We start from the raw sequence: 144179 nt of genomic DNA on the forward strand, positions 1-144179 counted from the left end.
GTCCTCTGCTGTTGGTCAAAGGGAGTCCTAAGACTATCTCGAATTCAAGGAGGCAGAAAAATAGATCCCGACACTTGATGGGGCTAGCAGCAACATCACAGGGCACAGAGGCGTGGCCACAGGGAGGAATAATGCCTGAGGCCATTATTATAGCGATCTACTCCCCCCTTGGTAGTGAGGTGGGGCAGGGGCGGGATACAAAGAACTCTCACATACTCCCACCTCTGATCGTTTAACATAAAAACGCAGCACGTGAAGTTCAAGTGCATCCTTAACCAGAGTAGATGTAAACCTCTTTTTTCAAATGGTCTTCTTGATAATTCTGAACTTTCCTTCTGGAAAAACTTCTTGTGAGATCTAATGAAGCCCTCTTCTCTCCCGCCTCTTTTTTCTCATAATTTATCTGACGAAGAGTTCCAAATATTCCAAGTAGGACAAGGATCAGCACGGGCGTTTTTCGTTGTGTATGTTTGTGTCCTCAGCATTATTTTCAGCCTCCAGCTCCACTGCTGGAAGGTTTTTAAGTCACCTCTACAAGTGGTTAAGGTAGTTGGTTAAAATTAGATTAATACAGAAATCTACTTCACCCGCACATGGAATTTGCAACGTGTGACAATTCGCTCTCAGGACACCACTGTCAACCCCCACTCCACTGCCCCTGCCATTCCTTGAGGCACCTTGTGAACGGAGTGGGGCACGTGGTGGTCGGCATACGGACTCAGCAGGGATTACACCTGCTTTTAAATATTAGTAAGGCTTATTTTACTATTTTATAAATATGTCAACTTATATCTACATATAAATATATAAATACTGAAGTAGTAATATTTATATACACAGGCATGTATGTATATAAATAGTAAATCTATGTTTATAGATTAAAGCTATATTTTCTTCCCATGCTTCTAATGGAATATCTTTCACACCTCTCTTTGGCGACTCTAACAATTACCTTAATGGAAAGTATCATTTGTTACCTTATTTTATAATTAACTGTGTGTACGTCATCTGTCATACTCAAGGCTGAAAGTGGGGTGAGAGGCATTCACTATGGGCACAAAATTTAAAGGGGTGCCAGAAAACTCTGTAATCAAAATAAATATTAAAAAAAAAAAAACAAATCTGAGGCAAAAAAAATCCATGATGAACACAGTGTCAAAATTTTAAGTAAAGCCAGGATCAAACAGGATCAAAATTAGGGTGAGGTGAGGGGGGCAGCAGTGTGCAAGGACAGGGTTAGATATGCCTTTACTTAAAATATTCATATTGTGTTTATATTGTGTTTATGACAGATTTTTAAAAATCAACTTTATTTTTTAGAAGTTTTAGGTTCACGGTGAAATTCAGTGGACGTACAGAGTTCCCATATACGCGCTGCCCCCATGCAAACGCAGCCTCCCCACTATCACCATCCCACACCCAAGTGGTTCATTTGGTACAACTGAGGAACCTCCACTGGCACATCGTTCTCACTCAAAGTTTCCATTAGGGTTCACTCTTAGAGGTGTACATTCTGTGAATTTTGACAGACGTGTAATGATGTGTGTCCACCATTTTAGTTCCTGACAGAAAATTTTCACTGCCTTAAAAATTGTGCTCCACTTATTCATCCCTCCCTCCCCTCTACCCCCCCCCCCCAGCAAACACTGTTCTTTTTATTCTCTTTGTGGTTTTGCCTTTTCCAGAATGTCACAGAGTTGGAATCATACGGTATGCACCCTTTTCTTTCTTTTCTTTTTTTTTTTTTTTAAGATTTTATTTATTTATTTGACAGAGACAGAGACAGCCAGCGAGAGAGGGAACACAAGCAGGGGGAGTGGGAGAGGAAGAAGCAGGCTCTCAGCGGAGGAGCCTGACGTGGGGCTCGATCCCAGAACGCCGGGATCACGCCCTGAGCCGAAGGCAGACGCTTAATGACTGCGCCACCCAGGCACCCCAAGTATGCACCCTTTTCAGATTGGTTTCTTTCACTTAGTAATATCCACTCAAGTTTCCCCCATGACTTTTCATGGCCTGACAGTTCGTCTTTTTTTAGTGCTCAGTACTATTCCTTTGCCTGGATATGCCACAGTTTGTTTTTTTTTTTTTTAATCTATTATATAGGCCTAGGTTTTTCAAGAAACAGAACCAATAGGCAATATATACATATATATATACACACACACATATATGGACACAGAGAAAGAAATTTATTTTATGGAATAAGCCCATGAGATTATGGAGACTGAGAAGTCTCAGGATCTGCAGTCAGCAAGCTGGAGCCCCAGGGGAGCCAATGGTGTAGTGCCAATCCAAGTCAGAGGCTAAAAGCAGGCAAAGACTGTCCCAGTCTGAACACAGCCAAAGAATGAATTCTGTCTTTAGTCTTTTTGTTTTATTTGGGCCTTCAACTATTGCATGAAGCCCACCCATATAGGGGAGGGCAATCTGCTTCATTCAGTCTACCAATTCAAACATTAATCTGATCCAGAAACACAAACACACACACACACACACACCACGTCAGAATAACGTTTTAGCAAATATCTGGGCACACTGGGGACCAATCAAGATGACACATACACTTAACCATCATATCCACCCACCTACCAAAGGACATCACGGCTGCTTCCAAGTTTTGACAATTCTGGAGGAAGCAGCTATAAACATCTATATGGAGGTTTTTGTATGGATGTTAGTTTTCAACTCCTTTAGATAAATACCAAGGAGCACTGACTGCTAGATTGTATGGTAAAAGTATGTTTAGTTTTCTAAGAAACTGACAAACTGTCCTCCAAAGTGACTGTACCATTTTGTACTCCCACCAGCAATGAATGTGAATTCTTTTTGCTTCATTTCATCACAGATTTTTGCACTAATTTTTGACATTTTAAGAATTTCAGTAAAACATTTATCTTGATCACTGAGTTTTTTGGTGGCACCCTAACTTGGAGCCCAAGAACGGTCCTTCCTCATCTAGCCTAGTCCGGGCCCTGAACATGGCTCCTTTAGGACGGAAACCACGTCATATTATTATTCTCAAAGGAAATTTGGCAAATACAGTAGTTAGTAAAGTAGCAGACATATAGTAAATGCTCAATAAACGTTAGCCATAGTATTATTCTGTCCCTCAAATAGCACCTTCCAGAGTTACCTGAACATAGTAAATGCTTGCTGAATGAAGTATGGCTTTCTACACAATTGAAGTATCCTCTAAACTTTCATGTCTTTTAAAAGCATGCTATTATCTGTTTTGTCGGCTGAGTAGATTTGGTGTTTTGGGCCTGTCCATGTTTGTACATTTACCTCTAACATTTCAAAAGTTGGAAATCAAATCTACTGCTTGTAGGTAGTAAATGCTTCCACTGAGTCCTGGATGGGAAAAAGAAAATATTTTCTATTCAGGCTGGAAAAAAATCTGGTTTCCTTTGCCTTTCTTGTTATGGAGCGCAGTGCAGCTATGCACTTGCTCTGGGATTCTACTGGTGATTAAAATAACATTATAATTCAGTAAAAAAAAGTGCACCAGGCAGCGTCCCTTACACGTGGATACATGTCACTGTGCTTATTTTCTATTTCAAGTTCAAAAACTAAAGGGTAACTCAGTAGTGACTTTAGGGTTTGCTCTCCTGTGTTTATCAACTCTAGTTTTACTTGATCAGCATGTATTTCTTCTAGGATTTTCCTCACATCCTAGAGTCACTGAAATGTTGATCCAAATGACTTAGGAGATTCTGGCAAATTACAGAATTACAATTCCTCATGTCGAAATAGCCATAAACTAAAGTAGCTCAGAATATGAATAACGATGACAAGAGAACCTTGTGAAACAGTCTATGGAAATGCCAGGAGAAACACTGACTCTCCAACAGGATACTTACTGATATTTTTGTGACTATGCCAAGAAGTAATTCCGAAAGTTCTCACAATTGCGCAAGGCAAGCTGTTTAATAACCTGCTTTTGAACAGCTGTCAATCGCCGACACAAGGAACCACGCATTACGTACAATGAAATTTCTGTTCAAATCAAACACACATTTCTTGTTTATACGTGTTTCTGTATCTCTCAACCTAACTCAAAGAAATCACATGTGCATCAAGGGCTTTTGTCAAGCCCGGGGGTGGGGGGGATGTCAGCCTCGCCCACTGCACCTTCAATGTGAAGAAAGATAGAGAAAGAGGAACAGAGAAAGTGGTAAGTTTAATGTTTTTTAGCTTGTGGAAGTATTAGCTAAAACTGGTATCTTAACGTTTTTCTGCCCCCATGAGGGGGAAGAAAGGCCAGCACAAAAATCCACGTCAGCGCTTTTTCTGTGTGGGTCATTGAACCAACTCAACTAATTCTCCATCACCTCGCCCCCAGAAAACGTGTTGAGTTGTGGCTAGTGGGAAAGCTTCCCTCAGCTATGAATGCTAAGAGGAACGTAGCTAACAAGGGCAGCATGGACTCAGGGCTGAGCTCATCATGTGTGAATACTGCTCCATAGAGGAGTTTTATCAGGCAGGTATGTGCTAAAAAATTTCAGATTTCATATATTTCATACCACCATTAACAGGTAGCAACTGATATTTACTAAGTGCAAATAATCCATTGATTAAAAACTTAGTCGATATCATCTGAATAATTTAAGCCTAATGTCAGTAGAAGAGCCCAGAGAAGATGGTAGACTGAATTGTTTTTTTATTTTAACGAAAGCCGGCTGAAAAGGTAAAAAAGTCATAATCTAAGTGACCTAGCGTCTCTACACAACGGTAAGGGCTGAAATCCTTTTGAAGCCCTCCGTTCCTTTTGAAGAGTCCCTTCTGCTGCTAATGTGTCCATGTTACTAGGAAATGGGCATCCGTGTTGAAATGTTCAGTTGGATATGGCCATGACAAAGCAGTTTTTTTTTAAATTTTTTAATTATTTATTTATTTTTAATGATTTTTTATTATATTATGTTAGTCACCATACAGTACATCCCCGGTTTTCGATGTAAGGCTCGATGATTCATTAGTTGCGTATAACACCCAGTGCACCATGCAATACGTGCCCTCCTTACTACCCATCACCGGCCTATCCCATTCCCCCACCCCCCTCCCCTCTGAGGCCCTCAGTTTGTTTCTCAGAGTCCATAGTCTCTCATGTTTCATTCCCCCTTCTGATTACCCCCCTTTCTTTATCCCTTTCTTCCCCTACCGATCATCCTAGTTCTTATGTTCCATAGATGAGAGAAATCATATGATAGTTGTCTTTCTCTGCTTGACTTATTTCACTTAGCATTATCTCCTCCAGTGCCGTCCATGTTGCAGCAAATGTTGACAACTCGTTCTTTCTGATAGCTGAGTAATATTCCATCGTGACAAAGCAGTTTTAACAGTATATCGCTTACCAGTAGGGGATTCAGCTCTAGGGACCACGTAGAGCTTTTTAACTATTTAGATGTGTACGTTAAGATTTCCAACTATTTCGGGGTGCCTGGGTGGCTCAGTCAGTTGAACGTCTGCCTTTGGCCCAGGTCATGATCTTGGGGTCCTGGGATCGAGCCCCACGTTGGGCTCCCTGATTCACGGGGTGCCTGCTTCTCCCTCTCCCTCTGCCTGCCACTCCCCCTGCTTGTGCTCTCACTCTCTCTGTCAAATAAATAAATAAAATATTAAAAAAAAAAAAAGATTTCCAACTATTTCATCCTTAGAGTCCATGTCTTCTAGAATGCAGAACATCTAAAATGGATATAAATTAGTATAACAATGTGACCAAATGTTTAGGCACTACTACAGAGGTTAAAATCAACACTAACATTTACATTCTATGCACTGAAAATTCAGAAGTCCACACATTCCAGTGTCAAAATATCTGATATAGTAAATTACAGCCCAGAGGAGGTGGTCATCATGCTGTGAAGTATTAGTTCAGAAATCAGAAAGACAAACACGGTAGACAAGGAGGTTTGCACATCGACAAAGTGGCTATCATGGAAAGCAATAGAAATCACCTGAACCATATTCCTGAATTATTTGTTTGATAGAAGTTAGAAGGACAGACATCTTGGCTAGGTAGAGTCTCTTTTATTCACTCTTCAAATAAGAGTCTTTCCAGCCCAATGATATGTCATGGGATTGAACAAATTGGCATTTGCGGTTATCAAAAGGATGCCTGCCACCTAGAGAGACACGTGAGTTTACTGTCAGTGGCTGGCTGTCAGCGGCCTTTCTGATCTTGTTGCCATGGAAATTGACATTAGATAGGTGGGGAGAGGGGGAGTTATAGGTTGCATTCTTATTTCATTATTTCAAATAAGATGTTTGAACCTTTTGCCTTCTTTGCACCCATCTGAAACTGGTTTCCCTGGTAACAGAATCAGGGATGCCACCCCCCTAAGAGCTGAGAGCAGGAACTCTTTCTTTGCTGATCTCAGAAGACAGCACTGAAGGGGAGAGCCCACAAAGCTATGATTCCTGGGATCGGCCAAGAGGTATACAAGGAAGAAAAGGAACTGGAAGGCACCTGAAACTTCCTAAGGTTTTAAAAAATATATACAAGGTTTTCTTTAATTCAGGATCTAGTCATTCAAGTAAAGCAAATATCCAGGTGGTAGCCTGCCACCAATTTTAAAAACTGCCATCACACGAGGTAACTACCTAAACCCCACTGGTCCACACAATTCCTCTCACCATAGCGCAGACAGCCTGCTCATGCATTCTCATATATATGTCATGCTCGCTTTTCTTAAAGGGGAAAAAATGGGAAAGGAAAATTCCAGACAAGGACTCATTGGGTCATCTCTCCCTGTAGATCAATGTTTTCTCATCCTAAGTGGTTTGCTTTCCAAGGGACTATAAGTTGTTCTTGAAAGGATTTTCACCGCAGAGGGGTATGTTCAGTGAAGAATGTGGTAGCACTAAAATGGCTGGTCTGCTTAAAAAATAATAATAATACACAAGAAACCATAGGGGAAAGGAAAGAGTGGCCATTAAGCTGAACTATTAAGAATGGTTGCACTTTACATTCCCAATATGAAGTTATGTATCGGGGCTATTACAATCGTAGAGTGCTGCGTGGTGGATTCAGTAGAATGGCCGTGTAAATTGAAAAGCAAACTAATGTCTCTTCAAGCTCTGGAAACCACAGAAGGAATTTGCTCCCAAGTGGAAAACTCCAGGCAATCAACCAATGAATCACTCACCCAAAGAACAAGAGCTTTGTCTTTCTCATCAACTGTCTTTTACGCACAAGTAGGATATGGGTCACTTCATACAGTATCAGAAAGAAAAGGCACAGGAGGGCACAGGTTTCAGCACGTAGACCTTATCTGAATGCTGATGGTTTGTATTATGGAAAGGGAAACAGTGTGTGCCTTTCTTTAATTTTGCATATAAAACATTCCCATGAAATATTATAGCCAAAACACTTGATACAAGTAAAACTCTTGGTTTGAGATTTTGCTTTTGTGCAAACAAGAAAGCCAACTACAGAAATGAAAAATAGTTCACACCCTATGATCTAGCAATCCTAGTCCTGAGATAATTCCAAGGAAATAGTTCAAAGGAAGAAGAAAGCAGTTCTATATGTGGAGATGTTTAATGCAGCAGTAGTTAGTAGAGCTGAAATGTGGTCAAAATAGTCATGCAACATTGCAGAAGTAGTCTAATAAACAGTGGTGAGTCATTAGATGGAGCCAATAAAAAGAGCTGAAGACTGTCCAGAAATATGGGGAAAGAACAGACTCCTGATAGCTTAATGAGAAGAGAAGAATGCAAAATGGAACGAGTGCTGTGCTCATGTATGAATGAATGAATGCATGGGAAATACATCAAAAATAGAAATACTAGGATGGAGATGTTTTGGGTTTTTTAAATGTTTTGTGGCCCCTTCCTTCAATTTTATATATATAAATGGCAATAATTTGATTTTTGGATCCTTCCTGCCTCACTTTTACAAGTGGCTTTGCACGTTGGCTGTTGCTTATTGCATAGCATATAGTAAAGCTGGGTTGTTAAGACTGGTTACTTCACTAACTAGACACAGAGTGAGGATAATAGAGAAACAGAAATAATAGCATGCTTGCTCGCAGCAAGGGCAATGGCCATGTACATCAAAAAATTGCTGACACCCTGGGCACTTGGGTGGTGCAGTCAGTTAAATGTCCGACTGGGTTTCAGCTTAGGTGGTGATCTCGGGGTCCTGAGATCGAGCCCCGTGTCAGGCTCTGCACTTAGCGCAGAGTCTGGGTGAGATTCTCTCTTCTTCCTCCTGCTCTTCCCACTTGTGCTCTCTCTGTCAAATAAATAAATATTTAAAAAAAAAAATTGCTGACACCCTAACAATTAATGGAGTAGGTGGAAATTCTGCAAGCCTTAGAGTTCACTCCTTTTGGGTGAAACGCGTAATATAGCCTTTAAAATGGCAAGAGATGCATACCCCCCGAACTCTAAAGGATACTGAAACACACATTTTCCTCTTGGACAGGATGGTCCGAATGATTAGTGTTCTAAGAAATGAAGGGAACCCTCCCGAACGAACCTATTAAGTTAAAGTCCACTCACTGGCACAGCCAGCGTTTTCCCAGAGCCCAGAGCGAACAGACACAAGTTGTCAGCAGACGGTGCCAGGACGGCTGCACCCCTCCCATCTGAACATGCAATTCCAAGTTTCTTTACAAATTGCCTTTTCAGAAGGTGATATTTGAGTATGGTTATTTCTGGGGAAAGATGCCAGTGCAGAGGGTCCTGGACACAGAGGCTTGACTTTACAAGATATTCAGATATGCTTGAACAGACTGAACTGGAGTTACCAGGGACTGTCCCAGTTACTAATGGGCAAGCTTTTGTTAAAGTCTGCCCTGAGACTATCAACTCAATGCCCAAGACATTCACAATTAAAAGCCAGCTGATGAAGTCAATGGTCAGCTAAACTTGACCTCCAATAGCAAATAAAAGAGAAGCACGACCAGTGCTGTGTTAGATTCTCAAAACAAAGTCTCAAAAGAAAAGAAAAAAAAAAAAGATGAAAATTCTTTAACATTTTTTAGAAATTCTCAAATTTGTTAAAACTGTTATCAGAAAATGGTACTTGTTTAATCCCTTCAACAGCCCTGTAAGGTAGGTATTTTTATTTCAATTTTGTAGTTGAAGAAAAGTCCTGAGAGGGACTAAGGGAGTTGCCCAAGGCGATACCCAATGATAAATCCATATCACACCTGGGATCTGTGACTGATTCCAAACTTGGTGTCCTTCCAACACATCAGTGTGCAGTGGGCTATTTCCGGTTCACATTCTCATTACACGTAAAGCATCATACCTACAACTACAAAAGAACCTTTGGTTTTAAACAACAAAAACGATATAGAGGTAGGTGATAGTTCCCTACTTTTAACTCACTACTAAGGTTTACCATCACTGGGGTTTGTAAATTACCTCTTCGAAGCAAGCAAAGGATAATGGTGGAAAATAATGAACACACTTTCTTAATATTGAAAATAGAACACACAAGCTTATGTAACAGAAACCTATCCTGAGAGAATTAGACATCCACTTCAGGTCTGTAAAAGAAGCTATCCAGGCTCTATGAAAGGTTTCCTAGATCCGCTAATGGGACAGATCTCTTAAGTATGGGGATCGGATGGTCAATGAGCTGACCTCGTCAGGATCCTTTCAAAGAATGAACCTAAGCTCAAGCAAAACTAAATGGGAAAATGAGGTATTGCTTATTGCCCAATCATTAGCAAATATTTTTTAGAGTAAGAACAATGTGGTTGACCTGAGGCAAGCTAGCATTACCATGCTCTGCTGGGAGTAGTATAAATAGGCCCAGGATTTCTAGAAAGCAATTTGGCAGTGTATATCAAAGATCTGAAATAACATTTTATCTTCTGATGCAGTAATTCCATTTTTCTCAGGATTAATTCTAAGGAAAGGAACAGAAATAAGGAGAGAAAATTATATATGAACATTTTCTTTACAAGGATTATAACAATATCTCAATGTTTGAAATAGCCTACATACCTAACAAATGAGAAATGAGCAAATTATAGTAAATCCAACATTGTGAGTTGTTTGTGAATAAATTTGAATAAAGAAAAATGAAGTCAACTGACTTGCAAAAAAACCCTCCAAATAACCCGACTAAAAAATGGGCAAAGGACATGAATAGATATTTTTCCATAAAAGACATACAAATGGCCAACAGATACATAAAAAGGTGCTTAGCATCACTATTAAGAGAAATAGAAATCAAAACACAAGGTGATATCACCTTACACCTGTTAGGACGTCTATTATCAAAAAGACAAATGCTAGCAAGTATGTGGAGAAAAGGGAACTGCTGGTGCGTTGTTGGTAGGAACGCTCACGGTGCAGCCACGATGGAAAACAGTATGGAGGTTCCTCAAAAATTTTAAAATACAACTATCATGTGATCCAGCCATTCCAATTCTGGGTTTATATTCAAAGGAAATGAAATGACTATCTCAAAGAGGTACCTGCACTCTCATGATTGATGCAGCATTGTTCACAATAGCCAAAGTATAGAAACAACTTAAGGGTTCATCAGTGGATGAATGGATAAAGGAAATGTGAGACACACACACACACACACACACACACACACACACACGATTATTGAGCCTTTAAAAAGAAGGAAATGCTGCTATTTGCAACAAGATGGATGAACCTAGAGGTCACTATGCTAAAAAAAAGAAGTCAGAGAAAGATACCGTGCGGTATCACCTATATGTACAATTAAAAAAAAGAATGTTGAACTCATAGAAACCGTACAGGGGTGATTGCCAGGGGCTGGGAAGTAGGGGGGGGGGAAGGGAGAGGTTGGTAAAACGGTACAAACTTTCTGTTTTAAGACGAACAAGGTCTGATGATAACACTGTAGTGTGTAACTGAAATTTGCTGAGAGAATAGAACTTGTGTTCTCACTACTCCCCCCAAAATAAATATTCGAGGCAATGGATACGTTAATTAGCTTGATGGGGGGAGTCCTTTCACAATATATGCTTGTATCAAATCATTAGCTGCACACTTTAAACATCTAACACTTCTTTTTTCAATCACACCTCAAGCTGAAAACAAGAAAAGAAAAAGAAAGTGAGAAACACATTATAAAACCACACGGACAAGGCGATAGAACAGAATTAAGACACTAGGCTTCGCAGTCTGGCTGCCTCGGTTACAATCTGACTCCAACCAACAATTAGCTCTGTGATATCCAGCTAGTTACTGTCTCTCTGTGCCTGTTTCCTTATCTGTTAAATCATCTTGAACCCAATAACTACCTTAGTTCTTGAAGATTAAGAGAGAATACAAAGTGTTCAAATGTCCTTGAATATTTGGTATTTGGGAACTACTCAACAAATGTTCATTATTATTAATCACCTATATTATACTGAACATATTTGGTATGAAAGTATTGTTTCGAAGGGGCACCATTATGGGGTTTATTTTCTTCTTCTTACCTTGCTATATTTTCCAAACTGAAATCAGAGGTATATGATACTTTTATGAATAAAAAAAAGTTATCATGCGGGAACATCTGGAAGCCCCTGGCCCAGTGCCCAGCACACAACAGTTCTTCCAAACGCCTGCTGGAATGGCACAATGGGTTGTCCCAGACAGCTGATGCCAAATGAGTAATTTACATCCACGACTGTTGAGAGCTGCCTGTCAATCCTTTACTGTTGGGCTTCCTTAGGACAGTGCCTCACCCATATCCCCCTCCATCACCATCAGCCGATTCTTCCCCAGACCGCTCACACTGGAATCATTTCACCTCAGCCACCAGCCTGGTAGCCGCCTTGCCAAAGGCCGAGGTCACATCCTCAATAAATGCTGGTGGATTGACTGAATCTAATATGATAATCTGAAGAATAAAAACATTCTATAAAGTCAGCAGCTTATTGTTTTACACAAAGTATTCCAATTTTCAAAGAACAATTTTTAATTATTTTTTAAATTATTTTTAATTTTTAATTATGCATCACCACTCCAATTAAGCATTCTTAAGGATTCCACTACATTAGGTCCTTATAGTAGGTTTTCTAACCCTGATAGAAGACTCATGAAACTCAGATTAAATTATGACGAGGTGAAAAATGCAACTTTTTAAAGTACTCAAGTTGCGTTTAGCTGTATTATAATATTCAGCTTCAACTTTAGTTTTGGGAGCAAAGACTAATGCAAGCACAGCCACTTCAAAACAGTGTGTCGTGCATTTTATTGTCATTTTAATTCTAATCCTTACCCCAAAGCTTAAAAGATGGGAGAGTTCCAGTCTTAAGAGAATATGAATATACCCTGATAGTTTTTGGAAACACTGATAGCTCCATTGTGAAGACAACTGTTCTAAATCAGCAATTCTCAAAGTGTGGTCTCCACGACAGCAGCCTCATGATCAACTGGGAAGGCGGAGAAATACAAATTCTTAGGTCCCACCCTCACCTACTGACTCCAAAACACAGAGAGATGGAGACCCAGAAATCCGAATCTGTTCCTCCTGGTGATTCTGATGCAGACTAAAGTTTGAGAACAGCTTTTCTAGAAATGTGAACCCAGCTAACAAGCATTTAACTGTTCACGTTCCAGGACAAAATACGAAGCCAAAGCTTTGGTTGTCTGGAGAGTAAATTCCCCAGGGCAGAAAATAACCCTTACCTAAGCTTCATCTTGCTCAGGGAAGCCCGAAACTGTGGTGATCTGACAATTTCATTGCTGAGCGAAGAGTGAAGAGAAGATAACTGAGAAGAAAAAGTCTGTGGAACTAGAGCAGAGTGGAGGGTTTGGAATGTCATCCCTCAATTTCAAGTTGATGACGGAGGCAGCAGTCTCCTGATGGCATGAAACAGCATGCTGAGGTTAAGAATCGGATCTCTCCGATTTGTTGGAAAACTCATTTGGGAAAGTCACAACCTCTGCGTGCCATTAGCACAAGTGCCATTTTTAAAATCCCTGTATGAATGCTCGATGCCTTTAAAACCAGATGCTACTTACCGGTCATGAAATCTTAAAAAAAAAAAAAAAAAAAATTAGGCCATCAAAATCCCATCTCTCAACCACTGTGAAGATTGTAATTTATGTCAAACACTTCCCTACCACCTGGCAAACAGCACAAACTTAAAAAAAAAAAAAGTTAATTATCATATTGATGAAATATCTTCTCCTTACTCTAAGTGCTAGAAACCTCTAGTTACAAAATGGCATTCCAAACCTAATCTGACTAGGGTTTCAATTTTTACCCAGCAAACTTCAGTTCCATGGAAGAGCTACAGGGCAGAAACTCTGCATTCAAGGTGCAAAGACTGAGAGTGACAAAAAACCAAGATTAAATACATCCAGGGATGATGACAATCTCCTAGCATTTTTATAGATGAAACTGCCTAGCACGGCTCTTGGCACATACAGGCGATCGATGTCTAGTTGAATCTGAATTTACTGAACCTGAATTGTAATCTATATTCAAGGCATGGGGTATACCAACATCTGGCTTACCAGGATTTCAACAACCCGTGATTCCAGGCAGACATGAGCGTGGGGACAGGAGTGTGACCCCTAATTTCACAGTTTAGGAAGAAATCGCTTTCCCACTCCTACCCTCCAATTGGGAGACAGTTGCCACTCTGTCCTGCTTCACATACCTGCTGCTGCTGCTGCTTTTTTTTTTTTTTTTTAAGATTTTATTTATTTATTTGACAGAGAGAGAGACAGCCAGCGAGAGAGGGAACACAAGCAGGGGGAGTGGGAGAGGAAGAAGCAGGCTCCCAGCGGAGCAGGGAGCCCGATGCAGAGCTCGATCCTAGGACTCTGGGATCACGCCCTGAGCCGAAGGCAGATGCTTAACGACTGAGCCACCCAGGCGCCCCCACATACCTGCTTCTGATTCCCAGGACTGGGAGAAGCAGGCAGGACTATGGTATCATTCCCATTTTATGAGTAGGGAAGCAATTGTCTCGGCAATTCCCCACGATTCCAAACACCCTGAGGAGAGGACTAGGACTAGCTCTAGAATGTCTCTTCCAACATCACACTAGTAAATGAAGTGGTTTCATCAGATTCAAAATAGTCGATGAGCTGGTCTAGACCCTCAGAAAATCTCATTAGAGAAAGAATGTCAGAAGCTTGGGAAACAAGAAAGCATGGAAGGAAAAAATGCACCAACAGACCGCAGGAGTATTTCTTTAACCCAGAGTCCTTTCAAATGTGCCCCCTTCTCCTTGATGGGCACACAGCTGCACAGCAAGCAAGAGACCCCACTTCCCAGTCTCCCACGTGATTAAGTCCCAACCAATAGAAATAATGACCAGATTCTTTAGTCCTGCTTGCAAGGACATCTGTTTCCTTGGACTTTCCATTTCCCCACTGCTGGCTGGAAGTGGGGGCAAGGGAAGCAAGCACAAAAACACGGAGCTACACTGCTGGCCTGGGTCTCTAAGGGGAGACACAAACCCGTTGTCTCTAAGCCACTGTACTGGTCGGTCTCTGTTGTAGAAATGTAACTTCTTCCCTTCTATTAAAGAAAATAAGGGAGGCAGGCAGGAAAGAAGAGGCAATGGAAAAGATAAATAGTGCATTAATAAGCCATCAGAGTCTGTAGTATAGAAACGTACTTCATTATACAAGGGATGAGAGAGAAATCAGCCTTAGTAATTAGGGCTTTGCTGTTCACTTAATGAGAAGAGAAAATATTTAACAAACTCTCTGCATAAACAAATATTATTTTGGCAAAAAGCAAACAAAATAATGTTAAATGTATAAAAACGAGAAGGTCTGGATAACAAATGAAAAATATTAAGACAAACTGCCAACAACTTGCTGGATCCTAAGAAAACAAGAACATTAAAAATTCCTTAGGTGCTATTTTTAAATAGCCAGGAAACCTGGTTTAAAAGTATTAACCATTCTTTTCTAAAATATAACAGTAAATAATAGATATACAAAGAAATGAGTCGTATAGTCTTTTCAGGAGGAAACATGCACGGTCAACTTATTAAAGCCTAGGGTTACGGGTTTCATCTAATCAAATTAATAAAAGCTGGCCCACCAAGAGGAAGACCAGACTAATGAGAGATCGCAATGGCTAGAAGCTGCAGGGAAAGCCTTAATGAGAAGAACGGGGCTCAGTGCTGGGCGTGACTGGTTCAGGTCGACCCATATGACAGATTAAGTATTAACGAGACAAAACCAGCTGGCAGCCCACCTTTCCTTTACAGGTTAATGAATCCCACAGCTTTGTGAACATCATCAGTCTTAACACTAAACACAAGTCACCCACATGTCTTGAGATGTGATGCTTGCCAAAGGAGACAATAATGATTTGAAGATGCTGGACTATCTTCGAGAAGAGAATGGTCTGTCTCCCAGCGAGTCACCAAGAAAAAGCAGAGCTTCAATTTGGGACCTCCAATCACAAGAGTATCTTTAAAAAAACATGAATCTTCATGAAGTTACTTTAGCTTCCCAAATAAGAGTGTCCTTAATAAACCTTCGAGTTCTGACTATTCCTAGTCTTGAGTCCGCAGTAACTCAGAAGCGTGGACTAGGTTCTAGTGCAGTGCGAGTCCACAACCAAATCTATCTGCAAATTCAAAAGTGCATGTTTAAACTTCCTCTGCAAATGTGTGGACTTTGCTTATAAAACCCACACAAACGATCCCAAAGCTTTGATAAAAACAACAAAGAAGGAAAAGGAAAACCACTTATTGGTACTAAAGCCTTTACTGTAATAAACCAAATATATTTACAATTTATACAAATGTTTAACCTTCAACAAAAATACAAAAAAACATTTCACAAGATGCAAAACCAGGAAACAAGTTCATTGGAGACACCACTGCCCTACCAAGCACAGAACGTGAGGGGGACTGCAAGGAACAGGAAGGTAATCTCGGCAGATCACACAGACAGGAAAGAACAGGCTCTGCCTCACCCCTCGGCCCCTCTGTCCACTCTGCCTCGGTGCTCCGTTTGGTCTAAGTAGATAGGTGACCTTCAGCTGATGGGACTCGTCGCCTCCTCTTTGTAGACTCAAAGTAGTTTTGTGTCAAGGTTTGGAAACAGGTTTTCATGTTTGTTTGTTTTTTTTCCTTTTAAAGTTACAATTTTTCTATTTCTACAAATTCAAAACATTTTGGCCCGATTCAACTATAAACGTTAAACCACATCATGTTTTCAGTAGATGACTTCATAGACCGTAGCCTTCTTGTCCCCTGAGCCAGTGACTATGTACTTATCATCCACAGAGATGTCACAGCTGAGCACAGACGAGGACTCTTTGGACTGGAAGAGAAAACAATGGGCGCAGGTTTAATGTGAACGGAGATGCTCAGGGGCCCTGCTCCTTCCGGAGGCACCTTCACTTCTGGAGTCATGGTGAATGCCCCGATCAAAGGGTCATTCTAGGGAAGGACACTGACTTACCTGGAATATACTGGCTCCATAGGGGGTCCGCCAAGCATTGAGGAGGTTGTCTTTGCCAGTACTCACAAACCATTTACCTAGAGTTAGCAAAGGAACATGGAGGTGAACAAGATTAAAATTCCTCCTATACTGTAAGCAACCTGGCAACCTGTACTTCATCATACTCAGAGCATTTCTTTTCTATTTTTTTTTTTTAAAGATTTTATTTACTCATTTGAGAGAGAGACAAAGACAGAGAGAGCACAAGCAGGTGGAGAGGGAGAGGGAGAGGGAGAACCAGGCTCCCTGCTGAGCTGGGCGCCCGACATGGGGCTCGATCCCAGGACCTGGAGATCATGACCTGAGCCGAAGGCAGACGCTCAACCATCTGAGCCACCCAGGCGCCCCCAGAGCATTTCTAATCATGAACTATCATGGCCAAGAGCTTGGGCTAGGATGGGAGTAGAGAGAGCAGGTTTTAAATCAGGGCTCCACTGTGAACCATCTGTGGTCTTGGGTTTTGTCTAAGCAGTGGCAGGGACCGTGTCAGCCCCACGAGCCACCGTATACACTTCGGACAGCATCACACCAGCACACAGCGGGTCCTCAAATAGTGAATCGATGAAGCTGCTGTCCTCTTAGCCTGTTTCCTCATGATGAAATAAGACTAGGAAGGATTACATGATGAACTTAAGTAAAATGCCAGACATGAACTATGGGACACAGAATGTGCTCAGTGACTAACAGCTACTCATCCCTCCATCCGTCCCGAGAATAAGTATTTGACTCCACGTGAACTTCCTCCCTCTTCGTCTTCACTGCAGAGTGTAACAGTGTGGGGCAAGCTGAGTCCTATCCTGCTCAGTCCGTAAGGATTTAAAACGTGGCTGCCCCAAGCTTCTATAAATCCTGCCCCCCTTCAGAATGGTAACTAATGTCCTTCCACCTCTGCCCCAGACTAACCTGCTAAAAAACAAAAACAAAAACAAAAACCTGTATCAAAACCTTGTATTAGGCAACTGCATCCCCTGCTGACTTTTCTCACATTAGGAAAACAGGCTGAAATGGACATCAGTATGCTCTGAGGGACATACTAAGACAATAGAATTACTGCATCCAGCTGCTCAGAGAACATTTTTTCCAGACATGATCTCTACTGTATTTTTTTGGGGGAAGTATTTTCCATTGAGGCCATTGGCGCCCTCCAGTTTCCTTTCAGCTCCACTCACCACAATAAGCAAATTTTAGAGATAGCACGCAGCTCTCATGGAGGTGCAGCTGGTACTTGTCAGGCTTATTTACGTGAAGAACTTCCACATTGCTACTCTCCATGCCCACAGCCAGCCACTCCCCGGTCGGGCAGTATCCGAGGGAGAATATCTGTAAGAAGCAGGAGAGGCTCGCCAGTGATTTTGCCCAATAAACTGAGAAGTGAAATGACAACAAGAAACGGGGGTAAAACAGCAAGAAGAGGGGGATGTCATCAGCAAACTCCACACTGCAGTAGAGTCCACAGGACATGACACCCAATGCAGACCAGCCGAGTGTTGAACACCTCTATGGAAACAATCAGAAAGTGTGGAATATGTACATCACATGTGACGACATTATCTTAATAATTTTTTAAGTTTACTTCTTTAAGTCATCTCTACCCCCAATGTGGGGCTCGAACTCATGACCCCGAGATCAAGAGCTGCGTGTTCTACTGACTGAGCCAGCCAGGCGCCCTAAGAAATTATTCTTCATAATAACGACATCTGTGTGTATGTGTTTTATTGTGGGCTTTGTCTTTTGCAGATACTAACTGAGATGCTTGTGATGAAATGATACGATTTACTTAAAAGAATCCAGTGTTCGGGGGCAGGGATGATACAGGGGACAAGCTGTGGGTTCGCAACCGCAAAGCTGGGTGACGGGCAAGTGGGGTTTAGTGGACACTCCTCTGTACGTCCATATACGCTAAGACATTCTCTGCACTCGTGTGTATTTGAAATTTTCCGTAAGAATTTTTTTTTTTTTTTTTTTAAAGACAGACCTTGAAAACAGTACCCTAACTCGTACTGGGAAAAGGGCTGGACTGAGGAAGACTATAAAGAACCCCACAGGAGATTAACGGGGACATGAAATTGAGTAATATGCACAGCTGTACACAAGGAATGATCAAAAGGACAATTCCACCCACAGAAGACACTTAAAATGGCACCGTCTTTCCCAAAACAAGTCTGGATTCAGAGGCTCCACGTCTCACTGAGCTCCACAGCCCACAAAGTGGCCGTTTCATACCATTTCTAACCTCCATCAGTCGAGTCAGCCACGAGTCCATTCTCCCAGGGATGAATAATAAAATGGGCTTCCGCGGAGATGCCGCCCCAATTTTTTAAGCTCCCCGATGCAAGGGAAATGAATTAACTGTCAGAGCTGTTGTGATTTTTCTCGACTCCTCATGGTAACTCTGCCTGTTTTTCAAGCTCTCTTTATATGTGAATCAACTAATCATCTCTCACCCCCACACTGGACGGTGGGAATGTGTTACAAAAGGTCAGACTGTCGGTTCTTTACTGAATGAGTTCCTTCGGTGAACTCGTACATACATGAAACTAACAGGTCTTAACCGACAGGGTTTTAGAAGCCACTCTAAGCATTTCGGGGACATTGCTTGTGTGTCCGTGGGGGTTTCTGTTTGTTTTAAATCGGTGTCTCAAAGTTAAGGCTGGTCTGTCTTGTTCTTGCTACAGTGGGGTGTGAGGGAGGGAGAAGGACACCACACACGGACCACGTCGGACTCCTGGGTGGGGGTGGGGAGCCCGTCACCTGTGAGGTGAAGTCGTGTTGCTGCAGCTGCCGCCCCTCACGCAGGTCCCAGGACCTGACCGTGTTGTCCAGGCCGCCCGTCCAGAGCTTGGTGCCGTCGTTAGAAATGTCAATACAGCTGGCCCCGTCTGTGTGGCCCTGGAATTGCCTGATAAAACAAACCAGATTGAATACTGATTTCCTGCCAGAGCTCAAGGTAAACACTGTTGTGTTGTTGGTTTTGGACTCGGTGTGTGTGTGTCATCTCTTCAGAGTGCCGATGTGCAACATCACACTAACCCTCCCCTGAGCAGGAGGCAGCACCTGCAGATTCTCCTTAGCTTTTTTCGAGGTCCAAGTACTAAAGACGTGGAATGCCATTTTAGGTCATCACACGGGAGAACTTAAATACGCTCTTATGGCTCTTCTTACAAATCCGTCTGGAAGGGAAAATTCCTCCCAGGTCTGGAAAAGTGTTTGAGTGTTAAAGAAAAAAAAAAAAAAAAAAAAGGACAAACACACGGACTCCCGAGTGTATTCGGTAAAGAAAGATGTAGGCCTGCATCACTACATTACGAGCTCGGGGTCCAGAAGCACTTACTTTTTCACAGCAATGCCCTTCATGACAACAAAGCATGAGCTCACATAGTTACTCAACCTTGCTTTCTGTATTAGAAAGAGCCCTGCATTAGGAAATCTGGACTCCCAGACACAAAGGGTCATGCTGGCCTCCTGACTCAGGGGCCAGCATGAGACAAAGCTAATTGATAACCTGACCCACGGGCACCTCAGCAGGGACTCTGCTTTGAAGCTGAGTGCAAGGTTGTTCTCTTAAAGGGAAGTCTTGTGCTTCCGTCAAAAAACACTACCAAGAACAATCACCCAACAGGGATATGCAGAGCCAAAGGGTGGGGGGGGTGTGCTGGGGGAGAGGCCACGGTGAGCCACCGTGGGGTTGGTGATCTGTGGATCCGGACCCGGTTTTGCATGCAAGAGGGAGCCAGCGGGGACGTGACCAGAACAGGCCCAATCACTACGGTGAACCAGGTGGGATGCATCAGAGTGGCTTGGGAATTTCAACACCCAAAGTTTCTATGTCTGTCCTTCCTCTAGGTTCCCCTCACCTCACTGTTCCCACTTATATATAAACTGAGCTTAGAATTTAAAGAGTGTGGAAGACAAGACAAAAGCACCAGTTGCCACGAATTCTGAGACAAGATAAGAATGATCACTTCAAAAACCGTGCCCCCAAAAGCTGTTCTGAAGGAACAGCTTAGTCCTCTCTCCGTGCACACCCGACCGTCCCCACCCTGTCCCATGCGTATGTACCCCAACCAGCCCCACTTTCCTCCAAGACCCCCACAGGTCATGCAGGACCACTGAAGTCCCAGATACATCTTCTGAAAGTTCTGCTATTCCTCCCCTCAAACTGCTCTGGAAACCCAAAGACCAATCTGCATTTCACCCTCTGCCTTCTCTAGAACTCAGGAAATACTTTTACTCCTTGACTACAAACGCCTTTCTCCACGGACCTCAGGCGCCTAGTGGGTGCTCCTCCAACCCTCCGCCCACAAATCTTGGTGCTACTCTCAGGCTCCCAGAAGGCAGCTTCAGACCGTGCTGGGTCTCGGCAGACACTAAGAGACTCAGCGGACTCCAGGCCACCCTCTCACACAGAGTAGCCATTAGACTCATGTGGCCAACTCAAACCGAGCAAGACATCCATAAAGCATGACCCCATTATATCCAGCAGGTGTTTACTCCCGGGGGCCGACACAGAGCAGGGGTTCAGAGCACAGACATGAGAACAGCATGCCTGCACCCCATCTTCTCTCCCCCACACCCGACTGTGTGAGCCAGGCAAGCAGACTTAACCTTTCTGTGCCTCAAGTTCCTTGCCTGGAAAATTGGGATAATAGCAGTGCAGATGTTATAAGGATTAAATGGATTACTATTTGAAAAGCCTTAGCATTAAAAGTTTGAAAGTGCTATTTATTGAGTTTTTAAAGAAGAAATCAAAAAAATAAAACAGCAAACACTAGCTAGGCTAAAAATTTGAAGGGGCTGTCAGCTCCAGCTACGTGTGTCCATTCTACTCATTCTGAGCTGCCCAGCGCATGGCAAGAGAAAAATAACAGCCACAACGTCACTTACACGCAGGAACAGAGCCCGGCTCGGTGACACCGGATTCCTATGGAGGAGGTTTGGAGGGAGACTAAGCTGCTATCATGACTTCTAAAGTCCATCCCTTCGCTCTGGCACATGGACCCAAAGCATCAGAGGAGCCCTGCTAAATAATCCACCAGTCCAACACCATGCCATAAACAAAGAGCATTTCTGAGCAAAGAGAAAATATGGAACAAAAAAGCGGAACACATGCCAGGTTTACCTGGAATGTCTAACTAGTGCTTCCCTTTGTAAAGACTTTTCTGTAACATCTCTGGTGTGAACCCGGACTTCAGTGGAGGGAAGGAGCTGGCCAGACCCAAGGAGAGACGCAGAGGTGGCAGGACTGCAGCTGTCACCACAGTTAAGAGGACAGATTCCTGGGTGGAATGACCCCTGGACAGCACTGCTTTAGTAATTGAGAAACATGTATATTTTAAAATCATTTTGTGGGTGAAGTTCATGGAATCTCTCTCTCTCTCTTTTTTTAATATTTATTTATTTGACAGAGAGAGAGTGCGTGCTCCCAAGCAGGGTGAGCAGCAGGTACAGGCAGAGGGAGAAGCAGACTCCCCACTGAGCAGGGAGCCCACCATGGGGGCTCAATCCTAGGACCTGGGATCATGACCTGAGCCGAAAGCAGATGCTTAGCCAGCTGAGCCACCCAGGCGCCTGTGGAATCTACTCTTCTGATGTCCTTTTGTTAATTTTCTGTTATCCTTTATCACTTGGCTCCTGTTTGCACAAACAAGGTTCTAGCCAAAGCCAAAAACACCTAGTATTAAGGACCCTCTGTACCGCCATGTAATCCGTGGTATGTATGCTGCCCCTTGGCAAAAGTCAGGAATATTTTTTGAACAAGTCTGGCATCTGTAAGTGGCTGAAGAATGGGGATGTTGGGGAGGTAAACAGAAAGTGTGGGGACACCGAGCATGGCAGCAAGGCTGTGAGCTCCCCAGAGGGCACTGTCACAGTTTTGTCTTCACACTCCCAACACCTAGAGCTCCAAGCCAGCACACAGGAGGCTCTTCACATGGGCTGAGAGCCTGGGTGCAGCCCGAGAAGCAGAGGGGACAGGAGGCCTTCAGGCCCAGGTACCCAAGGAGGGAACCCCCACCCCAGAAAACCACATCTGCTCACCTCACCAGCGTCTGGTTGTGCAGGTCCCAGACGGCGATGTTACCATCACTGCAGCACGAGAAGCAGACCTTGGAGTCGGGGCTGATGGCCAGGGCGTAGCAGGCCGGGGCCGAGGACGTCAGCTCTGCCTTGATGCGTGGGGTCGGAGCCGCCAGGTCCCAGATGGACAGAGTACTGGCCTCTCCTCCCACAATGAGGGTACAACCATCAGGGAGCAATTTGCAGGAACGGATGTAGTTATCCCTGTTCTGTGAAATAAACATAATTCAATTGCTACGATGCATGACCAAGCAGAAACAATACCATACTCTCTCACTGCGATCTCGGTTTTTGACTTGAAACAGTGGTATATCGTGGACACCAGCAAAGCAAGAGATCTGTAGCGAAGACTGGGATCCAACTGTAACTTTCCCCTTGGAAATAGTCAACAAAACAAACAGAGCCCCGCTTGGGCACGTGCAAACACTTCGATGGAACTTTTCCTGACATCCAGTTTCCGGATGAGTAGAGAGAACCCAGGTGATCAGTGGATTCGAGGAAGGTGCACAAGTACTTCTCTGTGAAGAAACCACTTTTCAAAGCTAGTTTACACATCTCTGACCTCATCACCCCTCCCTTATTTATTGTTTGGAAAGTGCAGACCTGCTGCCCATGTTCTGGTTTTCACTACTCTTAAATCTCTACCTAAGGCTTGTGCTGACTCTTCATTAGCCACGTGGATCCTTATCAGGACTTTAACGGAGCTGCTCCCTCCAGGGGGAACACGGCTGCTGCCATGTTCAAGCCTCTCAGTCCAAAGACACTGATAAAAGAGGGCACCTATCAAAACCAGCACATACTAAAAAAGGAAGGTTGGGAGGGGCACCTTGGTGGCTCAGTCAGTTAAGTGTCCGACTCTTGATTTCTGCTCAGGTCGTGAGATCAGGGTCCTGGGATCGAGCCCTGCATCAGGCCCCGTGCTGGGCGTGGAGCCTGCTGAAGATGTTCTCTCTCCCCTTCCCTCACCCTCTGCCCCTACCTCCACCTCTTAAAAAAAAAAAAAAAAAAAAGAAGGAAGGTGGGATCTAAAATGACCCTCCCTTCCCTGAAAAAAATAACTGCTATCCTTCAACCCAAATAGATAGCACTGAAGTTTTCGCTATGCTTTGACCATGGGCTATTATCACAAAATACTCCTACAAGTAAAGAATGTCAGCCTATGCTGGAACATGTTGAAATTTCATTAATGGAGATTTTTTAAAGTTATCTGATTAAAAAGTAAATCAATAACTACTCAAAAAAAGGCTTTTGTATCTCAAAAACACTGCTGTTCTTTTTGAAACCTCTGGCTCCGGAATCCTCGGTGGCGGCTAGGCAGGCGGTGGGTAAGCCGCACCACCCACCACGGCAAAGTGCAGGCAGGCCCCGTATCAGGGGCAGGGTGGCCCTGATTCTGCTTAAGGCCAGTGGTATGTGGGCTGTAAATTCCGGGGTCACAGTTTATAGAGATCGGAACATGTCCCAACACGTTCTATGATCCTGAAAAATGCAAACCGGTATTCTCCTACTCCGGGAGCCCGGGATTAGGGTGCTCCGGGAAAGCGTTCTCACCATTCCTGTTTCGTTGGCGGCCGCCCCGTGTTCTTGCAGTGTGATCCATTAACCTTCCCTGAAGTCAAGGTAATAAAACCCAGCCAGCCCTCCCAGGTTCTCTCTGAAAACACAGACCCTGTTCAGAATACTTTTTTATGCCACATTATCAAATGTTTACTATTCAATATTTATCCGAAGGCTGCAGGGAAATTAAAAGTTGAGTGGATTGCAGGGCTCAGAGTCCAGGCCTCGCTGTGCTTTCATCCATTAAATGGGAAACCCCCTTTTGAATACACATTCAAACAAGGACAGCTTCTGTAAACTACTGTAGAATATTTTTTAAAAGAAATCCATCAACTCTGGGATTTAACCACGGAAAGAGCAACAAATGAAACTTTCGCATTTCAGGGAGAGGGGTGGGGGAGCTAAATAGCTAACACAGGAAACAGAAAGGGCTTCCATTTCCTCATAATGGGAATAAAACCCAGGCCCAAACAGCCATTTCCTCGTTGAGTCTCCAGGGAGACGTTACCCTCGTGTGCCAGTTCACGTTCGCTCACCAGACAGTCGAGCTGAGAGACGGGGCTCTTGTTGCCGGGGTGGCTGATGTCCCAGACCTTGACGCAGCCCTTCCCGCCCGTGTACACGTGTCTCGTGGGGTTGCTGATGGTCACGGCGCACACCACCTCCCCGTGGTTCAGGGTGTTGATCTGGCGCGCGTGCCGGGGGATTCCGGGTCCGATGAGGGCGTCGGGGGGGAAAGGGACAGGCTGCATCTGACCGTCTGCAGTAACGTGGAAGGAGTATGCACTTTTGGAGAGGAGACAGAGAAAACACTTATCATAAAGCAGTTGGTCATCACCTCAACAGCATCCGTGAGGAAGACAAAGAAGGGACGAGTCTCTTTAGGATTCTCTTGAAATTGGCAGAAGCTCAAGTATTTACCGAAGGAGCAAATTTAAAATACGTAATAACGGAAGTCTAGGGTGTACCAAAAGACAGGTATATTGAACTATATTTTTTAAATATTTAACGATTTTTCAATTGTGCCTAACCATTCCATAAAGTATTCTTCAAATCCCATATAAAATGCTAACTGTGCTTCCAAATTAACATAAAATACCTCCTTCCATGTACCTTGTATAATTGTATGATTTCTTAGCATAATTTTAAATGATTATTTTTTTATGCTTCAGATGAAGCCCTTAAGAACTCGTAATAATTTCACACAGTAAACAGTGTATTTCAACACTGACAAACAAAAACAGTTTTCTAAATGCACCAGTTCCAGGCTTGAATTTACTCTTTTGCATAATCAAGAGACAATAATAAAAGATCCTCTTACATCAAATAGCTTGATGATGGATTTCAAGTTTTCCCCTCGACAATCTCCCTGTCTCCCTTGGCCGCGAACCCCAGTTTTACCTAAGGCAGCAAAGCTACTCCTGGCTACTCTCCCCAGCTTCACCACGTCTCACCACTGAGATGTACACGGCTCAACATACATGTGCTGCTGGGTGGCACTAAGCTCATAACTTCAGAGAAAGGGGCCCCGGGGGATACAGAAGGTCTCTGTACTTTTGGCTCAATTTTGCTATGAACCTCCAACTGCTCTAAAAAATAAAGTTTATTTATTAAAAGAAAAGGAATTTTAGGGGCGCCTGGGTGGCGCAGTCGTTAAGCATCTGCCTTCGGCTCAGGACGTGATCCCGGCATTCTGGGATCGATCCCCGCATCAGGCTCCTCTGCTGGGAGCCTGCTTCTTCCTCTCCCACTCCCCCTGCTTGTGTTCCCTCTCTCGCTGGCTGTCTCTGTCAAATAAATAAATAAAATCTTAAAAAAAAAAAAAAAAGGAATTTTAAAAGGGGGGAGCATCAGGGTTCCTGCCTGCCCTCTTTTCTTACTCCTTCCTACTGCCTTAACTATGAGCAAGGTGACGAGAGCTGCACCAGCCTGTGGGGGCCACAAGGTGACTCTGAAGATGGAAATCACTTGCTGAAGGAAGCAGAATACAAAGATAGGATGACACTACGGGGCTGTGATACCTGCCCTGGGCTGCTGACAGCAGGTATCTTTTATGGGAGAGAGAAATAAACTTTTAATGTTGCTTTAAGCTATTGTTTTCCTCCCCTGTTCAGTAAGAACAAACCTAATCCTAGGACATTCTTGCTTCCACCCCAAAATCTTAAAGCCTATTTTACGCTTTATGATCTAATGACTTAAACTCCAAGCACTAATAGATCACAAACATTATAAAACATGCACAAAGAAAAGATACTTTAGAGGGTGGAAGATACAAGTGCTAATATCCACCCCCAAGATCCAAAAGGATGAATTATGCACAGGGGACTTTGAAGACGACTGCTTTCACTTTCTTCTTATCTGAAACATCACTAGGCATTCTAGAAGCTCAATATGAAGCCTTTTCTATAGGCCTGCATACATAACAAATGAAGGATGTAGAGTTTCCTCCTTTCCGTGACCCTCTGGGATAAATCTGGGCCCTTTCTGGAAGTTGTCATTGGCACCTTGCAGGCCATTTACAGATCTAAAGACCATGGGTATTAACACAGAACTCAAATTTTCATTCCAATGCTAACTCAAATTTTGCAAAATAACTTAGCATGCACAAAATTGAAAACTGATACAGGGCATCAGGTTTCCAACCTGCTCGCACATAAACCCCACGTACTTCCCTAAACTTGAGAAGAAAATATACGCTATTATTTTCACTCTATGGAAGCAAAATATCAAATACATGAAGGCTTGAGAAAGAACTTCCCCTTCTCTCAACCAAATGACCCGATCTTAGATGTATGTTATTTCCTGACAAACTGGTTCCAATAACTAATACAGCTGGACCAAATCCTTAACATTACTCTTAATTTGAGTAGTTGAGCACACATAATGGGAACCCTACAGAGTGTGTTAGAAAATAAATATACAAAACAACTATAGCTCAAAGCCCTTACATCAAACAAGCCACTAACTCCCCTATTTTTAATCCTTTTGTGTCCTTGGTAACACATCAAGCCCACATGATTATTCTAATACATTCGCATTGGAGTTAATGGAACCTGTGCCATTTATTATGGGGTATTTGGAGTTGGACTCAAACAGCATTGTGTTGCCCTTGAAGATGGGACCACAAGAACTGCAGTCTAACTCTATTCATGTTCCAGAAGAATTCTCCAAGGTCCAGTAGCAATCATGTGACCCAGGTATCGGGCACCCTGAGCTGGGTCTGAAAAGGCCAAACGAACAAGGTAAAGCTGGGGAATTGACCAGAGTGTTTTGATGAAACGATCAAACGGAACATATTTGGTTAGAACAGTGGTTGACATGGGGACAGAACTTGCCTCTTAAAGCTTCCTGTGCTTTGAGAATAATGGCGCACGTGACGGCTCGTTTCTCTGTCTGCCATAGTCAAGCCTGCCGCCTCCAGGGAGGCAAGCTTTCTATCAAGCACCCTTTCAGCAATTCTGGATTTTTAGGGGAAGAAAATTTTACCTTGCTTCAACAGGAACCCCTCTTGTTACGGAGTTAGATGTTCCAGATTAAACCAGAAGCACAAAGCGCAAACAAAGAGCTGTACACGCATTTTTGGAAGACACCCACTTCTCTCCCAGGTGTCTTCTTCTTTAAACCACACAGGAGGTCTGTGATCATCACACTGAGGCAATTTAAAATTGATTCACAGAGCAGTGAACTGCTGCCAGAGCTGGGAACATTTCTGGGTCCCAGGGGAAACGCACATGGATGTTAATACATCAGTCACAGGGGGCCTCACAGGAAGCTGGTGCCGCCCGCGGGGCTGGAGAGCCTAATCAAATGAACAAACCAGAACGACACAAAGGGCGGATGGGTTTCAAAGAGGGATCAACTGCAAGGAAAAACCAGGGGAGCATAAGAGAGTCTGGAATTAGTTACCCACCTACAGGAAGCACAAGTGTATCGTTGAGAAAAGGCCGCGCTGATGGCATATCATGACGACGTTAAAGACATCCCAGAAGGAAACTTCGATTCTCTACTTATTGAAGAGCCAGGAAAAGTAAAATCAACCAGGAAGGGGAATTTATAAACACATAGTGAGGATTTATAAATATCTCCCAAGCCTGAATTCAGAAAGAGGCCAGCCACCAAGGAATGCATATGGAATGATTAGATTTATAGAATTTCAAACACGGGCAGAATTCACCCGCGATGTTAAGCCAGAGGGGTGGTTCCCCTCAGCTACTGGAGAGGACACAAGAGGGGCTTCTTCAGTGCTCTTGGTGAAGTCACTTAGCTACACACACATGATTCATGTACTTTTCTGTGTGTCTATCTCAATTTTAAAAGCTGAGATTTATTTGTTTGTCCACAGCCAAGTCGAGAGCCCAGACTCGAGTTAAATGTACGGGAGATGCCTGGCTCGCTGGCCTTACTGGGCCCATCCTTCCTGGTCTGACTACCTGCAGCCTATAATGTGTCTGTTCTTGATCCATAAGATAGAAATATAACCAAGCAGAAGGGATGCAGGGGTTGCTCTAAGGGTGAAAAGAGCTGCAAAACCATTGAACACCGTGCTCCACACCTGCAGGGCCTTCAGAAAACGGGAGCATCATTATCAAACACCCATGGCTTAAGAAGAGGAGAGTGCGGGGTGCCTGGGTGGCGCAGTCGTTAAGCGTCTGCCTTCGGCTCGGGGCGTGATCCTGGTGTTCTGGGATTGAGCCCCGCATCAGGGTCCTCCACTGGAAGCCTGCTTCTACCTCTCCCACTCCCCCTGCTTGTGTTCCCTCTCTCGCTGGCTGTCTCTGTCAAATAAATAAATAAAATCTTAAAAAAAAAACAAAAAAACAAAAAGAGGAGAGTGAGGGTATGCTCAAGCAAGGGCTCTTTTATCAACCAGTGGACAACATAAGGGCCAGGAATGCAGGAAGGGAGGAAGATGTGGGGTGGGAGTCAGGAAAGCACACGGCAATGATGAGGCAAAGAAAATCAGGAAATCCAAAGATCCTGAAGGACGAGAGTGGAGAGAGAGCGCTTGGCAAAGAGGAGAAGAGGACGTGTAGCTAGGACCGTGGCACACCGTGAGGCAGAAAGAATGAGTTCCTGGCACACTCACTAGGGGCTACACCACGCCAGCCACCCCACCTGTGCCCAAGAAAGCCTCAGAGAACTGAGCTCCCACCCGAACCCAGCTTTCTGCACAAGCACCTGCTGATCAGGACCTAATTCCGAAATCTGGTTGGAGAATTGAAAAGAATAAAGCCCCCTGGACAGCACAGATGTAAAAACAGAATGAAGTCAAACTCGTTCGGAGCTGAGGCCGCTTCCGTTATTGGGCACACAGCAGAGCTGAAGGAACCTGAAGGAAGGAGTCCCCACCGGGAAGCCTCTCAGGGACAGTGGCAGGCTGGAAAACAAGACTGCACTTTGGAGAAGCAAGGTGTTTTTTTCCGAGCAGACCGACTGCTGCTAATAAAACTATGCTGTGTTCTGCGGCCAAAGGAAAACAGGTGTTTACAGAGTCATTGGTTTGCTGGAAATAGATGGGAAGGGCAGCGGCAGGATCCAGTAAACAGTGATGAAGAACCACGGTCCCCGGAGATAATGGCTGTGGCCAAGACCCCGTGGCCTGTGGACTTGGCACTCTCGACGGGGAATCTCGTGCTGTCTTAACAGGTATCAAAAATCCAATCATGTCAGAAACCCTCACGCGCTGTTCGGAGCTCGCCAAGCCCTTCACGATGTATTGTGGCTGGGCCTCAGTTCGTGTGACCGTCCTGTATCCGAAACTCCCTGCCACGTGGGACGACGGGCCAGTCCCCTAAAATACCGCACGCTGTCACGTCTCCGAGTTGTGCACAAACTGTTCCCTCCGGCCGAGAATAGCACCGCCTCCCTCCTCAGTGCTCGTCACTTGCTCTCCTCCTCAGTCTGCCACAACCTCCCCAGGCGGGAGGATTCTTTTCCAGGGTCCTGGCTCTTCCTGCAAATCTCGGCTACGGCACATATCACACTGTGGTCTGCGGCATGTGTTTACACTTCTCGTTCGTTGTTGTCCCCACTCCAGAGTTCTTCAGGGACAGGTGGGCTGACTTCACTAGTCAGCATACAGCTGGCGCTCTATCTCAACACCCCAAGTCATTCATCACTACCCTACTCACTTATAAATTGAGGCACAAAGGTCACTCTGGCAAGGAGAGTAAGCTACAAGAAAGTGGAGGGTCCTCCAACCACCTGGGTCTTGCCGGCCAACTTTCCCTGAGAAATTTCCAGTCGTCTTACCAAATGTCACTAAGAGACGGTACCAACATTCCCGAGGGGGGAAAGTGGTCTCTAGAGAGCCGATGTGGACAAAACAAAAGGCAGTGAAAGCAACCACAGTGATGGAAGGAAATCCATGGCCCTTCCCCAAGTCAGCAGAGCCCAGTGGATGCGAGACCCTTCCAGAAGCTGCCACAGGTCACAGGCAAAAAACACAATCCTGTGCCTGGCAGCTGAAAAGCATACCATAGAGTAAAAAAAAAAAAAAAAAAGGAGGAGACACAGATTAGAGGTTCAGCTAATCACTAATAAGCTGTGGGGGCCATATGTACCTTACTTGTGCCTCGTTTCCCTATATTTACAACATGCCCTGAGAAAACTTACCCAATAAACATGACTGATGAGGAGTGGTGTAAATGAAGTTGCATAGGAAGAAAAGCATGATGCCCAACAGAGATCCGACCTCTAGTTCTAGTGTCACGGGACGTAGCTCACTATCCCTTATTACTTGGAGAGGAGAAGCAGCAGCACAGGAGAGGGTCACTGGCCCACCGGGCTAGTAAGTGGAAGGGCCATGATTCAAGTTCAGAGCATCCTGGGTAGGCCCGCCACAAAAGGAGAGCTCTTAATCTTCACCCTAGCTTCACACTGGCACTACCTTGGACATTAGCCCCTCGAGAGGGATAACGCGTGCCCGTCGGGATGGAGACATGTGACCTACACAAGAGAAACCTTCCTGTCAATGTCATCAGGGCACTTCATTACACAGTCCTGGCCCCGGAGGATTTGAGGGCTGGGGCATCTGGGTCATCCGAAGGTAGATGAGAATAATGTAATTTATGATTGTGGATGATACTCTTAGCCTCAAGAACTAGTATAATGAAGGTGGTGGCAGGGGGACTGCGATGTGAAGTCACAAGGGAATCAGAGCCATATTATTTCTAAGATTTCTGGAAAAGAAAATAGGGCCTTGGGAATACAATTCATCTTTTTATGGTAAAATCTCCTTCACTCCCGATATAACAAGCTTTACCTTTAACATTTCTTAAGGTCTGCATATCTAACCCACAGCATCTATTAAACACAGGACTTTTCCAGTTTGGCATCCCGACATCCTCCCAAACAGCAAATATGCAGGTCAGGGCACAATTGCTACCCTATTTGGAAGACAGCATATCTACATGAATAGAGGGCTTTAGTAACAATTAAATTATAAGGTGAGAACTTAAAGCATTAAGATGGGGAGACTCTGTGTGTTTCCTTATTTATGACTTTAACGTACAACTATTCTCATTTTTTGAAAAGGCAAATGCAGAACCTCTTAAAATGGACTTGAAAAAGAAAATTACCCCAGGAAAGTCTCCAGAGAAAACGGAAGATGGTCTAGTTGAAAATCTAGGAGGTTCTCTAGCGAAGTTAGCATTTATGATTCTGAACTCCAGGCCCTACTTCCTCTACCAACTAAATGTTTGAAAACGTGTGGACGCCTGGGTGGCTCAGTCAGTTAAGCATTTGTCTTCCGCTCAGGTCATGATCCCAGGGTGCTGGGATCGAGCCCCACATCGGGCTCTCTGCTCAGTGGGGAGCCTGCTTCTCCCTCTCCCTGCCGCTCCCCCTGCTTGTACCCTCTCTTTCTCTGTCAAATAAATAAATAAGATCCTTAAAAAAAAATCTTTAAAAGAAATCAAAATAAAATCTTAAAAAAAAAAAAAGTCTGAAAACTTGTAAATGTGCTGGGCAGCAACAAGGCTCCCATGCAGGACAAAGATTCAAACCAAGAGATTCCTGGATGAAAAGTAAGACAAAGAAAAGTTTAAAATACAGCCTTTTCAAAGCTCAACTTGAAAATTCTAGCAAAGGAAACAACCACTACAGGCAAACAAGCGTTATGTGAGCAAGAAAGAAACAAAGCACACTTCACATCTAATAAACTGAAAGGCATTTCTGAGAAGGGGAAGAGGGAGAGAAAGATGTGCGGGGAGGCCAACTCCCTAGTAGTGACACATAACCCCCATCAAAAGAAAGGGACTCCCATGTCAATATAATCTGGAGAAATTAGCTACACATTCCCAGAAGATCAAAGAGTAGAAAAACAGAAATTAAACCCAAACCCAAATGTGATAATGAGGCATAAAACAAGCATGTTACTTTTGGCATTTAATAGACCAAAAAACACTGAAATATCATAACCAGTGAAAAGAGGGCTGAATTAATTTTCAAATCCACTAAATAAGCCAGCTGTGGATTCTAGGCATGGTCAACAGAGGAACCAGAAGCAAGATCAGGACTGGAAATGGGGTGGGGGAGGGGGAGGGGGCTGGCCATGGAAACGTCTCCTCGGCTGGAAGCCAGGATGGCCTCTCTTCACTGCTGCATAACATGTTTTCCTAAGAGGCAATTTTACCCCATACGTAGTTAAGATTTTCTTTTCTCTTTAGGCTCCAACTCCAAAAAGGTACTTTAAAGATTTATTTAAACACTAAACGAGTGGGTGTAAGATTTCTCAATTACATGTCTAGCGTTAAAACACAGGGTGAAGGAACCTGGAACGAAGCAGGATCTTAAGCCAAACTATTATTAGTCTGAGTTATTACTGACCTCTAGGTGCTACTACACGAGGCAGGTAGGGCACAGCCGCCAGGCATGGATGGAAGGGAAAGTGATACTTCGGGGCCAGAACGCGGTCTTGGGGAAGGGCAGTGAGAAGCACAGCAAAGAGATGTTGACCTAACTAAACTTCAGAATTTCTTTTACCGGGGATCTCCATGAAAATCAGGGGAACACATTTCCTAAAACTGAAAGTGAGTTCAAGTGAAGCTGACCAAACAATACCAATTAAATCTCGCCTCGAGGGTTGAAAACACAGTCGGGGTCACCTCTTATAAATCAGCAGTGTTGCACTCTAAAATGCAAACTGCGAGTCTCCTTTGGAAAGGATGAGTCACAGTCTTACGCAATCCCGGACTCGTCTCCCACCTACTCAATGCACCACGTATTTGTCTACTGGGTGTCTGTGCTCAAGGGGACAGGGGGACTTCAGGAGTTTCAATTCTTGTAGGGAAGAAGCAGTAGGAATATGACATGCACACATGATGGTAACTCAAGGCCAAAGCGTGCAAAGTGTCACAAGATGTTACAGGGTGCCCCTGGGGAGGGATCACATTTGGCAAGGCATCAGTGAAGGCTTAATGTTAAGGCGGCAATGGAAGTGGTCTTTGAAGGACAGAAAGTATTCCCACAGAAAGAGGTAAGACTGGTGAGAAGGGACATTGCTCCAGATAGGCGGAGGAAAGGCTTTCAGCAAATGGAAGGTTCTCTTTCAGCCCATGCACAAGATGCAAAGAACACATGACATAGGGCTAGAAAAGCAGGCAGGGGTAACAGTACCAGAGGGGCCTTGAATGCCCCATCACGAGTTTATGTGCAAGTGCTGAAGATCTCTGAGCAAGAAAGGAACCTAATCAGGTAAGCACTTTATAAAGGGGAAAACTTACCTAAGACCTTACTGACAAAAGTGAGTAGGAATTAAGTGAGGATTTTAACAATGAAGAAGACTGGTAGAATGTGACTTAAACAAGGAAAAATCACAGGCTAAAGTTCACGCCCAGATGTCAGAGAGAATGAGGATGATGCCTTTAACAAATATAGAGAAGTTAAGAGAGACAGGTGTGGGGGGGGGTGGAGACAAGGAAAACGACCAGGTTGGTTGGGAAACCCTCCTGAGATCTTACGTCACTTTAACACCAAGTACAGAATAGTGGCAACAATAGTCATCTTCTCTATTCCACTTTGACAAAAACAAAAAAACCCCAACAATGTAAGGCCACAGGGCCCTTGCACATGCTCTTTCTTCTTCCCCTATGGGATTAAAGCAGCTCAGAAAACACTTATTCCTTGAAGCCTGTCACATGCTTTTACAGAATAGCGTTTCTCTTGGTCATAGCCCTTCTCTTGATTATAACTATGCATTCAATTTTGTGATTATGTGATTAATGTGGTCTCTCCATCACTAGGCTGAGAGCTTCCAATAGGGTCCCCTATGCCTACGCAGCAGGTTTCAATGAAATCAGTGGGAGAGGGCAAGAGGGAGGTGACCGTTAGATTTCACTGAGCAGATGGTGTGGGAACCTGAAATCACATCCCACAAGACAGGGCTGAGCAATGAACATATTCAGCCAGAAGAAGAGCCTCGTGGCGAGGCGGCAGTCTCCAAATATCTGAAGAGCTGTCATGGGGATGATGGATGAATGGTGCGCTGTGTGGTCTCAAGGGGTAGGAAAGAACCAGGATTGATGGATAAAGGTACCAGGGAGACAGACCTCAGCTCGGGGGCTGGAACAGTTTTCACACAGCCAGGGAAAGCGGCTTGCTCCAGGCACCAGCAAGGCCCCGTCACCAGACATGCTCAGGCAGAGGCACACAGCCACGTGGTGAGACAATCACGGGAGACTAGAACCACAGACGAGCATTTATAGGAGAGGCACTTTCAAGGCCCCCCCAGCCCCACTGGAACTCTCCTGGCTCTGCCGCTCGGAGGAACTCACCCATCTGCACAGGAATCCCTCAAGCTCCCATGTGCTCGGACCATGTGGCACACTGTCCCCTCTACCTGCAATGGTGCATCTTTTCTGCCCACTCTGCTCTGTGGGCTTGTTCCTCTTGTACATGCTTAGCTTTCGGGGTCTCCTCCTCACCCCGAGGAAGCCCTTCCCATCCTCACCATCATCACTCTTTACATGTTTGCCTAGCACCCACTGCTCTGCCTTCACAGCACCTCACCAACGTACCGCGGCACTTGTCCCTCTAACGTTTCCACATCAGCAGGCCCCTAAGGACGGGGAAGATGAACATCCTCGTTCCCGGAGCTTGCCCAGCATCTAGCACAAAGCCTGACACACAGTTCTCGCCCACATGTCCGTGAGTAACCACCCATCGCCCTACCCAAATATTATTTTGATTGGTATTTGTTAGAGGATGACATTTGCAAACCTTCGCCACACCTCGCTCACCCTTACCCTGGCCCTGTTGGTTTGTCACCATTTCTCTTAAGTGCCTCAGACCAAAGCTGTTCAAAGTGTGGTCTGCAAACATTTGCTACCATCTGCACGGAGATCAGCTCGCTCAGGGAAAGGAAGTGTTGGAAACGGTTATACAGCAACTCGGCAGAGTCAACGCATGACGGCTGACTCTTGTAATAAAAAACTGGGACTGGGGAGCCTGGGTAGCTCAGTTGGCTAAGTGTGTGCTTTGGCTCAGGTCATGATCTCAGGGTCCTGGGATCGGAGGCCCTAGTCAGGCTCCCTGCACAGTGGGTGGTCCGCTTCTCCCTCTCCCGTTACCCCCCACCCCCCACTCATCTCTCACTCTGCTCTCTCTCTCAAATAAATACATAAAATCTTTAAAAAAAAACAAAGTGGCACTTATATTGGGTATCCTTCTTCCCCTATTCATCTGTATTTGTCTAAGAGTACCAGTCTTGGTTATGTTGGAAAAAAACTGGTCATCATAGAAGCTTTGAGAAGCACTGCCCCAGGGAGTATTACTTTACTCAACAATGAGGACAGGAAGCCCCCTCCTACTAATGAATGGAGTAAAACAAAGGGAGTAAGATGTATAGCCCAGATCCCAGAGACAATGGTGAACTCCATTTTTCCCCTCTGATATCAACTCGATCCTTCTCACATTACATGGCTCCCCTCAAACTTAAAAGAGAATCCTGGGGCGCCTGGGTGGCACAGCGTTTAAGCATCTGCCTTCGGCTCAGGGCGTGATCCCGGCGTTATGGGATCGAGCCCCACATCAGGCTCCTCTGCTATGAGCCTGCTTCTTCCTCTCCCGCTCCCCCTGCTTGTGTTCCCTCTCTCGCTGGCTGTCTCTATCTCTGTCAAATAAATAAATAAAATCTTTAAAAAAAATAAAAATAAAAAAATAAAAAAGAGAATCCTAAAAAATATATTTTCATTGTTTTGGAGAGCAGTAACCACTCTGATCCAGAGACTCACCCTCATAAGTGACTCTCACAACTTTGCTGCCCCGCCCACTGTCATTGTCCCTGAGCACGTCGTGTTCTAGCTTAACGTAGCTGTGAACCCAAAGAAATCCAAGGTGATCACAAGCCAAGGGCATGAATATTTTGGCACTAATAAGCATGACACCAGTGCTATCACTCAGAGAAGGCTTCAACTTTGTGTCTAACTGCATTATTCACACACACACACACACACACACACACACACACACACCTGTAAGGAGCTAGGTCTGAGCTAATGGTCCTCTGCACACTAACCTTCAAGACCATCAGAAGAGCTCATAGCTCTTCCCACCCTACCCCATCGGCCTCACATTCAGGGTGGGGTCTTGGCTGCCAGACACACACCCACACCTCCGACTCTTGAAACTGGCTTTCCCTAATGGTCAGTTGAGCTTGGCATTATTTGCTTATTATTTCCTTGAAGATTCATCAGTTACTATTAATTATCTCCTCTCATCACATTACTCATTTGCCCTTTATCCACTCACCAGTCTGTAGGACACACAAGAGCTACACTGCCAGAGACCACAGATAAGAAATACCCACTAAGTGCCCGGGGGAATCCCAGGCTGGATGCAGAGGGGCAGACCCAAGAAAATACGCAACATAGCAGTTCATGGTTATTCCATCAGAAGGGATCTGCCAGGTAAGCAAGCATTTGCACCACTGTCCCACCCCTTAATCCTGCTCTTGCCTGAGTCTAGCTGTCACTGCAAATTCTTAACATCTCTACCAGTTCTCAGTCTAGAAAAAGTTTCATTTCATCATGAATCAAATTACCATGAAACAGATATTATAATGCACGTAAAGCAGAGCCATGGGACTCTGCTTTCCAAAAAGCAGGTAATGGAGTAAGGAATTCCACTTTTCCTCATGCTGCTGGTTTACTTGAAGAAAGGCCCCAATCCAAATCACACAAAGATGACCAGGTAGTTGAATGGACCACTTAGCATGATGTAATATGCCACACGTAGCAGGTGCGTAACTAACACCTAAGAGCAACCACGCAAAGGTAGAGAGCCTAAGAAAAATAAACTGAAGGCCTATGACAAGTGCTATGTGCAAAAATCAAAATTGTAAAAGGTCCTATGGAAGAGCAGAGTATGTGTTGCGAAGTTAGACAGACCCCCCTCCATATTTCAATTTTACTTTGTATGAAAATTAAGGACTTTAGGAATTCTTCAAAATCTCATTTCTAATTACTAACATACGGAAAGCAAGTGATTTTAAGTCACCCTGGAAGAATAACCAACGAGGTTTCTCCAATTCTGCATGCTCTTTTGCCCCTTTAATCTATTTTTCATGCTTTCCCACAAAGCCACTCTGCGTTTTGTAATTCTGGACCTCTCAGAGTAAGGCACACACCAAACTTTATTGGGGGAGGGGGGCACCTCCAATGCTGGGATCCAACAGATGCCACAACTACCCTCTGTACACTCTAGTTTCCACCAAAATAAGGAAAAGGTAGCACTGAGCCGGGTAAAGGGACGACATGTTTCAAATTTCGGAGATTTCAAGAGCTCGTGACAGCTTACTACTGCCCACAGCACAGTCCTGTTGAAAACCTCCAGCAACTACCCTCTGACCAAAGGCAAAGCAGAACGGCTTTCTGAAGGGTCAAGCAGGGAGGGCCAACCACCCCCAGTTCTTGCCTCCCTCCTGGCCCCCGTTTACAACAGTTTCTCTCCAGAAATAACTAAATGCATGAGATCACCCATAGTGAGAAGACGGAGGCATGACACCTACAAGGTGCCTATTTATAGAAAGTGTTAACACTCCTCAGGAAAAGACACTAGAAATCTCCTTGGAAACGTCCAAGCCTGTGCTCCCTTTGGAATTCTAGTCTGCTAATAGCCATGACTAAGTAATTGCCTTAAAACAAAACTGAAGAGTTACAGGTACTTACGGTTTCCCCCCAGGGATTCCTGCCAGGTTTGGAGGGATGGTAGGTACGCGCATGTGAGGGGGGGGATCAAACCCAACCTGGAAACAAAAATAAGACACTGAAGACTCAGTTTATGCAGAGTAGGCACTCTGAGAACATCTATAAACACTTTTCACTAGAAACTCCTGTATCTCCAAAGCAACATAAACAGGAACAGTACATGTGCTAACATTTTTCAAAAGAAAAACTGCAACGCAAGAAGTAATATAACCACCTATAAATACAACAGGCCACGCTTCTTTCTGGAGAGTCAGTTGGAGTGTGGTCTATTTGTACATCGAGAACCAGCTTCCAATAGTAAATACTTCCTGTGGACTTAGGATGTCCTGCCTTGCCCAAGAAAGTACAGAGGGCAGCATGTTGTCTGAGTCAGGATTTCACAACCTTGGCACTACCAATGTTTTGAGCCAGAGACTTGTTTGGGGTTGTTGTCTTGGGATATTTAGCACCACCCCTGGCTTCTAAACTCTACATACCAATAGCCCTCCCCACTTCTGACAATCAAAAGTATCTCCACATATTGCCAAATGTCCCTGGGGGGCAAAATCGCCCCCAGTTTCATACCACTGGTCTAAACATTCATGGATTCCCTACTTTGTGCACCCTAATGAACGTATCTAGTCCCTTAGCTGCCTACTTTGCTTTAAACTATCTTACCCACCAATGCACAGCCTTTCTTACTAGGGCAACTTAAGGGGAAAAACCCACAAACTTCACTATCGGCCCAAACTGCCCAAACGGTCATGCCATCCGAAGAGGAGAAAACTGAACATGAGCTATTCTCAACAGCCAAGAGAAATACATAGGGACTTCTATTTGCTACAGGTTATCATCTGTTTCCTTTCCCTGATGCAATCGAGGATTACAGTCAATTTTGCCATTTGCATACAGTTTTGTATCTTGTCGGTCAAAAAGGAGGCTATTTACATAGTTGTAAAAGGCTGGGCAAGATGGGCCTGCTGCAGGGTTCAGTCACCTCTGTCTTCTCCCTGTTGCCCTAAGATCACTGCTTACACCTGAGTCACTCTGTTGGGTTTAAAGAATAATATAGGCATGGAAAGAAAAAGTTACAGCTTCTCAAATATTTTTTCCTAAGAATTAAAGAGGGGGAAAAAAAAACCCTCAAGTAAATGAATGAAAAGGCTTCTGTGAGCTACTTGAGTCATTCCATTGCCTTCCAAAAAAAAAAAAAAAAAAAAAAAAACTACCTGGGGGAAGAAAACCAGATGTCCCCTGAACCGCCAAAGTAGCTCCTAAACACTGCCTTGTTTCATCCACACAGTAAACCAAGAAGCGCCGCGCCCTAACCTCATGAAGCTGCAAGCTGTTGGCGGCGGGTGGGGCGGGGGACACTGGGGCTCTGTGCCGCAGGCGTGGGTTCCTACCCTGGCCCGCCCGCGGCACCTGCGCGCCCGCGGCACCTACCATCGGGGAGCGCCCGTAGGCCACCACGGCAGCGGCAGCGGCGGCCGCGCTCATCTGTGGGGACATGTTGTGCAGGCTGGCGTACGCAGCGCCGGGGCTGGTCAGCTCGCCGTTCATGCCGGCGTGGGGCACCATCCCGAACGGGGCGGGGTATGGGCCGGGCACCGCCAGCGGCGTCCTCAGGCCGGCCGCTGAAAGGAAGCACAAGCCACGTGATATGACTCAGACGACTGCTGTGGTCCAGCCTGACCGTCAGTTCGAGAGTCACTTCTGGTGCCATTCATGCGGGGCGAGGTCAAGGAGGAAAGCTTGGGAAGGGTACGTGCGTGTGTGTGTGGCTGGGTGAGTGGGTGCGTGGGTGGGTGGTTTCATCACCACCAACTCAGCTGAATTCATCTCCAGGGAAGAACAGACCCCAGGGGAAGCACTGCCACGCAGTTCGTCCTTGGCTTGGCAGCACTGGGAAACTGTTAATTAAAATTAAACAGCAGTATTGTACACAATTCGCAGAAGGCAAACCAAGGCACAGGGCACTTACCTGTTTACCGGACTTACTCTCAAAAGAAGGTTTTGATAAAATCCAAGATTTCTCCTTCAGTCTAAACTTTCCATGGCCTGCTACCAATCCCAAATGAAAACCTGACCCTGGGTTTATTACCTAAACCAAAGACTGGGTTTAGGAGGAATATTCTGGGGCCTATTTTCCTCTGGGCCCAAGGTGTTAAGAAAGATAAAGTTAGATTCACAGGCTGGAGCCTCAGTGAAACCCTCCCAATTTCTACTGACAGGGAGACCACAGATTCCTGAGGGACAGACCCCAGGAGAAAACCAGCCAACTCAAGAAAGCAAGCAGCACACTTGGGCCAGCTGTTTCAGTCAGTATTTGCGAACTCAGACACGCGGGGATAGTCTGGTAAGGAGCTTGCATGCAGAATAATTATCGGAAACATTGTTGAAGTCCCTAGGATTTAGATTATTTGGGGGTGCAGGGGTGGGGAGAAAAGAAAGCCAAATGTAAACAGTCGGAGACCAAACAGTGTGCAGCTGCTGAACCTAAGGACGACATCTGTTTCTTATCGTGGCTTTTCAGGGATAGGAAGGAGACAGGCAGTTGAGTGTGTTTCATATTCATGGGGAAATGGCGTCAGGAGTGCACAGACGACGAATCAGGCCGGGAAAGGGAAAAACAAAACAAAGCACAAGAGGCGAGGCTCTACCCGCTTGGTTAACGAGGGGGTCCATGGCTGGAGGCTTGCCGAGGCCTGGACGGAGTCCTGGAGTGGCACTGGTGCCCGGCGTTGGCATGTCGCTCCGAGGCGTCGGTGTGCTGGATTTCAGAACAGGCGTGCTGGCTTTTTCATGCTGGTATCATTAAACAAATTAAATGAGTATTATTTTTAATCCAAGCCATATTACACAATTTATCACAACAGCAGCTGGGACACTGGGCACCTTCTAGCTACTCCCTCAGCCAATTTTCATAAATCCACACAATGTTGACAGCATTAACTTGTGAGCGAGAAATGTTGACCTTTCCTCTTCCTGCCAGAATTAAAACTCTAGCTAGAGACACAGAACATGATCACACTTCTTCCTCCGCAGATTTTATTTTAAAAAGTATTTTTCCATCAGGCGTGTGGACTTTGGATCCAGGCCAACTTAGAACGATGACCACCCAGCAAAAAATTCCCAGTCACTCAGAAACAAATGGCCGGGTCACCAAGAATGTCAGAGGGAGGATCCCTTTTCTAATCTTGCCTTTTAGTGGCAGTGGGATTGAGACTAACAGTGAGAGGCAGCAGGGCCCTGGATTTGATGAGAAACAAATCAGCATCTCAAAGGCAAAAGCCCTAGAAGGAGTCCCATCTGTTTGAGAGATGTGTGTGGAGGTAAACACCGCCACTCACTTGCCTATGTAACAGATGTGGACTCACCAGCACAGAGGCCTTCAGGAGTGTGACAGTAACAGGGTCCCGGGCCATCATCCTCTGCATCTCAACCTTTCACTCTTAAATCCCAGAATGAGGAGCGCTGCGGAGCAGCAAACAGCATGCATGGGCTAGGGAGAGACCGCAGCTCCCTCTGGCCTTGGATCTGACAGGTAGCATAAACTTGGCAAGTTCCTTAGGCCTTCCTCCCCATCGGTGAAATGGGATAAGGCCTAGGAAGGCCATATAAGAATCAAATGCAGGACTGTTATGGCTCAGTTTCTATAAGTTAACAGATGACATGCTCCACATTATTTGTCGAATGGCTGAAAGCAGGAACCCTGCACCTGCTCCAGGCTTCTCTGGACGCTGCTTGAGTACATTCCCATTCTGACTCCACACCCAATCCCAACATGCCCTGACGCAGTGGGTCAGTCTAAAATAAGGTAAACACAGGACTCTAACTTCCTACAAGGTTGTACATCCCCCAAATAAGAAAGCAATGCACAAGGAAGCTTGTTGTCTCTCTCTCATCACGACCCAAAAGACACTACCAAGAGGGAGAAAGGAAACATCGTGTGGGACAAAGAGCAGGAGGAGTCGTCTCACTTTTAAACACTTAAAAATATACCTTTCACTCAGTAAAAGCCCACATTTCAAATACTTTAGGGTCCTCTGAACCGCAAAGAAAAATACACTGCTACATAGGCAAAGTGACGGCTCATGAGACCTACCAAGCTCATTTCTTTGGATTTCAAAGAAGTGGAGCTTCCCGAAGAGGCCGTGGATGCTGGGCTGCTGGAAGCATCTTTCTTCAGCAGGCGGTTTTTGTCGATCCCATTTTCCCTGGGTGAATGGGCAGGGCTTGCTCGCGGAGAAGAAGGGTCCTCGACAAGTATAAGCAAAGCTTGTGTGATTTCACTTATAACGGACAGACCTTGCCCTTACGGACTGTATTTCCACACTAATTCTCTAAATTAAAGGAGGACGTTCTAAGACCTTCAGATCTGGGGGACCTGGGAGTGTGCACCCTGACTAGCAATGTTGTTATGATTAACAGGATGATGTTTGCAAACACACCCATGAAGATAGCACAGAGGAAAAGGTATCCAGGAACAATCCTATGCGTCCTCAAGCTCAAATACATTGCCCAGAGGGCACAGGAAGGAAAGGAGCACCAGGCACCCAACTTAGGAATCTGAAATGACTGGGAAAACAGATTTTTTTTTTTTTAAAAGGAAACAAAAGTTCTTGTCAGACCACTATGGCTCCATCTGTGAACAACCACTAAGTTTTTAACGTGTAAACTTGTGAGAAACCAAAATACCATGGCTCCACTTTCTGTTTCTCCAAAGTCACTCTGAAAATAGTTTGAGAAAATGAGTAGTTACCTCATTAGACACATCCACGACTAAGTTGTCATCGCTTTTGTCACCATCGCTGTCCTGGAAAAAGAGATGTTAATGCCGTTTATTAAAGGGTTGGAGGCCCAGTTCGATGTCTATAGTTCTTGGTAACAGACAGACTGAAAAATGGCCCAGGACATGCCTACAGGATCCCTTCCGGATTGCCAGGCCTAGTCATTAATACTGCCTCCGCCCCCCCCCCCCTTTATCTGACATGGGGCTACCCAAAGCCCCAGGCAGGAATTGTTACACTAGCATACCTGCTGGAGACCATACGGCTGAGGGCAAGTTGCAAACACTGAGTGCACAGGAAGAGCTCAATAACTGTTTGCAACAGCTCCATCTCTCTTATAATCTGAAATCCGCCCACAGCCTTCTATCAGGGCTCTTTTCCCACTGGAGGTCAAATGAAGAACACGATTTCACGCCCTTCTTTGTGTGTATCATCTTGAAGACAGCCAACAAATCTAGTGTTCACAGCCAATTTGTTATTATAAAGGCAAACTTCAACCATGTTCCCATGGGGTTACTAATTACTGAAAGGGAAAAAAGGAACACTAAAAACTAAAACAAAAAAGCTATCTACTTGGCTGGGATAACGGACCAAGATCTAACCTCATGTTAAGAATAAAAAATTTGCAATCATAATGGAATATTTTAGGAGAGATGGAAGAACACAGGATGGTAAAATCTGGAAGACACTGGCATCCTGCAGTAGGACGTTTATTCCCTCTTCATAAAGCTGTACAACTTGCAAAAGCTATTCAGCTATGTGATCACTCCTACGTCAAGTTGAGGGCAGACTGAAAAGATCTACTTTCTTAGCCAAAAGGCCTCCTGTCCTTTAGATGGAGCCATACAGTGATACAATGAGCTATGAAAGAAGGAAGATCTCACAGTGGGCCCTAATTCTCAAAAAGGAGCAGGTCACTAGTTTACGATCTACACAATCCTTTTACTGAGTCACTGTCAGTTACAAATACATGAAAGTTTGAAAATTTGTACTAATAAGTACAAGTGCAAGTATTTGCCACGTTGGCTTTCTGCGGGGCCTCCAAGTCCAGCTAGAAAGTTACCCTCAACTGTAAATTCGTATCTTCTACGTGTTTTTTTCTAATTGTACCTAGAGTTTTACATGTGGAAGACCCAGTTTACTTTCTTCAATAGTGTGTTACCAGATTTACTTTAATCACTGTTGTTAAGGCACCATGCAATTCACTATAACAACATAAGATGAGGAAGCCTGGGTAACTCAAAATAACAGCCTGCTGAAAGAAATATCTTCATGTAATAAAAGAAAAAATTAAAACTAAAGAACATTTGCTTTTTCTGTTAGTAAAGACCACAGAAAAGCACAAATATTTTCAGGTATTAAGAACACAAAGACAGGGTGTGGGGGAGGGGGGGCGCCTGGCTGGCTCAGTCAGAAGAGTGTGTTATTCTTGAATTCAGGGTTGTGAGTTCGAGCCCCACATTGGGGGTAAGGGATTACTTCAATAAAATAAATATCTAAAGAAAAATGGCACGCCTGGGTGGCTCAGTCGGTTAAGTGTCTGCTTTTGGCTCAGGTCATGATTCTAGTCTTGGGATTGAGTCCTGCCTTGGGCTCCTTGCTCAGCGGGGAGCCTGCTTCTCCCTCTGCCTGCCGCTCCCCCTGCTTGTGCTTACTCTCTCTTCCTCTCTGACAAGTAAATAAAATCTTGGGGGAAAAAAAAAGATGGTGGTGATGAAAAAAACATAAGCCAAAAGGTTTTCCCTCTTAAAAAAAATTTATAGAAAAGGCTCACCTAGTGTAGAAACTGGCAAAAAGTAGCAAACAACTCATTTGTTACAATGGGACTGTGAAGTGAGTCTTTGAGTAGTCTGTAATTTCAATCTTAGCTTTGTTTTGGACCCTTCTGCAAATGTGAACCTTCACAGTACAGTGTGGACCGGTCATCAGGAGCTAAGGTCAGAGGACTTCACCCCAGATTCTCCAACATCATCTCAACTACTTACACATCTGGACATCCTTAATATGAGCAGGTGATAAAACAGTAATGTAGAGCTATGGATCCTAGATCACTAAATATCTACACGAGCCTCATGCACAACAACTCAAAATTGTATTACTGGCAACTTCCAGATTTCTGCATGTCACACACCTTCTGAGTAGCTTAGGAACAGTTGACGGCATATATAAAAGTACCTGCAGGGGACACCAGGTGTGGGCAAAGGTGAGGGGCAACATTATGTGCTACAAAGGCTTGGACTGGGATGGGGAAAACCTACAACTCCAAGTTCTTAGAACGTTATTATAGTGCACAGTGTGGACCAATACAAGGACCTCTGGCAAAACATCCTTTCCCAGGCCCTCAGCTTGGGGATCCTGGCATTGTGATGAAGAGCATGGATTCTGGAGTTAGACCGCCTCCAGGCTTCACCATTAACTCTGAACCTGGGCAAATCACTTACAAGCTCTATGCTGCAGTTTCCTCATCTACACTGGAGGCGATGGTACTGAACTCACAGAATTGTTTTAAAAAAGTCAAATGAAACAATCCATGTAAAAGCATGAGGTACATGGCAGGAATGAGCTGTTGCTCAGGAAATACTAGAAATACTAGCCACTGGCCACCTATCGGCTTGAACCAGCCAGCAGGAGGCAGAGAGGTCTAGTAAATTTGGTAGCCCCATCCTGCCAAGACGCCTGCCAACCGTAGCTGGACGCTTCTTCCATAAGCAATGGGAAGTGAACGAATCCCACTTTCTACTCTCATACTGTTCCCGACAATGTGTCCATCTTGAAATAGACACACTTGGGGATACACAAGAAAACTCCAAGTCATCTATCAGCAGCAATGTTTATGACCCTCAGACTTGAGCCAACTGCCATTTGACTTGGTTTGCTCTCCTTGTGAAACATGGTTCCAGCTCGATGGAAGTCAAGAGCCCTCCCTCCGCAGTCATGCGTTCTCAGTCTGCGGGGTCTGACCTAGATGCCTGCGAGGTTTTTTTCCATTTTTACGATGGACTTACGTGGCCCAACTGCTCGCTGTTCAAGAGGATGAACTCTGCCTCAAGACCGAATATGAGCCTCAGTAAGTCAACAGAATAGCATTCAAAAAGGTATTTTGGGACACCGACATTTTTACCCCAATTATCTTAGCAGGACGGACTACCAAATTTGCAGGGGGCAGGACAGCTGAAAATGCAGGCCCTGGTTCAAAAACTGAGAATTTGAAGATGGTGAGAACAGAGCATCAAACCAAGGGCAAGGTCCCTTTAAGAGCAGAGCCCCATGCAAATGCACCAGCTGAAGTGTGCCCCTGCATGCTGGTATCCCCTCTCATGAGGAACTTAGGCAGAAAGCCTAAAATGTAATCAGGAGCCTGACAGAGCAGAGTTTACAGCTGTAAAGGGAAATAGTATGCTTAAAAGAATCTATCCCCCTGATAGTATTATTTCAAAGGATGTGGAATTATCACTAAGATCTTAAAGAGTATGCTTATATGCTCACTTAGAAGGTAAGCAAGTAAGTAAACAAATACTGTTTCAAGTCCTTTATTTACTTACATAGTGGCTGGAGTCCTTATCATCCACCTTTCTTTTTTTGATGTCATTGGAAAATTCAGGCCCGTTTCTGCGTTTATCTGTGCCCCTTAGACTGTCTGGGACCAAGAGGGAATTACTCTGCAAGACAAAAAAAAAAATCAAAGATTTCTTCCCAGGTCTCTTTGAACACATGAAAACCCAACCTGGATGGGACAGCTATTTTAGAAAGGTGATACCTGCACTTCCTTTCATTCCATGTAGTTCATCTCGTCTGAAGACTTTGATGGCAAACATTTATAGAGGTTTAAGCATTTAAAACGGAGACCCTGACTATGCAACAAAACCATCCAGAGCCTGGTGGGTCCTTCAGGCCCTACTCACTTAAAATGCTCTTCCATTCTCTTTTTACGGTTAGAGAGATGGGAGCTTGCTGTTTACATGTGGATGTTTTTATTCTTTCCCACTGCGATTTCCTGGTCAGGAATAGAAATGGCCTAGGAGTGGAACCTTGAGATTATTCTATCAGGCGTATTCTGTGACTGTAACAGTGTGTAGCCCTCGAAAAAGACACAGAGAGAGCAGGTGGGATTAACAGCATGGCTTCCTAAAAGGCAAATCACATTTTACACAGCAACAATGAAGGAACTCTTTTGAATTCTTTTAATTTACTGTTGAAAATAAGATTTGGTGTTCTTCGCCAACAGCACTGAAATTCAAGACCTAAAGCGAATGTTTCAGCCAGCGAATCTTCAACAGCGAGGCCTGCTCCCCCATGCAAAAGGAGGAACAAGGACTAATCTTTTCAACCAACCACACAGGATACTTTCATTCCCATGTGCTGAGTACGAACTGTTGACCCAAAGAAAACAGGCATTTTAGATATTTGGGGGTCACATGACAAGATCTGACATCCCTTCAATTCCCACCTCCCCTCAGGCTAAAGCATCAGAACATGTTACAATGAGTTCTTTTAAGTACAGGATTAGCATATGCAAGGGGGCAATTTGTTCAGTGGTGTGTTACTGCTTCGAACAATGCTGAAGGAGCTGTGCAAAAATCTCCCGCACAAAGCCCAGATAACCCCAATTTCTGCAAGACGCTGGAGAACTATTACGGGGATGTCCAGGGGCAACAGACAATTATGTTACCTTTCTCTGCCACAATTTTAAATAGAAGGGGCTGGGGGAAACCTTTAAGTCAGACCACCTCTAATGCAATGGCATGCACGAGAAGCGAATTTTAAAAACGGGGGTGGGGGGGTAAGGGAGAAGGTGTGTCTTTGCTCCTAACCAGCCCAAGGTGATCAGCCAGGTGGCTGGGTCTCAAAGCTACCTCAAGAAAACTGTGGACCCCACCACAGGAGCATTCCCAGCTCAACCACACACAGGAGGAAATCAAAACTAGGGACCGGGAGGCCATATGAAGCCGCTCTGCCCACTGCAGGGGCTGACGCTGAAGCCAGCAGAGCTTTGATTCAAGACCGTTCAGGCTACACAAATGCAGAGGCTTACATAAAAGCGGAAGGAGGGACTGGTGCAATTCAATACAGAGTAGCTCAGAGTAATGTCTTCAGCACAGTGTGTGGGGCTGAAAGGTGAACTGGCTGGATCCCTCCACTAATGACCGTGGTAAATGTCTGCTAAACACTAACCCCTCCGACCCAGATCCACTGGCTGATAGGACACGGGACACTTAACCAAACTCCTGAAGTGCTAACGTGCACTCCAAAAAGCTGAGCACGGGAAGGGAGTAGCAGCTTGAGCTCAGATATAAACAGCGTCCCAATACACCTGCCTGTGTTCTAGATTTTATCGGCTCTCAAAGGTCTCCTCGTCCAGACTCTGACCAGAGGCACTGAGGGCAGCACTATACAGCACTCAACTTTGCATCTGCCCCAGTGCCCAGAATGTGACACAGACTCGGTGTCCGCTGGCAACTTTAAAGTTAAGTCTCTCTCCACAGGGTCGCCTTCATGGCCTTCCTGCTATAACCAGCGCCGGGCATCCAAACCGCTCAGCCATTCAAAGATAGCTTTTTAATGATCTTATTTATTTTTAATGGTGTCAAGTGGTACTGTAAACATTAAAGTAAACTACGCTCCTGTTAGCAACAATGCAATTTCTGTTAGAAACAGTAACATTTCTATAGTTAGAACCCCGAAGCCTGTCAAGCTTTGAGGACTCTGCTTCTATGTGTTAGAAGTTACTACTGTAATTCTTGCTTGAACGGCTTAAATGAGGCCTATAATCTGAATAGGTTTTGAAAAGCTCTGGAAGTTCCTCTAAATTTGGACAGGGCTAGTAATTAGCACCGCTACTTATGTGAAAATTGGCTCCATTCAAAATGGCAGACTCAGACAAGTTGCAAAACACAGTGTCTCATCGTACCTTTGATGCTGTAAAATGGATTCAAAACAAGGCAGCAAAGACTGTGGGCTGGGAAGGCCTGGGGGAGCCACAGTCAGGAGCTGGGGGGGAGCTGATTCACACGGCAGCCCCGCCAAAAATGGACTTCCTTTTACCCCTGTTCCCATGAACCCGGTCTTCTTTGTGTAATTGTCCCCGACATCTTCCAGCCCTGACACTGCTTTCATTGTTGTTCCTGATTTAAGCAAATGGTTCCAGCCTAATGAACTTCACTGTCAGTAACAATAGCTGTTTTGGTTAATGACTGCCTAGGTGACCCTAATCTTCATGGTTCCCTCGTGTGTTCCCCAGAAACCCAAAAGTGACTTCACAGGTGTTACTGGATGTCTCATGATACCAGAAGTTTTGTGTTGTTTTCTTTTTTTTTCCCCCCTCATGCTCTCTGTTTTCCTCACACACCAGCTTATGCTCTTCATGACCCAGGGTGGAGTAACCACCATACTGATGGTCATTAAGAGCCATTTTAGGGGCGCCTGGGTAGCCCAGTCGTTAAGCATCTGCCTTCGGCTCAGGGAGTGATCCTGGCGTTATGGGATCGAGCCCCACATCAGGCTCCTCCGCTATGAGCCTGCTTCTTCCTCTCCCACTCCCCCTGCTTGTGTTCCCTCTCTTGCTGGCTGTCTCTATCTCTGTCAAATAAATAAATAAAATCTTAAAAAAAAAAGATCCATTTTACACACGTTTTAAGAATAAAGAGATTATACCTGGGTATTGAACGAATATCATTTGGATCTTTCAAAATCTGTCTTGATTCTATCTTGATTTGTTAGATCTGGACTAGAATAAGATAGGATCACATTTAACATTAATGTTTAGCATTTAATCAACATTTAAGAAGAAGCCATTTGCAAAAGAATGAAACTGAGGTTGCTTGACTTTAAGTCTTTTTTTTTTTTTCAAAACTTGTGCATTGGAAACACAGAAGGTAATTAGAATCCCACCTTTGAAGAGGCCAAAGCAACCTTTAAAGACTTATTCATCTTCTTCATCCCCCTCCTTTTATCTGGAGGCTGACCAGAGAGGGGAGGCGATTTATCTAAAGTCACCAAGCTCTTCCCATTAAGTCAAGGCATCTCTACTCCCAGAGGAGTGATTCTTAAATTATGTACATAAAATCCTTGCCCCCACATACTTATCACTGAAGAGTCACACTGGCTCTTTAGCCATTAACATTTAACCATTTAACATTCTAACGTGACATAATAATGCCTAATGCACCCTGCATGCTTTCTCTGACCACCCTCCGCAAACCACAGTCTGTCTGTCTGTCTGTCTCTCTCTCTCTCTCTCACACACACACACACACACACACACACGCACACACGGTTTTATGCCACCATACAAAAACCGCAAACATACTACAAAAAAGTACATTCTACATTAAAATGACCTGAAAACAGCCCCAAATTCCTGCCTTTCCACTCATGAATCCTGCCATTTATAACCCAAGATGTGCGCTAAAACAGGCCTCAGCAGAGAGCAACAAAGCAGTCCGGAGACACACAGTGCCGCTTCACGCGACGTCACTCGTGGCCGCCAGCAGCTCTGAAGACCGAGCTGCCACCAGACTTCTACCAGTGTCCATGTTTTGAAAGACTTTAATCTACCAAACAGCATTCATCAAGTAAAGTTCATTTTCAAACATTTAATCTGCCAAATAAATATTTAATTGTGAATCAGTGGGTTTTTTTGTTGTTTTTTTTTTTTTGATCAGCATGAGAACTAGTGTTACCACACTGACTGATATACTCTCATTCTAGCCAAGAAACTCAATGTTTTATTCACCTTGCAGCTGGTAAAATTTAAGTGTCTGCCAGAATTTTTCAAAAACGATAATTACTGGGCAGATTTCTATTACAAATGTCCCAAGGTCTGGGATTTTCAAGACTGTATATATAAAGTTTCCCTTTGTTTTAAAATTGTTTTAACTAAACAAAATCATCTTATTTACTGTGTGTCTTCCACGAGAGCTCAAAATTGGACATTTATACAGCCCACAGGGGAGATTACAAATCTGAGCAAATCAAGGCCGGAAAACACACTATCACTTCAAAACAAACTAAAATTCTAAAACCATGATGAGTTTCTGTACTTTACATGTTGCACACACTTATGGGAATGGAGCCAAGTAAAACGATAAAGGGAGAGGTATATCTGACAGGCCTCTGGAGAAAAAAGATCCCCCCTGGAGCACTGAGTACCGGAGTCAGAAAGGGAGTCCACAAGACCCGTTAGCCCCACGGGCATGCCTTTCCCTCCATTTATAGGTGGAAACTACACATGAAATGAGGAGATGAGGGGCAAAAAAAGAGAAAACATGCACCCCAAGGGAACTCTCCTTCTTAAAAAATCTGGAGCACAGAAAATCTCAGTGTGCGCCTTCACTGACCACAGGCCAACTGCTGGCTACCACTACTACATGCTTCCTGAGGGTCATTTCTCTCGCTCACAGTGGTGTGATAAGCTACAAGACCAAAAGAGCTACTCAGAGAAGAAAAGGAAAAGTAGCAGAACTTCTCACGTTACAACTGGTGTATGCTACCTCGAGTTGCCAAATCCAGATCACGTCATCCTAACTGGGTGAACCATGTTTCGTAAACACACATACCACGACTAGCCTCTGCTGTAGTCCTCTGGGTGCAAGGTAACTAGAGAGTTGGCAGAGTGTTTGAACCTAGTGGGCAGAAGTGCACAATTCTTCTCTCAAAGCAAAAACAAACATCCAAATGCAATCCTTAAACCATACCTTCATATAAGAACTTCCAATGGTAAAGCATCAGTCTGTTGCACTTGAGAGAACATTCAGTTGAATCAAAAGAAAACATCACCATCTGGACTCTGTGTTACCTTTATTCTCACTGTTTTGGACAATGATGTTTCTATTTCATGCTCTGAATACCCACCCAAGATTGAGGCAGGGAGACCCAGATGCTTCAATACGGATAAAAGCCCGTCTTTACACCCTTGGTTCCAAGACTTCCACTTTTCTTTAGCAATTTAACAGTAATGGCTGTTCATGTAAACGGAGATATTCTGGGAGGTAAACTCCAGGAAATATGAAAGAAACAGGTTTAATGGAATGTTACCCTGTCAGTGTTACCAGAACATTCGTTACAGAGCCTTCATGTTTCCTTCATGGATTCTGAGACCTCAAAGCAACTCTTCTGCCAACCATGTCTAAACCTTGAAGCCACCAGCAGCAAATCTGAAAGGAAAAGCTGCTCATGGAGACAGCAAAAGCTAGACAGGTTTCCCTAATGTGAAAATAATGCACATTATTCAAATGGATGTCTTGAGCTGCCATGCTGATTCCCCTTGGGAACTTTCTCCTCCCCGCAGGAAAAGTGTTTGTGTCAGAGGTACAGACTGGAAACTCATGACACCTCATTTATCCTCAGTTACACTAAGGCAGTGGGAACCTAATTTGCTAGCACACTCTACACTGACAATTAACTTCCCGGCGAACATTAAAACAATTAGGTAGTGACGCACCCCCATCACATCTGTGTGCCTTCTCCATCTACACCTGGTACCAATTAAGCCGTCACCCTGCGCTGTACTTTTCACGGCAGTCCAACGGGGTCATTCACAGATTCTGCCTGACATCTCAACAAATGCATTTTTAACCCCTAAAACTAACGGGATCCCCACTTGTCAACAGGGAGAAGGGTTAAGAAAATGAAGATGTGTGGAAATGTGTCCACTTGGCAACCGCATCACATCTCAGGAGCCCTGCTTGTGAAGTGGGTCTGAAGGGTACACATCGACTTTTCATATAGTTTGAATGCAAAATAGGGGAAGGAACCTGCGTGTTCTTGCACCTCGATCTAGGAACTCGGCACTGTCAGATGCAGATGAGTGGTTCAGTCAGGAGAACTCCCAGAAAGGAAGGTAGCCATGTAGAAGGCATACAGACCCAGCAAATACGTGAGCCGAGAGAGGGACTAGAACACGAGATAGATACCCCCGGCGTCACTCGCAAAGTAACGTAATATTTTCTATCGGCTTTCTGGTTTTTTAGAGTCAAGATGACCGATGCCCCATTTTCACTGCGAGCACAGTGAGATAAAACCCAAACATTTCTCCAGTTACACTTGGGCCCCAATATCCACCCGGCAAGTTACAGCATCCACAGTAAAAACACACCTCCACCTGGTACACAGACCACTCCCGACCATCTAGAAACCACTGTCATTTTCCTTTCTTCCAGGGTTTACCCTTCTCACAGCAGTGATGCAGTGAGCAGTTTTCCCAGAGGATCTGTTTTTTAAGCACGTTAGTTTTCAATTTTGCCAAAAAGGAAATCTGCCGAGACAACTGCTGAAGAAAACTTAGTGTTTTCCACTGTGCCTAAATATTGAAATTTTAGGTGACTCATCTCAGTTTTATCCTTCACTTCCAGGCAATTCCTTGAAATAAGTCAGGAGATAAATTCATAAACAGTTAGGCAGAAACATTTCCTCCTTTGACGAAGTTATCAGGAGCCCAACCGAGTTCAACACGGGCTGGGGCAGTCTCCTGCTCTCCACACCGAGAAACATCAGTCACTGTCCGCTTCTCCACAACTGCCTCACACATTTGAAAACAGGAAAAGAAACCACCAGTAACTACACTGAGTGTGACTAATAATGCATTTATGGCTGTCTTGCTACCCCGTAGGTAAAGAGGATGGGGAGGACATTCCTAAAGGCTTGCTGTGCTATGTCTGATGTCTTCCCGCTTGTGGTCCCTAAAACCCCTCACCCCCGTGAGGCAGCCCCCATCACCAATTTATAGATGAGGCCAGGGGAAAGTTCCAAAGGATGAAACACCTGGTCCATGCCAGAATACCACTGACGTCTGCCTCTGTCCAAAACCGGTGTTCTTTTTATCACCCCATGCCCCAGGGCTACTGGGAGCTAATGTGATATTCACAAACGTAAAATTTCAGAAAAAGGACAACAGTAAAGTATTCTCCAAAGAGACTCATGTCTTACATTCTCCTTGCACTCTATAGCGCTGAGTTCACATGATTTGAGGAAAAAAGACTAAGGGTGGTCCTTAGTAGGATCTAGTAGGATTTGGTCCTACCAATTAACTAGTTAGAAAGAACAGCTACAGAAGAAACACAAAGACACTACCTCATATTAAGTAAAGTGATGGCTGTCATCACTATTTTTTAACTAAGTTCTAAAGTTGAACTCGGTAATTCTATAAAGTCAGTTTGGGAGTGACAACCCAGTCCCTCAGAAAGACATAATCTAAATCTCTACCTCCATTAATTAACTGTATGATTAGAAGTACCTAGCCTCCTTGAGCTTGGTGTCTTACCGGTAAGATGATGGTGTTGCACCATCGTGACCTCTAAATACATTAACAGGGCTTACACTTGTTGGGGCCAGGGACCCCTTTTGAGAATTTGATGAAAGTTATCATCTCTCTCCCCAACTACAGAAAAGAACACCAACCCAGAGCACTAAGCACACAGTTTTAGAGGGGTTCAAGGACCTCCTGAAGCCCACGCATGGACTCTGCCTAAGTCCACAGACCCTGTGCTCGGGAGTCTCTCCCAGACACCTATCCCCATCATCTCATCCCTCTTCCAAATGTTCCAAATAGTGATCACATTCCAATGTTTTTCATTTAACAAATATGTGGCTGTGACATTAAAAGATATCACTGCAAAATGGCAGCAAGTACAACTGACCTTTGAACAACTTAGGGAGCAGGGGCACGCCCCCCCATCTCAGTCAAAAATCCATACCTAGCTTTTGACTCCCCCCAAACTTAAGAGCTAGTAGTCTACTGTGGACCGGAAGCCTTACCGATAACACCGTTGATTAACACATATTTTGTATATGTACTCTATACTGCGCTCTTAAAAGTAAGCTAGAGAAGAGAATGTTAAGAAAATCATAAGAGAAAACACACTTATGGTGCTGTCCTGTGTTTATCAACAAAAATCCACACATAAGTGGACCTGCACAGTTCAAACCCGTGTTGTTAAAGGGTCAACTCTACACACAGTGTCTCACACAGTGCTCAGCACACAGTACAGGCTCGTTAAATAGTCCTTAAACAAATAGTATCAAAACACAGGGTCTTACTCATGTTTTTTAGCCCCCATGCAATGCTTTGCCAATTCTCTGATTCCAGGTCTTTCAAGCAGATATATTGGAAGATTGCCTTCAGCCAAAACTGAACACAGTTCATCTTTACATTCATTGAAATATCTGCAGTTTTTATTACTACATAAGAAATAAAGTCCTTTTTGTTAGGTCATGCCCTATTTCTTTGCTCAACTGTAGAACTCTGACAAGTAGCCTTATGTTTAAAAAAAAAAAAGCAAACAAGTTTTGCAAATTAGTAAAAACAATAGTCAGATCTTAATTTAAAATCAACAGCCAAATAGCCCTCTTAAAAGTTATTCCCTTCGTCATTCATCCCCTTCAAAAAGAAGAGAGTTAAAAAATAGTGTCCATATTTTCACTGTCCTTAGTACCTTCATTTGGGGGGGGGGGTTTACATTAAAACAGGCTACAGTAAGGCTCTTTGTTTTCCTACCAAATAATCTTAAAATAAACAAATATAAACTATCTACAAACCAGGTTTAGACTCGCAGATGAAAATCCATACACACTCACGCTCCCTCTGGGTCTACAAAAGTCCCTGACTGCTGCACTTGATACATATAATTATCATGTTTGTTCAATACAGAAAGAACAGCAGGAAAAAATACAACTATATAGTAGCGTGGAATGTTTCAGAACTCTTTAGTCTTATTTACGACAGAGGTTCTCCGTTTGGTCCAAGGACCCTTGAGGTTCCCGGAGACCATTACAAATCTCTACGGGGGCAGATCTTCCTTCTACACCTCAACCAAACCAATGTACTGCAACAGACAGGACGCAAAAACTGATGAGAATACATCTATCCTCTCTTCAGGCACCGAAGATAATGTGCAAACGAGCAGAACAAAGCCACTCTTCCCGCTGTATTTTTTTGTTTTGGAAAATATTTAATTTTCATTAATAATGTTACTTATGCTAACACAAATTAAGTAGCTCTTTACCAGTTCAAGTGATTTTGTTTTGTTTTGTTTTGTTTTATTTCGTAGTCCAGAAAAACTTCAAAATATATAATCCACACAGAGAAAAATTCTCTGGGGTCATCAATAATTTTACTTTAAGATGTAAAGATCCTGAGACCATAAGGTTTGAAAACCACGGCCCTGTTGCAACTGCCCTTAACCCCTCAATGGTTAAAACGGCAGCAATACAGAGTAATCAACTGACTTTTTCTGCCAAGTGAAATTTGACTTCATGATTCAAATCACTTTATTAAACAGAGAAGCACTACAATATTTTGGTCCCTAGCAGTACACATCATCTCATTACCCACTGCTTCTCATATTCAGTTCTACACAAGTTTAAAGAGCTACGTCATTTTCTATAACTGCAGCAAAACCCCACTTATGTGGACAGCGAACAGTTTCATTCCTCTCTACAGATGGAATTAAATGTTTAGGTTACAAATTAATGTAGTTTTCCCATTTTATATCATCATCACCAAGAGAGGTCTATAATAATTAGGCGGAAAACACATTTATTCTGAAAATGCCCACTAAAATTATCATTAAGACTTGTGAAACACTGGATGTGAAAGAGACATGCAGATAGCACGTTAAGTAACCACTGACTTCATGTTATTATACAGAGTGGTTTATGCCATGCCTCCACATACTTTGACTTCAAAGTTCATTGGCGGTGAACTCAACGTGAGGACCTACAAACAACTGAAATTCAAGGGCTGTTTTGCACTTGGAGGGTACAACTCTCAGCCTTCCTCCAGCCCCACCGTCACCTCCCCAGTGCATTAAGTTCTTGCATTTGCCAGCCAGCACCACAAACAGGTTATTTGATATACGCAGACACACACGCAGAGCTATGGAAAAATGGGTTCAGCCCGCACACCTCAGCTATCACTCCTGCCACAGCATCTCGCAGAAATACATACTATGGTCCCCCTTCCACAACTGTCTAGAACTCTTGCTGAAACTCTCTACAATCTGAGATCCTCCGATATTTCTGTCACCTTTCCTCAGTGCTTTGAGAAAGTGCTTGTAATATGTGTGCCTACATACCCCTGACTATAGCTACATTTCCTGCGTTGCCTTACATCTCGCAAGCACTCGGCAAACACACGGTGACTGGCGATGAGACAGTACTGAGAACAGAAAGCTAATTTAGAAATACAGTTCCAAACCGAGAATCAGTTCAATGAATGAAAACCTGCAGCAGACGACAGGACAGCAGCTTTCTCGACATCTTCTGCCATCTCTGTTCTTCGGTCCAGGATTAGGGTTTTTAATTTGACATTCTATTGAGTGAACATGGCACAGAAGAGGACAATCTACAGCGACACTGAGACAGCCACAAACATAAAGGTCACCTCCATCAAAGTCAGTTTACTTAGGTTTGCACTTTGGGAGTAGGATATTTTATTCCCTAGCTGGAATTTTTCCTCCCCTCTTTCCCTCCCAACATTTTCCAGAGAATTTTAAAACTAGCCACCCCATCCTTTCACCTTATCTATTGCCCCCAACGCATCCTGATATGTAAAGTACACAACCAACTTTTGATTTCGGCTCAGGTCATGATCTCAGGGTCATGAGATCGAACTTCGCACAGGGCTCCGCACTGGGCGTGGAGCCTGCTTGAGATTCTCTCTCCCCCTGTCCCTCTGGCCCTACCCCCCATCTCTCTCCCTCTCAAAACAAAACAAAACAAAACACACACACAAAAAACAAAACAAAGTAACACCAAGATCGGGTCTCAAAGAGAATTTTTAAAGTAGCCCCTATTCTACACAGAAGAGGGAAAAAACTTTCTGTGCACAAATGCTTTACCCACCGCCCCCACCCCAAACTGCTAAAAAAAGGATCAGAATGATTTAAAAGTTCAGTATCTCAATTCTGCTACAATATTTAGATTTAACCTGGTCAAAATACTGCCATGTTCAGAAGGAAAAGAAAGGCGGAAGAAAGGAGGCAAAAACTGTAGGTTATCCTCGCTGAAAAGGGGCCAATTTCTCACTCCATTTACTCCACAACATTTGAGAGATGCATTTCAGATTCGCTCTCCCCACAGCTTACTGGCAGATACACGTACAGACTGAACGTGCAGTATGTAAAATGGGTAAGATTTAGGCCGGTGAAAAAAATGAACCCTTATAAGCCCAGAGCCTCCGTCCACTGAGTTTCCTTGTTTTTAAGAGCTTACTCAGACGCTCTGTTCTTTGGTCAAAAATAAATTTAAGTTCAAGTTCACCCTCCAAGGACAATTACGAAAAGAAAACTAGATATGGAAACCTAGCAACTAAGATGCATTTGTAGAGGATAATGAATAAGGTTTAGGTAGAAATAACACATTACTAACCAATTTCACATATGGATTGTGACCTCTTGCCTGTAAAACTGATTTAAGATAAAAACGAATACTCTTTTAAAACTACAGGCAACCTGGAGTCGGAATGCAATGATAAACATATTTTTTAACGTGGGTCTGGGGCACAGACTGATCAAAGTGTATTTCCAAGTAAGTAATCAAAGCAGACAACTCTGCCTCCAAATCATGTCCCTCTCATCTCACAGGTTTTATTAAAAATGAAAAAAAAAAAAAAAAGACAAAGGTGGGGGAGGGGGGTGGACAGTCATATAGAAGAAAGAAAGAAAGAAAGAAAGAAAGAAAGAAAGAAAGAAAGAAAGAAAGAAAGAGAGAGAGAGAAAGAAAGGAAAGAAAGAAAGAAAGAAAGAAAGAAAGAAAGAAAGAAAGAAAGAAAGAAAGAAAGAAAGAAAGAAACCAGGTCACTGAGAGAGACAGGGAGCATATGCGTCTGTGTGGCTGTGTTTTAACAAAGGCAGCTTGGGGTACATTGCAGGAAGGGCAATGTGTTTCTGTACAGCACGCGTTTGAGTACTTACTGTGCCCGGTTCTCTGTCTGCTCCCGAGGTTACCAAGAAACGCACAGACATGCCCGTTCAGACACAGAGGCAAGAACAGAAATAAAAAAAAGGGGGGAATAATTAGAACACAAGCCCCAAACAGTTTTAAAAATGGCTTTTATTTATATAAGTCATTGCACATTCCTAATACAGTGATTTCCTGAAAATTACAGTATTTTGTAAACATAAGATTTACAGTTTAACCATACACAAAGCCTATTTTTTTATTTCTTGACAGAATAAATTACTTTTCTTCAAAAAATTAGTCAAGTGCAATTTTGCCCAATATTTAATGCATACTAGAATTAAAGCCTATGAAACTAAGTAGTAACAGATGCAATTATCAAACCTTTCATTTGAACACATTCACTTTCAAATTTAACTTCTTATTTCGCCCCATTTAACAACATTACTTTCTTTGAAAATTACCCAATTAAGCAGTTAACAGTTTTCCATAATATGGTACAGGCCACTGGCATTAACTAGGCAGTTGCCAAGATGTCAAGATGCCTGCCATCTAAAGAGATCGAGGAATCTACAGATGCCCACGGTAAACCCTGAAAACCTCCAGGGAGAACTGTGTTTCAGTGGCCAAGCTTTGCGACAGTTCCTCTTAGCTCATTGTTTGCTCTCTGTATGGGGTGGGGCTCTCTTGAGCGGTGCACACAACTTTGCAGCACTGTCTGAGTATCAGGACCAAGTCCTAATCTGGCTTGCCCGGCCTCTCACCTCTGTGGTGTTCTGCCTCGTGGTGCTTCTTGTCATCTTTTATTGCCAAGTGAGACTGCCCACTCAGAGCACTAGACAGCGCCAGGAGGCCAGCACTGCCCCCGAGGGGCGGCATTCCAGGAGGCTGAAGTCCCGAAGGGTGAGGCGTTAGGGGCACTGGGGGTCCGTGGCCGTGAGAAAGATGCTGAGCTTGCAACTGCTGCTGCTGTTGGTGGTGGTGAAAGAAGAAGGGGAAGAGGAGGTACAGGTGGGGAGGGGAGGAAGAGATGAGAGGACAGGGAAGAGGGAGAGGAAGAGGGGAGAGAGGAAGGGAAGGAGGAAGAGGTGAGAGGAAGGGGTGGAGGAGGAAGGAGAGGAAGAAGGGGAGGAGGTGAGAGAGGAAGGGGAGGAGGTGAGAGAGGAAGGGGAGGAGGTGAGAGAGGAAGGAGCAGAGGATGAGGTGAAGGTGGCAGCAACATCCAGAGGAGAATGGAGGAAACACAACAGGAGGTTCAACAAACACATGCAGGGACCAAAGAGACAAAGGGAGGAAAGGGAGGGGGGGGAATGTGATTAGCATTTTCAGTTCATCAAAAGTTTCCATCTATACAGTTATCTTTCCCCATCTTCCCAAAATATCATCCAAGATCTATCTACACTGCCTCCTTCTGGTCTGAGTCCTGCCCGCAGAGTGCGGCTGTCATGAGCAGTAGGCCAGGCTAGCACTCCCGTGTTAGATCCATCTCGAAGCGCCTCCAGGGATGAAATCACCGAAGGCGAGACTCTTCCTGATTTCAGGAAGGTTAAGATGGGGGAGGTGCAGATGTGCACCCTGCAAACCAGAAACTCTGCTCTCCACTAGTCACCAGTTATGAGGTGACTCTGTTTCCCCAATATTCTTGTGCTAATTTACCACAATGGTATGATGAGGCGTAACCAAAATACTACCATAAATTAATGGAAGGCTGAAGAAATATCTAGCCTCTCGTAGGCATGCACCTCCCCCTCCCAAGTAGCCCTGTGTCCTTATTTCACTGAGCCCTCACAGAGCTAGGAAGAAGCACTGATATTCCCGTGTCACAGAAGGAACCAAGGCGCAGGGCGGTAAGGAACCTGCCGAGGTTCTCCCACCAGGCGGGAGGGGGGTGGGGTCATGTAGGAACGATCCCCATGACAACACTTGGGTCACCGTCCCACCACACACAGAGGGAGGCCCTGGGGGCCACGCTGTGACAGCCTGAAGAAACCACAGGTGGAAGACCATAGCATGAAACTGCTTATCACTCCCTTTCTCCGGAGCCCCACACCCCAAACTCACCCCCCCCTCAATGTCACAGAGGGATGAGACCCAGAGAAGCCATGACGAGGAACTGTCATGGTGGTGTGGGACTGTCCCCACAGTCACCCAGGTCCCCACTCCCAAATGCCTTTGCCTCTATCCCTTAACCCATTCCAGAAGTCAGAAATGTGCTCACACTAAAAAGTACCATTGCTCTCATATATTATATTGAAGAGCGTGTTATAGTAAATGAAAAAGTATCCAAAGAAATGGCCCCTGAGCCATAAATCAGGCCACATTTCAGCTGTCCAACATAAAACTAGTTTTTGATGAGACAGTAAAAACGATTAAAGCTCAATTTCTAAGGTGTAATGTTAGAAAATTCTTAAGATTCTGATTTGTGCTCACTTCCCTGGGACTCAATTACTCGTTTATTTATTACCCCCTTGCGTGTACTGAATATATTAAATCTTCACGCCAGATCTTTGGTAATTTCTACCCAGACCACTGATCTTTAATTGAATCCTAAACATGCTTCCCGCCCTCCAGAGTGAGAGAAAACAGCATCTTAAAGCCAGAAATTGGTGTCTACAGTCAGTTTACGGAAAATTTTCAACCACTCCTAGCATCTTCTAAAAAATCTTCAGGAGCCAACCTTGTCTTGAAATTCCCCTTCTTTCCAAAGAGGAGCACAGTGCTCATCAGAGAAGTGGAAAGGGGGAGAGAGAGGTCGGAGAGGCCAGCATCAGTAGTATTCTTGGAAAGTATTTATAAACTCCTCACTCACCATTTGAGATCATAATAACAATTTCTTTACGCGTAAAATCACCTTCCTGTCATCCCAGAGACACTAATTCTTGCTCTGTCACCTTTTAAGAACTTGGCAATAGCAAGACATAAAACTGGAGGAACTGGCAGCAGCATCATGGTCCACTAGGCATGCTCATTAGCACTTAATTAGGAACTAGACACCTGCCATAAGAAATGTGCTCGGAGAAGGATGAGGAACAGGTCTGCCCTACCAGCAATTGCTATCATTACTTAGAGAATAAGAGCTCTGTCCGGCTTCTGGGGGGGAAATGCAATGATGCATACACAAGCAAGTGCAGCGGGGTAATTAAGCACGGCACGGATTACAAGACGAGAGAAGCCAAGCAGAGGGGAAGGGATTTAACTACTGGGTGGGGGACACCACCCCTTCACCCCTCCCTGCACACCCCGCTCTCCCAAAAATCCAGAAGGGAGTCACCGAAAGACATTTCCAGAGCTGTGATTTTATGTCACAGCAAAGGCATACTCAGGCAAATGTCTGGATACACGAGAAGAAAGTAGAGCTTTTCTGCCAGACCCAAGTTGGTTTTTAGAAAGATGAACTAGAAAGCGTTCTATGATATATTATTGAAGACAAAAACTAGCTTCTGTCATAAAGGGGCTTCGCCACAGCTGTGAAGTAGACCCACGTGATTAAACCCCACATTTAGGCTAAGAACCATCAGCAGGGATGTGCAACAGCCTTCACGGGCCCCGGGCAACTCCCACCTCTACCCAGCTGTGGGTTTCCAGGATCCTTGAAGAAAGCTCACTGTCGTTATTGGAGGAAACCAAGTTTCTCCATCCCTTGCTTGGCCATTTTGAAAGCTGCTACTACAGCTTCTTTTTATTTTTATTGTTTTATTTATTTATTTATTTTTTTTTTTGAGAGAGCATGGGGTAGGGGGGCAGAGGGAGAGGGAGAAAGAATCTTAAGCAGGCTCCCTGCCCAGTGGGGAGCCCCACTCGGGGTTCGATCTCACAATCCTGAGAGTCAAAATCAAGAGTGGGACGCTTAACCAACTGAGCTACCCAGGCACCCCAAACTTTCTTTCTTTTTTTTTATTTAAAGCAAAATCCTACAAAGATTACTAAGCAGTGAGAGGATGGCTTGCAACTTCTAAAGATGCTGGAGATCCAGGAACACAGAGACTGCAGCCTCGTGTTCTACTTCTTACCCTGACATGCAGGGCTCCGAGATATCCCCTGCCCACTTCCCGGCCTCTGCTCGGAACACACCCAAGGCAGGCAGGGTGGGCATCGTGGATCCCATTTCACAGAGGAGAAAATGGCTTGCCACGGGGCTCAGAGCCAGAACGAGGACTGCAGACCTTTTATTCCCTACAACAGCTTTCCTCCTGTGACCCCAGTAGCCCAGTCACGTTCACAAGGAGTTAGACTGAGCGTTCCCAAGCACTGGAAAGGGAGAGGGCAATCTCCTTCTCCAACGAAGACCTCGTTGGGAGGCCTTGAGGGCGCAGAATGCCACACATGCTGAGACAATCCACCCTCCCCAGAGATAAACCCATCTTTACCATGCAGCCTTAACGGCAATGATGGAAATTAAGATGGAAATTTGTTCTTAGGTTTGTGCCTCCTGAGTCCCAGCTCTCTAGTCCCCACTTCCCAATATCCTGAGTCCCTACATCCAAAAAAGAAGGATCTCTTTAGTTTTCAGCTCTCTTCCAAGGAAGCATGTGAAGAAGAATCAAGCCCAAACAGTGACAGCCATGGCTACACTCTCAGAAGAAGATGCTTAACAAATAAAAAGTGTCGTATCTGAGATAACACACACACACACACACACACACACACACACAAACACACACACACACATACACACACGGCAACGAATAAAGGACCTGCATCCGGGAGAGGAAACAACTCCAAACAGGCAGCCCATCTGTCCCATGTGTGTTTGGAAGGACATTTTCTACCCAACAAGGCCTACCTGAGACAATCCGATGCCTGGCACCTTCCCCAAAAAGGAAAAAAAACCATGAACGCTACTTTAAAAATGTATTTTAGAACAAAAGAGATACTGACATCCCTATACAGCCAGCAAACCCTCAAAATAAAAAACCCAAGGGCTCTACCAATTGCAGCATCTACATGCATTGGTCCGCCACAGACATAACCTGCACAGATCAATGGGGCAACGGAGATATTTCTCAACAGCACAGCGAGGGCGGGAAAATCCGAACCTTCTACTTCCTCGTTACCTGACACTAATTAGTTAGTAAACTTTTTTTAAGTGAATGCTTGCAGATTTATATTGCACAGGGCACACAAGCAGAACAGTTTGTAAAGCTATCAGAAAAGTCATTTTTGATGAGCAATGGTGAGCAACGATGCATTATTTGGCAATGCAGGTGGCCTCTCAGAGGGCCAGTGGTTCTCAAACAGGGATTTTGACACCCCCCCCTTCCTCTACCCTGGGGAAATCTGGCAATGTCTAGAGACATTTACGGTTGTCACACCTGGGGGGATGGGGGGTGTGGGAGAGTGCTGTTAAACGTCCTACAATGCACAGGACAGCCCCCATCACAGAGAATTAACAAGCCCCAAACGGCCAACAGTCCTGAGGCTGAACATCTTTAGCCTAGATCTAAGCTGGGATTCTGTCCCATTACATCAGAATTCATGTTCTTATACAGCAAGCGACCTGACAAATTGTTGCTTAAAAAATAAAAATGCTTTTCAACACTCAATTGTTCGCTGTCCCTTCATCGCCATCAAGTACCTTGTCACAACTCAAAAAACAAGCATCTGCTTCCCAGAGCGGACTCCACTGACAATTTTAAAATAAAACAAACAACAACAAAAAGTTCACATTCTGTCAAAGGACTTTGAAAAAGCGACACCGGAAACGCCCGCGTATCGGTGTTCTGTGCCTCAAAGGTGGCTGCAGAAAGGTTTCGCTGTTGACAGAAGGAGAGACATGCACTTGCTCTTACCCAAACAATGTGGACAGGCTGGGAGTGAGACAAGGAAAACAAACACCAAACCCTGAGTTAATGATAATGAAAACCCACAACGAATAAAGTCACCTCATCCATGTCAAACAACAGCCACGCATTCAGAATTTTAATTTGCGCTTTACCTCGTGCAGCCTGGGTCAATGATGTTACTATCATGAAACTGACTCTGCTGTTTACATTCAGAGCTTTAATGTAATGGTGTCGTGGTTTCCACAGTCTTGTTTCTAAAGCAGCAGGAGCACGTGCTCGATCGCCGAAGGGCTGCCTGCCTATACAACCGGAAAGGACACCCAGAAGGAGCACGAAGGCCAACGCCCACCTCAACCTCTCGAGATGCTAAGCTCTTTATCACCGACCACAGAATCGACTTGAATTTTTGGAAATCTACCCCGCTTTATAACCTAAGGGAAAACCATGTCACACAGATCACAAAGGGAACCCAACCAGAACTGAAACCATGAACCCAAAATAGCATCTCTCATGCTAACAGTGTGCCAGTGAGTGGCATTTACAGCATTCAGTATTTAAACACTTTTAAAAGGGGAAAAAAACGTGAAAAGTAGCATTTGTTGACAGTTCTTTCCAAATCACTCTTCCTCGATTTCTGCTATCTCCCTGTTCTTTAAAACACTCTGCTCTTATCTTGGGAGACTGCAGAAGGAGAAAATTGGCATGCTACAGTAAACAAGCGGGAAAGTGGGCAAGAGCCGTATGGGAGCAGAAACATCAAGGACCCTACTATAGGAGTCATCTGAAAACCTCCCATTATGTGAATGGCCTCTCTCATGAAGAGGGGCAAGGGTGATAAACAGGCAGAAACTGCTTACCGGGGCCAAGAATTCTCAAGCCACTTGAACACAGTTTAAAAAAACAACAACAATCCACTGAAAGACCCCATCTCCATGCAGGAGTGTACAGAAAATGACAACACAGAGACAAAACTGATGGCCTGTATGGAACCAGGCACCAGGATGAAGGCCTAAAACTCTACAAAGGAACTGAACTCATCTTCATTCTTTCTGCATTGCAGCGAATTCGCAAAGGCCAACTCATCCTGCATCATCACTGATGGGCTTGCTCGTCCTAGCTGCCCCGGATGACGGTGACAGCTGTGACAATGATCAGAACGGTGGACTAAAGGGCCTGAATTAGATGAAGTTTTAAAAAGCCACGTTTATTTAAGTAGCTCCACTTCTAAAGCCATGGAAAGTTTTGATGAAAAGATGCTCAATATCATTAGCCAGCAGGGAAATCTGCAAATCTAAACCACGAACAAGATACCACGTCACACCCGCTGCAACGGCTAGACTCAAAAAGATGGACAATAACATGTGCTGGAGAAGACGCTGAGAAAGTGGAATTCTCATCCCTTACTTTGGAAAACAGTCTGGGAGCTGCTCAAAAAGTTAAACAGAGTTATCACGTGACCCAGCGATGGCACGCATAGGTTCCGAGAGAAAATAGGTCCACACAACATGCACACAACGTTCACTGCAGCGTTATTCATAAACAGCAAAAGGTCTGGAAACAACCTCAATGTCCATCAGCCGGGGACTAGATTAATAAAGGTGGTGTACTGATACAATGCAACATTATTCATCAATTAGAAGGACTGAAGTACATGCTACATGACTAAACCTTGAGAACTATATGGGAAGTGAAAGAACCCAGCCACAGAAGGCCACATTAGCGGATTCCTTTTACACAGAATGTTCAGAATAGGCAAACCCAGAGACAGAAAGATCGGTGGTTGCAGGGACAAGGGGGTGTGGGGGCCAAGGGAGGGGTAACTGTTAATGCTTATGGGGTTTCTTTTGGGAGTGTGATAAAAATGTTTTAAAATTCATGGTGATGGTTGTACAAGTTTTTGAATATACCAAAACCCAATGATGCGTAATGCTTTGAAAAGGTGAATTTTATGGTATGTAAATTATACGTCAATTAAAAAAAATGCATAGGTCTAATTCTTAAAATGGGGTGCTCTACTTTCTACTCTGAAAAGAGAGAAAATAGCATAATGCCTCCTTCCAAGGAATCGAGCACAAATCATATGAATATATGCAGGGAAATTAAAAAGTGAACAATGCCTCAACAAGTTTTCTAGCAACTAAAAAGCACACTGACTATTCAGAAGAACCCAGACATTGAAGCCAAGCCCTGCGTCTGTCAGAGATACCCACCTGTACTCTCAGTAAAAAATTTAACTTGAACCCAAGGAGAAGTAGGCTACATACCAGACTTTGCAATATTGCTCCTTCTCCTTGGAAAATTAACAGAAGGGCTGGACTACTGGAATTGAAGTGGAGGGTAGATCACTAAATGTAAGTTAGTACTAGAGCCAGAATATCAATGCTAGCTGTAGTCCTGTCATTTTCTGCACTTGGTAGCAGGCTAGGCATTATTCTCTGAGGGTGAATTTGTTTTATAAAGAAACTTACAGCTGGGTTATTGATGGGCTTTCCAGGGATTAACTGCATACTCATAAGAATAAGAGACTAACCTCATCCTCTTAAACTTCACACGCTACAATCCTATAGATAGCTGACAGCTACAGCCGGAGAGAAAAATAATCCAACATTCTGCTAATCCTTAAACCAATCATCTCATGCAACAATGGGGAGCCCTCAGGTCTACAACTCAATCTCTTAAGGACAGGAAGCCGCCTTCTACAGGCACATCAGGAGTTTGTATTCATCGCCATCCCCTACATAAACATAGACAGACATCACAAAAGCCCCTAGACTTCTTTTATTTCACACTAAATTGTTTTAAAGTATAGAGAATTTTAAGTTCACCTATGAAGCAGGGATATAAACATCTGACCAGTAACTGGAGCCCCAAAGGCCCTGACAGAAGTTCTTCTATTCACAGAAAATTAAGTCAGACTAGGTCCAACTAAATGAGAAAGGAAAAACAAGGTGGCCAACACTAACCCCAAATGTTCTCAGTTCCCGAAGCTCACAGGCATTGCTATGAGAAACTGCTCAAATTTTCTTACATCCAACAGTCAGCACTGGGACAGCTGTCAAAAATCAGGCATTCTGGGATGGGAAGGACAGTCCCCACTGGTCACCTGGCCATCTCTTCTCTCTCTCCTTCCAATTCCATCACCTGGAATGGTGATGGATGATCTATTCAACCCCTCAGGGCCAGCAAAGGCCTTGTTCCCCTTTCTCTTAAGTAAGGAAGCCAATGATGTCTTATCTTCCTTCTGCTTCTCAATTTTCTCTCCATCTGCTCCCAAATCTTAACTCCCCACCACTCTGTTTTGAACCTGAAGTCTGTTCATCAAAAGTTAAACAGCCAATACTTCCTCACTGCTGCAACCTTAGTAAAAGTCATTCATGCATGACAACTGAAGGCAGGAGCAGAGCATCTGGGTGGGTCTAATCTCAAACACTGACATCCATGTAACCACTAGAAAAGACTAGAGGGGAAGTGACCCGCTGCTCGGCGCCACTACTCCTCACAGAGACTTGGCCAACTGGACCCAAAGATCTACTACAGGCACTTAGAGAAACAAGGCAGACAGGACCACGGTTCAAGAAGTCAGGACCATGCTGGGGAAACGGTGCCAGCCACGGTCTTATCCTCACAAAAGCCACTCAGGGTAGATGGTATTGTCCATCTGTAGATGGGGACACTCAAGGAGGTTAACTGTACGAGGTCACAAAGCTACAAAGTACCAGCACCAATTGTTCCTACTCAACAGTCCATCTGATCCTAGACCCATGCTTTGTTCATGGTAACATAAGGCAAACGCTCTTAGAAAGGTAAGCACAAAGCACCGTAAAGTTGGGCAGCCGGTACTTGGATGCAAGTGGACATACGATTATGCAATTTTTTTAAAAAATTACACTCAGCCAATCATTTTTTACTTTTCACTCAAAAAGCAACCATCTTTCCTTGGGGGTGGAGAAACACTGGCTGAGAAAAAGTACAAGGGAACTTCTGGGGTGAAGGAGAGAATCTGCACCCCGAAAGTAGTGTGGGTTACGGGGTGTGTGCACATGCCAAAGGGGTCATACTACATATTTAAGATTGGTGCAATTCACAACATATAAATAATACCTCAATTTTTAAAAAAAAAGGCTGTGTGTACAAATACATATGTATCTGTATCTATATGATCTGTATTAATTACATGTGATATAAACCCACTAAAAAGTTCTTAGTTCCAAACTCCCCCAAATAATACCGGGGAAAGTGATCTTGAAGTTCAATCATTTTCCCTGCCTTCAGGAAGACATCAACCATTCCACAATGGTTGTCATCTAAAAATCTATTTTGTTTTGAGCATTAACAGAATTCCAAATTGGGGGGGAAAAAAACTTTGAGGAAGTCTGCTTACATCACGGAGACTGTACTGATGTAAAGAATAAATTTATTAATTAAAAAAAAAAATCAAGGTCTCCAGTAAATTCCCTTCCCACGTGAACCTGTTTTCTAAAGCACAAGTGAGCTGTGTGTGACACCAAATAAACCCTATACCTATTAAGATCTCTGCATTATTAAATACTCTTTCTACTGCTACAAGAACATAACACGTTTAATAGCAAAGCAGCTACTAAAAAACAAAATTCAAAAAGTAGGGTTGCAGTTATTCTGCCAATTATCAAATTTGCTATCGGTCACAACTGTTTAAAAAAAGTATCACATGAAAAGTAAGTATTTCAATAGTTTCTCCAAATATCAAGTATCTAAGAAGCTTATCTTCCTGAAATACCAGTAATCTACTATGTAAGTCGAAGGCAGGTGTCGTCTGGAGTGAAAAAGGTTTAAAATTCAGTATTTTCTGTCAGGTAGGGGAACCAAGTTTTCCATGCTGGTGAGAAATGGGCATCATTAATTCACTCAACATGGACGGGGGCGGAGGGAACTCTCTCTTCCTCCTCCAAGACCATCCACAGTCCCAGGACACAAGCTGAGCCCACCTGAGCAGCTCTGGTGTCCTTGAGAAGATTTCACTTTTTCCAGGTCTGCTAAAGAGAAATGTCTTCAGCCCTGCCAAGCAAGCAGTAAGCCCCTTGATTGTACCTTAAAGGGAATGAGAATGTTTCGGCTCATTTGCATTTTAAAGGCTACTCTTTCATGATCTTTCACACTTGTAATAGATGTCTAAACCGTTAAATTACTATTTCTTTTCTTAGCCTGAAAGTCGATGCAGACGAAGAGCGTGGCCTCTCCCATTGTTCTTCATCCTGAGCCGGTCCCTGAACAATACTGACAGCTGCTATCAAACCGGGGCTGCATTTACCCTGTGCGCAGCTGCTGCTTGTAGGAACAGACAGCCTCCCGGAGCCTCCTCCCCTCTGGGGAGACAGGTTGACACACTGCATGTTCAATGAAGGAGTGCAAAGGTCCACTGAATTGTCAACCCAATTTTATGCTACTTCAATTTTCCAGGACGCGCACAATTCCTTTCAAGCAAAAATCAAGCATATGCCAGAGCATGAAACTTACGGTGCAGGATAATTATTGATCACCACAAACTTTCAAAGAGCCTTCTGACATAAATTAATAGACTGAGCCAAAAATTTACAATTAGAAAAACCACACAGGCTGGTAGGCTGTAGACATGGAGTTGGCGCTAAGTCTCGTGCTTGGGGCCCGATTCCCTGATTCGGGTTATTGTCACTAGCTATCAGAGCTAATCTGCCTTTATAATCTCAACAACATGTTTCCTGGATGAAAGCCATTCATAAAATTAGTGATTCATCTGCCCTTCTCTAGCGACCTGCCATTTTCATTTTCTGATTCAATTCAAGAGGAGTCTTACCTATCAACATCTGGTTAATACAATTTCCTCCTTTCTCACGTGTGGGACAGGGCAGGGCCTTGGAGAATTTACAGGTACGAGGTTCCCCATCGAGAAATGATATGTAAAAATTTAGAGACTATCAGAAAACAAACATGTTCCACAAACTGTAACTGGGTACTTGAGAACTGCTTTGCATATGTTTCTCTTTAATCAAAACAGGCTTTTCCATCCTCATTCATTTGGGTTAAAAAATTTCTGTGCTCGAGCTACAAGTACAATTTGCTATTAGTCTTTGCTAATCAAACACGGTACATGCAAAAGTACCAGTGAATATTTGATTTGATCTCTGAAATAAAGCAATTCATTACACAAGAAAAGGGTACAGAAGGCAGCCGACAAATGCAGATGTAATTGTGTTTTTTGTTGAATGTGATTAGAGAGCCCACTAAGTAACAGTCAAAAATGTGATCTAAAGAGGGGGGGAGAAAGGCAGAGCCTGGGTCTGGGGGGGAGAGGGGGAGGGGAGAATTGTTTATGCAGAGCTAAGCTGTCAAGTGTAATAAAGCAGCTTGAATAAAATTTAAGCTGAAAATCCACTGAAGCTCCCCATTTCAGGGAGGAAAAAGCTATTAAAAGGAAATGAAGGTCACCCTCCCACTTTATTTCACCTAATTGACTGCCAATAGCTTACCACAGGCAACCCGACTGCAGATCGGCAATTGAGAAACTGATGAAAGGAGAGTTTTCAAGCTGAGGCTCATTCTTTAATCCTCCTTGGCTCTTATGTTTTTTCTCCATCTCCAGTTGGGATGTAATTTTAAACCCTGATGGATTAACTGGTTCCATTGTCTGTGGCCATCATTGGACTATGGCACTCTTAATCCGTACAGCAGCATGTCTAATTATCATTACAAAGTGTCTGAGGGAACTATAAAGACCAGCAGGGCATCTTCTCACAAGCAATTAACATAAATTGATAAATGAGTGATTTGAATCCGCTCAAGGCACTCACATATGAATAAAATCAGAAAGGATCGTCCCTTGTTTCAGCTACTTCTTTGGCTTAGTCTGGAAGGGCAGAAAACATGAGAACCATCCCAGAGTCCCCAGGCCTGCTGAGGCAAGGACAAACTCAGGGGAAGTTGGGGATGGGGGTGGGGGAGATGGGACACACCGCACGGTTCACCAGGCTCATTAATGCAGAGCAAATGACCTGTGATTGACAACCAGTCGCCAGCGTGGAGTGCTAACTGAACTCAATGTAGGAGAGCAGAAACCTGGTGAAAGGCTAGAGAGCACTGGGGCAGACAATTATCACTTCTTCAACGGCGAGAGAGCGCTCTTTTCACTGGGGTGCCACTTAAAAATTCATGCAAGAGGCACAAGGAAGAGAAAGATCAAACAGTTATCTAGGGTCTAACACCCCAGAAAGCAAAAGGCAAAAGCAAAGATGGCTAAAGGAAAGAATCACTCTGAGACCTGTCTTGACCTCCCTGTGATCCAAAGTTACAAGCCCGAAGTAAGGAAAGTACTTAAAACTCTAACCTGGAGCTTTTTACTTGACTAAGAGAGCAAGGGTGGTTTAAGTGTCAGGGTATAAACTGCATCTATTTTCCCACTAAACAGTAGATCTATTTTTCTAAAATCTCTAAATTTTCCTAAACATATTTCTATCAACTTCCTTATGCTCATCTGTCTTCCCCACGCATACCTGAGCCCACCTCCCCCACCCTTTCCAACAGGCCCACGTTAAGCCTACATGACGTTATTTATATAAATAGATTAAGCCATCAAATTAATAAGAAATGAAAGCTGGTTATACACACTGTAGGAGGTAGACCTGGTAGGCCACGTACCCCGATGATGGCATTCAACTCTGCCATGGTCACCTGTTTGGCACGCTCGACAGCCTGGGCCACCTGTTGTTGATGCTTTGAAAACAAGGAGAAGAAAAAGTGTTAGCAAGGCAGCCAAAGAACTTCACTGTACCTTCCAACAACAACAACAACAAAAATATAAGAGCATATGCAATGCAGATTCAAGCAGAATATGGATTTAAATGCAAAGTTTCTCAAAGACTGTTGACTGTTTCACAGAACACACGTAGAGCAGGAAAAGGAAAACAGGAAGGGGCTTCCCTTATTTCTAAACAACGTCCCCACTTAACTTCAGATGGGAATTTTGGGGTTAGAATGATAGAAAAGTCAAGGAAGACGTCAAAACTGGTAACCGGAAACCTTAGAAAATCATTGGTATTGGGGATTCGGAAGATCACCCAGGTTTGTAAAAGGGGTTTGCTGTTAAGTTTGAGCAGGTCAAGTTTACAGCCAGTTTAAAACCCCCATTTCTACACTTAAAATTTAAACATTAAATCTTTATTACTTCTCTGGTCAACGAATCTCAACCCACCAGCAGTTTTTGGAAACCCTGGGGATTCCTCTCCTTCTTTAGCCTTAAGATCTATCATCCTCCTGAGGGGAAAAGGAAGGGTTCCCCCCTAACTCTTAGTTCACAGGCTGGGAACACTCTGCATGTCCCCCAACTTCACTCACAAACAAAAACACAGCCACATCTTTGCTCTGGGAGGCATGAGACTCTAGGAGAAACCAGGATTACTAAAGTCTAATAACACCATTCCAAAGGCCAACAAATCTAAACCGTATCATTGAATAGATGTCACATGGGAAAAGGCAGAGAGGAGACAGGCTATCCACTTTGAAGCAGGAGATGCCAACGGGAACAGACACCCAGTATTCCAGCTGTGGGTCCAGTAAGCTTTTCACCATCTCAAGATACATGCATCCCGTGCACACTAAACACACAGTTTATCATTTATTAGCTTGTACCCAAAAGTAAACTTGAAGGCAAAACTAAAATATATTGGTTTTGAGTCTATTTCATAGATTACTCATATTAAGAGCTTTTCCCTCTTAAAATAGGAAAAGTTCAACCTCTGTGACTTTGTAACTTAATAAAATGGCTTACATATGTACCTGACTCTGTTAAGTTATGGTAACATGAACATTCATTTTATCCTTAAGAGTATTAGCATCTGCTTCCTCCATGGACAGCATTACGTGAACCTGACTTCATGTACAAGGACAAATGAAATACCTGCTTCCATGGGCAAGTCAACCCTGATGGAATCATTTTTAAAACGCAGTAAAGGAAAAGCTCTCTAGAAGGACACTTGAATCATCGGTAGCTTACCAAGCTTACACTAGTCTTCAAAGAAAAGAAAAGCTTTACGTTGGATCGTCATTTTGCAGTCTTCCACGGGGGGAAAAAAATTAATTTGAGGCTGAGCTATTGTCACCACGTTTACAGTGTGCCCTGAGCGCTGTTCGATGGGATGGCAGGGGGTTTACACACTTCAGCTGCAGCAGATGCTCTTGACACTTGTTCCTTGTGATAAAATTAACATCTTAAAACTAGCTAATTTGCAAACAGAGAAGCAACATAATTGCACTTTAACAGCTGAACAGTTTTACTTACTTCCTGAGACAGAAATGGGATGACTTGTGCACAAATTGTATTCAATCTCTTGGCGATTTCAGTCTATAAAGACAAAGCCATATAATGTTTAGTATACTTCATAATCAGTTCAGAAAGATAAAACTTCATACCCAACACTTTAGTCCTCCACTACCTCACTCTTGAGGGCATAAAATCGCTCTCCCAAGCTGTGTTACTAATATTTATTTTGAGATAAACAAGAGATATTAATCCCACTTGCAAAGTAAGACATAATCACACACTTTATTGGTCACTTAAAGAAAAGATAATGGGTAGTTTAATTGAGTCAGGAAATCTACATGGTTTAAGGCTATATGATCCTTTAACCTGGTGAGTGCAAACCCCCTCGTATGCTTATTTAATTATGGCGTACTACCACATTTTTATGTCGTTACAGCAAGTTCATTCCAACTGGTGTCAGAAGCCAGTGGGGCAGGGGGACCGACAAACTTGGTCTAGCCTTCAAGGTGGACAGTGAGAGAGCAGAAGAAAGGAGCGCACGGAACTGCTTCCGGCCTGTCCTCTTACACAACTCAAACGGTCTTTAACGTTAGTAGCCTTCACTGAGTCTCACTATTTCAAACAGGCCAAGAAACACTGTTGAAACAGAACCACATCCAGCATGAGGGTCAAGTCAAGATGTGCTGGATATCTGTCAAGTTTCACCACAATGTGGCATCGAATGCAAGCACCTTGCTGAGAGAGCCCCATGGGTCAGCTGAACATCACAAAATATGTCCTGACAGCCTCTGGCACAGGCTTTTGTAAAGAAAGTAGAAGTCCCTGCTCAGTTCCAAATCCACAGCAGGCCCTCTGCTACAAGGGACAAACTGGCCAAGGGAGGCAATAAGGAGCACTCTGTTTCCAGCCTAGGGTAGAATCCACCTGCCCACTGGCCTCCAACCTCCTCCAGCAATGCAAAGCAGCTCTGCTTTCCTTTGCCTCTGAAGAAACTGCTCTGCTTTAAAAAAAAAAAAAAAAAAAGAAAAGAAAAAAAAAAAAGGCATCTGAAAAGAGTCCTATCCTTGACCTTATTTATTTCATCATTTTCTGTCAATGCTTACTAATGCCACCTCTATTACCGAATTAGGCAATGAAAAGGAACATGAGGAGAAGAAAATTATGAAGCATACAGACCATGCCCTTGAGAAACGGAGAACGGAATAAGATGAAGTAGAAAACTCAGAAACTGGATAATCAAGTCCTTTAAAAAGAGCTGCCTTTGTCCTCCAAGATGATTCCAGTTAACTGAGCAACAAGGCCTTTGGTTTTACAGAATGGGATTTAGGCCAAACCAACTTCATTCTCCCTGACCACCAGTGAGATAGGGTTACAGACCTCACCTTGGAAGAAAGGGGGAAATGACTGGTATAGAGAGCAAAGCCATGACCTTGCTTTAACCAGCGGGGCAACAGATCTATGCAAAAAGGGTGCAGCTGTACCAGGTGCAAAAACAGAACTGTGTCAGCCCCACCCAGCTCATTTGATCATAGCCATACACTCAAGCTAACTTAAGGTCATAGCTCTCCTCGAAAGTGTGGGCAGGCTTCCCCTTCCTTTGCAACAGGGTTCTGCACTGTGTATTTGGGTGCACAAGGAGGAGTAGGGATGCCCTTTGCAGACTTGTAGGTCCTTATTCCCTACTCCCTACCTACCGTACATTCCAACAGCATTCTGTACTTTCCCCTTCTCCAAAATTCACACTTAGGGTCCACTTTTAAAGAGGATATATGCTCACTTTGAACATACACAGGTACACAATGAGTTATATATACAGAAACATAAAAGAAAGTCAAAAGAACCTTAAGTCTACCATCCAGGGATAACCACGATTAAGATTTTGGTGATTCTGGAAAGGATCACTCCAAGCTCTCAATGCATTATGTGTGCACAAGCCCAGAGTGGAAAGATATACTTCCTACAGCAAGGCATCCCATTACATAAATGGCTTTTCTATAGTATGTTATTTCCACCCAAAAATGTATTATGGATACCCTACCACTCTGTAAGTACAAAGATGAGTAAGAACATCATTCCGGTATACAAGCATATCGGTGGTGAAGCACTCCCGGTATCTGTGAATATTTATGCTTCATCTAATTTTCCACAGTTACAGACTCTGTGTCGAATAACCCTCTACACAGATCTCTAAAAGGAATCGCTAGAAGTGCAACTGCTAAGGTCAAAGGGTATACATGTTTTACACTGTAATGCATGCTGATCAACTGCCCAGCAGAGAAGGTTACCAATTTACAGTATCACCCGTCTATGAGCGGACTTGCTCTCCTACCCAATGTCAATATTGGGTTTTGTTGACCTTTTTTTAATCTCTATCCACCTAATAGATTAAAACAATGACCTCATTTTTATTTGCATTACTTAGATTCTTCCCGAAGCTAACTAAACATCTTTCCACATATTTATCAGTCCACTATTTTCCTTCCTTTATTTTTCCTTTGGTATTTATTCATCACTGTCTTTTTGTAGGAGTTCTCGCCATATGACAAATACCAACCCTTTCCATAGTTTTTTCAGCTTGCCACTTGTCCTTCAAACTTGCTTACTATGGATTTGTTGCCAGAAGTAACTTTAAATTTTTATGTGGTCACTTACTAGAGAAAAATTTTCCTATGCTCCTGGCTTTCGGCTCAGGGTTAGAACACCCCAAAATCGTAGAAACCATTCTTAATTTTTTCCCTAGTGTTGCTAATGGAATTTATTTTGGTTTAAGAAGGAAAGATGATCTCTTTAATTAGTAATAATAATTGTATGTGTTATTACATAGAATGGCTTCAAGGTAGAACTGAACTTCACTATCAGGGGACAGTTAAGACTGAATGGAATGAACTCATAAACCTTTAGTACCATCAAAGTTACTAAAAACAAAATAGAAGAAGTACAGATTAAAGCATAGGCCATATAAATTAGGTGAGAGTAGGTAAGACTGAAACAGAAGAAGAAGGTTAAAGATCAAAGCTCAAACCGATGAAGAGACATTAAAAGCCGTACCATCTGTCCTGGGAATTCTCAATAAATGGTCTGGAGAAAGAATGGAAATAAGAGCGACATAGGAGGCTGTTATCCCAGCTGTCTCCCCGCTCTGCCAGGTCTCTAAGCCCTCATCTTAAACTAGCCTCCGACAAGTGCACTTGATTTGGGGCCACAAAGCTAAATTCAGATCTCACCTCTGGTTTACCCTGAAATTCTTCAAGCTGTGGTTCTCCCTCACGAGTGTATACCTCCCGTCCTGGCAGCATGAGAATGCGACTTGTTTCCCTGACAGTGCCTTGTGAGCTCTAAAACATCACCGCCACCCCGGGAGGGTTTCATAAACATTTTCCCCAGCCCTTATAATAGTGTGGATGGCGGCATAAAAACTGACAATAATTCTTTAGTATATCTCTTGCCTCAGTGCAAGGATATTCTGATAAGAGCTTTAATTCAGCACAAATTAACAAGCAGCAGTTTGCTACCTGGCCTTCTACTCCTGACCACAGAGTTTGCAAGCAGGTTACACTGGACATCTGACCCAGCTTAAGCAGGTATGAGGAAAGTTCTGTGACTCTTTTAAGACTGCCTTCTACCTGGCCCTGAAGGCTGGACAATTCCAGTGGGAAAAAAAAAACAAAAAAACCCAAGGTGAACCGTATTTTCCACCTGGAACTCAATCTCCTGCCCAAAGCTGCAGATATATTCGGTACCTGCTAACGGTCATAACGCTTACAAATAAATTTTCCCTGCGCCTGTATTTAGGACACCACATAAAGCGACAACATTAAGGCGTTCAAGAGCTTTCCCCAAAGCGGATCTGCAAGGCAACTACGTGCCCAGAAACGTAACCAGCAGGTGAAAGGCCCCAGCATCAAGCCTTACTTCATGGACAGGCCACCACACACTGAGGGAGCAGGAAGCAGGAATCCCAATGACCCATCCAGGACGATCTGCTATTCTCCTTGTCAACACCAACTCCCCACCCTGATTTGCTTCTGATAACAGAGTTAGCCCTGATAATCCAAAAACTTGGGTTTGCCTCTCAGCAGATGGGTACCAGATGTCCTCAGGGAAGTCACTTCAACTGCTGGGCCGCAGGTCTCTGCCAATCGACTGCAGAGTTTTGTCAGAATCAAGTGAGCAACTATGTCAACTGTATCTACACTATCACAAAGTGCTATACTCTTACCCTGACCCTCCGAGGCCTTCCTCACATCCACTTAGAAACTGCCCCTTCTCTAGGCCCTTCATGATCCTCTGTAGCTTTTACTGTCATTTAGCAAACAAAGCCTATATATTTAAAATCACGCTTTATACACAGGGACGCCTGGGTGGCTCAGTCGATAAGCATCTGCCTTGGGCTCAGGTCATGATCCCAGCATCCTGGGACTGAGACCCATATCAGGCTCCTTGCTCAATGGGTAGCCTGCTTGTGTTCATACGTGCTCTCTCTCTGACAAATAGATAAAATCTTTAAAAATAAATAAATAAAATCACGTTTATATAAAGCTTCTGTACGGTTTCCTAACAGCTTTTAAAGTCTTCTCCACGCAAGATGGGAAGCATGAGAGCAAGACTCCTGAACGCGGACACAGCTCCTCACCAGACCTGCCCCACTAACACTGACCGCATGGTACACATTCAACACACTTTCAAAGGAATGCTTCACTGAACTAAGACGGAATCCCCACACACCCTGAACTCAATGACCAATATGCAACCAGATAAACTGTTTCTAAACAGTGTCTGAATAAGGCTCTGTTTACAGGAAGAAATACAATCTTAGGAGGTATGAGATTCATGTACATGTATATTTTAACTGAGTTCAATATGGGCCAATACCTCTGAGGCCAGCAAGGACACAAATCCTGGAGTATTTTACAGGGCTCTTACACGGAACACACGTTCTTCTGGGCATCTGAACTTAAAGTTTTAGGACTTTATGATTCCTAAAAGCTTGGCTCTCCACCTTTTCATACTCCTTACACCTTGTCTAATTACTAGACTGAAGAGCCCACTCCCCGACGTCTGCCCACTTTGCCACTACACACAGAGTAATATATAATGAGTGTTGTCTGAAGCTCAAAACAGGGCGAAGACTACTCAAGAGTAATTGCCCATGGGTCTCAAAGCAATCCAATGGCACCTTGCCCAAAGTCAGCTTAGGGAGGGGAAACTCCGCCACCATTAAATTGCAAATTGATGGATCATAAAAAATGCTGCTTGTGCTGAGGCCTGGCAAACTGATCTTTTGGTTTCCTTGAACCAAGCGGGAAGCCAAGAGAAAAACACAGTGGAGTGTTGGTAAGGAGTGTCTGGCAACAGATAAACGAGCAAGAACATGAAAACAAAGCATACAAAAAAAGGAAATAATCTCTAGATCCCTTCTGAGTAGAAGTTTCTGAGTCTGTGAAATGACAGCCTGAAATAGAGAAAAAAAAAAAAAAGTTCAACCTCACCGACAACCAAATAAAATGCAAATTTTGTTGTATGTAAGGAGGGTCATTCCGCACCAGTTAAGTTAGTTTATAAAAAAAAAGAAAAAAATTAATAAAATCCAACAATGATGAGTCCTCTGGGAAGCTGGAACAATCATACATTACCGATGACAGAGTAAATTGGTACAGTCGTCTTGGAAAGAACTGGGCAATGTGTTTCGAGAGCATGAAATTATTCAAACCCTTTGGTAAGGCTTCCCACAGCTAAGAATGTATCCTAAGGAAATAGTTCAGATGAAAAGCATTCCATGCATGAAGCTGTTCACTGCAGCACTCGTTTCAAAGCAAAAGAGAAAAAGCCAGGTAAAGACGTTAACAGCAGCTCCACACATCACATCCATCTGCAGAGTTTTTGAAAAACTTAACATTTGCCCTCCTGATAAATCAGCTGTCTAATACTAGGAGAATGGTTAAATACACTACATCAACCCAAAGGCATGGCCAGTAACCATTAAGGTGATTTTTATGGATAATGATGCTTAAATGGCCAACACATTTACTAGATGAAGCAGGAGGGCAAGAACAAAGATATGGTGTTAGTGTGCCTATTTTTTTTTTTAACATATGCACGTGGCCAAGCACTGTAATTTGACACCCAAAATAAAAACAGTGATTATGCTGGGGTGGCAGGGTTATCTGTAACTTTTTTTCCCCTCCAGTGACCTTGGGAACAGCACCCATGATTGACTGTTTAAATGTATGATGACACAGGGAAGGGAGAGAAGGGCAGTCGGGCCCACTATGCCTGTGATTGATGGTGGCAGTGAGTCACAACAATGCTGGCAAAGCCTGAAACCCTTTGGGTGCTCAGCCCTCTTACAATCCTCTCATCACACGTGGAGAAACCGATGCTGAAAGGAAATGATTTGCCCAGGATCATAAAGCAAGATTAGAAACCACATCCTCTGCCTTTTCCTTTCTCTAGGAAGTAGAAGTGGAAAATGGCGACAAGCTCAAAACCCAAAACAAAGCTGATGAACTCTCAGCCTTGTCTGCAGAGCGGTACAGTCCAAGCAGGACTGTACAGAGGCCAGAGCGTGTCATCCCTTGGCTGATAACAGTACCCCAAGAAGTGGCCCCCGTCTGTCGGTGACAGGCAGAAGGTGCTCTGTAAGGCGGAGGAGGAATTTTGTAAGGGACCTCGGTTATAAATTGCAAACAAATAAAGAGCAGCTTCCCAACTAACTGCACTTTCATCGTCCCCTTCACAGGCAGAGAGAATTAGTGCGTCAGCCCCAACATCAAACCATCCAGCACCCCAGGAAAGCAAAATCCACAAAAACACATCCATAAATACATCTCTAGATCCTAAAGATGACGTCGGATATACCTAAGAAAAATCCAGGATGTTCGAATAAAAACTGCCTACCTAAAATGATACATGCAAAGCACTGTAAATAATTTCTCAATGTTCTCCCCTGCCCTTTATAGGAGGGGAAAGGTTCCCTGCCTGGAGACTTTCTTCAGAAGGTCGGCTTTTCACCAGCCCGTCTCCCATGATGGCGCCTTGCTTCACCAGCACGCTCACAAAAAGGTAATTTTATCTTAAATTCTAATGCATCAGAGTAGCCTTCTGTTTAAAATATAATTATGTCGATAAAGGACTAACCACATTTTGGGGAAATCCAAATGAAAAGGGCTTGGCGTCTCCCTGAGGTTTTAATGGTTTAAGAGGTTGTCAATGGTTTTCCAACTTAAGGGTGCAGCAGGATTACATGAAAGCCTTGTTAAAACACAGATGGCTGGGCCCTGCTCCCAGAGTTTTGGAGTCAAGGGGTCTGCAGCCCAAGCATCTGCATTGCTAACAAGTTCCCAGGTGATTTGCAGCTTTTGAACCGGGGACCCCACTTTGAGAACCAGAGGTTCTGCCAAGACAGCAGCAGCGTCTACTGTTTAGCATACATACCAGGTCCTCTTACACCTCGTGAACAGCACAGGTGCCCAGTGGGAAGGGTCTGAAAGGTTAGCAAAACCCGCCTGGGGTCAGAAACAAGCGGCCCGGGAGGTCAGACCTGCCTCTCCTCTAGAGCTTTGGCCACACGCCATGGCGCCTTCTCCACCCAGGTTTTCTAAAACAAGACCATGGCAGGAACACAACCCAGGGGTGCAAGAACACATTTGCCTACTGTGGGAAACCTCAAACAATATTCATTTAAATGATTCCATCCCTGGCAATGTAGCCTCGCCCCTTCTTAAACCCTATGATTAAAACAAAACAAAGAGTACCAGATGACAGAAACCCTTTAGTGGCTCAATTAATCAGAACAGAAGTCACCAATTACTGGCAGATAATAACTTTTATGTCCTACCTCCCTCTCATTTGGCAGCTCCTACCGTGTTCTAAACCTGAGCCCTTTCCAACTGGGCACATACTCCATCCTTTCCCTGCTCATCTTTTACACTCGCGGCTTCTCTGAAAACAGGGAGGGGTTAAAAGGAAGAAGGGGAAGAGAAAAAAAAAAAAACACAACAACCCTGCTGAAGGCTGCCGGGGCGGAGATAGCAACACTAATTGCTCCCATTCTCTGGCTCCTCACGAGGCAGATTGCAGGGGCCTGCATCTCCGGAGAAAGCTCTCGTATCTTACTTCGCGGCAGCTCTCAGCAGAGCAACTCAAGTGCCCTTAATTGTTTATGTTCTTAATGCAGAGCCTCTTGAATGCATTCATTTTTAATAGCAGGCTTGAGTGTGGGGCCCATCAAAGAATGACAAAGCAACTCTATTCATTGGTTCTCTGTCCTGCAATGATGGTCTTTTGATTTATTTGCAAATGACAAGCTTGGCAGGCCCCACTTGAGGGCTGCCCTCATTTTTTTTTTTTTTTTAAGAATTCAGTTGCATTTTCCAAGATGAAGTTGAGTCTGCAACGCTGTGTATTTGTGTAAAATTTTCCCCCTTCAGTTCCTTCTAATTAATGACTTAAATGTTTTGACCCAACTGTTGCCAAGCAGAGCATTTGGGCTTTAATTTGTCATTTTGGTAAAGATGCATCCTTGACAAAAGCATCGCAGCTGTTTCAGGGCCCAAATAGCACATTTCCATTATTCAGAAACCCTTGTTATGGAGTTTAGCAAGTGCTGTTCACATGAAATCCTACTGACTTGTCCCACGATGGAAAAAGACAGCTTTTCGTGGCCTAAAGGAAAATGCACTGCTACGCCACAGGTTTTCAAGACACACTCTGTGGGGTGAATCACAGAGCAAAACCATGAAGTCACCACCTATTGTTCTCAGAATGGAAAGAGAACAAGCGTCTCCTGGAACACACCCAGAGCAAGCCTACACCTTTCACCCTCTTCACAGGTCTTAGTCATTAGGGAGCTCATGAGAAATTAGATAATATCATACAATAGCAGGATTAGTGGGAGGAAAAGCAGACTACATCATGCTGGCATGAAGGCTAAAATTACAATCACGAAAATAAAATATGCCCATGTAAAGACAAAGGCTGCATGGGAATATGCAAAAATCCAGTTACCCCTGAAAACTGGGTTTACGAGACTGTTCCTTTTCAAGATTCGTAACATTATTTTCCTCTCAATAAAATTTTAACATTGTCTTTTTCACTGTAGCTACCTTTTAGGCCTGAGTAACTGGCCTTCGGCTGGTACCGACTTCTGTCTACAATCACTATCTCCACATCTTCCATCATGACAAAGCAAACAACCAGTGCACACGACCTATAAAGCACTAGTTATCATTAGCTTTAACATTAACCATTGCCTTGCTCCCCGCATCTTGTTTGGAGATTACTGGATAAACAGCTGGGTATGAGTATTTCCTTAACAGGTTGGAGTCCTTAGCCAATCCATACAGTGGGAGAGGAAATTCCTTCCTGGGGTGACCATGAGCCAGGGGTTCCCTTATTTTATTTGATTTCACTTCATTTTTGAGAGCGCAAGAGTGCATGCATGTGCACACAAGGAGATGGGGGGAGGGGCAGAGGGAGAGAGAATCTTAAGCGGGCTCCATGCTAGGCATGCAGCCTGACACAGGGTTCAATCTCACAACCCTGAGATGGTGACCTGAGCCTAAATCAAGAGTTGGACGCTCACCCGACTGAACCACCCAGGCACCCCAAGGGTTCCCTAATTTTAAAAGCATGCCGCAGCTGAATCACCCATGTACATACGTGACAGCTGCTACTCTTCTTCTAAAGCAACTTCTTCGGCAAAGCAGCTACTCTACCAGGAGGCCTATGCCACCAGTGCCACATGTCATGGCAGCAGAATGGCCACCACAGGTTAGATACACGATTGTCATGGTGAGAGCCCAAGGCAAAGCCTTCAGAGCCCCAAACTCAGGCTCAATCTCAAAGCACTAACCCCTCCAGGCTGAGCTTCCTTGGGGAAGGAAGATAAGAAGCCTGGCCTTCCCAGCTGGAACCTCGGATTCTCTTTTCAGTCCGCATCTTGTGCCAAGAAGCCCCCCAAGCTCAGAATGCAGCAAACACGGGGCATCACAGGCTGGGAGCCACTGAGGTAGGAAAAGAACTTCTGCACAGCAAAATCAACAGTAAGGAAAAAAAATTATTTTCTTTTTTTTTTTTTCTTTTTTTTTTTTTTTTAAAGGCACTGTGCTGTTTTTTTGTTTTACTCGACAGAGACAGAGACAGCCAGCGAGAGAGGGAACACAAGCAGGGGGAGTGGGAGAGGAAGAAGCAGGCTCATAGTGGAGGAGCCTGATGTGGGGCTCGATCCCATGACGCCGGGATCACGCCCTGAGCCGAAGGCAGACGCTTAATCGCAGTGCCACCCAGGCGCCCCAAAAAAATTATTTTCTTGAAAGCGTCTTAGATCATGATTAAAATGAAATGTGGATGCTAGGGAAAATTTTCAATGCATACTCCTTTTGCAAAAGCTTTTAAATATTTAGAAGACGGTAAGTACAAGGATTCTCGATGACAGACTTCACTGGTGTATTAAAGATTCACAGAGTATTTACTCAGCTATGCAGGCAGAGGCAAACAGGAATCTCATTTTAAATACAAATTAAATTACTAAAAAAATCCAAAAAACAAAACAAAACACAATTCTGATCATTGCATTACAATACAATCCACAGAGAAATTGAAGCAACAGAAAAATAATTACCAATTCTTCAAGATAACAATCAAGCTACTTTCAGGGGAAAAAGAAAAAAAAGTGTGCTGCAGGAGAGGTAATTTATTCAGGGTTACATGGATGGACCAAAAGTATATGTAATTAAAAGCATGTCAAAGAAAAGCCCGGAGTCCTCTTCTACCCAGTCATGCCAACTTATAATTTGAAAATGATCCAGCGTTACGAGGTTACTGTGCTGTCTAAGCTATACTGGGGAAACATTACATAGAAGGGGGAACAGCTAGGCCCATGAATGTGAGAACGAGTTATAAGCCACGGGCCCCCAGAAGTTACTGCTCCTATAACTCAACAGTTCTTTTACAAGCGGACAAATCAATTTATGTGCTCCTGTGTGTGTTTAGAAAGCATCCCAGATACCCTTTCATTAATTATGTGGGTTTGGGACATGTCAATTCTCGTTTCCCAGAGCAGCAGAAACCAAACTGAACCCTGTATTCTGTTACACTGGTTCCCACTGGGCTGGGCTGGCTCGATAATGCTGAGCTCCTTCTGGAAGAACAGAATAGACTTCCTGCCATTTGGACTGTGAAACACAGTAATCCACCAGGGAATAAAGGTCAATGTTGCACTTTTGGTCATTACTGAATCATTTGAGATGATCTGTGGTGAGGATGAGAGGAAAATCGAAGTCTGCGAGAACGCTGCAAATGGCCTGACCTCAGACCAATTTTCATCTCCATCTGTCTAATAGACATGTGGATAAAAGGCCCTCCCCTCCCTCCTTCTGGGCCACTCGGCTGTTTCCAAATCCGCGGCACAAGCCAGGAACCAGTTAAACAATACATTAATGAGGGGAAATAACCTTCTAAGCCCCAGACTGACGCTTACTCAGGTTTTAGGCCATCGGCTAAAGTTTGGAACGCAATTTTCCAGTCTGCAAGCAGTGCTGCAAAGTAGAAATTTTAACGAATACAGAGAAATCATCTGCAGTGCAGGGGCATGTGCCAAAATCTCCTTGTTTGTACATGCAAATATATGCATACTTACACCTCCACCCCCCACCAAAAGACAGCCACACGATTTCCATTACATCTGCTAGCACACACACAAAGGGGAACAGCAGCAGTTCCAGAAACTGCATGCTGCTACGAAATAAATCTTTTTTTTTAAGTGTCCAATTAATGCTGCTTAATCATTATTAAGGCATTTCAATCCTTAAATACAAAATATTCCTGGGAACCCGGAGCCTAATTATCATTTAAGCTGTGGAATAAATGTTAACATCCCGACTTTATACTAATACTCCCCTTCACTGGTTTGGCCGAGCTACTTTTTTTTAAGGTAATGTTGCACCATATATAAGTTTAGGCCCCCACAGTATATCAATGTCAAACAACATCGTGTCAAGCTAAGATTCAATTCAGGTAAGTGCCACTGCCAAATTTTCTTGTTCCCAGACGGGCTTTAAGATTATTTTATTGCTTAAAATTTAATTTGTTCCAACTCGTGTCTCCATGACAACGTTGGCTAACCCTGCAAATCATTTGGGTAATTGGATATCTTATCTTTCTATTGCTCTCAAATCGAATGATTCTGCTAGAATTGTAACAGCCAATCAAATTTACAGTCCTCCTGAGTAATAGACTTGGAAAAGTAGCCACATTCATCTCCTCTTTACAGCCATATTAACCAGTATGCGACAAACAGTAGAATCTGGTCTTCAAACTATACTCCAAATTATAAATGGTGTCAATACCAATATTCTCACGGTGCAAAGCCTACTCAAAAGCTCCTTCCCTTTTATACTGTTTTAATTTGAGAAGCAACAATTGGTACTCATTCCATACAAACCCTGAGCAATTCCAGTACTTTGAGGGAAACCGACAAGGGTGCTAATCAGAAAAAAGAAAATAAAAATCACAGCTTTGGGGGTATTTGACCTTGCAATAAAATAATGACCAAAGCCATGGCTATGTAAGATTATACTAGTGCACCGACATTGATCTGTCTGGGTTCTTTGGGTGGGAAAGCCATAGTTGATGCATTCGTCAAGAAATAAGAATGAATACAAGATTTAACAACTAGCTCAAAAATCTCCGTTCCCTAAGAGAAAGCCACGTCGCCAAAATGTGATACCTCTTTGTACTTCATTGAATGTACGAATATCACAGCATCTAGGGGAAGTCAATTATGGAATACAGATTTCTTAGAAGATTCAAAAGTCAGCAATTTCCCTCTTGAGTTAGTGGTATGCTTCTGGCCCTTGGTCAGCTAAAAAGTACAGAAGTTGGATACATTTCCATGGTCCAATTCCAATCTTCTCAGTAGCTGTGCAAGGAGACTGGCTCTGCAGGCGGGATCTCACAGCCCGGGCACTGCAGCAGAGCCAGCGGCTCACAAATGGAAAAGGCTCTAGAACCCCGGCCAACTGGCAGGCTGGATGGGTTGTCAAGAACCTCGTGCTTCCCCTGCAGATACTTGGGACTTCAGGACCGCTTCTCAAGCTCAACACAAAGAGACAGCAACGTGGGGCTTCTCAGCACACAGATGTCAGCAGGCTGCCGAGCCTTTAAGCAAGTGTGAGAGCAGGTACTGGCACAATTTGTCTGAACACAATTTGAGCGGTGCCCTCCTTCCTCCCAAATGCTTACCATGACATCCAAGAAGTTTCCACGGCATCTACGGCATTATGCATGACGGTAAGAGCCAAAAGCTTAAACTTCCAGTGTGTCTAATCCCAGTGGCCCCTGCTTTTCTCCCCTGTGCATTTTTTTTCTTGTTTCTCCAGGATTCAGCACATAAGCAGCAGCTGTGACTGGACTATCCACAAAGATCTCAAGCCCGTGCAGTACATGGGGAACATAACACAAGGATCTACTCAAACTTCTACATAGCATTTAGCAGATCTCCACAGCTAAGGAAATGGTCTGTGTGTATACCTCACGGAGGCTGGAGACATCTTCCTTCTCTAAGCCAGCAACAGCTTCACCCGGCAATTCTCACCTCGCTTTTTTCAGGATGACAAAGCCTCTCTTCCAATTAAGAGTTGGATTTTCCACATTATATTAAAAAATAATAAAATAAAAAATAAAAATGCTCCTCTCGTCCTTTCATTCTGCCAAAACTCACTTCCACAAAATGAACCAAATCTTCTTTGTTGCTTCTCCATCCTCTTAAATGAAAGAACTCACCGTAACTCTGTCCTCACTGGTAGTTGTATTAACTACTTAAGGCTGTTGCCTGCCAAGGGCACATTTTGCTGTTTGGCCTAAATAAGGCATTTTAATTCTGCTAGATTCCTTAGACAACAGAGGCTGCCAATAGGTGATTTAAAAAAAAAAAAAAAAAAAGTGAAAGTTTCATTTTGATCCTAAAGATAAATGCTTCAGATCTTAGAAGGAAACAAATAAATACCTTTGTAATTGAGGGGAAATAATGAGAAGTGAATAATGCAGATGTAGGGAGGAAGGAAGCTTCTGGGCTTGGAAAAACAAGATGGGAGCCTGGCCTAGAATTCCAACAGCAGGGTACAGTTTTAAAGGGAGCAATAATAGCTTTAGATTATCAATTTCAAGAACACGTATCCTTCCCTCGGGGTGCCCCAGTGCCAGGCACCAATGTAACCACTCCTGTGTCAAAAACTCACTCCTGATAACTACCCTGTATGGAGTAGGTGCTGTTGCCATCCCTTAACCTACTAGCCTGTTTTCTCTTCGGTGAGGAGGAATAATTAATATCACACAAAAGGAGGCTGGAAGGATTTACAGACAGCTCCTAGGGCACACGGGAACTCAATGGATGGGAGCTGACTGCTCACTCTGATGTCCCAAATCAGCTTACTCTACAATAATCAGCCCAAGGAGCTGACTTTTGAAATCCGAAAAGCTGGAAAAGACACCGGGGCCGCCGGGGAACGGAGCGGGCACCTGTGGCTGCAGGCTGCTCAGAGACCGGGTACCCTTCCTCTGCCCCACTGGCCCATCCTTTATTCTCTCCATTCCAGACCAAGATGCAGATCAATGTTAAGACCTCCTTTCCTAAACCAAATGTGACCTTTTTATTTTCACTCACTAATCCATAGAAGCCTTTCAAATGGCACAAATAAAGGCGGCTGCATTTTGTTCTCTAAATCAATTTTCTCCCCAGCCATCAACTAGATGTTCCCGCACAGAGAAAGAACAGCCTTCCCTTCTAATTCAAAAATCCATACTGCCATTGCCCTTGCAAACTGCTAAACAAGCAGTATCGGCAAGTCACTTGTGTTCTGTAATATATTTACTGCAAATCCCAACGGCTCGCCTCCTAATGCAGTTTTCTATTGTGTCTGTGCGTGTCAATACACTGGCTGGTCACCTTACTTGTAAGAGGCTCTGACCAGCTGTTTGCTCAAGGCATCAAGAGGGCGCCTAGGAGAGACAAAGGCTGTTGCTCCTGGAGGGCCCAGCATTCGAGAGCCTCCTCCTCACGCTGGGGTCCTCAAAGAGGTTTTGTTTTCTAGCACTTCACATCCTTGTACCACCCACAGCCTCTGAGGCCAACTTAAACTCTTTAATAGGACAGTTTCCATCCATCTGAAGTTCCAAATCAGAGTCCTTTAGCACAATTTTTTCCTGGTTTCCTACCTAACAACATTAAAACTATGCCCCCCTCAGAGAATATGCTGATGGCATCTAAAAGGTACATTATGAAGGACCAAAAAGTAGGAAGGCTTGGTGGGGGGGTGGGGGGGCCTGGCTTTTCTGTTAAGTGCAAGTCTCTGCTTTTAGGTGACAGCTGAAAAAGCAAGCACCCGAACACCATATAATACAACCATGCCAAAACACAAAGGGCAATGTCTAGGAGGAAAGTGCTATAAAATGTAAACACCTGTTGAGATGGAATTCTTAAAACCCACTTGCAGAAAAGCCCTCCTTCACATGTCAGTCTAAAACGGGGTTGGGAGCTAAGAAAAGGCCTGGCCCAAGTTTTCCAGAATTATTTTCTCCCTTATTTACTGGGGGGAGGGGAGCAAAAGCTCTATGTTAAGATTTATGTGACAGGCACATCCTGGGATCATACAGGTGAGAACAGCATGGGTGTTCGCTGTTTAGCTCCTTCTTTTCCATGTATTTGAAATTCTTCCCAATGACATGCTTGGTGGGGTGAAGGAACTATGTAAAGACCAAAAGTAAACAATCAAGGGGTATGATCATGATTATTAAGGTATCTGGCAACTCAGTCACGTTAAATGTCTTTATACTTGACGCACTACGAGCTACTTATCCTCAACTCCGTTTCAGGGCTGTGGTGGTCTTGAGGGGACCAGCAGCGGCCCCAGGGCCAGTGATGCGTGCCCATTCTGTGCACAGAAACTCAGGCCTCAACAACACGCTACTTCTGTTCTCGCTCTCTCCAGCACAAACCCAAATACATCACTGTAATTAAATTCCCCATGAAGAAGCCTCCGCGGATATTCGGACTATAAGTCACTCGTTCAAAAGAAGAACTTAGCAGAAGTGGTTATACGAGAACTGAGGTCCTATAAAATATCTAACGAAATCAAACAGATTTCATTCTTAATTTCAGCACCAGAACCCGGCCGGGTACTATCGGCTCAAGTTTTTAATCTGGATTCCATAGATTTACTGAAGGATCTTAAGACGACCCAAAACAGCCAAAATTGTTGGGCAAAGCTATCTTGTGTATAAAAACATGGGGGATTTTTTTGCCCAGCAACTTCCACCTGATTTTCACATGGGTTCAGGATCCAAAATGATTACAACTATCACTTTCTTAAGAAGCATGCTCAACGCTACCTAACAATTAGTGTCCACTCCGTCCAACCCATTGGGAAGGGTATACAGTAAGTCTCAAATGCAAGCTTCGAGCAGACGGCAGCCTAGTCGGAACAACAAAAGACACACGTGAAAAAACATTATTACAGAAATTGGCGCAAAAAACAGTGATGGGACAGGCTCCTTTTGGAGAGGTCATGGAAGGCCTTAACGTAAACAGGGAGTGTTGTTATTTGAACTGGACCTTGAAGGATACTGAGGAAGGCCATATGAAGCTGGACAAAAAAGACCTGGGCTTTTTATAAAGAAAACTGAAAAATGCACAGAAAAATGCACAGTATATTTCAGGCAGGAAGAAGAAACCCACTGGCTGGATTAAAGGACTTGGTGGGAGGAGGACAAAGGTGACCAAGTAAGACTAGCAGGGACAGTAATCAGGGGCAGACACGCAAGGCTGTGAGTGATGGGCACAGGGGCCACTACTGGAGTGGGAAGCCAAAATCAGAAAGAACAGACAGACCAACATACCCAAAGACCCAAGTCCCAAAAGGGGTTTTGCATTCACCCTTTTGAAAGATGCTCCCATCCTGGGGCTGGAGTTCCCAGCGTTTGGGTGTAGGTTTCTTGTGTCTAGAGTGCGTGTACCCTAGCGGCTGCACGGGACATGTCAATAGGGTGCACGGAGGATGTGAGAACTTTTATTTTAACCCCTCTGCTTATAATTTCCGTTTCTTACAAATGGAAATATAATGCTTTTATAACTTATAAGTTTGTAAGCAAACATGTCTGGTGATATATTTTCAAGCTTTTCACTGACAGGTTTCACAAAATCCCACGGGCTAACTAATAATCTAGTTACACCAATAATGGTGCCCAGGAGCAGCAAACCCAGTAGAGTACCGCATGTACTTCAACAGTTCCACAAATGGCATGATTTGGACGTGCAAGTTCAAATACACTTACATTCTCAAAAACTGATTCCACTTTGTCAAGTGAATAATGAAAATCTAGTGAGTATCCTCCAGTACACTGGACATAGTTGTACATACACCTCTACCCCTTCGGCGTGTGCAGGGATATATACAGACCACACTTAACAGCACTTTTCTCTATCTGGCAGATGAAGAAATAAATTCAATGGATGGAATCTTCAGGGCTTGTTTTTCCCTCCCAGTCTTCTCCTTATACCCCAAACGACCTTCACCCTACCCTCTTCTGGCTAACGATTTGTGGTCCAAGAATGACTAAGAAGCAAATAAAACTTCTAGAAAAACTAAAAGATTTGTTTGTTATGCCTACTGTGAGAACAGGTGGGGGAAGGGCCTACACACTAGGCTCACAATTGCTTTCATGTTGCTTCAAAGCAGGCAAACAGAATTAAACTTAGTAATTATTAAAAACTGAAATGTGAAATAATGAAATACAGGTTTGTGCAAAATCACAGGTTATTTGATAAAACGTGTGCCAACACTTCTTGAAGTTTCATAAAATGCATGGCAAACCGGTGGTCTCTAAACGATTCTGTAAACATAATAGTTTTGCGAACAATTTCAGAAACCACTTTTTGCTGAGCCCAAGTGAATAACAACACATGAATATCTCAATTTGTTAAAATTTCATTGTAATTTTTTTTCTCTTTTCAGATCAAACCATGCCTCAGAAAAAAATGAGAAAATCTCTCCCACACCTGAGTGCCCACACCTACACCCACATACGCTCTAACTTAAAACACCAAACCACAGCCACAGAACAATCCTATGGCACGTTTCATATTACAAAACTCACCAACCTCATTGGTGAGAGCTGCTCTCAATCTGTAAATGCCTACTCTTGTCAAATAAGTCTACCTAGAAAAACAACTGCCTAAAATTCAATTAAAAACCATTATACGAAATATTCGACATTAAAGGTACTAGTTCTGAAAATCTAAATTTTTCAAAATCTGAAGTAACAGTAAGCAACAGAGACGGCAGGGGGGGCATAGGGACAATTGAGCCAGTCGAAGCCTATGAGAAACCCAGTCAGTTTCTTAGTTTCTTCCAATGTAATCCACTCCTGAAGACCACAAATATTTAATAATAGAAGAGCAAACACTCAGATCTATGGAAACCTAAAATGGTTCCATAAGCCAGTAACTGAATATATCGCTAGTATCACTACCACACAAGATGATTTATTTAAATATTTGCTAAAGGAGCAGATTCTTTCTGTGTTTCTTAATAAACACTATTTGGAGGAACAGCTTAAGCCCTCTGGCCAAAGACTGCACTCAACGGACACAGGCAGGCACCGGGTTTTGAACACTGGGGGGGGGGGGGGGGGGGTTAGAGGCACAACTCTCTTCACCTAAGAGGAGCCATACTGAGAACCTGCCTAGTCTAACCCCTCATTTTACAAGGAGGGAAACTGATGCCCGGGCAACTAGTCAATGACTCACCTAGTCACTAATCAAAGTCCCCTAAATAAGGGACCTCAATGAGCTATATTTTATACCAAGGCCCATCCTAAAGATCACATATTTTGTGCCTCATAGTGTCTTCTGGCATTAATTTTGAATTTTAAAAATACTTTTTATCTGAAGAACTATGCTTTTTTGACCCCTGCCTTAAATTCTGTGCCCGAGACAATGCATCCCTCACCTCACCTCTGGATAGTAACCACGAACTAGCCAAGTGTTGAAGGGGTTGAGTAGGGTGATAGAAAGTAGGGAGGAAGCCCCCTGCTTGCTGATAAAAAACAAAGGCTAATCTCGTGCCTCAAAATCTGGATTCTAAACACACAGGGAGCTTTATCTCTTTCCACTGAAGCTTGTGAAGGGCAGGCCTTGCTAATGAAGTGAAGTTGGGGACCACTCCAATCCTGATGACAGCATAGTCCCTTTGTATTACAAGGTAATTAACACCTGGTGGAGCTTAACTCTAAGTGCAAGTACTCCAGATAGTTTTTTTCCCATTCTGAGACTTGGACTTAGGGGGAAAAAAAAAATCTCAAAGTGAGAAACTGTAGATGGAAAACACACGTGGTTAAAAAGCAGGAAGAAAGGTAAGACTTGCAGACAAATAGTAAGGGTCACATCTAAGGGATTAACCTGCAGGTGAACCCCTAACGGTTCCACCTAAGCACTTTAAAAACGCTACCAGAGAACAATTTATTTTTTAAGAGAAACTTAAAAAGCACACATCAAAACTGTGAAAGCGGTTTCACTCCGAAATTTACGTGGTCTGAGATACCGTGCTGGCTGAAACATCACATGGCACTTGGGTATGTTAAGCTCTCCTCTGTTTCTCTTTCTCCTCTCCTTCCCCACCCCACAACCAGCACTGCAGAATGTGTCTTTTCTTCCCGAGCGAGTCCTTTCATTTATTTTTAAATTCTTGGCCGCCCTGGAGAGCCCCGAGTGCTCACTCTGCCCGCTCTTCAGAAGAATAGAGGCACAGAGAGACAAAGTGACTGATCACACTCGCTATGCCCTGGGCCTCAACCAGGAGTCCTGACAACACTTTACAATTCTCTTTTGTTCTTAGACATTTTTTAACCTGCAGATAGTAGTGCTCGGTTGGCTACGACTCTCTACCTACCCATGGCTGTGACCTCCATAGGCCAGTCAGTACTGCTGATTTTCGTGAATTCTTCGAACATGCATCTAGCCCGGACGTGATTGTGCACTGCGAACTTGCCAGCACAAAGAGCAAGAACAGGAGAGACATGCAGCCAGGCTGACTGGATCACCACACATGGGCTCAAAGCAGGGTCCACCACTGGCCTCGTCCCCCAATGGCAGGGGGCTGGGGAAAGTAGAGTGGCACTGAATTCTAGGGACCAGGTGACCCACACTCCAGCTTCAGCAGAAACCTGGCCTTGACAAATCCTGGACTCTGAACACATGCCCAAAGCCGCAGGCAGAGCAAAACACCTCCCCAGCCTACCTCACAGGAAGAGGCAAATCCCTTCTGAAGACTGTTATGTGCTGTACAAACGCACGCCACCAAAGACAACTTAGGGCATGGCTTCATCAGCAGCCTGAAGAGATACACTAGTGGAATAAGTAAGGCTTAGGTATGTATTTACAGTGCATCTTGTTCCAAAAATATCACACGAGGTCATACCACAGCACATGACAGAAAACAAAACTTGAACGATCACACTGCCAAACACACCAGGCACAGCCCTCAAAACAACCAGACTCACGTTCACCTGCTGTTTCCTAACACACCCTAACGCCCTGGTGGCCGCAGAATTGCCTCGAGGTTTCAGGAGATGTGTCTACCTCTCCTGGATAGATATACCTAGAGTTTACAATCTACCTGGAGAGAGATAGACAGGCAGAGATCTATAAAAGACACAAACAAAAACAACAACAAAAAATAACTGTCTTTTTTTAAAAGATTTTTATTTTGAGAGAGAGAGAGAAAACACCCGTGTGAGGGGGAGGGGCACTGGGAGAGGGAGAGGGAACCTCAAGTAGACTCCCCACTGAGCAAGGAACAAGACAGGAGCTCAATCCCAGAATCCTGATATCATGACAGGAGCCAAAATCAAGAGTCGGATGCTTAACCGACTGAGCCACCTAGGCACCCCTCAAAAAAGAAAAAAGAAAAAAAAAAAAAAGGAAAAAGGAAAAAAAAAAACTGTCTTAATGCTACCGTAAAAAAAAATTAAGTACCCGTTACCATCCTTAGTGCACTGACTTTTCAGTAACTAGCCACATATGGGAGCAGAAAAAGTGAGGGGAAGGCTTATCAGGAAGTGTTGACACAACATAAACATGGACTGTGGGCACCAAACCAAGTAAGGAAACCACAATTATACCATTCTCGATTTGGACCCGCTTCCACTTTAAAACTTCCAGACGGAAAAGTCAGTGGTGAGATTGACACTGAAATCTCTAAAACTCACTCCTTCGACAAACCCGCTGAAAGGTGGGGAGAGGGAGCGGTCGTCACACTGCAGACAAATCTTAACAACATTAAAGCTCTCTCCGTGGAAAGTTTCCCCATCGCTGCATTTTTTTTCAGTAACAAAGATGTTGTCAGAAATGACAATTTTTTGTGTCCCCTGATGATGCCTTGCTAGCATTTGGTTATAAGCCATAAAGCAGGACTAATTTCAGCCTGTCAGGAGTCTCGCTAATGCCCAGTTTCCCCCCAGAGAGAATTCCTGTCAAATCTAATGAGAGCTCCAAAGGCCCTCTCTACAATATAATGAGCACTTAGGCCGTGCTGGTGATCAGGCGGCAAAAAGCATCAATTTGAGCCTGGCTACACCCTGGGGGCCAGACGTCACCAGTTTTAATAAGAATTATGATTACTAGCTGCACCAAATGCCTCCTCAGAACTTATTATTAATGTGTGACATTCAGAAGGATGTTTTTCAAATGTAAGGCCACTTTAAACTGAATTACAGCACTGCTTTGCACACCACTCTAGTTAAGGGTCTGTCAGCATTTACAATATAAACTAAATTTCAGGGGGCTTAATACCCTACTATGAAGAACATGGCATCTCTCAGCTTTTCACATTTTTCAAATTACCGAGCCAATTATACACAGCATATTATTAATGCATACTGGCTCCTGGATGGACAATATTACCCACAAATGCCCAATAGTGTATAGAAACTCATTAGAAACCTATTTTCACACCATGGGGCTCCTGACCCTCTTCGCCCCTTCTTCCTTCTTCCTACTCGATAAAGAAGAGGTCATGTAACCATGTAACCTACAGGAACCCAGAAGAATTACACACTTCCTTTACCTCCCTAATAAATCCTGTACCAGCATACAGCATCACACAGAGGTGGTGTTTCCTTGTAAAAGAGTTGGTGAAGTTATTAAATCCTTTGAGTTTAGAAGTTTAAGAAAAAGCGCAGTCTTCTCTTACCCTTCTAGAATTTTTGTTAGCAAAAAAATGTGCCTTTGGGGTAACTTAAAAAAAAAAAGTGGCAGGTTACAACTCCTTCACCCAGTTTATTTGCATAATTCATGTAAATGACCATAGATCTTCTGGCCCAATTACTATCAACAAGTTACAACTGCCTCAATCAGGCACTAGCCATTAAAACACACAAAAAACAAAGGCACAAGCCCAACGTAATCTAGGCTACCAATTTTGCAAATCAGAATAAAATCAGCATTTTAAAGACCCAATTATATTATTAATGAAAGGCCTTGAACCTAACTATCCCTTTCCAAACACATATCTGAGAACAGATCTAATGTACACGACTTAACATTATGAAATCTATGATGAATTAAAAATCAAAGAGTGTGGAGTTACAAAAGCAGAATTCAACTCTGAAACACACTTGCTTAATGAAAGTCTTTGAATATAAGGAAGATCTGAAGGCTGAACTAATCAATTTCTCCACTGTGCCCCAGCCGGTCAGCCATGCTCTTTAATTTAATGAAACAAGGGTTTGAGATGAAATAGCACATATACATCAAGTAAGAATTGTATTGTTGCACTTTGAAATGTGTCCAACTGTGCAACTTCATCTGATGATAATTTTTTAAGAGGCAATCGATTTCTAAAAGACTTATTGTACCAGCGTCTTGATGAAAAAGTGAATGTCAGCATATCTCCAGAATACTTACACCCTGCCATTAATGCTTTCTTTGGCAGACAATGACTACTCAATCGAGGGTCCTTTGGGCTGAGCAATCATTTAGCTTTTCTTCTCTTATGAGGTCCTTAGTGCCTTGTTCCAGCTCAATACTCTTTTTATACACCATTATAGTAGCCATAAGTGTGAATTTTATGGGAACTTGCAAACTCATAGTCATAGCTAGAGCTTTCCAGTCACTAATCTTTTCATGCTTTTAAAACCACTAGGACTGAAGCAACTCCCAACATATGCTGTGGCCATAAAAGAATGCTTTTTCACCTCCAAATCTGCATCAATTGAGAAATTTTTCAAAAAGATGTCTGCTAATAACCCACTAATCATGTCACTTTATGCAACCCCAAAGCATGAAGAGATCCCCACAGTTAGTCGTATACCAGCATGTTTAACTTGCTTAAGGAACTCCTGAATATCCTTCTTTCCCCTGCAGGACCACACTGCTGTCCAAACCGGCAAAAAAAACAAGCTATTCTGAATTTCAGAACTCTACGGGATATCCAGATCTTTCAAGAGGAGAATCTACCCAGGTGGAAAAGTCAACTAAGAGACTCAATTTCTATCAGCCTAGAAACAGGTTGGTTCACATTTCCAAAGCACCTCTCACCTAGTCATTTAAAGATTCCATAATCGTCAAGAAGCCACCCTTCTGCAAAATACTACCACCAACTCACAGGAAGGGAAACCAAGGCAAGAAAATGGCATACAAATCCCCCCACCACTGAGGACAAAGCCAGTTTTATAGAATCATAATGACTGATTTCTCATTTCAACTGGAGATTTAACTAAAGCTTACCTGTTTATGCATTTCTATGTTTAATCCATATGACATTTCATAATACTGCAAAAATAAAAAACAAATCAAGCATTTCGTTAACTCACGTTTTGCAATGCTAGGAACACATATTTGCTAATCTTACATGAAAAGGAGAAAAGTCTAATCTCTGATACCTACCATCACATAGTGCCTCTGCATTTCTGTCTTTTCACTTGCCAGTTTCTCACATTCCAATTTAAGGCTACAAAAACAAAACAGGGAACTTAATGTAAACATTATGTCACTTGTTTTAACATCTGCCTCACATATTTGCACTTCAAGTAAAAACACAGACCAATTTGGAAAAGCCATAAACTATCTAGGTAAACATGCAAAAGCTTTGTCCTTGCATTTTATAGGGAAAAGGGGTAAGGTGAACAGCACAGGGTCTCCACTCAGCTACTATTCTTTTTCTTCTTGGTGCATACCTGGTCAGATGCCAAGAATGAAAAATCTGTCAAAACCTCTGATCTACCCCAGAAGACTGATTTCCCCTCCTACTCATCTGTTCACTCCTACTTCCCCGCACCAGTTTGCTCCATTGGACTCCACTAATATCTGGCCTTTGCACAATGTTCAGCGTCAGACATAGGCTGTCCCATCTCTGCCAGCTCAAATAGTCTCTAGGTTTGAAAACTGTACTTGTAAAGTTACTGCCACAATTGTTGGTCCCTTTTAAAATCTTCGGTTTTTAAATCCCTGCCAAAATATGTGAAGCAGCTACTGCAATAAAGTGGATTGAAGTCCTCCCTGCTTGGTAAACACAGTGTGGGCAGGTATGCCTCAAGTTCCAGAGATTATGATCTTCGAGCAGACAAAAGGTCAATAATCAGAAAAACCTCTAACAAAATAAGAAAATTCACACCCAAGCATGTGTGCTTTTTCTCAAGCATGACAAAAATAAAAACTGTCATTACACAGTTATTTCTTAGCTCTAATCAGCGAAGACTTCATAGGAACAAGGGAAGAAACTACCATTTCTGGAAAATCCACTATGGACAGGATGCTTTCCAATCACTTTTCATTTACAAATCTTTTGAAGTAGGTCTCATTAGATGAAGAGACTAAGCTGGGATATATATAAATGAGACTCCAGTCCCCTGTCCTGCCCAAACCAACCCAGAATGACGACAAAGCAGGGGAGCTTTCCCTGCACGTATCCACCTCCCTCTTCATCACCAACGTTGGGCACAGCTAACAGCATCTAGCCTTCCACAATGGACTTTGCCTCAGACAACACAATCCTCTAGTATGGCAAAGAGCGATTTCAACACGGGCTCTGCCTCCCCAAACCTGCACTCCGGGGCTGGGGCATCGATTGAACCAAGGTTTCAGCTCAGCCTGTTGCAAAATAAATAAACGAAGTGCAAATATTGACGGTTCTCATGCAACTCCTAAATACTCAAAAAAAAAAAAAAAAAAAAGGCTCCCTGGAACAGCAGCAAACGGGCAAAAGGGAAACAATGGTAGGAGGAGGAGACTAGAGAAGAGGCGGCCCGGGAAGAACCTAGAAAGGGGGTAACTTGAATGACAGGTCTTAACTGCGACTCCACACGCCACCGCCTGGACGCAAGTACTAAGTACAGCTGCCACAGCCACCAGGCTGGGCGAGGAGGGGCTGGGGCTGCCCCCAGGCTACCACTCGCCCGGCGCGGCCGGACACGCACCTGTGATACTGGGCCTGCAGGAACTGGAATTCCTCTTTAATCCGGTCCAGGGACTCCGGGATAGTGAACTTGAAGGGCTGGCCTGCAGCCTGGTGCGGCGTCTGGGGGCGACCGGCGAGGGGAACCGCGGGACAGGGATGCGGGTAGATAAATAAAGCAGTAAGTCAGAGGACGGAGAAGTGGGTGGGACATAAACAAAAAATAAAGTTAAAAGTGGCGGAAAACGGAGCCCTGAACTCGAGTTTGCGCTGCACTTTATGCGGGGAGAAAGTGGACCCTCGCCCGGTCTGGAGCCACCAGATTCCGAGCCTCTTCCGTGCTCCAGGGCGGGTCGTGGTACGTGCGCCCGGGTCACCGGCTGGAGGGACAGGGGCTCCCCGGCGGCCGGGGAAGACCAGGCCAAATTGTCGTCGTAGCCACCAACCTCTCCCCACAGGGGCGATAATGACCCCGGGGATCAGAGGAGAAAAACAACTCCCTAACGCTCCTCGTTCCCAGAGTCGCCGGGGCCACCTCCAGGCGCACTGGAACGGGGGCTGCATTGACATGTAAATAGGCGAGACGAGAAACAAAGGGGGGGGCGCCCTACCCATCTCGGGGGGGGGGTAGGTGGTAGGGGGGAGCTGTCGCTACGGGAAAGAAACCCCAGCCCCGCCGGGTGCCCCCGCCCGCCCTGTCTAGACGTCAACTCGGAGGGGGCCCGGAGTAAAGGGAAAAAATTGAGAGTTTCAGCTCACTCCCACCAGGAGGGGAGGGTCCGGACCCGCCCCAGCCTTGCACTCCTAGAGGCTGGGGTGGGGGGGGGGGGGTCGTCCAGAATGTAGCAGACACCAGTCTCCTTACAACATAGGAAGAGCGCCGATCCCCACCCCACCCCCAACCCCAACCCCAACCCAATGCTTTGGCCCTCCACCCAGCACCCTGCCGCGCCTCACCGGGTGCCGGCTCTGCGGGAACATCGCTCTGGCGGCGGCCGTAGCTCTGTTTCCGGGCAACTCAATTCTCCGCTCAATTTCCAACTTTAATCCCGCCGAGGAAAATTAAGCCGAGAAGCCAGGCAGAAACCGGGAGCGCGAGGAGCGCGCTGGCCACGCACGCAGGCGCGCTCGGCGGGGCGCACCGGCCACTCGGCGCCCAGCTGCTCCTGCTCCCGCCGGTGCGGGTTCCCTCGCTCAGGGCCACATCGCGGGGCACCGGGGGCCCGGCTGTACCAAGAACCTGCGCGGTGACGCCGGCGCCCGAGAAGAGGGCGCGGGGGCTATGATCCAACCCGCGGGCCTCCGCTGCCCGGGCGGGGAGGTGGGGGCGCGGTAACTCCGGCCGCGCTCCCCTCGGCGATCCCCGTACGCGGCACCCGTCCCGAGCAAACAAATCCAGGCGGGCTGCTTTTCTTCGCTCTTCTCCCGGTCCGCCTCCTCTCCGGGTTTTCCCCGCGGCACCGGCCGCGGGCGAGGTGCAGGTGGCCCGGCGCCCCCGGCTAACCCCACACGAACAAACCTGACGACGTTCGGGACCAACCGCTGCGGGTCAGGGCAGCGCCTTCAGCCGGGCGCTCGTCGGTTCCCCGGAGGCGGTGAGGAGCGAGGTCCGGGCGGCGGAGGTTCCGCGCCTGGCGCTCCGCAGCCCCAGCCGGGGCGGAGGAGCGCGGGATGACGACGAGGCGGGGAAAGTGCGGAGGGCGCGCCGGGAGGCGGCTCGGCACGCCCCGTACGACCAACACTCGGTGTTCTCCGCGGTTGCACAAACCCTCCTGGCCCGGCGGGGCTACACCGCGGAGCGCAGTCCCGCAGTCGCCCGCTGCTCCTCGAGCCCGGGGCGCATCCGGGCGCCGCGCCCCGCGCGCACTCGCCCCGCACGGCCCGCCCGGCCGCTCCGGACTCTTCCTCCAAGCCCCTTCCTGGGCCCTCTTTCTTTCCTTCCCTTCGTCTGCCTCTCCGCAAAGGGCGCTCCAGCCCGCTGCAAAGTTCTCTCACGACCCGGGGGTCGACATCCACGAGATGGTGGGCGGGGGGGGGGGGGCGTAAAGCAGGAGTGCGCTCCGCCGCTCGGCCTCCCTCTCCGGCCGGCAAACTCCGCGGACGCGTCCGGAGTAGTCGCGGGAGGATTAAGTCGGCGCGGGCCGGCTGAGGTCCGGGCTGGTGGCACGGGTCCCGCCCGGCCGTGAGAGGGTGGGGGTGGCGCAGTCGGCTGCTTCGGGGACGCGGGGCACAGGGTACTCGCCGCTGCTGCTGCTCCTGCAGCCGCCGCTCCCGCCGCCGCCGCCCGCGCCTCTCGCGCCGGTTACATTAACACGCGGTTTCACACTCCGGAGCTAACCAGCGCCGGCCCCGCCCAGCCCAGCGCGGGCGGGGGGCGGGAACGCAGAGCCGGCGGGGGACGTGAGTCCGGGCGGTAGCGGGGGGGGGGGGGGAGAAACGGGGAAGCGTGCGCCAGCCAATCGCGTGCGCCACGCCCAACGTGGGGTGCTGACGCGACGCCTGCCCGAAGCCTATGGCAGCGCAGCACTGGACGGGCCGTCTTCCCCCTCCTCTCCCACCCCACTAGCTTCCATCTCCGCTGTCTCCCCGGTCTCCCCTCCCACCCCCCCACCCCTCCACCCCTCCTCCGCCAGCCGCGTCCTCCCGGGCTCGGTGAGGAACTGTTCCTGGAGGAGCCGCGGGACGCCGAAACCAGCCAATGGGAAGAGGCGAGACGCGGAGATTGGCACCGAGGATGGGAAGGTCGGTGGGAAGGAGAGCGGCGGAGCCGGGCTGTCAATCAAAGTAACGTGGGGCTGGAGAGGGTGCGCGCGGGCGCGCGCGAGCGGGAGGGACCGGCGAGCGTGCTGCCGCGGAAGCTGGGGGCTCGAGTTTGCAAAAATCCTGCCACTTGTTCACTTTTCCCTTTAATGGAAATCCTCAGATCTCAGTGAAAGTAACTCAGAGACTAACCGCGTAGTTTCTTATGGGGGCGGGGGGTTGGTAGTTCGAGCCAAATGCGTCTTTCAGTGCTTGCCCCTTGTTTGATGCTCCTGTTTTGAAAGTAAGGTCACATTCAAAAATTTCTCTGAGGATTGTTTTTCCTTGAGCTGCCTTTTCGTGAGAAGGAGTGGACTGTGCATTTGGTGGAAAATGCGGCAGCGCATTGGCTGGCGTACGTACACCGCCGTCTAAGACTAGGCTTTTAATGTTCACGCCCCCCTTTGCACCCAAGGTGGTAGGGATTGGCTTTTATTGGAGCATTTCAAAGGACTTTGCAAAAGGTCGGCCTGCCTTCGTTTGGCGGGAAGGATACCCTAAGATGCGCCCAGGGTAAGGCACGCGCGTCCCAGTCGCGAGGCTTTTGCCGGCGGCGCGAAATCTCTGGTCCGCCCTTGTCTTCGACTTCGCTGTCTTGGGGTAGGGGACCGCTGAGAGTTTTAGGGGCCTCTCAGCAACATGACTAGGACTCTGTTTCCAATTACTAAAAACAAAGGGAGACAATGGGATAAACAGCTTCGAGACTTGAAAACCTGTCTTGCCCGCCCTTACCCCCCATACTTCGGGATTGAGCTGCGTAAGGAGCTAAATGGGAAGCGTTGGGTACATGATCTGGCTAAAATTCTTGTGAGTGGAGCTTGTCCTAAAAGATATTTTGAGTTTTCAAATATGGGGCATACTGTGTAAATCTCCAGTTTTTGTCCATTTCTCCAAATACACCACACAGCAGCAAACCTTCAGTATTGCCGCATTTATACTTTTGTTTAAAGAGCAGTTAGGTTGAGCTATTTCCACACGATTCGTGAGTGAATAATGCTGTTGTAACCAAATGGTGGTGAGTTCTAACGTAAGAATGACACATCTTTGACAAGCATTCATCCTATTGGAATATACTTAACAAGTTTTGGGTATTAATAACCCCCACGTCTCATTATTTTACTTTCAAGGGACTTATGGAAAGGCATTTATTTAAAGAGAAATACATTTTATTTGAAGATTTGCTTTCTCAGAGACCTTTTTCTTGAAATATTAAAAGAATCATTTTAGGTAATACATCTCACTGTTGGAGTTGTTTTTAAATATGCATGATATTGATTTGTCTATAATTGCATCAATCCCAAATATCAATTATAAATGAAAAATTAAAGGAGCAATTTTAGCCAGCCTGTACAAGGCCACAGTAAATTCTTAAACAAGTTCGGCATGTGGTTTTGCAGTGTTCTCATTAAGTGGGGCTGGGAAGGGGGGTTATAGTATTCATTTTGCTAACATGAAGAATGAAAAGGAAGCAAGCACTGTCCCTCTTTCCTAAGTTAAATTGAATAATGACTGGAGCGGGCTTGTTCCACATATGGGACTTTTTGAAATAATATGATTCATGGGCAACTAAGCTTTGTCCTTTGGCAACCTGTGTTCCTTGAAATCTTCATCTAGTGACTGGGCCCCGTATGTCAGTCTGTGGTCAGTTCATCCCATAATCAGCTCCAGGACTGTGTAGAAGGAACTTGAATGCCACAAATATGCCTATGCGTGCTGGGCCAGCTGAGGCAACTGACACTTCTTCCTGGCTTACCCAAGCTTTACTTTGATTTACTGGCACACACTGGTAATTGGGTTTAAACAGAGAAATTAAAACGGTATATTTTGAGACAGGAAACTTCTGAATTTCTTATAATGTAGTATCTGGAGAAAAGAAAGAGTAATGATTTTTAAATTGGAAGACCTTTAATTGTGTGCATAAATATGGTTGGTTTTCGAGTGCATCCCATCCTCCTTGACAAAGGAAGAAAGAAGGCTGGGCCCCTTTTCAAGGTCATATTTTCTCTGTGATTGTCATCCTGTAATAATTATGCTACAAAACTCTCATCAAACTGCATTACAAATGATGATGTTTAAACAATCAAGTCGCTTTAATCTTATGTTTTAAATAAATAATATATGTGCAGATTGTCTACAGCCTGTTTAAAAGAAAATAATCCTACTCATGAAATCTATCTTCTATTTAAAGTCTGTTAACCATAATCTTTTTTACCTTTAACATATTCATATGTTGATGATGTTTTTACATGAAATTATATTAAGTACTCCGCTTCCATAGAAAATTATCTCTGAAAAAAACAATCCCCTTTTTATCCTCTGCAAAGAAACAAGAAGATTGCCAGATCGTTTATCGTTGATGCATGTATGGGTATATTTCCATTCGTTTGTTGCTGACTATCGAATTTTCAACTCAACCAGTGACATAAGTCACCAGAAAAACTAGATGTTATATATTGTGTAGGCTCTAGACGTGATAGAAAAAGCTGTGGATGGGGCGCCTGAGTGGCGCAGTCATTGGGCATCTGCCTTCGGCTCAGGGCGTGATCTGGCATTCTGGGATCGAGCCCCACATCAGGCTCCTCCGCTGGGAGCCTGCTTCTTCCTCTCCCGCTCCCCTGCTGTGTTCCCTCTCTCACTGGCTGTCTCTCTGTCACATAAATAAATAAAATCTTAAAAAAAAAAAAAAAAGAAAGAAAAGAAAAAGCTGTGGATGCTGGTCATAGAAATTATGCATCTTTTAAATCTAATACTTTTTTATGAAATGAGTATGTCAATTTCTGAAGATCACTTGTTATTTTCTCTTCCTTTTAGCTGTGAGTTATTGCTTATACATTTTCTTATCTGACTTTTTTTTTTAACTAACAGTTTTCTTAAACCCGAGAATGCAGGGTCCTGAAGAATTTTCCCAGCATTGCTTTATAACCTTTCCCCCCAGCCTTTTACCAAAGAAAAGAGCAGGATGGGCGTGGGGCATGGAGGAGAGAAAGCAAAGAAAGAAAGAAAAAAAAATCAGTAGCAGATCCATGCAGCAGTAAAACCTCAAATAAAATCACATCCAAAGAATCTCTTGCGGTTTCACACAATATGGTAAAATTAGAGATTGCAGGAAACCAACTAAATTAAACTGGGAGCATTTGAAGAGAAACGAGTAGAGTTTATGAAAATGACACATTGACTGACCAGTATGCTTTTTTATCAACAATTTCTTTGTTAAGATGCAGATCAAAGGAACCTGCATATGTTTTCATTTTGTTCTAACTAGAAAATTACATCCAGATGTTTAATAGGCATTTGGTTGGTTTTTCAGCATTGATTAGATATGTTGGTTCTGTTTGCTTACAAGTGTAGCCGGATCATTAGCTAATGCAAAGAAATGTTTGCTGTGAGTTGCTAATTAGGGCTTTTGGAAACCCTCCATGCTCAAGAACAATTTGTACAGTGGCCAGATGAACTTGAGGGACTTGAGGAAGTTGTTTTCCCTTCTCTGTCAGGGTGGGGAGAAGCAGACAGCCCCATTCCCTAATCTCCCTTTGCCTACGGGGATTGGGATGCGCTCCCTGAGGATTAGAGTGCAAATAAATTAGGAAGAGACCACACAGGCACTCCCAAACACAGAGATAAATGTGCCTTTTTTGGAACCACCAGTATGTTGTCTTGGGGTGGGGGGTGGGGGGCGGGAAGCGAACGTCTAAAATGCTAAACCAGTAATGTGGAAGATGCTTGGTGCTAATGTTATCAAATACACAGCCTTTTTAAGTATACTTTAGAGACAGATGGGAAAGCCCTTTATGATAAACGAGTGTACTTGAATTCATTACTGTAGTACTTATAATTAAAAATGTCTCCTTTGCAATTTCAGTACTTCTACGGGGTACAAGAGACCAAGCTTGGGAAGGGGAAGGCTGGGGCTAGTGAAAGGGATGGAGGGAGTGGAATTTTGGAGCCAAGGATGAGCCTGGGAGGAAATGCAGTGTTTACTTTCACAGCCACTCGTTTGTTTACCTTGTTAAAGCCCCGAAACTTGTAGAAGATTAGCCATTCACATGGTATTCAAATAAACTGTTTGAGAATTTGAGGCACCAGGCTGAGATACTTCTTAGCTGGCCAATCACAGTTTTTTAAAAACACTTGGCCTGTAGAAAAACACCACCTTGCTGGAGGCTGAACTTTTGTTTATTTAAGTCTGTATTTCTAGAGAGGTACCAGTCCAAAACAGCCTGTGTCCATAAGCCATCACAGAAGTGCAGCCACAAATGCCACTGGATCATTTTCTCCCACGTATTAATGCCCCCTTCTAGGCCTGTTTACATCTCATACACATGGATGACACACTCCTATGTGTTCACATAGAGTCATGATTAGTTTTCCTTGAAATTGTTCAAGCAGAGGGACTTGCTGTCAGAGCTCTCCAAGTCCTTGGGGAGCTGCCCTTGAAAAGCAAAGAGTATTTTGGGGCAAGATCAGATATTTCCTGGAGCTCAGAGCATAACATGCCAATGTGTCTCAGTGAAGTTAGCAAGCCCCCACCTTTTTTAAACCTATTCTACAGATTTTTTTTTCTTTTTTTCTTTTTTCTTTTTTTTTACAGATAGAGGGAGAGAGAGAGTACAGGCAGGGGGAGTGGCAGGCAGAGGGAGAGGGAGAAGCAGGCTGTCTGCCAAGCAGGGAGCCCGACACGGGGCTTGATCCCAGGACCCCGAGATCATGACCTGAGCCGAAGGCAGATGCCCAACCAACTGAGCCACCCAGGTACCCCTAACCCATTCTAAAGTCAGATAAAAGTTGAGATAATACACTTTTTAAAAAATTTTTCAGTTTAACCTTTAGCCTAACAGAAGCCAAAGAGTCATTTGGTAGGCAAAAGGAAGTTAAAAGAAGCACCTTTGCTGATCCTTCCTACATGTTCACCTAAAACAAGAGCTGACCTTGACCCCTGAATGCTGTCTGTGATGACCCAGGACTTACTAGGTCAACATTAAACCAGGACACCTCTCCTTTGACCTTAAGAGCTTTTGCTTTGGCAGTATCGTTTAAGTACCCTTTCTTCTTGAAACTAGCAATTGCTTTGAAGAATTGAAGCTAGAGTTCAGCTAATCTGTGATCTCTTGGTGTTCCTCATGGTTGAAGGCAGGTGAGCTCTGGGAATAGATAAGGAGCTAGAACGCTAAGCAGTATTCCAGATGTCTTTGCAATCTCTAGAATGGAAATTCTAGGCCTAGATGAACAAGTTAAAAGACATAAATACAGAATGTTGGGACATTTCACAAAACAACTGGCCTGGGCTCTTTAAAAAGTCAGTGTTAGGGGTGACTCCAACTGGCTGACTTTGTCATTAGAGCATAGGACTCTCAATCTCAGAGTCGTGAGTTCAAGCCCCAAGTTAAGTGTGGAGCCTACTTTAAAATAAACAAACAAATAAATGAAAATAAAAAGCCAGAGTTATGGGTGTGGGGAAGGGAATGGGGAGGACTATTCCCTAAAAACAAAGACACATGGTGGAAATGTAATATGTAAATCTTTATTGGCTCCTTGTTAAAACAAAAACAAAAACAAACAAAAAACCCCAGCAACTATGAAAGACTTTCTTGGGCAATTTGAATGTGGACGAGATATTAGGTAATATGGAATCATGGTTAATTTTCTTGATGTGAGAAAATCGTGGTTGTGTAGGAGGATGTTGTTCTGAGAAGATTCTTGGTAAAGCCTGCAACTTCAAATGATGTCTGCAACCGCAAATAAGAAGTGTGTGTGCAGAAAGAGAAAGCAAATTTGCTGAAGGGTCTATGGTCACAGAATTTAGGGATAGAATCTGTCACTACTCCTTTAGTATTTCAACTTTTCTGTATGTTTGAAATCTTTCATGATAAAAAGTGGGAAAACCATTTCAGGGTTAGGGTTACATCTTTTTTCTTCGTGTGCCAAAATGGAAATTTCCTTTGTAGTTAAAAGATTGATTCATGATGTTTCAAGTTTTAAAAAGTGTGAAAAAAATGGTGTTGTGTTTGTTTTTTTTCTCCGATCATGGAAAAGCTGTCACACTAATAACCAGAGGCTTACCCACTCTGCTCTTGATCTTTTAGTTCTTTTGTTATTTGTTATTTTTGTTTGTTTTCCCTGCAGTCTCGAATGACCCTTAGTTATCAATTAATATAAAATGGAAATCTTTAAATAAATTAACACATTACATTAGCAATCCTCTGATGCATCATTTTGTGGGCCATCAAGCTCGGAATCACCAGAAAATCTATAAAACAAAAAAGAAAACTTTATATATTAAAAATGAGGTAGTGGCAAATAAATTGTATTTTAATTCCTTAATTCCCCTTATAAACAGTGGTTCCCCTGGCTTTTCCATTGCTTGAGACTTGCAGCGAAATTTAAAAATTGTTGGTTTGATTTTGGAGTCTCCTTAATAGTTTGAACTACAATACTGAATCAGATGATTCCTCTGTGTACTAAGCTTGGAATATTAATCTGGAAAGAAATGAAAACAGCACTAAATCTCGGACATTGATGTTATGTTCATCTAGAATCGCAGAGGCACATATTTACGATGTGCTAATAAATAAATAATTTCCCCAAAAGTCGTGAAAAGTGGCAAGGAATAATCTAAGAGTTGACAGTTGGAAGGTCCCATCTATCCTTTCTTTTTCTTCCATCGTAGCTGTTGCGCATGTTTTTGTTTTTCCTATCACCATTATGTTTATTGAAAGGAAAAATTTCTGTGACAGTGGTGAGCAGATTCTGGTTGGTGTGTGAACAGATTAAATCCACAACTTTCAGCGAAAAAGTTGAGTACCTCACAGGGATGCAAATAGGAAGATACAGGGAAACCGAGACTTTTCACGCACTGACTAATCCGTCCATCTAATATTTCTGGCCACCGTCCACCTAAGCAATGATTGTGTAAAATGAAAATGATAAAAATTACAGCTTCCCCCTAGCAGAACAAGCCCCCAGGGGACAGAGTTACCATTCTGGTTTCCCCATTCACAGCCTCCACACTTCAGAAGAACTGGCAAGCTACAATTGGCACTTGAAAAAGTGTTACAAAACACTGACAAGTATTAGAGGAATGTTGATTAATGTAAACAGCCTGCCTCAAGGAATCATACCTTTCTTAGGAAAACTGGTTTTCCAATTAGCATTTCTGTGGAGACAGGTATCTCCAGGTAACTCTGGGGAGTGTTTCAAGAAGTTATTTGCCTTTGTTGGAGAGAGAGGGTGTCGTCATATTTACATCTTTAAGTTCTGAAAACTCGGAAAAAGCAATTGATAGGTTAAAAAGTCAACGGGCCTTAAAAAGGAAGGAAATTCTGACACGTGCTACAACGTGGACCAACCTGTAGGACATTATGCTCAGTGGAATAAGCCAGTCACAAAGACAAATACTGTATGATTCCACTTATAGGAGGCACTCAAAGTAAGCAAATTCGTGAACAGGAAGTCCAGTTGGCAGGGGCTGGTGAGGGGAAGGAATGGGGAGTTACTGCCTAATAAGTACAATGTCTCAGTCTTGCAAGACGTCCTCTGGATGGATGCTGGTGATGGCACCACAACCATGTGAACGTACTTAATGCCACTGAACTGTGCTTAAAAAGGGTGAAGGGGTGCCTGGGTGGCTCAGTTGGTTAAGCATCCAACTCCTGATCTTAGCTCAGGTCTTGATCTCAGCTTGTGAGTTCGAGCCCCATGTTGGGCTCCATGCTGGGTGTGGCGCCTACTTAATTTTTTTAAAAGTTTAATTTAAAAATGGTTATGATGATACATTTTATGTTATGTGTATGTTACCAATCTCTTTGAGTCAATAAGATTCCTTTCTTTGGTCATTCATCAGTTTAACAGTGGATTCTCATCCTATTCATTTCCTAAATTTGTGCATACCCTTGTTTATTGAGGACTTACTATGTGTCAGACATTCTTCTAAGTGCTTTATTTGTTTGTATCACCTCATTTGACCCTCACGTCATTTCTATTAGGCAAGTACCACTATCATCCGTGTTTTATTGACAAGAAACCTGAAGCCCAGTACTTTCCCAGAGTCGCAGTTGGGAGGGCTGGTTTTGAACCCCAGTACTTGGCACTCGGAAGAGCTCAGTAGGAACCACTTTCCACAGCTGAGTACCTAGGTACCATTTCTCACTCTCCTTTCACTCAATCACATCCCTCATTGACCTACGGATAGAAGGACGTTTATATGTATTGTGCCCACAAGCTTGGTAGGATTTCTCTTGGCACTTTGGAGGTAAGGTTGATACTTTAAGAATTTATATTCCTGCAAACAGAGCTAACAGCTGCCTCAGGGCTCTAGAATTGTTCCCGCCAGCAGAGAAATGCAGCCACTTTCAGACGTGTGCTTTCTGGCAGCATCCAGTCCATACCCCAAATTGTAGTTCAGCAAATAAAGACAGGCTCAGTAGCAGAGGAATGAGGGGGACCGTGAGTCTTAACTCGAGTAGGACAGCAGGGCAACTGCTTATGTACAGCTCTACAAATGATAACATTTAAAAAAATAAAAATACAAAATTGGGTGGGGGGCATAGATAGTTCTGTGATTAATAGTGGTTTGAGATGTCCTGGTGACAGTAGACATGTAGTCAGGGCCCTGATAATACGTTCTGGAAACATTTGGCCTGTTGAATGTGAATGGATTTATTTCTAGCCTCCAAAGCCCTCTTAAAATCAATGGCTTTCAAGGATCTTTGACCACAAACCATAGTAAGAAATACATGTTTTAAATCTCGGTCTAGTTCTCTGTCTTTCACACATGCACACGCATACACATACAGGTCACAAGCACACATTGCAACACCTGGAACACCTGGTTTAAAAACACTGCTTTAAATTACACAGTCATACTGTGAGGGTTCTCTAGAGAAATAGAACCAGTAGGGAACCGAAGTTAGGAACTGGGCTGTGGAGTTACAGAGGCCGAGAAGTCCCACCATCTGCTATCGGCAAGTTGGAGAACCAAGACAGCCAGTGGTATAATCCGGTTCACGTATAGAGACTTGAGAACAGAGGGACCACTGGTATAAGTTTTGGAGTCTGGAGGCAAGAGGACTAGGAGCTTCATATCCCGGCTCAAGAAAAGAGGAGAATTTGCTGTTCTTCCTCCTTTTTTTGTTTTATTTGGGGGACCCCTAATGGATTAGATGATACCCACTTGCAGTAGTGAGGACGATCTTCTTTACTCAGGCTACTGAATCAAATGCTAATCTCCGGAAACACACCCACAGACACACCCAGAAATAATGTCTTACCAGCTATCTGAGCTGTCCCTTAGCCCAAATTGCCATAAAGTGAACCAGCACAGCTATAGAAATTTTAAATTTGATTAACACCTCTGACTTATGGGAAGTCATTAACCCCAAAACTATAATCAATAACATTAGGACAGATTGTTTCTTTCCTTTACACTTTTTACAACGATAAATCATAATCCCTGCCTTAAAGTCAGTCATAGTTCCAAGTCGGTGGGATTCAAAGCTCTTCAGGGAATATCCTTTTGTCACTCTCTGCTCTGCTGGCCCTTTTCTGCCTCCTCCCTTTCCCTCTCCGAGTCCCTATCCCAGCCCCCACATCCTAGGGTACCCTTCATCCACCTCCCTGCCAACACACACACACACACACACACACACACACACACACACGCACGCGCGCGCCAAGAAACGAAACCAAAACAAAGCAAAGCAAACAAACAAAAAACCCATAACAAACATGTAACAAAGAGAGTACCAGGGTCAGAGACAGAGGGTCTTGACATGGAATTCCTATCTGCTTCTTACTCTAAGAGCTTGGGCATACCACTTCCACTCTCTGGGCCAGTCTCCTCACTTACAAAGTCAGGATGATAGCACTGGGTTTCTCGTGGTGGTTGCTAGACTGAAGGAGATGAGCTGAGATAATAGTAGGTCTTTAACACAGTGGTTGGCCCTAACAGCCTTGTTCCCTTTCCCTTTTTTTGCCTGGAGCTTGATGAAGACCCTACCCTAGCTGGGAAAGTACCACCTCTGCTCTGATGCAGCCTGGATTCCAAAGGGGTTTTCTGTGGAACTCTAGTCCGGTCATAGCCCAGTCCTCTAGGGCTCAAGAAGTACATCATCATGGTATTTCCTGGGGACAGGATAAGTGGATCTCAGGGAAAGGCAGGAGCCACTAACCTTGAATGCCCTTCCCCCTCTACCCCCCCCCCCAATACCCTCACAGCCTGTTTCATACTCAAGAAGAAATAACACTAATACACATATCTTTTTGGAAGTAAAAATGGAATTTGGGGCGGGAGGGCTATGAAAAATAATGAACAACGGTTCATTACAACATACAACAGTTGCTTTTGGTGGCTAAATGCCCTGTGTTGCCCCTTTAGATAATACAATAAGGAAAAAAAAATGTAGCTAACTAGTGAGAGCTTAATGGAATTAGGCTCCTCCTGAATGTTACACCATCTCACTGAACAAATACGAAATTGTGCGTTGGAAAGACCTTGAGAAACACACATAGAAATTAGGAAGTCATTTAGATATTGACGGAACTTTTTTTTAGGAGTGTGATCTGGTCTATGATTATTTTTGAACTGGGAACTTCCACTTTCCTCTCAGAGACTTTCCTTTCACATCATCTATTTTATTAGTGATGGCCGAGGTCTCTCAAATCTGTGAATAAGGTTTAGTGAGAATTGATGAGCCCTGTCTAAGTAAGAATCCTAATGGCCGTGGGTTGCTGTTATATGGTAGAAGTCAAACTCAATTATCTTTAAATTCAACAATTCTGTGTCTACCAAGAGACTCTTTAGGACCTCTTCTATGTGTCTTTCTTCATTTGAAATCTTTCATTTGAAATCAGGCCTACTTTAGAAAGATGGAAAAAATTGAAATATAAAACCTGTGTTTATGAGAAGAGTGAGTGAAAGAAAAGAAGAAGGGATTTTTCTCTCTAGGTGTGGCTGTTTCCAGTCTGGAAAAATTAGACCATCAGGTAAACAATCTTGGCTACTCAAATTAGGCTTGAAAAAAAAATAACCTTACAATTTATAAAACATAGTATGTTTAGCATTGTTGTATCTGTATTTACACCAATCCTATCAGCTTTCCCTCCCCCATGGCAGCCATTTCAGGGAAAGTTCTGTTTGGGAAGATAGAACAAAGCCTATCTTTATGCTGTGAACAGTACTGAGCTCCCAGGATTGGAGGAGGGGAGATGGAGAAGGAATAATTAACAAGCAGGAGGTGGTACTTAGTTCTTCTTAAATTTCACTCAATAAGAATTCCTTCAGTGTCAAATGGGGAGGCATGTTAAGGATTTGCAGTCTGTCAAGTGTTATCCAATGTCTTCAAACAGGTCCTTCGAAATACACCCCTCTTTTTCCCTCAGTGTGTTGACAAAATAATACATTTTGGTATGAGCGTGGACTAGATGAGCATGGACTAGAAGGTCCATAACTGCACTGGACTGGAAGTAGGAGATTCTTTTCTATGCATGAAGTATTCTCATTTCCATCATCCCTTTGGGTTGAGTATAGCAGCCAAAATGGTGGTCGGGAAAGGTGTGGGTGGGGAGGGGGTGTTCGTTGTGAGTGGAAGAGGCTAAGGCTGAGAATGTTTATTTCCGGTGCAAAAAGAGCCTTCCTTCCGTAAACCGGGTCATTCACATTTCTTGAAAAATGTCCTGATAGGATAGTTTGCTGTATAGTTCCATAATCTCAACAGATATCCAGTAAGAATCTCAAGCTACGTTTAGTTTCACCAAGTTTAGCTCAGTGGTCTATGTAGAAAGCAAAAGCCACAGTTCTTTCCTATGTAAAAGGAATCAGTAGGGGAATAGCCTCTTGTTAGGACCCAGAAAAGTGCAAATCATTTACAATTTGGTAGTGATGGCCTCCAGCAAGCCTTTAAAGGGAATGGAACTTCTTTGGTAGAGCAGGGTTTTTTGTCGTCCCCCCCCCCCCCAGCAACAACTCTTAGGGGCTAATACCCTACTCATAAAACTCCAGCTATAGACCTCATACTATGGGCTTTAGTAGGCAGACATTTTCCAGTCCCTTAACTATTAAGACTTAGCTGCCCCACATCTCATTTTGGGGGTGGTAATGGAAGTTAAAAATTTTGACGCATAGTCCATTCCATGAAACAAGTTATTAACCAATATGTTTATTTAGATGTACACTAAAAATATAGCTCTCTTCTAGACATTGAAGACATAGGAACTATATAAAAGTCAATTCTTCTTACAGAGAGTGTAAGTATAACTGGGAAATAAAAACTAATACTTTAAATGATGAATAAAAAAAACAACAACAAAAAAACCCCAACCCTGTAGGACAGTACATGTTAATGGTCAGCTGGGTGTTATGGTCAGTGAGCCCTGAACGAGAGAGGAGCCCCGTGCCTGGAGATGGCATGAAGGCCTTCAGTACCTCATGTTGGGGACCCAGATTCTCTCAGCTAGCCCTGAACCTGGACGCTACTATCCTCTTGGTAGGGCAAAACCAAATACTGACGTATTTCATTCTCTCATACAAATTATTCTTACTAGCAGAAAATAACTCATATTTATACAATTGAGAATAAAAACAATTGGGTACATCTTCATGAAAAATAATCTGGCTATTAAGCTATGCCTGGGCGACTGTTTCTGAGCATTTCCAATAATAATTGTTTTCTACTCATTAATTCTTTCCGAATGCTCACTTAGCACTAAAGGTGTAAAAACTAATGGGATGAAAATTTAAGTTAAAAAATTCTATTCATTAACTTAACTTTGGTCTGCAGTTGGTGGAGAGAGCCAGGGAAGACTGTCATTACTCTGTTGTAGCAATAAATTACTTTGGCCCAGCTCCTGAAACAGTAGCATCCCCTGAAGCATAGTTTGGGGACCGCTTTCAAGCTATAGCAGTGGCCAGAGGCAATTTTAGTACCAGCAGGTTGAGGGAAGATGCCTTTTGACACCTTCATAGTCACCATTATCATCATTATCACCTTCTAACCTTTGTTCCTGAGTTCACTGTTCTGACTACTTTACATATGAATTCAGCTATTTCTCACAATGACTCAGAAGTCGGCACTGTTAACACCTGGAGGGTTAATCTTATGCGTCATCTTGACTGGGCTAAGGGGGGTGCCCAGAGAGCTGGTAAAGCATTATTTCTAGGTGTAACTGTGGCAGGCTTTCAGGAAGGGATTAGCATTTGAAGCCAACTGAGTAAAAAAGATTGCCCTCTCCAGTGTGAATGGATGTCATCCAATCAGCTCAGGCCTTGCATAGAACAACAAAGGTAGAAGGGCAAATTTGCTCTTCGCTTCATCTGAGACATCCATCTTCTCCTGCCCTTTAACAGCACGGCTGGTCCTCAGACTCTGATTGGGATTTACACCATCACCGCTCCCACCACCCCTACCATGGTCTCAATCCTGTTCACTCTTTGGCCTTTCACTGAGAGTTACACCATCAACTCCCTTGGTTCTCCGGCCTTTAGAATCCGAACGAATGACACCACTGGCTTTGGCTTGCAGGTGGCCTTCTCAGCCTCCATAATCACACAAGCCATTTCCTGTAATAATCCTCGCCCTCCCTCCCTCCCATTATATATCTCCTATTGGTTCTGTTACTGTAGAGAACACTGAGGAACACATCTCTGTTTCACAAATGGGAAACTGAGCCCCAAATCTCACCACCTTACAGTCAGCGTTCTTAGTCCGGATGCTGGCTGCCTCTTGGGTGGATTCCTGACCACCCCTTCAGCTAAGGCCTAACCTCTGGGTTTAACTGAAGCAGCTGCACTTAGAGCAGTCCAGTTTGGAGATGTGAGGAGTTCCTGTCACCCAGGAGCATCAGAAGACCCATAAAAGGAGGAGATCTCTCTTGCGCTCACCACCAGCAGCAATATGGTAGTGGCATGTTTTGGGGACAAGTACAAGATTTATCAGGATGATCAATATCTCCTCTGATTCTTCCCTGGCATCTTTGTCTTTTCTTTTTTTTTTCTTTTTCTTTTTTTCTCCGCTAAGCTTTTTATTTTAATTCCAGTATAGTTAACATACAGCGTTATAGTCCTGGCATCTTGTTCACTTCTGGCCCTTAAGGAAATCGAGACAGCTTGTAGCAAGTCTTGCTCTTTCCAAGGGCCTCGAAGTGTCTTTTGGTCTTAGTTTGGGTGAGCAAATGTGGACTTTACGTCAGGGAAGGAAGAGTAAACGTGGTTGGAGAGTATGCCTGGTAGCACTTGTAGGAGAGGGAATCCCATCCCCCTCTTGTCGCAAATGGTAACTCAAAGGGAGTCTAGGAGAAGTCACATTTCTGCCCCCTTTCTACCCTCTTCTTGACTACCTTTCTCTCCATCCTCCATTCCCTTCGGTTTGCTCATCTGGGCCACACATTTTTGGTGGATGTTGTTACTGTTCATTAATGTTCAGAAGTCATGCCCATCATTCTCTTTTTCACTGCCATCGTGAAAGCTCAGGCTAGTCTTCCCAGTGCATTCTGAAGATGCTTACGCTAAGGAGGTAAATGCAAGTGCCTTGCTTATGCATCCTGGCCTTGGCCCCGTCTTCCTCTGCAAATGTACTAGACACTCCCTGATTTGGACAAGGGGCGTGAGTGGGAGCTGGTTAGTGCACATGCCTACCTAGTTCTTTCTTCCCCATTTGGCTCTTGTTCAGAGTGTGTCTGTTGTCTCCATCAGCAAAGATCCCTGGGGAACTAGAGAAGGCAGGGATAGGAGCTGTATGTCAGAACTCTCCCCTGAACTTCTAATATCAGGAGGACAATATTAGATAATGCTACCGCTTTAATACTAGCAACTGACACAGCTGAGGGAGGAGAGGCAAAGATCTATGGTCCCAACAGGGCCCATGAATGGACTAGTTGTACCTTTGTCAATATTGAATCAAGAGCCATGAAATATTTCATCTTCTGTAATCCAATAATCTCACCGCTGGAACTGTGTCCCGAGGAAACAGTTCAAAGTAAGACAAGATAATGGTAGGTATACAGTGTCCAGATCTTAGTTTCTAAATACCATTATCCAATAAAAGATATTAGAGATCCTTGGAGAAATGACTGATTCAGATCTGGGGCAGGGAAACCTTTTGTTGTTAGTGGATGAGCAGTTTTGAGTGGAGAGGTAGTGCATTGTGCTTTGGATTGAGTGTGAGGTACCTGGGAGATAGCTACAGGTGTTCAGTGCGTATTACACAGATATGGATGTGGATGTAGTTCTGTGTAGACATGGAGGTATAGATAAAGACAGATTGCAGATTGGTAAAAGGGCCGGCCCAGTAGTTCCTTCATCACTTTGCAAAAAAATTCTTTCAGGTGCTTGGTGAAAATGCATTTTTTCTAGGTCCCACCTCAGGGAGCAGAACAACTGTGTTTTTATGATATTCCCCAAATCATTTTGTGAAGCATATGTCAGTCTAAGTAATATTTAAAGGATTGTGAATATGCAATGAGCTATTGTGGGAGATGGAGAAGAGTTAGAGAAGCATGAGAAGTTAAGAGGTAACCCTGGGTGATATAGGGCCCCATGGCCAAGAAGCGGAGTTTCACTATGGGGCCCTGGCCAATGTTGTTGAGAGGGGAAAAGGGATACTAAAAGCATAAATGTAAAAGGGAAAAAACATAAAACAACAGGAGAAAATATACATAAAACCTTACCCAGTCACAAGGTAAAAACTTTGTAAGCATACGAGCAAAGAAAGGAAACACAGCATGGCCAGGTTTGACTTCATGAATGTTAAATACTTAAGCATGTCCAAAAAAAAAAAAAAAAATCACACACACACAAAATTAAAATGGGAATGGAGGAAACCCTGTAGCATATATGACCAAGTAAAATTATATCATTAATATATGGAACTTTTGTAATCCATTTAGAAAATTATGAATAATTTAGTAGAAAATGAGCAAACACATGAATAGGTGAGTCCCAAAGAAAATATAGTTGTCTATATATGAAAAAAATGAGTATGAAATATATATTAAAAATATTTTTTTATAAAGTAGGCTCTACAGCCAACATGGGGCTCAAACTCACAACCCCAAGATTAAGAGTTGCATGTTCTCTAACTAAGCCAACCAGGTGCCCCTAAAAATGCCATTTTTATTTTCATTACTTTTTAAATGCCATTTAAAAAAATTCCACATGTGAGATCATGCAGCACTTGTTTTTCTCTGACTTATTTCACTTAGCATAATGCCTGAAATGCCACTTTTTTAAAAAGATTTTATTGAGAGAGAGAGCAAGCACATGAACAGGGGAAGGGGCAGAGGGAGAGGGAGAAGCAGAGTCCCCGCTGAGCAGGGAGCCAAACTCAAACTCGGGGCTCGATCCGCACCCTGAGATCACAACCTGAGCCGAAGGCAGACTCTTAACTGACTGAGCTACCCAGGCACCCTCTGAAATGCCACTTCTAACTCCTCAAGTTGGCAACTACTTTTACCAAAAAGTATAGTAATGCTTTGGCATAGAGACTAGGGAATAAGCAAAGTCACCCATTGTTAGTAGAATGCATCTGGTGCAAGTTTTCTGAAATGCATTTGGAAGTATGTATCAAAAAGAAAATACTCCAGCCCTGCGAAATCAATTCTGCTTCTAGGAACTTCTCTTTTACATTTATGTAAAAAGGTGTTCCTTCCAGTATTATTGGTAATATCAACAAACTGGAAACAACTTGAATATACAACAGCACTGATTTGGTTCAATAAATTATGGAGGTCACATAATGCTGTATTTTCTTTCTTTCTTTCTTTCTTTCTTTCTTTCTTTTTCTTTTTTTTTTTTTTTTTGGTCAAGATTTTATTTATTTAATTTAGAGACAGAGCATGCAAGAGAGCGAGGGGGGAAAGGGCAGAGGGAGAGGGAAAGAGAGAATCTTAAGCAGACTCCCCACTAAACACAGAGCCCGACATGGGGCTCAGTCTCACCCTGAGATCATGACCTGAGCCAAAACCAAGAGTCGGACGCTTAACCAACTGAGCCACCCAGGCGCCCCATTGCTGTATTTTCTAAAGCTTTTACAGAACACGCGTTAGTAAAAAGATCCCAAACCTGGGTGCCAAGCAGTAACAGAACTGAGTGAAGTAGTCTGGATATGAAGTAGAGACACGAAGAAGAGAAGGATTATTTCACTTTCCTGTGAACCATACTATTGCTTTTTTTTTTTTTTTTTTAAGAGTGCACGTGGAATTAGAAATAGTAACTGCCAGTCTCAGATGGAGAACAACAGAGTAGTGGAGACCTCAGTAGAGAGCACAGGCCCTGTCTCCCGGGATTAGCTGTCCCTCAGCTCCACTTTGCTGACCACTGCGTGAGCCAATCAAGCCTCTTCATTGGCTATCAATTTACAACCTTTGCCTTAAAATTTTTTATTGGCAAGGAAATATGTGTAATTATTAAGTGAAGAAAGTACTTAATGCAGTAGCGTATGATATTAGTATATCATAGTATGGTATTGGATACTACTTGTGCGGATTGGTACGTGTGTGCATGTCTTAATATATGCCCAACAAAAAAGCCTGGAAGGAAATAAACCAAAATATGGCTTTATGTAGGTCTTATGATCAAGGCTATTTTAATTTTTTCGTTTTCATTTTAAATATTTTTAAAAATATTTTCCACAACAGATGCATGCATACTACTTTTAAAAACAGCCAAACGGGTGCCTGGCTGGCTCAGTCAGCAGAACATGTAACTCTTGATCTCAGGGTCATGAGTTCCAGACCCCATGTTGGGCTTGAGGCCTACTTAAAAATAAATAATAAAAATAATAAAACAACCAAACAAATCATCAAAAGTGTATTGTGAAAATATCTCGGCTGGAGTTTTTCATTCTGTTTTGTTTTTCCCCAGAGGCTTGAGTTTTGACACCCAAGAGGAATATTCCTGAAAAGCTCAGCTGAAGTTCTAATTCTAGCAGTAGTGTTGTCAGCTCTTGACCTGAGCTAGGTCTGATAGCTTGGTTATTTATTATTATTATTGTTGTTGTTATTATTACTACTACTATTTATTCTGTTGTTTTTTTAAATGCTCACTGGCTTTTGGCAACCTCATCACCATTGCCCAGAAGTTTATGGTAGTATGAACCAGTGAGAATTTCCCCGTTCCAAGTTTTGGGAAAAGTTCTATTTCTTCATAGTTCTGGATGTACACTGAATAAAGACAGCTCTGGAAATATATAATATCTACTCAAGACCTTACAGCACTATTAGCTTAAATAGCACAAATCCGTGTGCTATACGTCAGTTGTTCAAATGCCCTTATAAAATTGGTTATGAAAAGTTGCTGTTCACACAGGTACATGGGCAATCTTAAACAGTGAGAAGTTGGCTCTTGCCCCCCCCTCCCCCCAGCTTGAGAACAGCCGCGGATTCACACTGTGGAAGTCAGGCCAACAAATCTAGCGAATGCAAATAGAGAGTTGGAAACCTGTGAACGCTTTTATTCCCTTCACAGACTTATATAGCAAAATGGATTGCTTTGCAATTGTGAAGGGGGAAAAAAAAGAACAGGGAAGCAAAGAAGAAAAGAATGTGTTGGCTTTGTCTGCCAGTGGTTTGAGTAGAGGGTGTTTTTTTTTTTTGTTTTTTTTTTTTTGGATGAAAAGTAGGATCTTAATGGGCGCTCAGTCAGCTCAGACAGCCTCTGAAAGCTCCTCTTGTCAGCTCCCTGGATAGAAGGACCCATTGTTTTCCAAATCTGAAGTTATCGCTCTTCCCTTTATCCTTTCTTTTGGACCTTTTAGTGTGTTTGCTTTATCAGAATATTTTAATCCCTAATGTGGTGACTTGCTGTAATTTATCTCATTAAGCCTCTCCTATTTTCTTCTGTTTACATGACTAATATTATTGTGTTTTATAGAGCTTATACCAACAAGCCACTCCTTTGTCCCATTGTTTCAGCTCTCAGGCCAAAAATCAACAAATGAAGTTTTATCTTCCCAATCTTGGGCCTCACCTACTTGTCATTCAGTTTGTATAGATTGCGTGAAGAGCATGTTCCTTTGAAAACAATGCAAGGATTCATTTTTATGACCTAAAAACAAACAATTACCTCTCGAAAGGTCCTGGTCATCTCTCTTTATGAGTATAGACTGGCACAGACTCAACTTATGAGGGGAATAAAAGCATATACTTCCTTGTGGGTGGAAAGCCCAAAGTCCCCTACTAATGATGCCCTGCTCCCTAACTTGTATTTCTTTTGTGGTGTATAGAATATCCTAGAAGCAGAGACCCTGAGCACTGGAAGGCACCTAGTGGGTTATCTTGTCCAAACCCTTGCCCTTCTCCAAGACCACACCCAAGCCAGACTGAGCCAGACAGAGGAGAATCAATCTTATTTTTAAGGCATGAGAAGGAGAGCCTTCTCTCAACGAGTTATGTATTTGAACTATCATGTCAGAAAATTCCTTTTGCAAAAATCCAGTCTCATAAAGCTTCCATTGTCATTTCCTCAATGACTTTTTCTTTTCCAGATTGAAAATGAGTGGGTACTATCATCAGGGATCAACAACAATTTAATGAGCAATGATTTCCTACAAGGCAGTGGGTCTCAAACTTTAGAGACCATCAGAATCACCTCAGGCTTATTAAAAACGTGGATTGCTGGATGCCACTCCCCAGAGCATCTGATTACGCAGGTGGAGGAAGGCTTGAGAATTTGCATTTCTAGCAGGTTCTCAGGTAATGCTGATGCTGTTGGGCCAGGGACCCCACTTTGAGAGCTGCTGATTCAAGGACCTCTCAAGGAGAAATATGAGAATAATTAGGAGGAAGAAACAAGTAGATTAACAACAAGTTAAGCAAGTTAACCTCCACATGGAACATGATGTTAAACAAATTAACCTCTACATAGAAAATACTAAATGCCTATCAGAGAAGTTCTTTGCTGTCACAGAACTCACATGCTCAGAGGCCAGCAAGCGAGGCTGGCCATGAGCAGGAGTTTAGGATGTTAGCCGTTAACACAGGGAGCCGTGTGAGTACAGAGGAGGAATACAGCATTTAGGCGAGGTGAAGAATAGGTCTGAAAGTTTCCCTGAGGAACAGGAAGGCTGAGGAATTAATTTCCAAGTTGATTCGTCAGGAAGGGAAGGAAGACATCCAGACAAAAGGGCAGGGGTGGCCTTCCAGCAGAAGGAAAGAGGGAGCAGGGAGTTTTCATGGAGCAGCAAGTCATTCAATTTTCTCAAAGGGGGAAGGTGACAAATGAAGTAGTGATGACAGAGCTGGAGACGTGGGCAGGGGCTAGATCAAGAAGGAACATCAGAAGGGCACCTGGCTGGCAACTCTTCATCTCGGGGTTGTAAGTTCAAGCCCCATGTTGTGTGTAGAGATTACTTAAAAATAAAATCATAAAAAAAAGAGAGAGAGAGAATGAATTTGGCAATATTGTGAAGACTACTATTTGACATAGAGTATAAGGACAATTTAATAAGGCTGCATATAAGGGGGCATTTGAGATGAAAGAGAATAGACAGGACAACTCTCTCCAGTGCTTGCACTTCCTTCTCTCAAACTAGGGCTCCTCTACCCAGTTTACTTTGGTTTTCAGCTGATAATCAGGGCTCGGCTAGCCTTCCGGCCTAGGTGTAGACAAAATTCCCTTTCCTTTTCATTTTGCTGAGAGATTTTGGAATTTCATAAAGGGGGTTTGTAAAGACACAAGGCAAACAAAACCAAAGTGAACAAAGAGAATACAAAAGTTGGGTCTGGAAGTAAACAGACGAAGCTTCTAGCTTCATTCTTTACTAGCTATACTGCCTGGAGCATGTTACTTAACTCCTTGTGCCGTAGTTTCTGTACTTAAATCAAGACTTAATTCCCTAGTAAGATCCATAAGATTTTCTGTGGTCTGGGCCCTATGTGCCTTTTTCAGCCCCATCTTAGATTCACCCGCTCTTTCTGCTCCAGCCACATAAACGATTCTTTAAGCTGTGTTCGTTATGCTCCCTTCTACCACAGGTCCTTTGCACATACTGATTCCTCTGAAATAGTTCTTGCCTCCCTCTTTGGTAATTTCTGCATTTAGGTCTAAGTCAACTCCCTCTAGGAAATCTCTGATCTCCCTGAATAGGTAGGGACTTCGATGTGATAGCACTTCATGGTTATTATTTGTGAAATTATTTGCCTAATGTTTGTCTCCTGTTAGACCAGGCAGGTTCAGCAAACTGTAGCCAACTTTGGCCTGCACCCTGTTTTTGTAAATAAAGTTTTATTGGAACATGAGCAAGTCCACTTCTTTACATATTATCTGTGGCCATTTTTGTATGACATTGGCAGAGTGTAGTAGTTGCAATAGAGACTTTATGACCTAGTAAAATATATGCTGTGTCTTTAAAGCAAAAATGTGCCGATTTCTGTAATAGACTATGATCTTTATGAGAGCAGGTACAAGTTCTGCATTTGCTTGTTCACCTGTCTTCAGCATCTAGCCCAGTGTCTGCTACATAGAAGATAATATTTGTTTTTGTTTTTGTTAAATAAATGCAAGGGGATTTTTTTAAATGCCTATTTTACCAGAGTGTTAAAAGGGTTACGTAAGATAATATATGTAAAGAACCCCGCAGTATAGTACCTGGAACATAGCAGATGGTTAATAAATGTTAGCAGTTATTCTTAGTTGTTCCTTAGTGCATTTTAATCATTTTTCTAGGTCTGTACCTAAGCCGTCCCCTAATGGGCTGAATTGCATTCCTGTCCTTCACCTGCCCTATCATCCCTTGTCCTCTTGTCTTGGCCTCCTGGGATAAGAAAGACATTTCCATTTTGGGCTCCAGGACTCCTTCCTTGGAGTCATTCTTAGCAATGTCTTCTCCACCCTTCCTGGAGATTTCCTTCTAGGATGTTCAGTCTATTTGAAAGCATATTATTCTCAAAGCTTGTCCTAGCCTTAGGGTGACACTCCTTTCGCCTGCCCTGGAGCTTAGCTTCACCGGGTCACCTAAGTGATGGCAGCTCTGTCTTATCTTACGGCCACCTCCTTCAGGGACAGCAGACAACCTTTCTTCTGGTTCAGGAGGAGAAGCTGTAGCATTGGAGGAGAGCCCCTAATGAGAGTGCAATGTGCAGAAGCTCAGCAGCTGAACATGTGTGGTTTTATAGGCAAGAGGAAAGAAGGATCAAAGCCCAGCCCCAGAGGCTGTTCGGCCTGCATGCAGGCCCAGCTGGATGCAGAACCCCAAAGGAGGGAGCCTTTACGAAAACCAGAGGTCAGCAAGCTGTGACCTCTGGGCCAAATCTAGCCTTTATCCAGTTTTTACGAGCCTCTTGCACTGAGGACGGTTTTTACCTTTTTAAATAGTTGGGGGGGGGGGGAATCAAAAGAAGAATAACACTTCGTGACACGTAAAAATTATATGAAATTCAAATTTCAGTGTCCATAAATAAAGCCTTATTAGAACACAGCCGTGCGCATGGCTTTACGTCTCTGGGTGCTTTCATGTTACAAAGGCAGAGTCAAGTAGTTGGCCTCAGAGATCATTTTCGGCCCATAAAGCCGAAAATGTTTACTCTTGGGCCCCTTAGAGAGAAGGTTTGCCGACCCCCAAGTTACACTACTAGTCTGAGCTATGAGAATGACTTTGACCCGAGCTCAGCAGAGCTGAGCTGCATGATCTGTGTGCACCCCACCAGGTCCCATCTCGGGGTGCAGCCCACGGTGTGGTAGGGAAGGAAAGGGTTAATTCATTGGATTAATTAGAGGAAGCATTCCTGATAGAGGTGGGAAGGGATGAGAGGAGAGAACAAAACAGTCTGGTTTCATCACTTCCAGCAGTGGGACCCTGAGCTGGTGTCTTCACTTCTCTAAGTAGCAATTCTCACTTTCTGAAATCTGAATAATTATTCTCAAATATAAAAGTGATGTTGTGAGGACCGAATGAATGAGTAAATGCACGCAACAATGCCTGGCATACAGTAGGCACTCAATAAATATTCAGTGCTATGAGTAGGATTGGATGGAGTACACCAGGGGAAGAGCTGGCCTTGGAAAGGAGAGAACCACCTCACTCAGCGGCCTGTAGATTAGAATAAAAACAAAGGACATTGGCGATGAACACACCCGGGTCAGTTCAGTCTCTGCTGGTGATGCATGTATTCATCACTGCTGTTTGAGCTCAGTAACCTCGATCGACTTCTCTGAGGCTCAGTCCCCCTGCCCCACCCTTGATGTAGCTCAGATGTCAAGTGGGGCCTTCCTACTCTTCGATTGAGGAAATATATCCTTCTGGTACCACCCATCACCATTTCAGGTGACACACACAGAGCGTCTGTTTCACCCTATGTCAACAAAGCGCATTCTGAGAATTCTCTTTTGGCAAGCATTTCATAAGTTTAGAACATTTATTGGCGATTAGAAGAGTTTCCCTTTGGAGAGTGGAGTGTGTTGTGCCCCTCGCCCCACCCCATAGTCTTTTTCTAAACCTCTTGCTCTCCTCTTCTTTCTGAGTGAGGAGCCCCCGGTCTCCCCCCACCCCCAGTTCTCTACACATTGCCCCATATCCCTGCTTTATAGCCCAAAGAGGCTGATTAAGGCATTTTCCCACAAAGATGGTTCCGTCCCCAGGAGGAATTCTTCTATCAGCTGCTAAAAGAATAAATTTCCTCTATCCCCTAACAAGCAAAATAGGGATAATTATGCCTACCTCACAAGGTGTTTGTGGGAATTAAATGAGGTAATGTATCTGCCAGTTCCTGGCGTGTAGCAGGCATTCAGCAAATGTTACTTCCCTCCCCTCGTGGTTCTTCCTTTGAGATTTGAAGGAACAAAGAGAAGCGGAGAGACATTTTGAGGTGGGACGAGGATAGAGAAAGCAGCCAGGAAGGTCATCTCCTTGACCATCACCCTTTAGCGAAGTAGAGGAGATTCTCTGCCAAGAGAAACTGGGAAAGGTGGAGGGGCTCGGGGCGGAAACCAGACAAGACTAGTTTATCTTGGAGTCCATCCAAAAGGCTTTAGTTACTAAAACAGCAGTTCCTCTACATAAATCCTTCAGGTTCTTGAAAAATATTATTAAATCACTCCAGTATCATAAATAATCCTAATTTTATTAATCTTGCCTCTCAGGCCAAAGCGCAGCTCCTACAAGGCTCCCTGCCCTCCTGAGCACAAGGCTGAAGGGGAAAGGCCCCCAGGCGGAGGGCAGTACTTGGGGCCTGGCTGAAGGGCATTAGGTGGCCCTCTGGTGAAACTGACATTCCCTGACGCTTCCAAGCCCTTTCAGAATACGGCTCTCCTTAGCAATCTTTCCTTGGGTGCAGGACTCAGAGAGGGAGCTTTATTAGTAAGGCTCCGCGTGCAGGGGCATGGGAATTCATGGAATTGTCTATTTGGACTTGACGAATGTCCTGTTTGCATTAGTATTCTTTTGCTTTCTTTTCTTTTTCTTTTTCTTTTCTTTTCTTTTTTTTTTTTTACCCCCCGGGCTTCATTTTTTTAAACTTCTTCCAAAAGAACTGGTAGAGGGCTCTCTTCCATTTTGCTAGGGGCCAAGGATGTTTCTACCCGATGTTGTGAAAACAAATGGTTGCATTTAGTTAATGCCAAATTGTACCCTGATGCCTTAGGAAGCCCTTGCTGTCCTCCCCAACTGCCCTCACCTACCTCTCTCTCTCTCTTTCTCATTCTCTGTTGTTTGTTTTTTAGCCAAGAAATTTCTCAGTTTTTCTTTCCGAAGCAAAGGTAAGTTCAAGAATAGCAACACCTGTTTCTGTTATCTGGCATCGTTTGGGGCTAACACACACACACACACACACACACACACACACACACACACACAGGAAATACCTAGGGATTTAGGAAACATGGGTTCAGTTCCTCTTAGTCCCCTGTGTGTCTTCTGAAAAAGTCTTTATTAAATGTTTCAGCTTTATGACTTAATGTTTTCCTCAAATATAAAATAATTTGTGAAACCAAAAAATATCAAGGAATATAAACAAAAACCATGCATAAAGTCCTTCCACCCCCAGAAACCCCACTGTGAACATCCTGATGCATTTCCCTGGAGTTCGGTTTTCTCTGCAGATGTGCGTCCATAGTTACCAAATGTGGTCTGTTGAAGCGGGCTTTTCTACTTAGCTTTGTTTCATGAGCATTTACCAATCATTAAAAATTCTTCAAAAGCACCCTTCTTGGTGGCTGCATAATATTTGTAGTGTTATTTAATCATTCTTAGATTGTTCCACAGGTAGGCAGGGTCTCCTTCACTATATAAATAATGCTGCAGTGAGCCTCTTTGTACCTTGTGCTTGCATATTTGAAAATTTCCATAGATGGCATTCCTAGAAGTAGGATTACTGGCAAAAAAGAATCCTGGAAGCTCAGCTAGTCTTCACTGCCTTCAGTCACTCCAAGGTGTTACATTTTGGATCACTCCTAAACAAAGTGTTTATTTAGGAACTGAACTGGTGAAGGTTCTGGCTAATTTTTGTCTATATGGTGATTTCATGGTATGCAGCTAGAGGACCATAAAATACAGTGTTGTGTTGTAATTATGATTTTGCAATATTCCTAGGTGGTAATAGTAATAGCTAACATTTATTGGGTGGTTAATACGTACTGGGCCCTGGTTTGGTGTTATACAGAGACTAACTTGTTTAATCCCGCCACAGCTCTAGGAGGTAGATATGATTATCATCACCATTTTACAGATGGGAAAGCTGAGGCACAAAGGAGTTAAACCACATGGTAGGTGGCTGAGCCAGGGTTCAAACCCAAGCATTTAGGCAACAAGCCTTTAACCGCTAGATGATCCTGCCTGGAAATGACCACGTGGGTGAGATGCCTCATCATCCACGTGTTGAGGCTGCAGCGCAGGGTGGGTAGGGTGCCTAAGCTGGAAGGGGGTGGTGCCTCTACCACTCACTGCTGAGTTACAGACCTCCTTCCTGCCCCCTTCACTAGCTGTGGCCGGCCTGGCAAGGACAGGAGAGAAACCAAGCGGCAAAGCACTCAATTCTGTATTTGAAAGGAAAGAGGAATATATATCAGCATGGTCTCAGGAAGCTGATTAGGCAGGAAGGGAGGAAGGGGGAAAAAAATACCCTGCTTTAGGGTTTTGATTTTTTTGTTGTTCTCATTTTTGTTTTTGACAATCACTCGAGCATTAGGCTTGCGTAATTAGAAGCAATATTTTCCTTACTTTTTTTTTTACCACTCCCATTTCGATGGGCTCTCAGCTCATCTGTTGCTGCAGTATTCAGAAGTGAGCTGCAGAATAGGAATCTCTGGAGACGACCGTAACCGTGCATTCTGAAGGCGGTAACTAATCATTTTTGATCCTGTCCACTGCAGATCGCCTTGGTTACAGATGACCTCCAAACAACTGTTCAACTTGGATGGTTCTGAAGGCACCTGGTTGTGGGGAATGCTGCTCAGGACTGAAGTTCTGATTAATAGCCATTTTCTTTAGTCCCACCTCCTTATGTTTACTTAAAATAATACTGGCGTGACAAAGATTGCACGGGGTGTTTCTATTTAGGTAGCGAAGACTGGTGATGTGGTGAAGCAAAACACAACACAACCACCACAGCAAAAAACAAACACAGTGGCAAGTCCGTCCTGCTTTACCTTCCTGTCTTGCCGGGTTCCTCCTAGGGAAATCCAGCCAGAGGATTTGCCTCTGTTCACCCCGTTCAGGATTGAAATGGGTAAAACTTGAAAGAGCACCAGCAGTGAACTAAGGAAAATGAACCAGAGAACTTTTTGGGAATGCTGCCACCATAGAAATCCTCCCAAGGGGTCACTGCAGTGGTCCCAAGGAGAAGGGGACAGATGGAAGCCATCTCACCTTTTATGACCTGTTCTCGAAGTCATGCAGTGTTATTTCTGCCTCATCCTATTTGTGGAGACAGTAGATCCCCACCTCCCGCCCCAGGTTCAAAGGGACCTTGCCTCTCAATGAAGGAATGTCAATATCATGTTTGGAGAAGAGCGTGTATGCCAGAATTTATATTAGTGTGGACATCTTTAGAGAATAGAATCAGTCATACTTGTACACAAAAGAATCTTGATTCGTACATGGAAAAATCCCTGAAACTCAAGAAGTTATCAGAGTTCCCAGAAAATTATCCACGTGGTGATGGAAAATACACTGGTTGGTGGGTACAGTGAGAATTCTTTTTCTTCCTACTCTGAATTAATGAATGGCAAATTTATCCATAGGTAGGGACACCTGGGTGGCTCAGATGGTTAAGTGTGTGACTTGGACTCATGTCGTTGTCTCAGGGTCCTGGAATGGAGCCCTGTGTTGGGCTCCCCACTCAGTGTGGAGTCTGCTTGTCCCTCTCCCCTTGGTCCTCCCCCCACTCATGTTCTGTCTCTCTCTCAAATAAATAAATAAAATCTTAAAAAAAAATTATCCAGGGGTTCCTGGGTGGCTCAGTCAGTTAAGCATCTGCTTTCGGCTCAGGTCATGATCCCGGGGTCCTGAGATCGAGCTCTTCCCCCCACTTCAGGCTTCCTGTTCAGGCAGGGGGGAGCCTGATTCTCCCTCTCCCTCTGCCCCTCCTCCCCACGTGCTCTCACTATTGCTCTTCTCTCTCTCTCAAATAAATAAAAAAAATTTAAAAAGAATTATCCATAGGTGGTCTCACTGGGTTTTACCTAGGAAGCAACATTTTAAAGATGACTTATGTCCTTGATTCCAGAACCATCTTTTATTTTATTTTACCATATAATTAGGCATGGACCAAGTTCAAATCCCTTGTTACTTATAGCAAAAGTTTCTGGTCATCTTATTTTCCAGTGTTATTTGTAAGCATATCCTTTTTTCTTGCTTGGTGAATGAGGTTTTCCCTCCAACTGGATCCTTCTCATGCTTTTAATAAATAATGATCCTGGTTTTCAGGATCCAGAATACTCCAGAGCTGTAAAGTAGGCACTGCCGAAAGATGTATTAACTCCTTCAGGCCTCCAAGGTGCTATTTAAAATGTTATTGCTTCATATCCCGTGATAGAGGCTTGAGCCTTATTGATGGCCTTTCTCTCAATTGTGTATGTGTGGAGGGTGAAGGCTAGGAGAGCAAGAGTTGATGAACTGGAACAGGAAGCTGAATTAACTCTTTCAACAAGGTTTAAAGGAAAAGATTTGTTCTTAGAAATTCTAAACCTAAATGGTACTGAAGCTTCCAGAATAAATCAGCAGCTAAGATAATGTTATTAAATGTAATAGTTATTGGAAGGATTACATCCTTGTTGATGCTGGCTGAAAATAGGTATGTTTTGTGCTTACGTTATGGCAACGTTTTCCATACTGTACAAAAACAAAGTTAACTATAAAAATATGCACAACCTGATTACATGTAGAAAGCTTCAAGTTGTCATCTTTTTTATTATTATTAAAGGTTACTCAGGTTTGTGCAAACATCTTCAATTCATAGGTTCAGCTGTTATTTGAAATATGGAATAGAAAGATAAAACCATTGATGGCAAGTTTTTAAAATTCTATCTATAATAATAAATGAATATGTGCGAATACAGGGGCAGCCGAATAATAGGTATATTTGAGATCTTGTATAGCTAGTGAGTGTAGGTAACAAACAGCTCTCAGGCAAGGGCCCCCTGACTTAACAGCATTTGCCAGTTTCTATGGTGTAAATATTTCCACCATGACTGATTTCATGCTACCAACATGACCTTACAGAATGCAGAGCTAAGAGGAGATATGTTCAGTGTGGGCTCTTGTGAGCTATATGAACCAGTCCTGCACACCACTGTTTACAATTTTTGGAAAGGTATTTGGATGATTCCTGGATAAACCTTATTATAATACTAAGGGGAAAAAAAAGACAAATTTTAGGTGGCACATTCTGTGGCAGGGACATTTAATGCTCATTGAATTTCTGCTTGCTCATCAACATTTCTCTTGGGCCAATGGACTCGGAACAGAGACAGAAACATTTAAAAATTGAAAGGCAATCCCCAGCCCTCTCTTGCCTTGCCACTGCAGTAAAGGAAGTCACGTGTTCCTGGGGCACCTGGGTGGCTCAGTCTGTTAAGCACCTGCCTTAAACTCAGGTCATGATCTCGTGGTCCTGGGATCGAGTCCCATATCTGGCTCCCTGCTAAGCGGGGAGTCTGCTTCTCCCTCTCCCTTTGACCCAACCCCCTGCTTGTGTGCATTCTCTCTCTGAAATAAATAAATAAAATCTTAAAAAAAAGGAAAAAGGAAGTCATGTGTTCCCAATGGTACAGATATAAGATGTAAGGTAACAACCTGTATCAACATGGTTCCATGAATGTCTGTGTGGAGCCCAGCCCCCATACACCAACACTTCCTGTCTGCTGTGCTTCTGTTAGCAATCACTGCCTGACCAGCCATCCCGTACAGAATGGCTTAAAACAGTTTCTTGTCTTGTCTCACAATTCTGTGAGTTGGCTGGTCTTTGCTGGACAGTTCTGCTCTTCTCCTTTTGGGTTTCATGTGATTGTGGTCAAATGGTGGCTGGGGCTGGAGTCCTTGGAAGGCCTGAATGGAATTGAACTGAAGATGGCTTCTTCAGTCACGTCTGGCACCTCAGTGCTTCTCCACATGGAGTCTCATTCTCTAGGCATCTGTGTGTGGCCTCTCTGCAGTAGGACGGCCAGACTTTTACATCATGGGTGACTTCAAATACAGAGGCTGTCGGGATTTCCTAAGGTTGAGGCTGAGAACTGTCACAGTATCAGTTCTGCTACATTTTCTTATGAGTCACGGGATTGGTGCAGAGGCAGAGAGGGAGATGACTATGCAAGGGTGCGATTCGAGGAGGGAAGAGTCACTGGGGGCCCTCTTTGGAGAATAGCTACCACATATCACAAATAAGAATAAACCTTTGCTATGTTAAGCCACTTAGATTTCAGGGTTAATTTGTTCCCTTAGGAAAACCTAGCATAATCTGACTAATCCAGAAATCATTACTGCATTAGTGAAGATAGGGTAGGCTCTCCTGCAAAAGCAAACCTCAAAATTTTAGCAGCTTAACACGTGGTCCTCTGGGGGTCTGATGGCTCCCCAGTGCTGCCTCTGTTCAGTGGTGACTCAGCAGTTCAAGTCATTTGCATTTTGTTGGTACACCAGCTAGGACATGTGGCCTCCAGTTTAGTGGAGCAGGAGGAAAGACGACAATGGGGAGCTAACTCATGGCTCCTGAGGACCTATTGACCACAACTGGTCACATGCCTCTTGTCCCAACTATAAGCAGGCCAGGAAATTTGATGGAGCATGTGGATATTTTGTGATTAGTGAATGTCTCTGCCATAAAATTCTGGAGCTCTTTGCCTCTTTTGTTTTTCTTCCCTTCCCCTTACTTTAGCCTGTATAAGAAATTTAAGAAGGAGAGAGTGAAGGGGGGAGGGAAAAAGGAAGGAAGCCACGAAGGAGAGAAGTTAGAATACAGGAAGGAATTTATAGGATGCAAAATATGATCATTAAAACTATCAACAAAACAAAACCATTAACAACTACTGATAAACAAAAACTATTAACAAATAACTGTAATAGCGGAGGTTTTCACTATGCTTTTAATCCGTTTTTTTTTCTTTTTAATCAGCAATGATAAGGAAACTAAACCAGATTAAGTGCTATCTTATTGGAGGTACAAAGGCAAACAAGGGGAAAGAAGTGATTGAAGAGCACTTCAGAGAGCTCAGGACATTCAAATCAGCAGGGCCTGATTACTTGCGTCCCAGGGTACTTAAGGAATTGGCAGATGTAATTGCAAGACCACCAGCCTTTATTTTAGAAAAGGAAGGTTGGATAGGAGAAGGTCCTGACAAGTAGAATCAGCAGATGGAGTACCTGCCTTTTTTTTTTTTTTTTTTTTTTAAACAGGGAAAAGCACAACCATAGTAATTATAGACTATTCAGCTTATCTTGGATACCTGGGAAGATACAAGAACAAATCATCAAACAATCAATTTGCGACCACCCAGAAGAGCACAAGGTACTGAGTAGTAATCAACGTGATTTTGTGAAGTACAAATTATGCCAGACCAATTTAATTTTATCTATGAGAGACTGATGAGCCTGGCAGAAGGGAAAGCAATACTACAATTGGACTTCAGTAAGGTTTTTTTAATTTTGTTTTCTTTTGTTTTTAAATCCATCTCCTGACAGTTTCAGCATCATCTGTCCAAGAGGACGCTACCTACAACAGGATTTGGGTAGGCATGTCTCTGGATCAGGCACTCAAGAGTGGTAAAAGCAAAGATTCTGCTGCAGTCTGACACATTTGTTAATAATAGTATTATTATTTTAATGAACTGATGTGAACAAAGAAGACGACAGTAGTGAAGAAGATATGGAGGTACAAATAGCATGCTCCACCACTGATGGGAAATATGAAAGAAAAGAAGAAACCTGTCTAAGAAATCCAACAGCTAAGTAATACGAGATCCAGAAAGGGAAAGAATGGTAAAAGAGAAATCATATAAGAAAATTTCCTGGAAAAGGACATACATCTTTACATTAAAAGAGTCTCCTAAGGGCCAACTATAATAAGTGGGGAAAATAACCCACTTGGATGCAACTTTGTAAAATTTTAGAACTCTAAGAATAAATAAAACTTTCTAAAAGCTTCCAGAGGGAAAAATTAGGCCACCTACAGAGGAATGAAAATTGAGCAGCCAAATTCTCATTAACATCTCTGGCTGCTAGAAGATAATAGAGTAGTCCTTTCAATTCTGGGGGAAATTGAATTTGAAACTAATTTCCATATTCAGCCAACCTATCAATCAACTGTGAGAGTAGAACATAGGCATTTCACATAAACCAGCACTGGGAAAGTTTATTTCCTGGGACCCCTTTCTTAAGAAGTTACTTGAATATGTATTCCAGCAGAATGAGGAGGTTATCCAACAAAGAAGAAGTCAGGGGATCTAACACAGGAAAAGGAATTCAAATATGATATAAAATCTTCCTTTTTTTTTTTTAAAGTAGGCTCCACTCCTAGCATGGAGCCCAATATGGGGCTTGAATTTACGACCCTGAGATGAAGTCAAGAGTCAAATGCTTGACTGACTGAGCCACCAGGCACCCCTAAAATCTTCCATTTTGGAGCAGGAGAATGGAGAACTCCAAAGGGAAGGATTCCAGGGCAAAAGAGAACTCCATGCAGTTCATGATGTGATTAAGAGAATGAAAATCAACCAACTGGGCAGGTGGGTTGCTCAGTCAGTTAAGCGTCTGCCTTCAGCTCAGGTCATGATCCTGGATTCCCGGGATCAATCCCCAAGTTGGGCTCTCTGCTTCTCCCTTTCTGGCTCCCCCTGCTTGTGCTCTCTCTCTCTCTCTCTGTAATAAATAAAGTCTTAAAAAGAAGAAGAAGGAGAAGGGAAACCAACCAACCAACCAACAAGAAAACCTTGAGAATAAGATAAAGTATATATTTAGTCAATAAAAAAGATAGGCAATTAAGAAATCCAGAAAAACAAAAGGCTGATTAAGACTATTATGATCCAATTTTGAGGAGCTATAATATATTGAATGGAGTGTCAGAGAAAGACTACCACGTGGTGCTAAAACATTTTCCTTTGAAGTAGATGAGAGGTTATGACATTGCCCTCATAGGAAAGGAAATAGCAGTCCTAACATTGTACTTAGCTTGGCAGTGCACAATATTGATATAGTCTTAATGCAAGTACTCTGATTGATTTTAAACTCTTACAGTCACCCTAAGGACAAAGTAAGGAAGATCTTGGTTATGTTACAGGGAAAAAAGGCAAACATTAATCTTCATAATATAAAAGTATAGCTGACAGAAGGTGGAAGTAGAAAATGAAGGAAATAGGAGAAGAAGGATAGTATCACTGATAATCCACAACTTCTATAATGGGAAGTCAAGATAGTGACTCAAGTTTTTAGAATGATAAATTGAGGCATAGCATAGCATACTATTTAAAGTTAACAACGATAACCAAAACAAAACTGGAAAATAATGATAATAAATACCCCAAACTTAGAGGAGTTGGGAGGAAGAAGAAGATAACATAAATGAGCTGAATTCTTATTATTTCACAACTGGAGGCCATTTATGACCAAGAAATTGAAAAGAGGAATAATTTTCCAAACATCCCATATATTCAAAGAATGCATAATTCATGACTGGTTTTTCATAGGCATACATGTAAGATCCTGGGGCACAATCTCAGAGCACAGGTATCAGCAATCTCTGTAGCTTAAGGACACATTATGGTGCCGATGGTCTTGCAGCCATGGCGTTTTTTCCCATTCCAATATTCGTTCCCAATTATAAGATGATGTTTGCAAACTTCAAGTTGTATATGCTTTAATACTCTCTTAAATTTTTTCAGAATTATCTCTAATATTTCGCAGAGTGCTCTCTCCAAAATCAATAGCGTGGTACATGGCCATGTGGCCTCCTTATAGTACTTTATTTCATTTAACTTCTGTTCTAAAATAAAATTCTCAGAATTGGGTTTTTGCTCCCACTGAATGAAAGCTTAGATGACCTTGTTACTGGATAAAAACTATTTTAAAATTATAACTCTAAAGATTAAAATAACATAAAAGTCACTTGAATCACATCTCATCGTTCCTGTGTATTTAAATAACAGCATGGTTCGCAAGCTACTATTAAATGGTGGCAGGTGCAAATAAAACTCTGCCATAACTTCCTAAGTGAGGTCTAAAAAATTCAGTCACTTAACATGTGGAGACAACTCAGTGCAGAGTTAATGAAATGAGCAAGGTGAGCCAGCTGCAAGAGGACAGGAGCCAGTCACCAAACTTTTCATATCCAAATTCCCATTATTCAGGAGGGTGTAATTACAAGTTCCACTGTACCTCTGATTACTGGCTAAAGTGGCATGCCACATAGGCACACAGATAAACACAGTTGCCATACACACTGCCTGCTAGCTTTAAATTATGCAGTTCCTGATTACTCTTGGCAGGAGTTAAACTATTTCAAATTTTGCACAAAACACGTACTTACCCAATAGGCAATTACCCTATTTCAAATATTCATTATTCTAATTTATCTAAAATATAACCATATTGTAAAAGAGCAGTCCATATTTAGTTCTTAAAATTGGGGGACGGGTCGGGGCTGTTTACAACCAGAAGAACAAAAAGCAGAAACATTTTACAGTGTTTACCAGAGATGACTGGGGTTGGGGAGGAATCATCATAAACTTCATTGTACCATTTCATCTATACTTATTATAAAGTGCATTTACTACTCTCACACTAAGTATTGTACTTCTTTTATTTCTTTCTCAAAGAAATACTTGTTAAAATGCAGATTCCCTGGTTCCAAACATAGCCCTACTGAATTTGATCCCCCTGGGGCCCAGGAATTGGCATTGGAGCTATTGGTTTAGGCGTAGATCTTACTAAATGGTTTGTTTGTTCATCCTCTTCAACTGTATTTCAGGATTGAGCTTCTTGTGAGAGCATTACATGCTGTCCTCTCTTCTGTAGTGTTTACCATATCCTAGCATCCTTCCTTTTTATTTCTTTACCACCAAGATGGAAAAAAAAGATGACTTCTCTCTCTCTCTTTTTGCATATGGTCTTATCTAGGGGAATAACAGTTCTTTTCAAGATCCCTTAAGCTGTGTCACCTCTTGAACATAGAGCAGCTAAAAGAATCTGTTAAGTTTTGAAATTCATGGCAGTGACCGGTTTCTTAATTATGTAGGGAGAAACATTTTGAGACTGTCTTTGTATCTTATTTTGGTGCTGATCATTTTTTTTCTCATTCCTGCGACTGCAGGAATATTGATCTCAGCTTTACTTTGACCATTAATGAATTATGATGGCAATAAGCAGAGACACACACCTCCAGCCTCCTGGGAGCTTAATCTTCTGCTACAACGTTTGCATTTGTAAGTCAGCACCTGTGTAATCTATATTCTAACTATTTGTTATTCTCCTTTAATTACATATTGGTGGTGGTCCATTTGCAGCCTGAGAGCAACCAACTGGAGAGGCAAAGAGATTATTAAAATATTGACTTTAAATTAGAAGGCCAAAAGGAAACACAGCTGGGTTTGTTCCTACCCATTCCAATATGATGGTTCAGGCATAGTTATTCTCGTTCATGTCAAGGAAAGTTGGGTCTAAAAAATTAGTACAGAACTTTCACCTTTAAAAAAGCTTGAAGTATGACTAACATACAACGTTATGTTAGTTTCAGGTATACAACATATTGATTCAACAATTCTGCCTATTGCTCTGATCACCATGGTAAGTGTAGTCCCATCTATACCGTACAGTGTTCTAGTGTCGCCAGTATTTCTATTAGCATAGGCTCTACCTCATCTGGTAAACACCATTTTGTTCAGCAGCTGATGCATTTTTACACCCTATACTTCCTACGTGGTACAGATCAGTCACTCAAGTTGGGGTTTAGGGCATTGTGGATGGCCAAGTCACTCCCAGAAATCTTTTCCTTTTGGCATTTTGGTAAATAACATTTTTATTTTGACATAATTTCAAATTTACATGAAAGTGTCAAGAATAGTGCAATAGACCCCCTTTGCCCTTTACTGAGATTCATATTTATTTATATGTTGCACCATTCACTATCTTCCTATGAATCTATTTTTATTGCAAACTCTTTTTCTTTCCTAAATCATTTGAGAGTAAGTTGGAGACGTTATGCTCTTTTACCCTGAAATGTTTGCGTATGTTCTTAAGAACAGCATTCTCTTTAATAATCATGTATCTGTAACCAGGTATCTTTTTTTTGTTTTTTTCATTTTTTCATTTTTTATTCTGTTCAGTTAGCTACCATATATAGTACCTTATGAGTTTAGGGGTTTTTTGAAGATTTTATTTATTTATTTATTTATTTATTTATTTATTCGGCAGAGAGAGAAAGAGCACATGCAGGGGGAGCAACAGAGGGAGAGGGAGAAGCAGGTTCCCCACTGAGCAGAGAGCCTAATGTGGGGCTTGATCCTAGGACCCCAGGATCATGACCCAAGCCGAAGGCAGACGCTTCATCGACCAAGCCACCCAGGCACCCCCATCATTAATTTTGCTGTACCGTTCAGTGATTCACTAGTGGTGTATGACATCCAGCACTCATCACAATGCGTGCCCTCCTTAATACCCATCACCCTGCTGCCTCGTCCCCCTACTCCCCTCCCCTCTGAAACCCTCTGTTTGTTCCTCGGAGTCCATAGTCTGTCAGGAAACCAGGTATCTTAACAATGATACAATATAAGCCACATGCCGAATTTAAATCACATTTTCTTAATTGTCCCAGTAAATAATTTTAAGCTAATTTTTTCCCCAGACCAGGATCCTGCATTGAACTGACTTGTCATTATCTCCTTTGTTTCCTTTATTCTGGAAAGGTTTCTCAGCCTTTGTTTTCTTAGCTTGACCTTTTTTTTTAAGATTTTATTTATTTATTTTAGAGAGAGCATGTGCACACATGAGCAGAGAGGGGCAGAGGGAGAGGGAGAAAGAATCTGAAGAAGATTCCACATTGAGCATGGAGCCCCATGCAGGACTCTATCCCACAATCTCGAGATCGTGACCTGAGCTGAAGCCAAGAGCTGGACGCTTAACTGACTGAGCCATCCAGGCACCCCTTAAATTGACATTTTTTATTTTATTTTTTATTAAGTAAACTCTGCCCTTAACATGGGGCTCGAACTCATGACCCAAAGATCAAGAGTCACATATTCTACTGACTAAGCCAGCCAGGCACCTCATTAACTTGACATTTTTTAAAGAGGGCAGATCCATACTCTTCTTTGTTTTTGTTTTCTTAATTTTTGTTTTGTTTTAATTTTGTGGAAGGGCTCCTCATTCTGGTTTTGGCTTGGGTCTCCTCATATTTCGACTTGGGTTATGTATTTTTTGTCAGAGATACTATTGAGGTGATGTGTCTTTGTTTGACGTATCATGTTAGGAAGTACCTGATGTCCATTCATCCCAGCATCAGTTACGTTGGCATTGGTCTCTTGGTTTGGTTACTTTCTCTACCACAAAATTACAGCTTTTCTCTTTCTCAGTTACAAGTAATTTCAGGGAAGATATTTTGCGACTATGTCAATGTCTTGTCTCTAAATGTTTTCTGACTACTTTAGCATACGCTGCTGATGTTCTAACTCCATTATTCCTTCCGGATTTATCAGTTGGCGTTTTGCTGTAAGGAAGAGCTTTCCATTCTCCCATTTACTTATTTATTTAAGTATGAACTCATGGATTCTTATGTTTTTCGGTGGGTTATCATGTCTTATTGTCATTTTTTATTTTGATACCCAGATTTTCCCAGCTTTGCACAGTGGGCAGCCCCTTCATCCTCGTTTGTCTTTTTGCTATGGTTCCATGATGCTTCAGTGCACCACCTCACCCTCTTTAGCTCGTTTTCTATTTACTCCGCCCCATCCCGGGAATTAGTCATTTCTCCAATAACCCCTAGGTCAGCTGTGGTAAGAAAATCGAATGTATCTTTTATGCCCGCCCTCAGTTTTCCCTTCACCTTTCCGTAACTTGTCCCATGAGTCCCTACTGGGACCATGATTTTCAGCATCTAGCTAGAGAGAGAATTCTGATCAACTTATTTACCTTGAAACTGTTTTGGAATGATCGCATTAACTTTCTTAGAATTGTTTGCAGTTTAAAAGAGGAAACCAGTTAGGAAGCAATACTCAATTCAAAAAAATTAATCATAGGTTGTTAGTGGTAAAGGAGATGTTAGGTCACAGGGTCACAAACTCACGAACTCAGGATCCTGGCATTCAGCACGAATGTGTGAAAAGGCCATTGGTGTCAGCAAGAGTGTGGTACGGGATGGTGGAACTGAAGGCTGCAACATTTAAAAGAGAATAAGTGAATAAATAAAACACTGGGCATAGCAAGCAAAATTTGTTTATAATTCTTATTTATCAGGGAGTCTATTGTTAAGGGCTTTTGTGTTAGAGAAAAACTAAACTCTGGTGGTTTTAACACTGTACTTAGAAGAACCACTGAGGTGCCTTATGGAACTTTCCTGGGGGCTCTGGGGACACTGTGGACAGATCCACTTGACCTCCTAAACTTCTTCTGCTTCCTTATTACCCATTCGATGTGATAGCAGTGGGTGAGATTCTGTATGAAGCAAGGGACCTGTGGATTTAAACAAATTTTTAAAGATTTATTTATTTTAGAGAGAGAGAGCGAGCGTGCAAGCAGAGGAAGGGGCAGAGGGAGAAGGAGAGAGAGAAACCTCACACAGACTTCCCGCTGAGCACAGAGCCTGATGCAGGGTTCAATCTCAGGACCCTGAGATCGTGACCTGAGCCAAAATCAAGAGTTGGCTGCTTACCTGACTGCTCAAGCCACCCAGGCGACCCAGGATCTGTGGATTTTAAAACAAGTTTGAAAACCACAGAGGCAGACCAGCTCCCTCATCTTGCAGATAAGTAACCTGGAAAATCAGGTGCCAGCGGAGTGGGGTGTCCTAATGTCATATACCGTACACAATCAGTCATGTCTGAGTGAAGATGTCCTGGTTGACAGGAAGTAGACAGCCCTCCATGCTCTGAAGACAAATGTCCATCTTGATTCTACAGTTTTATAATTTGAACATGTATATGAGTGCATATTTGGGTAGAAGAACCAGGTGATCAGACACTTTGTTGCTGATTGGCATGTTAAAATGACACTTTATAAGGAAATATTATTTTTTTTAAGATTTTATTTTTAAATAATCTCTACACCAGCATGGGGCTTGAATCACAAGCCTGAGATCAAGAGTCATACGCTCCACCGACTGAGCCAGCCAAGACCCCACAGAAAATATTATTATCAGTAAATTTTTCAAGTATAATTCTTAAAACTGCTGGAAGTGTTTTTCTTAATTGACAGAAAGTCAAGGAACTTCTCCTTTTCCATTCTTACGAAATCATCCTTTTACTTTCATAAAGTTTTTCATTTCCAGTTAAAATTCATGTATTTTATTTTATTTTTAAACTTTTTAAAAAAGATTTTGTTTATTTGACAGAGAGAGAGCACAAGTAGGGGGAGCAGCAGGTAGAGGGAGAAGCAGACTCCCTGCTGAGCAGAGAGCCCGACACAGGGCTTGATCCTAGGACCCTGGGATCGTGACCTGAGCCAAAGGCAGACGCTTTACTGCCTGAGCTACCCAGGTGCCCCCAAATTCGTGTATTTCAAAGAAAAATAAGCTCTATTATAAATCTTTATATAGACCTCATAAATCACTTGAATACAACTGTTTTAATCCTGTTGTGATCTATTAAAGCCCCTAGTTTTATGACAGTATAACAATTAACAGCTGGCCAACTCACCTAAGTACTTCCGTTTTTAAACATTTAGACTCTGTCTACACAAAACATAAAACTGGAGTAATTATCTGAGTCCTCTTGCAAGGCCAGTTCAAAATTCCTGCGTCTCTTTTGTCTTTCACACAAAAGTGAACTTTGTCTTCAATCACCCACTTTATTTTCCCTTGTGTAGTAAAGGTAGAAATAATATTTTTAAGAGGAAGATATATTCAGGGGCGCCTGGGTAGCGCAGTCGTTAAGTGTCTGCCTTCGGCTCAGGGCGTGATCCTGGCGTTCTGGGATCGAGTCCCACATCGGGCTCCTCGGCTGGGAGCCTGCTTCTTCCTCTCCCTCTCCCCTGCTGTGTTCCCTCTCTCACTGGCTGTCTCTCTGTCACATAAATAAATAAATAAAATAAATCTTTAAAAAAAAAAAAAAAGAGGAAGATATATTCAAAATGTATGTTAAGTGTTAAGGTATGATTTAAAGAGGACAGGGACCCAGGCAGCATTCGCCCTAAAGTCCTTACGAACTAGATTTAAAATATTGCCCATTTAAAATCTAGGTCCAAATGTGCTTCTGTCCAAATTCCATTCACTCTTGGTAAATGATAGATTGCTCTTGAAAGAGGCATTACTTTAACCTTTTGTGGATTATTTTCTGAAATTTTAGACTGTACCATTCCTTTCACTCTTTTTTCTGTCATCTCTCCTTTTGGAAGAAGGGAGGTTTTTTATGTTTTGTATTTTTTTTTTCTTTTAAAGGAAATACTGGACAGAATGAGTGAAAGTGCAAACAATCATATATTATTACTGAGCCTTAAATGAATGATATTAGCATCAGTGTCTACTTTTTTAGTAAATTGTCCATATATAGGCCTTCCTATTATAATTTCTTAACTCACGGATACTTACTTTCTAATTATTGTTTGGATTTTTTTCCTCCTATCTAATAATTTATCATTGGATTTGTCAGTTTACTAAGCTAGTTTATTATTTGACAGGTTAGATTTCTGCTCTTATAACCCCACAGGGCTATATGAATATTTATTCTATTTCATGGAGAAACAGATATTAAGTGTTCACAGGGTTCATGGGCATATTTCAGTTGTTTGTTATCTGTTTCCTTTTCTTTCGCTTCCCTTTCCTATCTTGAAATTATCTTCACCTTTTAATCATAAGAGGCAGGTTCTAGGGGGTAGACTTTATAAAATATAATGCCCGTCTCACAGGGCCACTGGGAGAAGTAAATAAAACCATAGCTGCGGGACTCTTAGCACAATGCATGACATCCAATGTTTACTTTAACTTTTCTGTCCTTTCAGGAATCTTCCTTTGGCCAGCTTGATAACTCATCAAAACTGCTGTGCTGGACAAAATTTTCCTTTCAGTAAAATGAAAACCCAGGAGTAACTAAGCATGGCTCTTGTAGGATTTCCATTTCAATTACAGTAGATAGGTTAAGAGTTTTGCCAAAGGTGGAAACAAGACAGTGTAGTGTGAAGGGAGGAGCCTGGGCATAGGACAGAGGACTGGGGCTCAGTTACTAACCTGTCAGGTGACCTTAGTCACCTTGGGTTTGGGCTTCAGTTTCTTCCTGCATAAGGATGTGGACGATTCCCAGGGCACTTTTGGTTCTGAAACTTGATGGTTCTACTAATGCAGCACTTTTAGAAATGGGTTTATCTGCATGACGGGGAAGTCCTGGACGACGCTCCGCCGCATGCGGTTGCTGGTTATTCCTGAGTGCGGGGACCAAGGATGGCCTTCCTGCCTTCCTCCGTTTCTTTTTACTTCCCCCCCCTCCCCTTCCTCTCTTCGTTTTCTCCCCCCTTCCCTCTTTCTTTCCTTCCCTCATTTCTTCTTTCAGTAATTATCTATAGCTCCTTCCATGAGCTAGGCCTTCTAGCTACGCTCTGGGATCCAAGAGTGAACAAGACGTCAGTCCTGTGTTCATGGAGCTTACAGTCGGTATATATACAGAATATATATATGTTTTTCTCCTTTCCCGAAAAATGTCAAACATACAGAGAACCTGAAGGAAGAGTACCATGAACATCTGTATCTCCTAGATGTGCCCATTATTAACATTTTTTTGTTCCCTCCGCTATCTCTGTGTATATATGTGTGTGTGTATTGTCATTTAAATTTGCAGACACCATGCTTCACCCCATGCAATTTAACATGCATCTCCAAGAATTAGTATCTTCTCATAAATAACCATAATACCATCATCACACCTAACTTAACTAGCCCACCCAAATTTTCACCGATCTTATAGAATTATGTAATGTCCATTCCATATTCAGTTTTCCTTAATTATCCCCAAAAATGTCTTTCATCAACTTTCTCACCAGATCCCAGTTCAACGGTCAAGGTTCACACATTACATTTGGTTTTTAAGTCTCTGTAGTCCCTTTTAATAAAGAACTGTTCCCTCACCTTTTTTTCTTTTCTTTTTTTTTAATTGATATTGACTTTTGGAAGAATCCAAGCTAATTATCTTGTAGAATATACAACATTCTGGATTTGTCTGCTTCTCTGTGGTGTCATTTAACTTGTTTCCGTATTCCATGTATTTAACTATAATCTGAAAGTGAATCTAGAGGTTTGATTGGATTTATGTTACAAGTTCTTGGCAAAAAGTATTTTATAAATGAAGGTGTGCTTTCTAGTTTAAATTTTCTACAAAGATCACTTACTACTTGCGATTCAAAAATAGAAATAAATTTAAATGTGTA

The 144179-nt window shown here is 43.5% G+C and overlaps 1 protein-coding gene across 6 annotated transcripts; it reads right to left on the reverse strand.

Annotated features, from left to right (window-relative positions):
* Positions 1-15656: 15656 nt before the first annotated feature.
* Positions 15657-101701, reverse strand: TLE1 (TLE family member 1, transcriptional corepressor). 6 transcript variants are annotated; one of them, XM_026518792.4, is made up of 20 exons: positions 100375-101700; positions 99440-99540; positions 97911-97974; positions 97752-97796; positions 73991-74053; positions 72352-72426; positions 59686-59887; positions 58936-58952; positions 46570-46686; positions 43000-43053; positions 42343-42495; positions 40898-41042; positions 39681-39871; positions 38217-38293; positions 24585-24834; positions 22453-22700; positions 19168-19315; positions 17586-17736; positions 16378-16454; positions 15657-16236 (listed from the first exon to the last, which is right to left on the reverse strand). In XM_026518792.4, exons 1-20 carry the CDS (start codon positions 100396-100398, stop codon positions 16129-16131), a joined length of 2310 nt encoding a protein of 769 aa, XP_026374577.1. In that variant the 5' UTR covers positions 100399-101700; the 3' UTR covers positions 15657-16128. The 6 variants fall into 6 exon arrangements, with proteins under 6 accessions (XP_026374577.1, XP_026374575.1, XP_026374574.1 ...); XM_026518790.4 differs by having other exon boundaries at positions 72322-72426; XM_026518789.4 differs by having other exon boundaries at positions 59686-59890; positions 72322-72426; positions 100375-101699.
* Positions 101702-144179: the final 42478 nt, after the last annotated feature.

This window comes from Ursus arctos, unplaced genomic scaffold (assembly GCF_023065955.2).
Source record: "Ursus arctos isolate Adak ecotype North America unplaced genomic scaffold, UrsArc2.0 scaffold_33, whole genome shotgun sequence".
Taxonomy (NCBI): Eukaryota; Metazoa; Chordata; class Mammalia; order Carnivora; family Ursidae; genus Ursus; species Ursus arctos.

Bases quoted from the DNA above. Each gene is read 5' to 3' on its own strand.
- TLE1 (XM_026518789.4), bottom strand. From the start codon at position 100,398: ATGTTCCCGCAGAGCCGGCACCCG. The intron at 59,891-72,321 runs GTGTGTATAACC...CACCACCAACAG, and splicing joins TACCAGGTCTACCTCCTACA to CAGCAGCAGTTGCAAGCTCA. The intron at 38,294-39,680 runs GTAGGTGCCGCG...TTTTGTTTCCAG, and splicing joins CCTACGGGCGCTCCCCGATG to GTTGGGTTTGATCCCCCCCC.